The 141,348-nt window shown below is 40.1% G+C and overlaps 3 protein-coding genes across 15 annotated transcripts; 1 reads left to right on the top strand and 2 right to left on the bottom strand.

Moving 5' to 3' along the window:
* Window positions 1-31,974: 31,974 nt before the first annotated feature.
* On the bottom strand, window positions 31,975-83,203 carry GIT2 (GIT ArfGAP 2). Of its 12 annotated transcripts, none has more exons than XR_013175631.1 (21): window positions 83,000-83,202; window positions 79,041-79,174; window positions 77,380-77,492; window positions 76,647-76,752; window positions 74,710-74,796; window positions 74,466-74,596; window positions 65,583-65,677; window positions 61,708-61,753; window positions 60,535-60,586; window positions 56,489-56,561; window positions 56,140-56,237; window positions 54,944-55,055; window positions 52,538-52,680; window positions 50,445-50,594; window positions 46,427-46,675; window positions 44,777-44,866; window positions 40,934-41,016; window positions 40,138-40,326; window positions 35,862-35,925; window positions 34,178-35,379; window positions 31,975-32,838 (listed from the first exon to the last, which is right to left on the bottom strand). XR_013175631.1 is itself a non-coding variant. In XM_077160055.1 (20 exons), exons 1-20 carry the CDS (start codon window positions 83,049-83,051, stop codon window positions 35,167-35,169), a joined length of 2,280 nt encoding a protein of 759 aa, XP_077016170.1. In that variant the 5' UTR covers window positions 83,052-83,202; the 3' UTR covers window positions 31,975-35,166. The 12 variants fall into 12 exon arrangements, 10 of the variants coding, with proteins under 10 accessions (XP_077016170.1, XP_077016173.1, XP_077016172.1 ...); XR_013175632.1 differs by having other exon boundaries at window positions 31,975-32,512; XM_077160055.1 differs by having other exon boundaries at window positions 31,975-35,379.
* Window positions 83,204-85,904: 2,701 nt separating this feature from the next.
* Window positions 85,905-122,291, top strand: ANKRD13A (ankyrin repeat domain 13A). Of its 2 annotated transcripts, none has more exons than XM_077160053.1 (15): window positions 85,905-86,172; window positions 96,502-96,634; window positions 97,845-97,969; window positions 100,169-100,214; window positions 101,368-101,511; window positions 106,480-106,669; window positions 110,544-110,610; window positions 111,946-112,027; window positions 112,969-113,030; window positions 113,796-113,926; window positions 114,829-114,986; window positions 115,654-115,767; window positions 118,041-118,201; window positions 119,792-119,859; window positions 120,602-122,291. In XM_077160053.1, the coding sequence occupies exons 1-15, from the start codon at window positions 86,077-86,079 to the stop codon at window positions 120,795-120,797; spliced, it is 1,773 nt and encodes a 590-aa protein (XP_077016168.1). In that variant the 5' UTR covers window positions 85,905-86,076; the 3' UTR covers window positions 120,798-122,291. The 2 variants fall into 2 exon arrangements, with proteins under 2 accessions (XP_077016168.1, XP_077016169.1); XM_077160054.1 differs by lacking the exon at window positions 85,905-86,172 and adding an exon at window positions 91,607-91,722.
* A 2,134-nt stretch (window positions 122,292-124,425) lies between these two features.
* Window positions 124,426-129,073, bottom strand: C5H12orf76 (chromosome 5 C12orf76 homolog). The gene is made up of 2 exons (XM_077160051.1): window positions 128,916-129,073; window positions 124,426-125,721 (listed from the first exon to the last, which is right to left on the bottom strand). Exons 1-2 carry the CDS (start codon window positions 129,046-129,048, stop codon window positions 125,636-125,638), a joined length of 219 nt encoding a protein of 72 aa, XP_077016166.1. The 5' UTR covers window positions 129,049-129,073; the 3' UTR covers window positions 124,426-125,635.
* Between the last annotated feature and the right edge of the window lie 12,275 nt (window positions 129,074-141,348).

Below are 141,348 nucleotides of genomic sequence, written 5' to 3'. Positions count from 1 at the left end.
TGGCCCATGAAAGCTTTCTGGAAAGGTAGTAAAAAATGTCCTCCTTTAGGTAACATTCAGTTTTGACAAAGCTTTGTTTATGTGGAAGTGATCCCAATATGGATGTTACCGAGCCTCGAAAGGGGGGTGACCGAGGTTGTTCGTTGGTTGGCTAACCTTTTAAAGGCAGGGCCATGACAGTTGGACTCTGGTGTCTTGGAAGGTCCCTCCCGGCCTCAGCCACACACAACCCCGGATTTATGTGCCCAGAGAAAGGGGGATTGAACCTGAAGAAACCAGATCAGATTCAGAACTATGATCGGCCAGAAACCCTCTCACTGTTTTGTCAATGTGACAGTTCTTCTAGATTAAATTTCTCCAAATAGCTACAAATTCTTTAGAAATGCTTTATTCGTCTATATTAAATTTTAAACACACACTAAGAGTGTTATTGAAGAAAAAGACACTCAAAATAAAATGTATATCTGTTATTTCATTTTTTAAACATTTCCACTGATGCTTGTTTGCCGTGATGGTTGATCTTTTTAATAAGTATGCATCTTCATTTTCCAGCAAGATGGAACTCATTGGATTCCAATACCACATTTTTTAGAAGGGCATATTTTTAGAGCAATAATCATATTTTTAAGTTGTATATTTTCCCATACTCTTCCTCTGAGGTTTTCATTATTTTGTATACAAGATTCCATCTCAGTAAATTTTCATATGCATTACTGCCAATCACGGGGCATTGTTCCATGGTTATTAAGAGCCATAGTTTATTAAAACTCTGGTTTAAGGGCTGTATTACTTTTCACTTCCATTGGGTTATAAAAAAAAATTAGCTACTGACTGCATCCTTAATCTGTTTTTCATTTTCCTGTCTTGAACTTCTTTGAATATGATGCCGAGAGCCACTTTTACTATTACACTCATATATTCCCGATTTTAGATGTTCGTTAATTGTGAAATAAAGTTCTGGTTGACTGCATTGCTCCCAGGCTTTGTTACTGGTGCTTTTACTAATTGCTGCAAAGTGGATTGTCTAGAGTGATTTTTTTTAATTGATATATATTCACATACCATGTAATCATCCAAAATGTACTATCAGTGACTCGCAATATCATCAGATACCTGTGCATTTATTATCACAATTGATTTTTTCTTTTTTTGTGAAATATAACATATATACAAAAAAGCAATAAACTTCAAAGTGCACTGCAACAATAAGTTGTAGAAAGGTTTCAGAGTTTGATATGGGTTACAAGTCCACATTTTTAGTTTTTTACTACTAGCTGCTCCAAGACACTAGAGATTAAAATAAATAATGTAATAATTCAGCAATTATAATCATTTGTTAAACCTTATCTTCTCTGTATAACTCCACCATCACCTTTGATCTTTCTCCCACTCTTTAGGGGTATTTGAGCTATGTCCATTCCATCTTTTTCATGTTTGTATTAGTTAGGGTTCTCTAGAGAAACAGAATCAACAGAAAATATTCGTAAACATAAAATTTATAAAAGTGTAACCGTGGGAATGTAGAGTCCAAAACCTGTAGGGCAGGCTGTGAAGCTGACAATTCCGATGCAGGGCCTGGATGAAGTCCACAGGAGAGGCTCGCCGGCCAAAGCAAGAAGAAAGCCTATCTCTTCTGAATCCTTAAAAAGCTTCCAGTGATTAGATTAAGTATCACTCTTTAAAGAAGACACTCCCCTTGGCTGATTACAAATGGAATCAGCTGTGGATATAGCCAACATGATCATGATTTAATTCTATGAAATGTCCTCATAGCAAAATACAGACCAGCACTTGCCCAACCAGACAAACAGGTACCACCACCTGGCCAAGTTGACGCGTGAACCTGACCATAACAGTCCACCCCTTGTCAACTTGGCAGCTATACTCGTCACCTTAAACCATACCTAATTTCTAAATAGAAAACAATAAAAGACATTTTTTTTCTCACCTAACAACACTCAACTGTCTTGCATATAACCAGAAACATATTAAATCTCTCCAGAATATGGTTCAAGTCCTTGGGTAATATTTATTCTTAAACTTGATATCTTACAACTTAAATAGTATAACATGAACAAAACAGCATTACACTCCTCCTTTCTGTAACTTGTCATGTGGTCATAGTTCATATTTATCACTACCTTCTTCCACTACCCATTCCATGTTCCTTTTACCCTCAGCAAGCACTTCAGCTGGCCGTGGTTCTTTGCCTGGTGGTATGATCCAAACGTTCATTCCTGAAGTTTTAGAGCCATTGGTAGTACTGCCTGGATTGGGTTGTTGCAGTTTTCCGTTGATTTTAATCACAGGGCATGGTAGTACTAAAAGATGCCCTAGGGGATCACCTGTATTCCAGAAAAACTGTTCTTTACCTCCATTGTATAGAAGCCATCCTGTTTCCTCCTGATAGTCAGGATCAATCACCCCAGCCAGTAGTGTAACCCCTTCTTGGCTTGTTGATCCAAGGGCATGAGTAGCCCAAAGTGACCAGGCGGCAGTCTTAGATTCCAGTTCAATGGAATCATTGTTTCTCCTGGTAGAAGCACACCCCTTTTTGGAACTAAAACCTGTAGACCAGCAGAGCTCAGGGTCACAAGGACAGGAAGCAAAAATTTTCCTTGGATCACTAGGGGTAATAGTGACTGGTGCCATTTCCACTTCCACTCCTTGGTTCCTGGACCCATGGATCCTGGCTATGGGAGAAACAGCACCATACAGTAGACACTAATTCAGAGCATGCACAGCTTCCCGGAGAACATTACTCTAGCCCTTCAAGGTATTGCCACCTAGTTGGCACCGTAATTGAGTTTTCAAAATGCCCTTCCATTATTCTATCAATCCAGCTGCTTCTGGATGACAGGGAACATGGTAAGACCAGAGAATTCCATGAGCATGTGCCCTTTCCCGTGCTTCATTTGCTGTGAAGTGTGTTCCTTGATCAGAAGCAATGCTGTGTGGAATACCATGACGATGGATATGGTATTCTATAAGACCACAGATGGTAGTTTTGGCAGAAGCATTGCATGTAGGGAAAACAAACCCATATCCAGAGTCTGTGTCTATTCCAGTTAGAACGAATCACTGCACCTTCCATGAAGGGAGTGGTCCAGTGCAATCATCCTGCAACCATGTAGCCAGCTGGTCACCTTAGGGAATGGTGCCATATCAGGGGCTGAGTGTGGATCTTTGCTGCTGGAAGATTGGGCACTCAGCAGCGGTCAGCCTTGGTGAGTGGAAGTCCATGTTGCTGAGCCCATGCACAACCTCCATTCCTACCACCATGACCACTTTGTTCATGAGCCCACTGGGCAATGGCAGGAGTTGCTGGGGAAAGAGGCTGACTGGTATCCACAGATTGGGTCATCTTATCCACTTGATTATTAAAACCTTCCTCTGCTGAAGTCACCCTCTGGTGTGCATTCACATGGGACACAAATATCTTTATGTGTTAGCACACTCAAAAAGGTCTATTTACATACTTTTTCCCCAGACCTCTTTGTCGCTGATTTTCCAATTACGGTCTTTCCAAGTCTCTGACCATCCAGCCAAACCATTAGCAACAGCGCATGAGTCAGTATACACACGCACCTCTGGCCAGCTTTCCTTCCAAGCAAAATGAACAACCAGGTGCACTGCTCGAAGTTCTGCCCACTGGGAGGATTTCCCCTCACCATTGTCCTTCAAGGACACCCCAGAAAGAGGTAGTGCTGCAGCTGTCCACTTTCAGGTGGTACCTGCATATCGTGCTGAACCATCTGTAAACCAGGTCCGTGTTTTCTCTTCCTCCGTCAATTCACTGTAAGGAACTCCCCAAAAGACCACAGCTCTGGTCTGGGAAAGAGAAGGTAATGTGGCAGGAGTGACGACCATGAGCACTTGGGCCACTTCCTCATGTTACTTGTGCTTTCAGGACCTGCTCTGGCCCCTGTCACGTATATACCATTTCTGTTTTATGATAGAGTGCTGCTGTGCACACCCAATTTTATGGCTTGGCGGGTCAGACAACACCCAGTGCATGATAGGCAACTCAGGTCTCATGGTAACTTGGTGGCCCAAGGCTAACCATTCGGTCTCTAAAAGGCCCAGTAGCAGGCGAAAAGCTGTTTCTCAAGAGACTAGTTATCTGCAGCAGATGGTAAGACTTAGTTCCAAAATCCTAAAGGTCTGCATTGTGATTCTCCTTTAGGGGCCTGCCAAAGGCTCCAAATAGCATCTCTATTTGCCACTGACACTTCCAGCACCACTGGATCTGCAGGATCATATGGCCCAAGTGGCAGAGCAGCTTGTACAGAAGCCTGGACCTGTTGCAGAGCCTCCTCTTGTTCAGGTCCCCACTCAAAATTAGCAGCTTTTCTGGTCACTTGATAAATGTGCTGGAGTAGCACACCCAAATGAGGAATATGTTGTCGCCAAAATCCAAAGAGACCAACTAGGTGCTGTGCCTCTTTTTTCATTGTAGGAGAAGCCAGATGTAGCAACTTATCCTTCACCTTAGAAGGGATATCTCAACATACCCCACACCACTGGACTCCTAGAAATTTCACTGTGGTGGAAGGCCCCTATATTTTTGTTAGATTTATCTCCCATCCTCTGACATGCAAATGCCTTACCACTAAGTCTTGAGTAGTTGCTCCTTCTTGCTCACTAGGTCCAATCAACATGATATCATCAATATAATGGACCAGTGTGATGTCTTGTGGGAGGGAGAAGCAATCAAGTTCCCTGTGGACAAGATTATGAAATAGAGCTGGAGAGTTTATATATCTGAGGTAGGACAGTGAAAGTATATTGCTAACCTTGCTGGCTGAAAGCAAAGTGTTTCTGTGGTCCTTACTTACAGCTATCAAGAAAGAGCATTTGCCAGATCAATAGGTACATACCAGGTACCAGGGTATGTACTGATTTGCTCAGAAAATGATACCACATCCAGAACAGCAGCTGCAATTGGAGTTACCACCTGGTTGAGTCTACGATAATCTACTGTTGTGCTGGTTTGAAAGAATGTATGTCCCCTTGAAAAGCCATGTTTTAATCTAAATTCCATTTCATAAAGGCAGAATAATCCCTATTCAATACTGTATGTTTGAAACTGCAATCAGATCATCTCCCTGGAGATGTGATTTAATCAAGAGTGGCTGTTAAGCTGGATTAGGTGATGACATGCCTCCACCTGTTTGGGTGGGTCTTGATAAGTTTCTGGAGTCCTATAAAAGAGGAAACATTTTGGAGAATGAAAGATTCAACGAGAGAAGAGCAGAATGACACAGCTACGAGATGCAGAGTCCACCAGCCAGCGACCTTTGGAGATGAAGAAGGAACATGCCTCCCGGGGAGCTTCATGAAACAGGAGGCCAGGAGAAGAAGCTAGCAGATGATGCCGTGCTCACCATGTGCCCTTCCAGATGAGAGAGGAAACCTGACCATGTTCACACGTGCCTTTCCAGACGAGAGAGAAACTCTGACTGTGTTCACCATGTGCCTTCTCACTTGAGAGAGAAACCCTGAATTTCATCGGCCTTCTAGAACCAAGGTATCTTTCCCTGGATGCCTTGATTGGACATTTCTATAGACTTGTTTTAATTGGGACATTTTCTCAGCCCTCGAACTGTAAACTTGCAATTTATTAAATTCCCCTATTAAACTCTATTATCATTTTATTTCTTTTTCTGTTGTCTTTTTATTTCTTTTTCTAAATCGATGCAAATGTACTAAGAAATGATGAATATGCAACTATGTGATGATTTTAAGAATTACTGATTGTATATGTAGAATGGAATGATATCTAAATGTTTTGTTTGTTAATTTTTTTTAATTAATAAAAAAAAGTTAAAAAAATTCCCCTATTAAAAAGCCATTCCATTTCTGGTATATTGCATTCCTGCAGCTAGCAAACTAGAACAGATTTTGGTACCAGAGAGTGGGGTGCTGTTGCTGTAGTTAGCAAAAACCAAACATGCTGGAAAGGCTTTTTAAATGGATAAGGGGAAGAATCTGAAAGAACTGTGAGAACCTTGATGAAGAAGGCCTAGAATGCTTTGAAGAGACAGTTGGTAGAAAGGTGGACTCTAAAGATACCTCTGATGAGGCCTTAGACAGACAGAAATGAGGCACGTGTTATTGCAAACTGGGAGGAAGGCAATCCTTGTTTAAAATGGCAGATAGTCTGGCAAAATTGACTAGTGGCTTTGGCTGGAAGGCAGATTTTAAAAGCCTATGAACTTGGAAATTTAGCAGAAGAGATCTCCAAATTAAATGTCGAAAGTGCAGCCTGGTTTCTCCCCACAGCTTATCGTGAAATGCGACAGGAGAGAGATAAGCTGAGAACTGAACTCTTGGGTACAAAGAAACCAGAAGTTGATGTTCTGGAAAATTATGGGCTTCCAGGAAGGGAGACCCCAGAGAATAGTGCTCCATGTGAGGATGGAACGAATCAGCCTTTTCAGAGAAAGCCAGGATCGGACATGGAGTTATCCAGGAAGGATGTGTGGAAACTCCTTATGTCTGATGGGCATGATCCAAGGCTACTGCATAGAAAGCCAGTAAGAGTGCTGTGGGACCTGTATAAACAGAGCCACTGCCAGTCTGGACTGAGGGGTTCAGAGAAGGGACATAATGGAGGAAAAATAACTTTAGAGGCAAAACCATGGAGGATGAGGTATGAAGTCAAGAAACCTTGGGCCAGGAGAGTGCCCATGCAAGCCCGTGGAGAGGGTGAGTTTGCCCCAAAGGCAGAGGATGGGCTTTCCACCTTGTTGCAGTGGAAGAGTCATGCTGCCTCAGGCCTTGGAGAGAGTGAAGCATGTTTACTGGGGTTTGGGAAGAGCCTGGCTGCCACCACATGGAGGGGTTGAACATGTGCCCCAGAGATGGCAGAGAGCCAGGGTGCAGCCCAGATGCTTGGAGAAGGTGGAGCTGAGAAAAAGGTGGTCTCTGCAATGTCCCCCAAGGTTGCACTGAAGAGAGGCAGACCTCTGTGAAGGCCTTTGGAATGGATGGGACTGCTGCTTTCAGAAGCCCTTAGGAAAAATGACTCTCAGACTTTGAAATCTAATGGACTTTGCCCTGCAGGTTTTCGAAACTGCTTGGGTCCAGTGACCTGTGTTCCTTCCTCCCTATGGAAATGCACACGTGTACCCCACGACTGTTCCTCCTTTATAAGTTGGCAGCAAATGACTCATCTTTGGTTTTTACAGGTCCAAAGCCAGAGGATAATTTTGCCTTAGAAAGATCATGCCCATAACTAACTTTGATAGGAGTTTGTACGTTTCTAACTTTGTATTTCATGTATATTGCTACTGAAATGGTTTAAGGTTCTCTGATATTGTTATGGAATGAATGTATTTTGTATATGGGGTAAACATGTCTTTTTTAGGGTCCAGAGGGTGGAGTGTGCTGGTTTGAAAGGATATATGTCCCCCAGAAAAGTCATGTTTTAATCTAAATCCCATTTCATAAAGGCAGAATAATCCCTATTCAATACTGTATGTTTGAAACTGTAATCAGATCATCTCCCTGGAGATGTGATTTAATCAAGAGTGGTTGTTAAGATGGATTAGGTGATGACATACCTCCACCCATTTGGATGGGTCTTGATAAATTTCTGGAGTCCTATAAAAGAGGAAACATTTTGGAGAATGAGGAGATTCAGAGAGTGCAGAGCAGAACAACATAGCCACGACAAGCAGAGTCCACCAGCTAGCGACCTTTGGAGATGAAGAAGGAACATGCCTCCCAGGTTGCTTCATGAAACAGGAAGCCAGGAGAGGAAGGTAGCAGATGACGCTGTGCTCGCCATGTAACCTTCCAGATGAGAGAGAAACTCTGACTGTGTTCACCATGTGCCTTCTCACTTGAGAGAGAAACCCTGAATTTCATCAGCCTTCTTGAACCAAGGTATCTTTCCCTGGATGCCTTGATTGGACATTTCTATAGACTTGTTTTAATTGGGACATTTTCTCAGCCTTAGAACTGTAAACTAGCAACTTATTAAATTCCCATTTTTAAAATCCATTCCGTTTCTGGTATATTGTATTCCTGCAGCTAGCAAACTAGAACAACTGTCATCCTCCAAGGTCCATCTGTTTTCTGCACAGGCCAACGAGGAGAGTTGAATGGGGATGTGGTGGGAATCACCATCCCTGCATCCTTCAAGTCCTTAAGAGTGGCAGTAATCTCTGCAATCCCTCCAAGAATCTGATATTGCTTCTGATTTACTATTTTGCTAGGTAGGGGCAACTCTATGGCTTCCACTTGGCCTTTCCCACCATAATAGTCCTCACTGCACGAGTTAGAGAGCCAATGTGGGGATTCTGCCAGTTGCTCAGTATGTCTATTCCAATTATACATTCTGGAACTAGGGAAATAACTACAGAATGAGTATGGGGGCCCACTGAACCCACTGTGAGATGGACCTGAGCTAAAACTCCATTGATCACCTGACTTCCATAAGCCCCCACTCTGACTGGTGCACCAGAGTGACATTTTGGGTCTCCTGGAATTAACGTCACTTCTGAATCAGTGTCTAATAACCCCCCAAATATCTGATCATTTCCTTTTCCCCAATGTACAGTTACTCTGGTAAAAAGCTGTTAGTCTCCTTGGGGAAGGCCTGGAGGAAGATTAACAGTATAAATTTGTGGCAGTGTAACAGGGTTCTCCCCCAAAGGGACCTGGCCTCCCCTTCTTTCAAGGGGCTCTGGGTCTTTAAACTGTCTCAAGTCTGGAAATTGATTAAGGGGCTGTGACTCTGTGTTTTTGTAATTCAAGTTAGACTTCTGTTCACTTGACCTAGAACTCCTTTGTTTATACAGCTCCAACAAGAATTTAGTAGACTGCCCTTCTATTGTATTTCTAGGTACCCCATGATTTACTAGCCAATGCCACGAATCTCTGCGAGTCAAAAAGCAGAGATCCTTTTGACTTCTGCTTTGAGTTTGCTGTCTATTATAATAGCCATGTCCATCCTGTCTTTGGCGATTAAGTGCTACCACTTGGTTTCTGCCAACCCAGGATCCCATCATCCTCATTGTGTTTAAGGATTCCAGTTCAGTGACAGCAGTTCCTACAGTAATATCTGGCCTACAGAGAAGTGCAACTACAGAGCTCTTCAGGGATGATGGCACTAGTCTCACAAATTTATTTCTCACTGTTCTGGTAAAAGGTGCATCCTCTGGACATTCCTGGGGTGTAAGAGCAGGCTTTGCATGATAAATCCACTCTAATATTCCAATCTCTCTAAGCCTCTGTATCCCCTCATCTATATTACACCAGGGCAGTTCTGGCTTCTGGCATTTCAACCTCAGGTAATGTCAGCCACCTTTTGATCCATGTTTCAGCCAACTATCCAAACAAACTGTTAATACCCCTTCTAACCCCTTGAGCTATAACACTGAATGCAGAATCTCGGCTTAGTGGACCCACATCAATAAATTCAACTTGATCAGCCTTATATTCCTTCCACCATTATCCCACACCCTTAAAATCCATTGCCACACATATTCCCCTGATTTCTGTCTATATAAATTGGAAAACTCACACAATTCTTTTGGAGTATAACGTACCTCCTCAGGTGTGATACTTTGTACCTCACCTTTAGGGGCCTGTTGGGACTTTAGTCTAGTTATAGGTCTGGAAGAAATGAGGGGTGGTGGTGGTGGGTCATGAAAAGAATTAGAAGTATCTTCCAAGCCATTTGCTTCAGGGCACTCATTTGCAGTTTCATTTGGTGAAACAGGATTAATCACTCTAGGGCTAATCCCTTTAGGTGGAAGTTGGGTGGCCAACCCCTCAAGGCAGGCTGGAGGTGGGGCAGCTATGTCCTCAGGACAGACCATTACAGGGTTATCTAGAGAAGAGTCAGCATGACCTATGCTTTCAACCTCTCCACTGATATTATCAATCCACTTGTCACCATCCCATTTCTCATGGTCCCACTCCTTTCCAATCAATACCCTCACTTTAACGGCAGACACCACGCCAAGACTGAGATTTCAGTCTATGTTGTGAAGTTGCTCCTCTAACAATAAGACTCAGTCTGATTTTCAGAGATCTCAAGTCTATGGCTACAGGAAATAAGATTTTCCTTCAGGACACTCACAGAAACATTTACACATGTCAGACAGCATTTAAGCTTCTCATTTGAAGCCTTACAACCATCCCTCTCACTCATTAATGTATGCAGTGTATCTAACAACAACCAGCCAACATCTCTATACATCTTATTTCCACAAAACTCCGTAAAGGTGTCAAAAACATTATCCCCCAGAGCCTGGCTTCGTACAAGCAAAGCATTAGAAGAATCGAATGGTGATATATTTTTTTTTTTTTATTAATTAAAAAAAGAATTAACAAAACAATTAGAAATCATTCCAATCTACATGTACAATCAGTAATTCTTAATAACATCACATAGTTGCATATTCATCATTTCTTAGTACATTTGCATCGATTTAGAAAAAGAAATAAAAAGACAACAGAATAAGAATTAAAACAATAATAGAAAGAAAAAAAAACAAAAAAAACAAAAACAAAAAACCTATACCTCACATGCAGCTTCATTCAGTGTTTTAACATAATTGCATTACAATTGGGTAGTATTGTGCTGTCCATTTCTGAGTTTTTATATCCAGTCCCGTTGTACAGTCTGTATCCCTTCATCTCCAATTATCCCTTCTCTTTTTTTTTTTTTTTTTAATTAACGGAGAAAAAGAAATTAACCCAACATTTAGAGATCATACCATTCTACACATGCAATCATTAATTCTTAACATCATCACATAGATGCATGATCATCATTTCTTAGTACATTTGCATTGGTTTAGAAGAACTAGCAACATAACCGAAAAAGATATAGAATGTTAATATAGAGAAAAAAATAAAAGTAATAATAGTAAAATCAAAACAAAACTAAACTAAACTAAACAAAAACCTATAGCTCAGATGCAGCTTCATTCAGTGTTTTAACATGATTACTTTACAATTAGGTATTATTGTGCTGTCCATTTTTGAGTTTTTGTATCTAGTCCTGTTGCACAGTCTGTATCCCTTCAGCTTCAATTACCCATTGTCTTACCCTGTTTCTAACTCCTGCTGAACTCTGTTACCAATGACATATTTCAAGTTTATTCTCGAATGTCCGTTCACATCAGTGGGACCATACAGTATTTGTCCTTTAGTTTTTGACTGGATTCACTCAGCATAATATTCTCTAGGTCCATCCATGTTATTACATGGTTCATAAGTTTATCTTGTCTTAAAGCTGCATAATATTCCATCGTATGTATATACCACAGTTTGTTTAGCCACTCTTCTGTTGATGGAGATTTTGGCTGTTTCCATCTCTTTGTAATTGTAAATAATGCTGCTATAAACATTGGTGTGCAAATGTCCGTTTGTGTCTTTGCCCTTAAGTCCTTTGAGTAGATATCTAGCAATGGTATTGCTGGGTCGTATGGCAATTCTATATTCAGCTTTTTGAGGAACCGCCAAACTGCCTTCCACAGCGGTTGCACCCTTTGACATTCCCACCAACAGTGGATAAGTGTGCCTCTTTCTCCGCATCCTCTCCAGCACTTGTCATTTTCTGTTTTGTTGATAATGGCCATTCTGGTGGGTGTGAGATGATATCTCATTGTGGTTTTGATTTGCATTTCTCTAATGGCCAGGGACATTGAGCATCTCTTCATGTGCCTCTTGGCCATCCGTATTTCCTCTTCTGAGAGGTGTCTGTTCAAGTCTTTTTCCCATTTTGTAATTGGGTTGGCTGTCTTTTTGTTGTTGAGATGAACAATCTCTTTATAAATTCTGGATACTAGACCTTTATCTGATATATCATTTCCAAATATTGTCTCCCATTGTGAAGGCTGTCTTTCTACTTTCTTGATGAAGTTCTTTGATGCACAAAAGTGTTTAAGTTTGAGGAGTTCCCATTTATTTATTTCCTTCTTCAGTGCTCTTGCTTTAGGTTTAAGGTCCATAAAACCGCCTCCAGTTGTAAGATCCATAAGATATCTCCCAACATTTTCCTCTAACTGTTTTATGGTCTTAGACCTAATGTTTAGATCTTTGATCCATTTTGAGTTAACTTTTGTATAGGGTGTGAGAGATGGGTCTTCTTTCATTCTTTTGCATATGGATATCCAGTTCTCTAGGCACCATTTATTGAAGAGACTGCTCTGTCCCAGGTGAGTTGGCTTGACTGCCTTATCAAAGATCAAATGTCCATAGATGAGAGGGTCTATATCTGAGCACTCTATTTGATTCCATTGGTCGATATATCTATCTTTATGCCAATACCATGCTGTTTTGACCACTGTGGCTTCATAATATGCCTTAAAGTCAGGCAGCGCAAGACCTCCAGCTTCGTTTTTTTTCCTCAAGATGTTTTTAGCAATTCGGGGCACCCTGCCCTTCCAGATAAATTTGCTTATTGGTTTTTCTATTTCTGAAAAATAAGTTGTTGGGATTTTGATTGGTATTGCATTGAATCGGTAAATCAATTTAGGTAGGATTGACATCTTAACTATATTTAGTCTTCCAATCCATGAACACGGTATGCCCTTCCATCTATTTAGGTCTTCTGTGATTTCTTTTAGCAGTTTTTTGTAGTTTTCTTTATATAGGTTTTTTGTCTCTTTAGTTAAATTTATTCCTAGGTATTTTATTCTTTTAGTTGCAATTGTAAATGGGATTCGTTTCTTGATTTCCCCCTCAGCTTGTTCATTACTAGTGTATAGAAATGCTACAGATTTTTGAATGTTGATCTTGTAACCTGCTACTTTGCTGTACTCATTTATTAGCTCTAGTAGTTTTGTTGTGGATTTTTCCGGGTTTTCGACGTATAGTATCATATCGTCTGCAAACAGTGATAGTTTTACTTCTTCCTTTCCAATTTTGATGCCTTGTATTTCTTTTTCTTGTCTAATTGCTCTGGCTAGAACCTCCAACACAATGTTGAATAATAGTGGTGATAGTGGACATCCTTGTCTTGTTCCTGATCTTAGGGGGAAAGTTTTCAATTTTTCCCCATTGAGGATGATATTAGCTGTGGGTTTTTCATATATTCCCTTTATCATTTTAAGGAAGTTCCCTTGTATTCCTATCTTTTGAAGTGTTTTCAACAGGAAAGGATGTTGAATCTTGTCGAATGCCTTCTCTGCATCAATTGAGATGATCATGTGATTTTTCTGCTTTGATTTGTTGATATGGTGTATTACGTTAATTGATTTTCTTATGTTGAACCATCCTTGCATACCTGGGATGAATCCTACTTGGTCATGATGTATAATTCTTTTAATGTGTTGTTGGATACGATTTGCTAGAATTTTATTGAGGATTTTTGCATCTGTATTCATTAGAGAGATTGGTCTGCAGTTTTCTTTTTTTGTAATATCTTTGCCTGGTTTTGGTATGAGGGTGATGTTGGCTTCATAGAATGAATTAGGTAGTTTTCCCTCCACTTCGATTTTTTTGAAGAGTTTGAAGAGAATTGGTACTAATTCTTTCTGGAACGTTTGGTAGAATTCACATGTGAAGCCATCTGGTCCTGGACTTTTCTTTTTAGGAAGCTTTTGAATGACTAATTCAATTTCTTTACTTGTGATTGGTTTGTTGAGGTCATCTATGTCTTCTTGAGTCAAAGTTGGTTGTTCATGTCTTTCCAGGAACCCGTCCATTTCCTCTAAATTGTTGTATTTATTAGCGTAAAGTTGTTCATAGTATCCTGTTATTACCTCCTTTATTTCTGTGAGGTCAGTAGTTATGTCTCCTCTTCCATTTCTGATCTTATTTATTTGCATCCTCTCTCTTCTTCTTTTTGTCAATCTTGCTAAGGGCCCATCAATCTTATTGATTTTCTCATAGAACCAACTTCTGGCCTTATTGATTTTCTCTATTGTTTTCATGTTTTCAATTTCATTTATTTCAGCTCTAATCTTTGTTATTTCTTTCCTTTTGCTTGCTTTGGGGTTAGCTTGCTGTTCTTTCTCCAGTTCTTCCAAATGGATAGTTAATTCCTGAATTTTTGCCTTTTCTTCTTTTCTGATATAGGCATTTAGAGCAATAAATTTCCCTCTTAGCACTGCCTTTGCTGCGTCCCATAAGTTTTGATATGTTGTGTTTTCATTTTCATTCGCCTCGAGGTATTTGCTAATTTCTCTTGCAATTTCTTCTTTGACCCAGTCGTTGTTTAGGAGTGTGTTGTTGAGCCTCCACGTATTTGTGAATTTTCTGGCACTCTGCCTGTTATTGATTTCCAACATCATTCCTTTATGGTCCGAGAAAGTGTTGTGTAAGATTTCAATCTTTTTAAATTTGTTGAGACTTGCTTTGTGACCCAGCATATGGTCTATCTTTGAGAATGATCCATGAGCACTTGAGAAAAAGGTGTATCCTGCTGTTGTGGGATGTAATGTCCTATAAATGTCTATTAAGTCTAGTTCATTTATAGTAATATTCAGATTCTCTATTTCTTTGTTGATCCTCTGTCTAGATGTTCTGTCCCTTGATGAGAGTGGTGAGTTGAAGTCTCCAACTATTATGGTATATGAGTCTATTTCCCTTTTCAGTGTTTGCAGTATATTCCTCACGTATTTTGGGGCATTCTGATTCGGTGCGTAAATATTTATGATTGTTATGTGTTCTTGTTTAATTGTTCCTTTTATTAGTATATAGTGTCCTTCTTTGTCTCTTTTAACTGTTTTACATTTGAAGTCTAATTTGTTGGATATTAGTATAGCCACTCCTGCTCTTTTCTGGTTGTTATTTGCATGAAATATCTTTTCCCAACCTTTCACTTTCAACCTATGTTTATCTTTGGGTCTAAGATGTGTTTCCTGTAGACAGCATATCGAAGGATCCTGTTTTTTAATCCATTCTGCCAATCTATGTCTTTTGATTGGGGAATTCAGTCCATTGACATTTAGTGTTATTACTGTTTGGATAATATTTTCCTCTAACATTTTGCCTTTTGTATTATATATATCATATCTGATTTTCCTTCTTTCTACACTCTTTTCCATATCTCTCTCTTCTGTCTTTTTGTATCTGACTCTAGTGCTCCCTTTAGTATTTCTTGCAGAGCTGGTCTCTTGGTCACAAATTCTTTCAGTGACTTTCTGTCTGAGAATGTTTTAATTTCTCCCTCATTTTTGAAGGATAATTTTGCTGGATATAGGAGTCTTGGTTGGCAGTTTTTCTCTTTTAGTATTTTAAATATATCATCCCACTGTCTTCTAGCTTCTATGGTTTCTGCTGAGAAATCTACACAAAGTCTTATTGGGTTTCCCTTGTATGTAATGGATTGTTTTTCTCTTGCTGCTTTCAAGATCTTCTCTTTCTCTTTGACCTCTGACATTCTAACTAGTAAGTGTCTTGGAGAACGCCTATTTGGGTCTAATCTCTTTGGGGTGCGCTGCACTTCTTGGATCTGTAATTTTAGGTCTTTCATAAGAGTTGGGAAATTTTCAGTGATAATTTCTTCCATTAGTTTTTCTCCTCCTTTTCTCTTCTCTTCTCCTTCTGGGACACCCACAACACGTATATTTGTGCGGTTCATATTGTCCTTGAGTTCCCTGATACCCTGTTCAAATTTTTCCATTCTTTTCCCTATAGTTTCTGTTTCTTTTTGGAATTCAGATGTTCCATCCTCCAAATCACTAATTCTATCTTCTGTCTCTTTAAATCTATCATTGTAGCTATCCATTATTTTTTCTATGTTTGCTACTTTATCCTTCACTTCCATAAGTTCTGCGATTTGTTTTTTCAGTTTTTCTATTTCTTCTTTATGTTCAGCCCATGTCCTCTTCATGTCCTCCCTCAATTTATCGATTTCATTTTTGAAGAGGTTTTCCATTTCTGTTCGTATATTCAGCATTAGTTGTCTCAGCTCTTGTGTCTCATTTGAGCTATTGGTTTGTTCCTTTGACTGAGCCATATTCTCAACCTTTTGAGCGTGGACAGTTATCTTCTGCTGCTGGCGTCTGGGCATTTATTCAGATTTCTCTTGGTGTTGGACCCAGCAAGGTTGTAATATTTTTCTGTGAAATCTCTGGGTTCTGTTTTTCTTATCCTGCCCAGTAGGTGGCGCTCGTGGCACACGTTTGTCTGCGGGTCCCACCAGTAAAAGGTGCTGTGGGACCTTAAACTTTGGAAAACTCTCGCCGTCCTGGGGGTTCGCTAGCCGAAGCGGCCTGAGCCGGCCCGGGGTCCGAACGCAGGGAGGGTGTCCGAACGCAGGGAGGGTTGCTGGTCGCCGCAGCCAGGGAAAGAGCCCGTCTGAATTTCCCAGTCGGCCCTGGGCAACAAGCGTGGCGGGAGCGCGCCAGCGGCAGCGGCCCGCCCGAGAGAGTGCACGCCCCCCGGGAGTCACGGGGTCACCGTTCTCCGCGGCCTGGGGGTTTCCGATCCAATTCTCTCAGTTGGTCCGGGGGCTGCGCGTGGTGTGGGAGCCAGTCGCCTTGGTTTCAGGGGACCACCTCTCCAATTCTCCCAGCCGGCCCGGGAAGGGGGAAGGGAGTAACTCCGGCCGCTTGCCACCCCGCCCGGTAAGGCCCGCGCGCCTCGGCGATCTCACCCGAGCTGCCTCTCTCAGCCAGCCAGCCGTTCCAGGATCGGGTACGCTGTCTTTTTTATCTCTGTTGTGGCTTTGGGCGCTTTCTGTATCGTTTCTACTCCCCTAGTAGGTGTCCTGGAGAAGAAACTAAGATCCGCGCGTCTTACTAAGCCGCCATCTTCCAGGAAGTCCGAATGGTGATATTTTGACTATTTCTTTTGCCAGATCACTCCACGGATTGGCAGTATCATTCCGATTATGGGAATCAGAGTCCTTAGTGCCTTTGAGTTCAGTCAGAGTAGAAAACCATTCATAAAAACCCAGTTTTTAAGATTCTATTTTTTAAGAACCACTCCTGGTACCAAGTTGTATTAGTTAGGGTTCTCTGGAGAAACAGAATCAACAGGAAATATTCGTAAATATAAAATTTATAAAAGCATCTCACATAACCTTGGGAACACAGAGTCCAAAATCTGTACAGCAGGCTGTAAAGCTGATGATTCCAATGAAGGGTCTGGACGAACTCCACAGGAGAGGCTCACCAGCTGAAGCAGGAAGAGAATCTGTCTCTTCTGAATCCTCCTTAAAAGGCTTCCAATGATTAGATTAAGTATCACTCATTAGACACTCCCCTTGGCTGATTACAAATGGAATCAGCTGTGGATGTAGCTGATGTGATCATGATTTAATTCTATGAAATGTCCTCATAGCAACAGACAGGCCAGCACTTGCCCAACCAGACAAACAGGTACCCCTACCTGGCCAAGTTGGCACATGAACCTGAACATGACCATGTTGTAAGTGGCTGTAGATAATATGGAATAGGGGGATGGAATTAGTTGATGTTGTGGAGAGGCTGGCCCCTCTGCATTTCAGGAATTATCTGGCCTAGGGACCCATCTGGGGATTGTAGATTTGTGGAAAAGTTACCCTAGTGCATGGAAACTTTGTAGAATCTTATATAACCCCCTACTGTTCTTTGGGATTGGCCAGAATGGTTTTGGCTGGGGATTGGCAAACTATGATAGATAGCAGTGTCTAACTGAAGCTTACGTAAGAGTGACCTCCAGAGTACCCTCTCAACCATATTTAACTCTCTCAGCCACTGATACCTTATTTGTTACACTTCTTTTCTCCCTTTTGGTCAGGATGGCATTGTTGATCCCACAGTGCCAGGGCCCAGCTCATCCCTGGGAGTCTTCTCCCATGCCACCAGGGAGAATTTCACCCTCAGATGTCATGTCCTACATAGGGGAAAGGCAATGGTTTCATTTGCAGAGTTGGACTTAGAGAGAGTGGGGCTACATCTGCGCAACCACAGAGGTCCTCCAGAAGTAACTCTTAGGCATACCTGTAGGTAGGCTAATCTTCTCTGCTATATAAATAAGCTTCACAGGAACAAGACTCAAGATCAAGGGCTTGGTCTATTGATTTGGGTATCCCTAATGTTTGACACTATATCAGGGATTTCCCCAGTGGTAAAGTTTAATTGATATTTTTTTCTCCAATCCCTCAAGGGACTTTGTCAATCTTTTTTTTTTTTTTCCCAATATTTTTAAGTGTTTTTTGTTTTTTTGCATGGGCAGGCACCGGGAATCGAATCCAGGTCTCCGGCATGGCAGGCGAGAACTCTCCCTGCTGAGCCACTGTGGCTTTTCCCAATATTTTTATTAACACAACTTTGAACACATACAGTTCATACATGCTGTATAATCAGTGGCTCACAATATCATCACATAGTCGTATATTCATCACCGTAATCATTTTTTTGAACATTTGCATCACTCCTGAATAAGAAAGAAAAAGAAAAAAGAAAATCTCATACATCCCATACCTCTTACCTTGTCTTATTGACCCCTAGCATTTTCAGCTACCCAATTTATTTGACCCCTTATCCCCCTATTATTTATTTTTTATCCATATTTTTTTACTCATCTGTCCATACCTGGATAAAAGGAGCATCAGGCACAAGGTTTTCACAATCACACACTCACATTGTAAAAGTTATATCTTTATACAACCATCTTAAAGAATCAAAGCTAACAGAACACAGTTCAACAGTTTCAGGTACTTCCCGTTAGCCTCTCCAATATACCATAAACTAAAAAGGGATATCTATATAATGCATAATAATAACCTCCAGGGTAACCTCTTGACTGTTTGAAATCTCTCAGCCACCAAAACTTTATTTTGTCTCATTTCTCTCTTCCCCTTTTTGGTTAAGAAGGCTGTCTCAAACCCATGATGCTAGGTCCTGGGTCATCCCAGGACTCCTGTCCCACATTGCCAGGGAGATTTACACCCTGGCAGTCATGTCCCATGTAGAGGGGAGGGCAGTGAGTTCACCTGCTGAGTTGGCTTAGAGAGAGGCCTGTCAATACATTTTGAGATCTGTTTAATATACTCTGGTAATTATCGAGGCATTACATTAAACTGTACAGGATTAAAGACCCTCACTCTTTTTCTGGGCTCCCTGTGTTTGGATTGTTTAAATGACCTATCCAAATAGGTTGAGTTAGATTATATGCTACAGGAAAGTTAGCTTCTGGACAAAATAAACCTTTCTTCCTTTGGTCTCAAAGAGTAGGTAAAGTTCTAAAATACAGACAATGTCTTCCTTACCTTTGTATTCTGAATTACCTTAATCCCGACCTGGTCAACTTCATTCTTATCTCTAAATACGAGTTAAACATACATAAAACAGCCTCTCAAAATCCAGAAATAACAATTGCCATTCCGGACTAATTGTGACTGCTATAAGAGTTTACAATTTAGGCCCCAGTTTTCTTATAAGTATTTTCTAAATGAGACCATACAAGATTTGCTCATTTGTTTCTGGCTTATTTTATCTCACCAAATGTCCCACAGGTTCATTAACAACATTGCATCCTCACAACACTGTTCTTTTTTGTAGCAGCACAATATTTGATCATATATATACACCATCCTTTGCTGATTTACTTCTCAGTCAGTGCATCCCTCAGCAACCTTCATCCATTGGGCCTAACGTATAATGTCCAAAGTCAACTGTCCATTAGCATAGAATATATTTTAACTGACTGAATCCTTACCTCCTCCTACAAGTTTGGGTGTTTTCTGTGACTGGCCACATTAATAGCTTTTATTCATTTTCTCATAAAAGTGATGACGTCCCCCTTCTTGTTTCTGTAGGAGCTGCTTATTAGCAATCATATGCTAGTCTGAACTCCAGTACATAATTGATGGGGACAGAATACCTAGTAAGTAAGTAACTCAAATATTTATTTATTATTTTTTTTCTCTGAATTTGAATTTTATTACAGAACATGTAGATTTATACAACAGTAATGACAAAAATACAGGATTCCCATAAGCCACCCTAATAAGCACCTTACATTAAAGCAGTACAGTACAACTGATGAAAGCACATTTTGATCATTAGCCAAAGTCCATGGCTTAATTTAGGTTCACTGTGTTGTGCAGTTCCACAGATTGTTTCTAAAATGTTTATTCTATATAACTCAGTGCTGTCCATGACAATCACAACGTTGGGCAACCATCACTAACATTCATTACCAAAATGTTTCCATCATCCTAAATAGAAACTTTGGGCATTTGAAGCCTCACCCTGTCATCTGGTAGCCTACTTTCTAGATTCTGCCTCTAGGAGTTTTCTTATTCTAATCATTTCATATCAATGATACCATACAATACTTGTACTTTACTACCTGGCTTCAAGGTTCATCAGTGTTGTTACATGTATCAGAACTTCATTCCTTCTTACAGCTGAATAATATTTCATTGTGCGTGTTTTACCACATTTTTTTAACCTTAATTGGCTGACGGACTGCTTCCATCTTTTGACAATTGTTAATAACGCTGCTATGAACACTGGTGCACAAATATCTGTTCCAGTCCCGGCTTTCAACTCTTACAGGACATACCTAGAAGTAGGATTCCTGGGCAATAGGGTAATTCTATACTTAACTGTCTTCCACAACAGCTACACCACCAGCAATGAATGAGTATTCCTATTTCTCCACATCCTTGCCCAAACTTGTAATTTTCCACGTTTTTAATAGTAGACATTCTACCAGCTGTGAGATGGCATAACATTGTGGTTTTGATTTGCATATCCCTAATGGTTATGATGTTGATCACCCTTTCATGTGCTTTTGAGCCATTTGTATATCTTCTTTACAAAAATGTCTATTGAAGTCTTTTGCCCATTTTTTTAATTGGGTTGTTTGTCGTATTATCATTGAGTTGTATAAGTTTTTTTAATTCTGGATATGAAATCATTATTGGATATGTAGTTTCCAAATATTTTTTCCCATTTTGTAGGTTGTCATTTTACTTTCATGGTTAAAGTATTCTGATGCATAAAATTTTTAATTTTGATGAGGTCTCATTTTTCTCTTTCTGTTTTGTTGTTTGGGCTTTGGATGTAAAGTCTGAGAAACCATTGCCTAACACAAGGTTGAGAAGATGCTTTAATGTTTTCTTCTAGGATTTTGATAATTCTGGGTCTTATATTTAGGTCTTTGATCCACTTAAAGTTAATTTTTTGAATCTGGTGTGAGGCAAAGGCCCACTTTCAGTCTCTGCTAGTGGAAATCCAGGTCTCCCAGCACATTCGCCAAAGCAGCTATTCAGTCACAACTGATCAGTCAGCCACAGATGTGAGGGTGATTTCTGAGTTCACAATTCAGCTCCACTGGTACATGTCTGTCCTTGTGCCAGTGTCATACTATCAAATATTTATTTTTGAAGCTTGGCTGTAATCTTCCTTATCAGCATCTAAAATTATGTCACACTGGCTCTCTACCTTATTATTACGTTGAATAAATGTTTCACCTCTAAACTGGGCCAAAATATTTGTTTTCTAAACTTAGGGCTCCCACTGTCCTACTATTTTATTATAACCCCTATTCCTCTTGTGTATTTATTTATTATTTTTTTTTTGGTGAGGGGTGCAAGGTCTGGGAATAGAACCTGGGTATCCCGCATGTAAGGCAAGCATTCTACCACTGAACCACCCGTGCACCCTTCTCTCGTGCATTTTTATTAGATTCTGGTTACCCACACATTTACTGGTTTGTTGTTCTGAATACGTTTCCCTATCTGATTTACTGTAAAATTAGTGATTTACAGATTGTTCTCCAGCAGATTCTTCAACAAAGATCAATTTATTCCGTATAGATGGTGTGGCTACCACTACTAACATGAAATGATTCTTACCTTGTTCTGTATGTAAACAATGGTTTTCAGTCTTTTCTTCTCCTTATCCAGCAGGTACTTTCTCTCAGGGAGGACAAGTGGGGAGTCTGGGGGGCGTCACAGACCTGAACAAGCGAACAGGGACAGGAGTCAGGGCTGCACGCAGGCCAGCAGACACCACCCACACGGCCAGGCCCAGCCGTAACTTAGGGGACTGCAAAACCATCTGTGCAATAAATGTGCTCAGTATAAATTGATGCAAATGTTCTAAGAAATGATCATGACGATGAATATACAACTAGGTGTTGATATTGTGATTACCGATTATATATGTCGAATAGAATGACCATATTGTAAGAATGTTTGTGTTTGTATGTTGGTACATTTAATAAATAAAATAAAATAAAAATATACTCAGTATATCCATATTTATGGATATAGTGAAATTTTTTCCACGAAGTGGGTTTTTAGGTAGTCTTCAGTGTTTGCAAAATATAGAGCATCATTTTAAAGACATTAAAAGCATTGGCATTAGGAGTTGCTGAAGACCTCGAGTAGATCCAGCCATGAAGCCTTGTAGAGTTTTATTTTAGGGAGCTGATTTGATATCGTAATTATCTTCATTTTAGGGGGGCATTTAGTTTATGTTCTACTCAGTTAGAAGTTCTAAAATTCAAAAAAAAATATATATATATCCCTCAAGGGATACATGCATGTGACTTTTTTTTTTTAATGTGTAGGCACAGTTTATCTTCACTGCTATTGGTCCTTAATTCTGAGCACATGATTTTGAATTACTGTTTTCGTTTGCTGAGCTGTTGCATTATGTGAAGATACCATTACTTATTTATCCATTCTGATTTGTTTGTTTCCACTTTTTTTCTATTATAGATGGTGTTTCTGGAAACATACTTGCATGTAATTTCTAATACACACGTTCAAGATTATTAGATTACCTCAGGTATCTTGTTTCTAGAAGTAGAAACATTAAGTCCATGGAGAAAATATTTCATCATTACAGTGATACTGATAAGGATGGAAAAGTCTTTGTGTCATGATACTGCCTTTATGGTACTTTAGCACTTTTTCTCATTTTGGTGAGCTAATTCAAAATGCTACAGCTCCCCTTTGTTTAATTTTCCCTAGAGACCCAATCCTCCATTTGCAAAAAAAAAACTTTTATGGTAAAAGAACAGTGGTGGTCAGGGGCTCCCAGGTGTGGAATTACCCAGATTGTGGTAGTGTTACTCAGGCTGCTGATTTCTGGCTCCTGAGAACTGAGCATTCTGGATCTAAGTAAACACATCACTGGTTTGGGTTTACAGTTAACATATATGCTTCTTGTTCTAATCAGACTGATGCTAAAAATGGGGTTTGGGAATGGGTCCTCTGGGCATATAATTCTGTGTTGTTTGCTAAGCTGGTCAAAGAAGATAATATGAAATGCTTTGGGAATTTATTAGCTTATGAGCTACAGTTTTGCAGCTGTGAAAATGTTCAAATCTAGTCATGAGCAAGACAATGCTTTCTTCCTGAAGTCTTTCATATGGCAAGGCACATAATGGATTCTGCCAGTCTCTAATAGGTTTTGTTGCTTTCAGCTTCTTGCTTCTGTGGCTGGCTGGCTGGCTTTCTCTCTTTTTGTATTTGTTGCGTTTATGAAGGGCTTTAGTAAGAGGATTAAGACCCACCCTAGTCCATACCTTAACTGTAGTAACCTAATTCAAAGGTCCTACTTACAATAGGTTTATACCCACAAGAATGGATTAGCTTTAAGAACATGATTTTCTGGGGGCATATACAGTTTTAAACCACCACAGTTACTTTGGCCTCTGCCTGTTGTCACACAGAACCCAAGGAGATGCAGTCTTGTAGGTCCAGGCTTCTTCTCATTCCACATGTCCTCGCCAGGTGATGTGAGTCAGGCCTCTAGCGTCTGGTGCCATCTTGACATCAGGAGCTTCTGCATCTGTGTGCCCAGCCCAGTCACCTACAGCCACCATCACTTCCACATCTCCAACCATGTATCTCAAAGGTCTCTCAAACTCAGCACTATGTTGACCTCCAATATCCACTTTGCTCCTTCTCACCACCCTTACTCATGGCTACCACTGACTTCTGTCTGAAATCACCTGTCCACATCATTTTTTCTCCAATTTGTAGTCAGAGCTCTTTTACACACACCTGAAATGAAAATCTCCCTCCTTCAGTGGTCTTCCACTGCATTTAGAACCAAGACCTTCCCCAGCCTGCTACAAGAGCTCCATGAATGCACCAAGCTGCCTACTAATCCTGGAAATATAATAACGATCAGACTGGTACAAAGAGGTTCCCACAAAGACGTTTCTTACTGCATTAGTTACAATAGCAAAATCTGATAATACCAACACTAGGAGCCCAACACTAGGGAGGCTCTTTGAGTTTGGGTTGCTATGAATTCATTAAAACAAAATGGAATGCTTAATGTCTTGGAAAAATGTTCATGCTGTGTTAAAAGATGTTCAAAAGCAATATAATCTCAGTGTTAAGGAAATGAGAAATCTTTTAGTTATTCCTAAGAGTTGGGATAATGGGTATTTTTCATTTTCTTTTGGGTACTTTTCTATATTTCCCACAGAGAACATTTATAACCGTTGAAATGAGGGGAAATGTTATTTTAAAAATATAAAAGCAAATATTAGAGATAATTAACAGAGAATTAAATGATAAATCGGAACAAAAAAAGCCAGCCCCTATTCCTGAATATTGGCCCAAGTCCTGGCAGGGTAAATTAAGGCCCCATTCCCAAATAGCTGTTTGGGAAGTTTTCAGTTGGAGCCCAGTCCTATAGTGGTCTCTGGAGCCCCTCTCCAGGATTTCCATGTCTGAACAACTTGATTGGGTATTATGCTGAATGGAAAAAGCCAATCGCAAAAGGTTACAGGCTATACAATTCCATTTATATGACATTCTTGAAAGGACAAAATTATAGAGATGGAGAACAAGATTTGTGGTTGCCAGGGGACAGGGTATGACTATAAAGGGGGAACACTGAGGGAGATCTTTGGGGTGATGGAGCCGTTCTGAGTCTGTAGTGTGGTGGTGGTTACAGGAATCTATGCTTTTGATAAAATGGCAAAGAACTATACACAAGTACACATGTCCACAGAATGTCTGCATATAAAATCAGTGATATGTGCATAAGGTCTACAATTATACCAATACCAATTTCCTGATTTTTGATAATGCACTACAGCTACATGGGGTGTTGCTGTTAGAGGAAACTGGTTGAAGAGAATAGGAAATCTCTACTATTTTTGCAACTTTCCATTTGCCTATAATTATTTCAAAATTAAAGAAAAAACAATTCAGGAAAATCTCTTCATGTAGGGTAGGTTTCTTTAGATACAAAGAATACTAATTATAAAGGAAAAAGTTTGACAAATTTGATTATGTTTAAAAAAGCTTATCAAAAGGATAACTGGGTAGTTCAGTGGTAGAATTCTCACCTGTTATGTGGGAGACGTGGATTCAATTGCCAGCCCACGTACCCACCCCCCACCCCCAAAAAACAAAAACCATGTTGTGAACAAAATTCCCTATGCTATATATAATACACATCTCCCTCTATGTGTGTATACATATAGATATTGAAATACATATTTGCAGGGAGACACATTAAAAAAAAAAGCTTATTGGGTAAATTTAAACAAACTTAAAAATAGCATTTGTTAAATGCTGCCAGAATGCAATATACCAGAAATGGGTTGGCTTTTATAAAGGGAATTTATTGTTACAAGGTTACAGTTCTAAAGCCATAAAAATGTCCAAACTAAGGCATCCAGGGAAAGATACCCTGACTAGAGAAAGGCTGATGGGTCTGGAACACCTCTGTCAGCTGGGAAGGCACGTGGCTGGCTGGCGTCTGCTGATCCTTTGGTTTCTGGTTTCAATCAGCCTCCCTGGGGGAGTTTTTTTTTCTGCATCTCCAAACATCTAGGTCTCCTGTTGGCTCTGAGTTTTCTCCAAAATGTTTCCCCTTTTAAAGGCCCACCTTGAATGGGTGGAGTCTTATCTCCATCTCATCAAAAGGCCACACTCACAATTGGGCAGGTCACATCTCCATGTAATCTAATCAAAATGCTACACTCCAACAAACCATGCATTCTACTATCTCCTCCTAAAACAAAGAAGATATGACACCTAGTATTCAAAGGTAACCATGGAAACCTGTCAGTGTAAAACTTTCCTATAAAACAAGCTGGCCCACTACACAGTACACACCTGTGTGTTAACCTAACATGTACTCTTTTTTTTGGGGGGGGGGTGCATGGTCCAGGAATTGAACCCAGGTCTCCCTGCATGGAAGGTGAGCATTCTACCACTGAACTACCCGTGCACCCCTCTCTCTTTTTATTAAACTCTTCTTTTAATAAACTTTACTACTTATGCCTAAAAAAGGTCACAACTACAACCGGGTGTGTCACATCTCCATGGAAACAATCCAATCAAAGTTTCTCACCCTAAATAATAGGTCTGACCTACAAAATTGGGTCAGGATTAAAACAGGGCTTTTCTGGGGTACCTAATAGTTTCAAACTGGCACACTGAGACATCAGAGTGAGGCAAAAGAGATGGTGCAGAATGGGAAAGGATCAGTGTTACTAAGATAAGTAACAAAATTCACGTGCAAGATTTTGTTTTCATTTTTTTTGTTTTTTTTGCATGGGCAGGCACGAGGAACCGAACCCAGGTCTCCGGCATGGCAGGCGAGAACTCTGCCACTGCGCCAGCATTGCCCACCTGGAAGATATTTTTTTGAAATGTTTTTTTATTGTGAAATATAAATGCAGAAAAAAAGCAATAGTTTTCAAAGTACATTTTAGCAAGTAGTGACAGAAGAGATTTCAAAGTTTGGTATGGGTTGCCATTCCACATTTTCAAGTTTTTTCTATAGCTGCTCCAAAACACTGGAAGCTAAAAGAAATATCGTTATAGTGATTCATCAGTCATCCTTGTTTATTAAATCCTATCTTCTCTGGTATAACTCCTCCCCCTCCTCCTAATCTATAGGGGTCATTGGGCTATGCCCATTCTAACTTTTTCACATGGAAAAGGGGTGTCAACAATACAGGATAGGGGAATGGAATTAGTTGATATTCTTGGAGAGGCTGGCCTCTCTGGGTTTCAGAACTTGTCTAGTCTTGGAATAATCTGTAGGTTATAGGTTTTAGGAAAGTACATTTAGCACATGAAACTTTCATCAGAATCTCAGTTAGAGCCCTATGTGTTCTTGAGGGTTAACAGGTGTGATGTTAGTTGGGGTGTGGCAAAAGCATGGCAATTAGTAACATCTAGCTAAAATTATGTGCAGTACATTTTAAAAGGGCCTATGAGTAACCTTCTTTATAAAAGAGCGAACCTAATAGAAAAATGGGTAAAATACGTAGGCGCTTCACAAACAAGGAAATCTAAATGGCTAATAAACATGAGAAAGCTTTTGCTCAACCACATTTTTAATCAGAGAAATGCAAATTAAAACTGCAATGAGATGCCACCACAAACCCAGGCTAATTAAAATGTCTGAATACTCCAGGGTTGACAAAGATGTGGGACAATGGGAACTCCCATCTTCTGTTGATGGGGTCATAAATGGGTACAGCCATTCTGGAAAATGGTCTGATGTCTATTAAAGTTTTGGAGATGCACATACTGTATGGCCCAGCAGTCCCACCTAGGTGTACACCCCCCAGAAATGCGGTGATGGATGCACCAAAAGACATGCACAGTGATTTCCATAAGCAGCTTTTCCAAGACCCCCAAACTAAAAATAACTCAAATGCCCATCATAAAACACTAGATAGGGTGGTGCAATGGTGGCTGAGTGGGAAAATTCTCGCTTGCCATGCCAGAGACCTGGGTTTAATCCCTGGAGCCTGTCCATGCCAAACAAACAAACAAACAAACAAACAAACCACAAAAGACACTAGATAAATAAACTGTGGAGTAGTCACAGCGAATACTACACAGCCCTGAAACTAGCTAGAGCTACAGGCACTGACCTAGGCGAATCTGACAACGTTGAGGGAAAAGAACAAAGAATACATCAGGAGAACTCCATTTACAAGCTAAAAAACAGGAACATGAAAGCTATTGTTGAGAGATGCACACACGAGGTATTCAACTAAAAGTAAGAAAATGACCAAGAGGAACATCTTGGGGAAGGAGTGGCCATAGGGACTCCTAAGGGAAAGGCTTGACCTGATGGTGGGGACACAACACAGGTGATTATAATTCTACATAGATATGATTGACACATTCCTGCATCTACATTTCATGACGGGGTGGGGTGGGGGGCAAACAGAAGTGGAGGGTGAAGAACAGAAGCTCTGGCTCACGTTGGTCCAGGTTCTGGTCCTGCCCCCCCCCCCCAACTCAGCAGCAGGGATGACCCTACTCTGGGCTCTGGTCTTCATCTGTGAAGTGTGAGGAATGACAAACAGGATGCATCAGACCCGAGGTGAGGAAAATACAAAGCTCAAAAGGACCCACTACTCCTAGCCAGGAGGCCGCTCTTCCTTCAGGCCATCACCTGCCTGAGGTGGAAGAGCCCCATGCTGGTGCCATTAGACCCAGGAGGGATTTTTGTCATTTCAATGAGCTCCAAGTCAATTCAGGTTAGACCCCTTGTTCTCCATCTCTGATTCAGAGGCTCCTTTCTCCTGGGGTGGGGGAACTCTCCCCTCCTCTGGGGGTGGGGTGGGCAGGCCCAGCTGTGCCCTGAAGGGAGCCCTCCTGCCTCCAGCACCAAGGACTAGGATGCTCATTCCAGAAGGGTGGACTTGGGCTAAGTCAATGTGTCATGTGGCATCATTCAAGCTGTTGCATTGGTTAACATCCTCCACACACAGCACACATTTGTACTTGAGCAGCATTTATGGAATATCTCGAGTTGAAACAAACAGAAAAGATGAGAGATATTTGTGGCAAAAATGAAGGAATTTGAAGACAAAACACAAATGTGGCCACCCAGGCTCTATTGCTCTAAACCTCTCTGCCAGGCAGGCAGACCACCCAGCAAGCAACACCTCCCTGGGGCCAGGGCTGGGCAGAGACAAGGATCTTGGCCTTTCTCCTTAGCACTCCCAGGAAAGAGGACTCTTAGGAGCTGGAAGCCACAGAGTCTTTGCTCCCTGTCTCCCTTCCCCTGTACCTGTGACAAAGTCGCTGTCATTCTCACCCACGTCTGATCTAGAAGGCCTGTCATCCACCGCCTTCTTCACGCTAGATGGCCCAACAGAGCCTGGTGGTCAGACAAGGGCTATACCTCGACTCTTTTCACCACCATTAATGGGGCTCTAAGGCCTGAAACTTGGCTTACTCATCTGTAAACTAGGGATAGTTTTGATTCCCACTTTACACGATTGCTGTGACAACTGGAAAACTGCAAATGCACCTAGCACAGGGGTTACAAAGAGTGGGGGCTGCTATTAACTCAGGATCTCTAGTTACAAGACAAGCTTAGATTTCAAAACTCTTCTCTTTCCCTAAGGCATCCTGGAGTATCACGAGATAAGTGAGACCTGGGAGAGAGATGGACAAAGTCAAAAGTGAAGGCCAAGGTCGTGTCAGTGGTAACTATTTGGGGGTTTAAAAGGGAAGGAAAGGTGTAGAGCCAGGTCTAAGGGGAGTGGAGGGATGGAGAGAAGTTGAGACTACAAGGTGGGACAAAGGCCTGCGTGGGAAGAGAGGGAAGGAGGGAAGTGATTTCCAAGAAGCAAAGGTGTTGGGAAGGGATTTTGGAGGAAACACTGGGGTTGGAGAGAGGCTGCATTAGGGAGAAATGGAAGGCTAAGAAGTTCTGAGTGGGTTTAAACAGTTTGGGGAACTGGGAAGAGAGAGGACAGTTAGGGAAGTTGTGGGCCAAGGTAGAGGCCAGAGTGAAAAGAAGAAGCAAGGGTCAAGTCAGACCTCTCCTGACCTTGAAAACCTTTCCTTAGAGATAAAAGGAAAGAGCGTCAACCTCAGTGTCCTGCATGGTCATAAGTTTACATTTACCTGCAAAAAGGTTACAAAGAAACCTGGGGCAAGGGTAAAGCAATCTTGCCTCATTTGGCTCTAGCTTCTGGCTCAGTGGCCAGCGGCAATAGCACAGATCACCTCAATCTCCTCTGAGCAGATTTGTGGATCACTGGCTCCTGGACAACCTCACCCACCTGGTATACTGGGCAGCGGTCACTCCTTAGGTCATCACTGGGCTTTCCCCATTGTTAAGCAGCCTCTGTGCAACCCTGCGATGGAAAAATGCTACTTTCAAAGCCCTTATGAGCCAATGGATAGAGAAGCTCTGGACTGTTCTTCTAGCTGGTCACTCAACACACACTGTAGAGTCCAGTTACAGGAAACTCAAGGGGTCTCTCGAGGGCCTGTAGTCTTCGGGAAATATAGGCACTGACAGGGCTGCAAAAGCCATTTATTCATACAGTCTCACATGGCCCACCTGCCCCCCTTGTCTATCTGGAGTTTCAGGGGTCCATGTGCCACAATTAGCTTTGGGCCCTTTCTGAGCGGGCAGCATGATGACTTCATCACTGTCTGGAGGCAAACTTCTCTCTGAGGCTTCTTAGCTATGGACGTTGCTAAGGACGAGAAAACATGACTGGGCTGTTTAAGAGAAATAAAGTCATAACAATACTGAGCCTATTTTGAACATGTCGAAGGAAACTTACCCTCTTCCCTCTGGATGTAACCTCCTTGTGTGTTTTCTCATCTGTAAAACAGGAATCACAACTCCTACTTCACAGGGTTGTACTGAGGAATAAACAAGCTGTCACCGTGAAGCACTTAGCACAAGGCTCGGCAGAGAGAGAAGAGTTGATAAATGTTAGCTGAAAGGATTATGACATATTATAAAAGCATGTTTAAAAGTAGCAGGTGAGCTTGTTGTTCAAGATGTAATGGAGAGGCTGGAGGGAACTGCCTGAAAATGTGGAGCTGTGTTCCAGTAGCCATGTTTCTTGATGATGACTGTATAATGATATAGCTTTCACAATGTGACTGTGTGATTGTGAAAACCTTGTGTCTGATGCTCCTTTTATCTACCGTATCAACAGACGAGTAGAACATATGGCATAAAAATAATTAATAGGGGGAACAAATGTTAAAATAAATTTAGTTTGAAATGCTAGTGATAAATGAAAGCGAGGGGGTAAGGGGTATGGTATGTATAATCATTTTTTTTCTGTTACAGTTTTATTTCTTTTTCTGTTGTCTTTTTATTTCTCTTTCTAAATCGATGCAAATGTTCTAAGAAATGATGAATATGCAACTATGTGATGATATTAAGAATTACTGATTACATATGTAGAATGGAATGATATGTTAATATTTTCGTTTGTTTGTTGTTAATTTTTTTTAATTAATAAAAAAAAAATAGCAGGTGAGGACCCGCGTCCTGGCAGGGTCTGAAAATGATCTACGGCAGAGGTTCTGAGTGTGGTCCCTTGATCAGCAGCTTCAGCATCACCTGGGAACTTGTCAGAGATGCAGATGCTCAGGGCCCAGCCCAGAACTGCTGAACCAGAAACTCCGGGGGTGGGGGTGGTGCAGGTGCACTGCAGTTTGTGTCTCAGCGAGGCCTCCAGGATATCTGATGCAGGCTCCAGCTTGAGGAGCTGCTGGGTCCTGCATCCTCAGGAACATTCTCAAAGAGGGGCTGGATCACACAGCATAGATGCTCCTCCGCCTTCCCCAGACTTCTCCCCTGTAAGAGTCCCAAGCCACCTCTTCGGAGGACAATTTTCTGATGACTGGGCGGTGCTGATGAACCCAGATGTAAATCTATTCCACAGTTCCCAGTTGAGCCTGCACAATGGGCCTTTCTTTGCAAGTAAAAAAAGACTGGAGGCCTTCAGAGACTGAACTAGCTCTGCCCCGTTCACCTGTTACTAGAGGGCAGGGTATCTGTGCTCAGCCACATTTAGGTGAAGATTAAAAATCAAGCCAAGGAGGAACTACACAAGGAACTAATATTTTGATGTGGGATTCCTATTAGGAAAGCTGTTTGCCGAGCTCAGAGGAGGAAAGGTCCTCATCACTGTAAAGCTGCTAAGAGCCTCAAGGGAGGAAGCATATTAGAAACCGACTCCTACTAAAGATGGTGATATGGGAGAAGAACTTCGTCAGAATTTTTACTGAGTATCTGGAAACATCAGATAATGGACAAGGAGCACAGCATTACCACAAAGACATGTATACAGCCTGTTTATTGCATAACTAGCAGGCACAAATTCAAAAACGATTTTACAACGCTCAAAGGGTTGTACAGTAATTACAGGAATAGAATGTACAATAAAAATGAAAAAATAAGTATAGAATGTGTGACATGGACAAAACACACGTGAATAAAAGGCATTTCAGTTTTCCTATGCAGCATATTTGTCTTTTGTAAAAACAAGGGTTTCCTTCAACCAAGACAAGAAATAAAATTATATTACTGGAAAGCTCATGGATACTGTTGAGGACAAAAAACATGCTAGTTTCACTCTTGGTTCTGCAATTTAAATCGTTAAAGGAATTGTATAACAGCTCCTGAGTTGTGCGTTTATAGTCCCAATTTTATAAACTGCTGTATTTGATCTTTGGGCCCAATCCATTGTTCTTTGGCAAATAAGAACTATTTGCATTTCCGAGGCAGATGATTTCAGTTAAAGAACTTCAGGGGTAGAGCTGTTACCTTCTGCTCAGCAAGTGCCAGTTTCATAAAGTGCACTCTGTCCTATTAGCCTAGGAGTGGGGTAGTGTATTTGAGAACAAGGGATAAAAAAACATTACAAAGACATTATTAGTGCAAGGCTATGGATTCATGTGCAAAAGGTGGCCAGAACAACTGTTCAGACAAGGTGCAATTTGCTAGCAGGACAACAGACGTAGAATCTCACATCAGGTGAAAGAAGTGTATGGGCCATCTTAATGAGGACTTGCAGCCCCTCCTGTCACTGGGCGCCACTCCATCAGGGAGTTTCATTTGGAGTTTGGCACTGTGAATTTCAGAGCAAACTCTTCTGTGGTATTCTTACAATTAGAAATGCTTTGCTGGTCCTTGACTTTCTCTGAGGGATAAAAACAACGTCTTGTGTTGTAGGTCCTGGAGTGTTTGAGTGAAGACACCACTTCACCTACTGCAGACAATTCATCTCTCAAAAGCCCCAACAGGAGCCCATCCTCCCTGCGAGGCCAAGGGCACCAACTCAGGATTGCCGCTAGGCCTTTCCCAAGGACCCTGGAAGGCCCAAAAGAAGGGACAGGTATTTGCAAGAAAGAGGAGAGACAGCTAAGTACATGAAGCTTGCAGAAAAGGCTATCAGACAGTGCTTAAACATAAGGTAGAGGATACCTTATAGAAGGCTGTCACAATTGGAGCTTCATCTCAGCATCCAACAATACCATGGCACTTAGGGTTGTGCAGACTAACAAGTGAGACAAGTCTTTTGGAGATGAGAACTCTTTTCCCTGTGCTATTGGCAGTATAGTAACATCTGACAAAAGTGTCCACACACCAGGACTTAGTAAACACACACCATCATGGTGTTCTTTTCATGACAGCATATGGTCAGGCTAAAAGTTGTGTTTAAATCAAACAGTTCTGTGAAAATAGAGGCTAATTTAGTATGCATTTAGACAACTTGTACTTTGATTACTCTGACTTCTTCACATGTGTAAAAAGCCACTATCTATGGCTAAAAGACAGACAGCAACTTAACCCAAGGTAGGCGGCTACATCACAGGGAAGGCTCAGAGGCTAAACCAGGGGGGTCACGCCCTCAGGTAGCAGAGTCTGTGGCTGTGGCAGAGGTTACGAGGCGGTGGGACAGAGAGGTTGTGACTCAACCACACACGTTCGGTTTAAATGTTTGCATGAGTTGCCATTTAAAAACAGAGAGATGACAGACACATAAGCCCTCCAGATTCCTGGTGTCTCCAGAAAAATCAAAGCTCTAGCAACCCTGGGCCCACTTTCTCACATGGCAGTGTGGCTGGAGCTGGGGAGCTGCTGTCCCTAGTGGGCAGGCCAGGGCTCCCCAGTAGTCCCCCTTACCCCTCATGCCTTGCACCTGACTCCCTTTGCCCATCCACAGGCCTGCACTACTGCTTGGCCTCCTCTGGTCTAGGTCAGCATCTGAACCATACCCATTCAAAATTGCTGCAATAAGCAGGGACAAGAATATATTTTAACATTCATAACAAGAAAGGTCTTTTTAAGTAATTTAAAAAATAATCTTAGAATGTTCCAGAACTTAAACCTATATTTTTTTCGTAACTTTGGAACAGAACAGCTGGCAGTTAGCTAGCGTACACTTCCTAAGAAATTTCTGAAAATCGATCTCTAATTTTTAAGTAACAGTGAGGTAATGAAGGAGAAACAAACTCAGATGATTGTACAAATCTTACCTTATAACAAGTCCTTAAAGGCGATGAGAACTGGAAGCAGGTCATGTGAGAAAGTTTTTCATGGTTAAAGGCATAGCTGAGTTTTAGATGAAAGATGTAATACAATGTCAGGGAGTAATTATTTCTTCTCCCAAGAGTTCATGGCAGTGATATCTGAATGGATGGTACAAAATTAGTTCTGGCTTGTTAGACTGATGCTCCTCTTTGCTACATGTTTGAAATTTCTGGCTTACAGTGGTAAAGTAGAGAGTACTTGACTAAGCGTGATACTGTGAATGGATGGTTGCCTACCCTGAACATGGCCAAATGGGACACCATGTTGAGGACAAATACTTCATCTGACTCCATGGAGACTTCAGGATGACAGTAAAATATAAAGAAAAAGAAGGTCAAGATTAAAAATTTAAATAAAGAACATTTAACATGATAAAGCAGTTGCATGAAATAGAATGATTCACTGTTTCCTTCTGAGAGAGAGTATTACATTGTTTTTAGAAAGCGGCAAAGTCCTTTCTCTACATAAACGCTTGGAGATACCCCAAACGTAAGATTTTGTGGTACGATGGAAAATTCTCTTATTGCACAATGCTTGTTATGGAACAGAAAATGTTGATTTTTTTTTTTTTATCCAACTCTCTCAAGAAAATGTTTTACTGAAAAATCTTATTTATAGTTTCAACCAAAGTCAGAGAGTTCTGAGGGACAAAAAAGTTTAAACAGAGATGCTATGTTTTTGGATGTATATGACCATTAACTCAAGAGTCACTGAGAGCACAAAAGGAAACCAGCAAACAGGCACAAAATAAGGCAAGTGGGTTAAATTAATAGTTGAAAATTTGTTAGAAAACATGCAAAAATAATACTGAGTTCTCTTTTAAAAATTTTTAAACTGTCATTAAATGTTTTGGTAAAAACCTGAAAAGTTCTGTGTCAAATTTGAAATGGTGCTTTAAAAAGTCTAGAAAATGGAAGGGACGATCCTTGGCTATTCAGTTGTTGTTCTCTTTGGTGGTGATGGTGACCAGCTGTTTGGCAGCCTTGGCGATGTCATATGCACACTGGATGACCTGCTGCGTGACCAGCTGAATGTCCGTGGGGGAGCTGGGCCCCCCTGGGAGGGCCTTCTTACACTCTGACTGGAGACGAGAGGCACTGGAGCTCAGTAAACGAAGGGAAGACCTCACCATGTCGGACTTGGGTTTCTAGACAGAAAGACACAGCTGTTCGCCATGACATCCAAGAGCAAGGGACAAGCATTCTTTTTCTGAAAACAACTCACATTGCTCATGCACTTTTTCACCTAGGGTGCTCTGAAAACTGGGAGCCCTGCAATCTTCAGTGTAAGAGAGAATGAAATGTTCTGACTCAAACATCAAATTACAAAACATAATTTCAGTAGTATGTGCTATTTTGAGGTATTCCTTGAGAAATATTAACCCACTGGGATGAATTGTTCCAGATAAAATTTTATTCATGTTTTGCCTGTTATCACTTGACTTGTATACACTCATTTTATTAAGACCAATATTCATGCAGAATGAAAGTATTTTAAAGCCCTGTAGGGCTGTTTGCATATTTAAAACTTACTGTGCTACAAAAAAGTCAACATAATATAAAAGTCATCTAGAAATTGCTTGCAGGTGACTTACGAGGAGCTGAGCCAAGTATATAGGAAGTGACTTACTTTGGGGAATAATGCTGCCATTTCTGTAACAGCTACGTGTATCCTCTCTGAGCAGGGAATATAACTGCAAGAATATTGAAGAGGTTATTCAAAAACAGTGACAATAGATCAGAGACTGAGAGTACTCAGGGGCTAGAACAACTTCCATTTACATTTCTCTAATGAAAGGGTGGAAGCTGTGACCAGACACAGTTTTATAACCATGAAGGCCCACGGTTATAAAGCAGGTTTCCTTTCTCCTCTGCAAGTACAACAGTTCTGATACAGAAATTCCCCAGGTATGAAATGCAGGCAAAAGACACTAGCCAGGTGAAGCCACAGAGCAGTTTATATCTAAAGATATTCACATCCCTTCATGTTGGCCATTTATTCCTTATGTGTACAATCTCCTAACTGCTTAAAAGAGAAACAAAGATTTCCATGCACAAGGTCACAGAGGTTAAAAATAAAGGACTGGAAAAAAAAAAAGAATGCTGAAAATTATAATTGGAGCCTATATCTCAACAACTGATTAACCAATGGACACTTCCAAATGCCTCCCATTCAAATGCCTCTGAATTGCTGAGGAATCAAAATCTTTACTTTGTGTAGAGAAAACACAAAAGGCCTGCTTCGTATACTTGTTCGACATTTATCTACTTTTCCACGAAGCTGCCATTACTTGTTTGTAATAAAATGCAGTGCCTCTGTTCACTAACAAGCTCCGAGGAAACCAAGTGCATCAGGTGTGCCGTCTGCACCCCTTCTTCCAGGCTACCTGACTTCCACAAAGGCCGGTATACAGCATCACCACAGCCAGAGCACAAGAACAGTGACTTCATGCCATGCTCTGTTCTAGGTGTTTTACAGAACACACTCGACCTTCCCAACAGCTGCATGAGGTTGGCACTATGATCAAGCCCATTTTCAGATGAGGAAACTGAGACACAATGAGGTGAAGAATTTGTCCAAAGTCCTGCAGTGAGAGGAGAGCTGAGCTCAAGCCTAGTCGTCCAGTGCCTCGGCTACACCATACAAAGGCTGTGATGCACAAAGAGGCAACAGATTCATATCTTTCTTTATAGATAGCCTCTTTTCCATAGATGATTGATGATCTTAATTTCTTAGGTGATGTGAACTGGTAGAACACACACTTTGGTTTCATCCAGGATTCTTTTTCTTAGTACTGTGACAAGCATCATAGGAGACCAGTTTTCCCCTAACCTTGGAAGTGTTGGGTTTCCATCCTGAGTAATCTGTGCTAAAAGGTACAGTGAGACAAAAACAAACTTCTGATGGCATTCTGTGGCAGTTTTCAATATCACATTGCTACCAAGCCTGAGTTTTGTTTCTAGGAGACTGACCCATGGTTGAGGAGGGAAATGGGATATTAGAAAAGCCCTTCATTAGCATGTTAGAAAATACTACTTTAAGTACTGGAAGTTTGGATTTATACCAGAGCCCACGTGGCTGCATTTTTAATTTTTTTCCTTTCAGATACAGAACCAAATGCCTTTCAGCATTCAAGTAACATGCCTTTCCCCAGTTTTTTAAACCACAAAGTTGTCTTCAGTTTAAAGACTGTCATAGGCATCCTCTGTCTTTCATCTTTGTAGGGAATCTAATACCCAAACTATTTTAAATATTAAGAATTTCTATATTTTAATTAACCATTAAATTTAACTAAATTTAATTAAACCTTGTAATAACAAAAATGCCAATGCCTGCAGAGCTATTTAAATTGCAAATTAGGAGGGGCAACAACTCATCTGGTCACAGACACTGAAAAAGAGAAAAAGCAATGTCCACAGCAATAATTTGTGCCAGGCAGAAATGACTCTTGAACCAATATGCACATTCATATCACATTAACTTAGAATCATACTTGAGTTTTACAGGTTATGATTTTCATTTGACCCAGAAATACAATTTACCCTTTCTCCCTGCTACACAGAGAATAAATGTTTCCTAAGGACACCTCTCAAAATTTCATTCATTACAAACAAATTGAGGAAGTCCTCAACAAGCCACAAAAGAAAGCACACACAGATTAATGAGTAAGTCTTCCCCTTCTAGTAGAGGGAATTCATTTTTGCAACTTCAAATTGACATTCTTCATCAAAAAGGCTTTCATGCATGACATGTAATAAACCCTGAAATGTGTGTGTGAGAGCGCAGAGCGTGGCTGGAGGCCCAAGAGATGAGACCAGCTGCAGGAAGGACAGTGACTGTGTAGCCTGCATGGCCCAGGGAACCAGGACAAAGTTTGAATGTGTCCACATGGGTTATGGGTCCACTTACCAGGAGCATAATGCACAGATCAACAGAAGGGAAAAACAAGAGGACAAGGCCTGGGTTTAATTACTACAAGTAATGCAAGATTATAAATGAGAGAGTCTTGTATTGGATATGTAAATAACTAATTTACATATTTTAATAAAACAGTGGGTAATTTATAAAATACAATTTCTACAGAACAATTCTGGTTTTAAGCCAAAAAAATTAACTAGTGATTAAAAAAATCTCTGCATTATTCCCTCATGGTCTTAAAAAAAACAAGATCATAAAATGTTTTGAAAGGATTTATACAATTTAAAAACAAATAAACAAACAAAAGACAACTTCCCAAATTGTACCAGGCACCATATTGTGATCTTTGAAGCCAGAAATGGCCTCAGGGAAGATATTAATATTTCTGACAACTATTAAAGACAGTAATACAATGTAAGCACATTTTTTAGTTTGAAATACAAGCACAGCACTTCTGAACTAGAGGAAATGAAAAGTGAAGCACATTGTTAAATGGCGAGAGAGCACTAGAGAAGGTGCTGTTCTTGGTATCAAGGTTACTTTAAGGAGTGTCAAAAACTGTACTTTGGAAAGCTGCGAAACACTTTGCTTGATATAAGACACTGAAACCATGCACTGACAGGAAAATCAGTGATACATGAGGCATGAAAGAAATTGGACAGAAGGGAGAGCTGCGAAAGGGGGAAGAAAGATAGCTATATAATTTTTAGAAAGGGGACTGAGAAATTATGGTTTCCTCTTTTTCTCTGAGGATCCTCCAACAGTCCACACCATGAAGACTAAGTCTCATCCTCAAACACAGATGATTACTCTCTTACTAGTGGGAGATAATAATATTAGGAAAGGTCCCAACTGTGTTAAAAAAAGAAAAAGGGGAAAGGGTAGAAACAGGGGAGGTTAGCACAGTAGAGCCAGGAACACAGACTAAAAACCAAGACACTGAAGCACCTTTATATGGCAGAACAGAGGAAGGAAGAATTTACAGTAAAGTGAATAACTCTGTGCCGTGTACAAACAGAAATCCTTCACTGAAGTCCTAAAGTTTGCTGGCCTCATTAAAAAAGTGGGTGTTCTTGTTTTTCTGGCGGGGGGTGGGGGTGCATGGTCTGGGAACTGAACCTGGGTCTCCTGCATGGAAGGTGAGCATTTTGTCACTGAACTACTGGTGCACTCGGTTTTTTTTTTGGTTATTTTTGTTTTTGTTTTTTGATCAAACTCTGCTGCTTTCTCAAACCAAATGGGATGAGGTTAAACAATGTATAAATCAGGTCAGCCATGTAAAAACTTGGATGTCACCCAGAATGGTTAACAACTTACCAGAAGTTCTCAGAGTATTCACTCTCAGAGAACAAAAGGGTAAGTTAGAAAGAAAGGCAGTCCCTCTCCTACAATAAGAACCTCGCAGCAGGATATGGTTCAGTTTCTTTTCTCTCTCCAACCACAAGTAACAATATCACTATTCCAAATATTTTGCAATTCTATTTCTAGAGACATTTATTTTCAAAGTATTTCATAATAAGATGGAAAACCAAAAATCCCGTGTTAAAAAGTCCATAACATTTACAAATTTTTTAAGCTGTTGTGTAAACCTGAAGTTTCAATTACTTTAAAAGTCAGTATAATGGACAGCACAATACTACCTAATTGTAATGCAATTATGTTAAAACATTGAATGAAGCTGCATGTGAGGTATAGGTTTTTTTTTCTCTCTATTATCGTTTTAATTCTTATTCTGTTGTCTTTTTCTTTTTCTAAATCGATGCAAATGTACTAAGAAATGATGAATATGCAACTATGTGATGATATTAAGAATTACTGATTGTACATGTAGAATGGAATGATTTCTAAATGTTTTGTTAATTTTTTAAATTAATAATAAAAAAAAAAGTCAGTGTAGTAAAAAAATACCTGTTAGTAACTGAAGAAGCATCTCTTTCACAGCTTGTAGATAACAGTCTTCCAAAGTAAGATTTTCAATCCTCCTTACCTGTCATGTTTATTTTCTTGGGCTGCTCTTAAGAGCTCCTGTATGTTTTTGGTTATCTGTTCAGTCTTCCGGATGACATCTTCGGTGCTGGGGAGGTTGGGGCTTGGGGCCGCATGGGGTTCTGCTGTATCTGGTATGGAACCATCACCTTGCCACACCATGCTCCTCTGCCTTCCTTTTCTGCTCGACCTATGGACATTCAAGCGGGAAATATTATTAGATGCTCCTCTGCTTTACTAGCCTCTAAATATGCATTTGCTGAGTGCATGAAGAGGCTGTTTTTGCGGTTTCCTCTATCCTTTCTAACAGGAGACTCATCATAAGCTTCTGTTTCATAAACAGGCAGCTACAACTCACCTGGGGGCCGCTCCATTGTGCCACTGGGCTGCCAATTATTAAAATGACTCTTGTAGACAGGGTAAAGAAGGGGAAAAGGGAAGAAATAACTGAAATGGGGACAGTGTATCTTTATTAAGTATCTCCAAAGGAGCCAATTCCTTAGGGGTACAAATGAAGACTGTAACCTAATATTAACTTAAAAAAATGAAGTGACAGTGAATTTAAGCATATTACAGGTACCCAGAGACATTTATAAAATGCTAGTGGGAAGGGGAAAGGACCCCAGGCAATAATGTGAGATGAGAAGACATGTAAACCGTGGATTGATGTCTGACTATTCTAAGACAAAATAGCAGAAATAAGAGATGTGGGTGATGAACTGTTCCTTCTGAGCAATGCCTGCTGGGTCCCTGGTCTTTTACAGCCAAGTCCCAGCATGCTCTCCCTGCACATGTACCCTGTGTCATCTGGTTCCGTGTCATTGGGAGTGTTGTCATAGTCACTTTCAGGTGTGCTGTTCTGCTTCTCCAATCTGGATGCCTAAAATAAGGAAAGAGGTTAATTTTCATCAGATTAGAATACAAGGAGCCTTGTCTTGTCTCAGGAGCCTTCTCTGAGAATCAGTGCCTGTTATTCTACGTGGCCTCCATGACGCAGATCTCATTTGGGACTGGAGGTAACCCTTTATCGAAAATTTAATAAAAGGTGAATAGATGATTTGGAAATAGTTTCTTTCCATCTTTGTACCACTTTCTTCTTATCTAAGTGGCTACTCTATAAAAAGATCCTTGTGATAAATTAACACACATGTGCAAAGGAACATACCCACATTTATCTTATAAGAAACACAGAGTTTAACTATAACGTAAGGAAAGACCATTTAAAAAACAAATGTGCCAGAACTCATACAACCATAGGTCCCGGTGCTGGCGGCCACTGCCGGTCATCTAGTCTAACACCAGAGGGAAGATGAAGGACCAAAAAAGCCGGTAACTCACCCAGGCTTTCCTACTCTTGGCCCTCAATAGAAAAAAAGGACCAAGAACTCACATCACCTGCCTTTTGCTTTCTCCAATATTCCAGGCTCGAGGCTCCAAAGATCACCCCAGCTCAAAACACTTACAGCCCTCTAAGAACTGCCCTCAGAGATGTTTTTTATGAGCCACACACAAAAAAACCAGCATTATTATTTAGGAGTCACACGTTGTTTCTGAACCAAAATAGATCAAGCCAGCGTAACACCTGGCTTTAAACCACTTTTGTCTGTTTAAAACAAAACAACATAAAATAGATACAAGATTTGGTGCAACTGTGAAGATTGAAAATGAGATTTACATTCAAAAGGCAATTTCATAAGAGGAATCCTAAAAATGTTCTGAGTAAATGGCAGCACTGCTAAGTAGGGAACCTTTCAGATGTCAAAATTTCAAAGGGACCACATTCCTTTGAAGGCACTATGTTAGTTCTGGAGTGCTTAGTAAAAATTAATTTACCTCGGTTTTTATCCATAGTTGTTGAGAATTTCTTCATCTAGAACATAAATCAGTGGAAGCTCACTCAAAATATAAAATTGCAAAATAAAAATATGAGCTAATTTCAGCTCTACTACAAATTTAATCAAACATGTGACTATGGTATTTTAATGATGCTGTGATAAACTGTGGCTAAGGATATAGCTGTAACCTGATGAAGACCCTTTGCATCATCTAAAAGAATGGCTTATCTAGGTTAGTTTAAGAAAGTCTGCATAAAGTCTAATATTGGTTCATTACTGATGACGCTACTTGTCCTCTGACAAAACCTATGTGGGTAAGTATGGCAGCTACCACCAAAATGGGGAAGACTGCTTTGCACCCCACATTTTGCTTACTATCACTCCAGCCTTCCTTGTCTCCTCACCCAGGCAAATGCTCTCTTCCTTAGTCTGTGGAGCTCTTTCAAACTTCCCCAAAGTGTTCTGTTTAGTCCCAGCCACTCTAATATGTGACACTTACCTTAGCGTCCTGAAATTCAGTATGAATTTGCACTTAAATCACTCAAATTTAACTGACAGAATGATTAAAAGTGTCAGCTTGGAATCACATAGGTGTCTGCAGAATGAAATTCTGCAAGATTTACTACAACTTTTAAGATTCTTTTGTTTACATCTCCTACCAGGAAGCAGTTATGTTTTAGGTGCTGCTTTATTTGATCTGGTTTTATGAATCATCAGTGAGTAATTAATTGGCTACTAGAAATCAAGATGTAAGACGAAGGGGCAAGCACTGTATCTAGTGCAGGGAACAGTGAAACCAGGGTCTTCCAGAGATGATCTCTAAAAATAGTGACTGATACCCTTCTTACCTTTCACAGGAAATTTAAATTTAAATTTTGTTTCCTTTAGATTTTATATATACCCATACATAATATGGATCAGTGTATGTGTACAGGTGTATGTATACACATATACAAATGGACTGTAAAACACCTAGCATTTAAATGATTATACTGGAAAATTCTTCCAGAGTTACTCCAGTGGGAGAATCTGGAAAACAAAATCAAATTCAGAAAATGCCATGTTTTCATATTGTATCTTTTTTGCCCTTCTTGGCATAAATTTGGTAATGACAATTAAAATGTATTACCCCACAATGATCCAAAGTACCAAGTTTCATGTAAACATTTAGAAGAGAAACAACTCATATATTTAATACAAGCACTCATGAAATGTTTCTCAAATGTAGAAAACAATGGGTAGCAACAGCCACCCAGGAATCCAATTACTTACGCATTAAGTCCTTCATTGTCATCAACAAAAGCATACATATAGAATTTCAAATTAGCCAGCATTTAATTTTATGAAAATTATTATAAACATGCAAAGCCAAGATCTATAGGTTAAAAGTGCTGCTCTCTGAAAGCTGTTAATAGAAATGTTACCTTATAGCTGGTGCTGGTTCAGTTTAATAGTTTTTCAGTTTTCTCTGAATACAGACATGCCATAAAAATCTAAAACCATGTTGAAGTTGTCAGGAATATTCTGGATTAACTGTTGAAATGGCTTAACTGTTAATTTGTAAACACTTTGTCTCAGCAAGCAGTCCCTGAAACAATTTTCAAAACTATCAAAAAATTTAAGAAAAATTCACAGTGGACAAAAGACTTAGAAAGACTTAGTAACAAGTTTCAAATGAGGCACTTCATTACTATTTGTCTGTACCTTAGTTTAACTGAACTAGTATAATGAAAACATTATGGTCAAATTTCAGAACTTCTCAGGAGATTTTAAAAACCATATATCAAGATTCTTTTTAACAGACTACTATAGTGAAAAGAACCACAAAAGGCCTTGATGAGCTATATGTTACTAATAGTGGAAAAGAACGTTTTCCCATCATTCCTGGAGGGAATGGACAAAAGCCCAGTTTAAGTCCCACCTTGTCTGTAAAGGTGGCCTCACCCACAGCGAATCACTCTCACCTTAATGGCACTGCCCCTTCGTAAAACACTGACGCAGGGCCTATACCGTGGTCACTCCATGGCTTCACCAGCTCGCAGTCATGTACCCTTGGTGCATGACGATGCCTTCGGCGACAGGAACCAAGTCATGCAGGTCCTTGGGACTCTATAATTGACTCACTAAAAGGCTGACCATGGAGCAGGGGCTTAATAAAGTAAATCAAAAGGAGCTTACTCTTAAAAGGAGCTTACCTAACTCACATACTGCTACTGAAAACATAAATTATATACTAACAGACCGGATTTGAGGACTCATACATGTGAATGGCTTCATGCTAACAGCTGCCCATGTCTCCATGCTGTTCTATGCTACAACTCTGATGTGACATGAGAAACAGGGACTGTAAAAGCTTGGTTTGTCAAGTATGCTGCTGACATAAAATGGGTGAGAGGTGGGGAAAAAAAAAAGCATGATATTTTAGAGCTTAGGCTAGTCCAAAGATACTAGTTTTAATCTGCTAACTGTAGCTCTGAACAAAATTTGACGTATTGACTCTATTGTAATATTTAACCAGCAGCCAGCTAATTTTATGATTGTTTAAAGACAGTATGCTCAGAATAAATGATGATGGATAATTTTGAACCTTGTTAAACAGTAAGGCGCGAGGTGGAGTTAGACAAAAGGAGGCCATCTCCCTACAGTTGTGCTTGCGTGAGCACCAGCGGCGTTGAGAAACCAGGAGGGGAGTGCTGCCTCATGCAGGACCCAAGGGTGGTTAGGGGAGGGACAGACCAAAGCACAAAGCGCCCAGGAGCACTGCCGCCTCCTCCACAGAGCAGACCAATTCAGAATGTACTTAACCCTTCGGGCGCTTTCGTCCCTCGACCAGGAAAGTGTGGAGGGGAAGGAGGGCAGAGATGAAGAGGAGGTCACAAGCGCACTCCTCCCGATCTAGAAGGGGAAAGAGAAACACACTCGGGCAAACAAAAAACAAACAAAAAATCCTACAACATAACCTCGCTTCAGCACAGGTACTCCAGTAAAAGAATGATAAACCTGTGATCAGTTTATCACCTCTACTTGGGATCAGTGCTGAAATCTCTATGAAAGTTGTGCTGGCTGTCATGACAACCCAGTGATGGACTCCCAAAGACATCTAATCTCATAATGAAATGCCTCCTGTAAATTACTCTAAATTTAATAAGCCTATTTTATAAAAGATAAAACTCAGCATAATTGTCAAATTTGTCAATAATTTTTAAAATGTATAATCTAAAATGAAAATTTGTTTTTCAATTAGGACTGACTTAATTATGTATGTGATCTATCTACTCTTTATTATAGATAAAGGACTTTTACAATAATCTGACATCCTTACACCCTAAATTTTTAAAAATAAAAAAGCACAGTTTAAAAACTAACAAAAGTTCTTTTTCCTAAATTTTGTTCTCATTTACACAAAAATAAGATTCGTAATTTAGTTCAGCAGCATTCCCATCATACCAAATCAATCAACTGCCTTAGAATGCTAAGCCAAACAACCTAAAAAGAAGTCAAAATATGGACTCTCTATTACAATATAACATCACTGTAATTTTACTATAATGATGTTTGACAAAATTAAAATAGGGCTTAATGTATTAGATCATACTCTTTAATTCACATTTATGTAGAGAATTCTTTTTGAAACTCCTCAAAAAATTCAACCAAAAAAATAACTTAGACTTAAAAAAGATAAATATTACTCACATAAAACAGTTTCAAATGTAACATTCTGACAAAACATAGATTCTTATAATAAATTAGCCCAAAAGAAATATTTTGAAATATTACCAAAATAATATTTTAAATACAATACAATTCTTATTCCATCATAAAATAAGTCTGTTCGTACACTCTTACAGAATACAATCTTTGGAATATAATACTTGTAAAATCGATGCAGAATTTTTACACTTTATTTTTATGAAATGACAAAGTAACACTTTCTCCACAAAGAGGAGGAGGAAGATGCAGAAACTGGCCAAGCAGGGACACTGACCACGTGGGAGGCATCCCCACTTGCCTAGTAATACCCAGGCTTTGGACACCCGCCTGCCTGCTCAACTTCTCAGATTCTGATGGCTCCATTCAAAAGGGGCACATACCTGTCTATCTCAAAGGTGATGATGACACTTCTGCTAGTAAACTCCTCGGTTTGTTTTTGTTTTCGAGAATAGGGAAAGAAGCTTTGTAAAAAATATGCTCCAATGTTGGCTGGTTGGGAAATAAATAACGGATATGGAGGCAAGAGCAAAGTGGGGCTGAGCCAGAGCCCCAGTCCCCAACTCTGTTGGCCCTGTCTGCTTGTAGGAACACTGCAAGCATCTGTCGACATGTTAACACAGCAAACACGATGACAAATCTGTTTTGGCAAAGCAGAGAAGTGGGGATCTGCAGGTTCAGAACAGGGAATGCAGGAGTCAGGATGGAGAGAGAGTGAACAGCGGAAGCGCCAGTGGTGTTACTTACGTGTGCAGGGAAAGGTTGGAGTCTTGTCCTGCTCTCTTCAGGGTGGCTCGCTTCTCCCATTGGGAGATAAGGTTTCTGACCTGATCCCGTCTCGTACATGGACATAGGCCTACTGCCCCGGGCAGACGGACGTCGCTTTAAGGAAGAGTGGTTGGAAGTGTCTGTGTACTCAGAACCAGTTTGCACCTGATATATATTGGTTGTGGCCTGTTTCCTGAGGTTCGAATTTTCACTCTGGAGTGTTTGAAGCTGAAAGAAATGTTTGGCAGTGGGACTGTGTTTTTCTCCAGCAAGCAGAAAAAGCAAACATGAAGTAAACAAATACAACTATCAGCTTTAACAATAAGAACAGTAACAGCTAGCTGGGTTGAAAGTAACAGGCAACTATAAAGTCAAGAACTCTTTTCTAACACAAGTTCAACACAAACAAGTCACCTTAATTAAATGAAAAAGGTTAATTTCTGAATGTGGAAAAGTTGCAGTTTTGGACTTTTTAAAGACTAGAGACAAATACTTAACCACTCGATAAGCTGTCATGGTGGGACTGGGAAATGTTTGCAGGTGAGCTGGACTCTGGATTATTCTAAGGCTGTTTTGAGCAAGAACTTCAGATCATTAAAACATCACTTAAGTAACTTCCTTTTCGAATGAGCCCTAAGCAATTCGCAAACGCCAAAAATCAAGCAGACACCATGGAAGCAGCACAAAGACAACTAGAGTTGCTTTGCAAAGCAAGAGAGGCAGTGAAGTTTAGCTTATGAAAAATTAGATCAGCTACTGATTTCCAAAAAAGCCAACAAGAAAAATTATGATTGACCAATTTTTATTACATAATACTCTTGATATTCCAAACAAATTCTGCACTTTTAAAAAAATCTAGGTAACTAAATCATGGTAAGTTTGCTATATTAACACATCACGGTAAAACTGTAAATTTATAGAGCTATGTTAGCATCTTCATCTTAACGTCCCGTGGAGCATGCTTGCTTCCTTCTGGTGATTGATCATCGTTCAGCCAGGGCTGGCATATTTGGCCTTTCTCTCCTTTGGCTTTGTCATACAAAAACACGACCTTGGTAGTGTCAGCTTTAAAATGCTCTAATCTGCCTGGCACCACCCTGTTTTAGTGAGAGGCTGCCACTTGGAGACCCTGAATGCTCTTTCCATTCCTCACATGCAGGCTGCTTCATGGTGTTTGATGAATTAGAATTAAAGGATCATCAAGGACTCATGTTATTCTTTAGCATCTGACATTTTAAACACAATTGATTTGTGTCCGTTCTGCCCAGTGTCCTTTCCCTCCGGGTGCTCCTTCATCTTCCATGTCATTTTATAGGTTGGGTGTGGTGTGAGTTCAGCTGTCTACTCTTTGACAGTGACTGTAATATCTGACCAAATTCCTCAGCAGTGCCAAGGTTTAAGTCCACAAGCAACCGTATTTGCGCCAGAAGATCATTACTTTTTTTCAACGGCAAACCCATTCAGTGTTAGGAGTTACTTTTAATTTTATTTAGAATGCACCGATCTGTGAAAAACACACCAATAGTGGCTGCTCCTCTTCATTAATTAGCATCTTTTCCAAGCAACTGTTAAATGTGAAAGATCAGATACAAATCACGCTACTTTGTCAACTACAAACCACACTACTTTGTCAATTACCTAACTTTGAAATAAACAGATTCTACATACTTTTTATTAATAGCACAAAACCTTTAAGAAGGTGTGAATTAATGCCTTTTCCACAGAAATACCCATTCCTTCTCACTTTTTCTGAAAGAGTGATCCAAGGAATGAGAATCAGATCAATTTAATGCAACAAAGGATTGCAGGGTTTAACTTATACCTGCAACTCCCTTTCTAAAGAAAAGAACAGCTGCAAAGTGAGAAGCTATCACAGAAAATTCCTACATTCCAAGCTACAGAAAGATACAAAGTGCCTGTCAAAGCTATTTATCAAGGAACTCTTGCCCTAAAGTGAAATGGTCTAGGTCTAGAGTGAGAAGCATAACTGATACACACCCCTAAATAAATGGCTGGTATGCTGGGCACGTGTTCATCTGTCTATGAAAAAAACTTCTGTTACAGGTTTTAAGAAGAGGACTTGAAATCTGAAACTTAATCCTAACACTTGTCATCCAGCCTGGATTTTGTCTGAATGTATTTAGATAAGTGCAAGGTACCAGGTCTCAATGGTAAAAATTTGGTTTTCTGTATTTAGAGAGATGTTCTTGGATAAATTTTAAAGATGCTTATCTTAATAATAACCAAACCTCATTGTGGTTTGGAAGAAGTATAACAGGAAATAAAAAGTTATAGCCAATTCAATAGTTCAGAAATCAAAAGTATGTCTAAGAATTGAAGAGATAATCAATAAGCAATGGCAAATAATCTCACTCTGTATTTCTTAAAGAATGTTAGGGCATTTGCCTTCAGAGATATGAGGTTATTTCTGATAATTTCTACAAATACTAAAAGTATTAGGGAATTAAAAGATGATGTTTAGCAGATTTATAATGTCAAAGACAACATGTTTCAGAAAAAGTCATTTCAACAAAGTTATGAGTCCAATTAATGGAAGAAACAATTAACTTGTTAAACAAAAGATATTTACAAAAAGACAAAGGGAATACAAGTCCTGAATGTTACAAAGTATATTTTTTATTTCCATTAAATGTAAACTGCTGCTACAATGGGTGACCGGTGGGGTGGAGGGCCTTGGTCTGTGTCAGACCACAGCCCTGGCCCTGGGTGGTGAAGAAGTATTCTCAGCTTAGTTGTTGAGTGACTGCAATGCCAATTCTTATTAACTGACTGATAAAAGGTGCTTGTTTAGAGTCTGATTGATTTCAGGTGTTCTTTTTCCCTTCTAATATAGGTATTTTAGATATTTATCTTTAAAATTATCAAAAAAAAAAAGATCTAGGACGCAACACCAAAATGATCCTAGACCAAACCCCGACAAAAGCTGATGACGTCTACTTCCCTAACAAGCAGAAGAACCCGCGTCCTTTTTTAGTTCTCTGGCATTTCTTCAGGATTGAAAAAGATACAGTTATAAATTAAATGCACCATGTCCTCAGATCTTGAAAATGATCTGAAATGTATTACTCTTCAAATGACAGCATGAAGATAAAGATTAAAAATTTGTTTTGTTCTTATTTAAGGAAAATGGTCAACATCTCATTTTTAAAGATGATTGAGTAATGGGAGCACTACCCACAAAGTACTGGCCATAATTTAGAATTTTTCAACTTTCTTTTCTTAGCATTCTCATAAAGAATTATGTAGATCTCTTTCTTGAGTATATTCCTTGCTGCTATTAGCCATACTTCTTTTAGGGGTTAATATAGGCATGTATTTCTGAGTCTCTTAAAAGGTAAAGAATGAGAAAATGCTGAATTAATGAGATTGTCTTTTACTAATGTACAGTTCTCACTAATATAAATGAAATGTTTTCTTATGTTTATTGAAAACTATGTTGTAGGCCCTCCTCTAGGCTCTGAGGATACCACAAATATGTGGTAGGTATTGGTGAAAAATAAAGCAGGGACATGGGACAGGGCTGCACAGTGGGAGTGGATAACAATTTAGAGTAAGAGGGAACAGGGAAAGCAGTCCTTGCATGACGTGGAATGGGATTTGTAATGCTGATAAACACCTCTACCTATTCAGGGCTTACATCTACTCTGTCCTCGTGGTGTGATTATTCGTTAGAAGTAGCAGTAGAAACAATCACATCCAGGTTCCCAGGAAACCCTGAAGCAGGGGTTATAAGAACCAGCACAAATACATAACAGGTTATGTTTTTCTTTCTTGGGAAACTAACTCTGGATATATTTCTAATGAAGGCAATTTAATTTGAAATATCCAAATACATCCTACTTCTGATAGGACAGCTTGGCCCTTTAGGTCTATTACAACTATTTTCTTCTCTCTGACCACAAACATAGTGCTGGGTAGTCTTCCTTATACTATGGGATGAAAGAGTCAATCATCCTGGCATTTTATAACATGTTACCTTTTTCTGCATAATTCTCAGCTCGTCACTCAAGTTGTTATTCACCTTCATTAGCTGTTGTATCTTGGCCTCAGAAGCCACTAGCGCGTTTTTGACCTCCATAAATTCCTGTACAGTGACTGGTCCATCTGATAAATCTGAATCTAGGCTCTAAAAATAAATTGGGGAAAATGTTCACAATCTGAGACGATAACATTAAAGACTAATAGCTAACGAATTTCAAACTCTGACAATGCCAGCTGGACTGCAAAGTTAAACCACTAAAGGCTTCTGAGAATAAAACAGAACTGAAACATAGAAGTAAGGTTACTATAACACTTAAAAAATTTTAAGTCATATTTTCTAATAAAAACAAGTAGTATGGCTACAACTCTACCCTGATGAGGATTCTAAAGTGGGTTTGTCTTGTCTTGCTTGCCTTTCTCTCTATCATTTTTAATATGTGTTAATTCTAACAGGCTTTTATTGAGCATTAGGCAGTGTTCTAGGCTCTTAGGAGAGACCAGAACACAAAATTGGCGGAGGTGTCTGCTTCCGTGGAGTTTACCATTCTGTAGAATGAGACATTTAAAAAAATGAAAATCTGTAAATATGTAAGAGAAGATGATAAATGCTGTGGAAAGAGAAAACAGAACAGGGTAAAATAGGGCTCAGAGCTGAGGTAGCGGTAAAGGTGGGCATTTTAATAATTAGTTGTGTAAGCCTCTGCCCGGGTGAGATGTAAGCAATAGCTGGAAGGAGGTAAGAACATAAGTCAAATGACTGTCTGGAAGAACAGCGCTACAGGAAGAGGGAAGAGCTCAGCCTGAGGACGCAGAAGTACAAGGCAGGAGGGTAGGAGGTGAGTCAGTCAACAGAGGCCCAGTAATGCAGGATTCTCAGAGGACTTAGGCTTTCACTCTGAGACAGGCAGGCTGCTTCCGGGGAGTCTAGGCAGGGGAGGTGCAGATTGGATGAGTGACTATTTCCTGTCCTCCTGGGTTTCCTGCATCTGCCACTGATATCACCATTCTCATAATCACATGAGCTGGAAACTGTGGACACATCTTGATAAGTCCATTTCTGTACTTTAAATATCTAATTCATTGCCCAATTTCTTCCTGTTCTACCATCTTCTCAATTCTCAAATATTTGCTGAATCCCTTCTGTGGGCAAGGTCCTAGGTGAGATGCTGGGGGCGGTCAGCAGTGGATAGGTTGACCAGGACCCTCTTACCTCTCCCCCAGGCTCATGCTTTGGAGCAAGAATCTCTCTCCCATCCAGGCCCCGAGGTGGCTTGCATCTATTCGTCTGGACCTCTTCCTAACAAGGCTACTCACCTCTACTCTCTGACTCACCTAACAGTCCTCCAAAAGCATGGATTTGACCAGTGCCCTCCTAACCTATCTGAAAAAGCTTCCCAAGTTCTGTACTTCCCATAGAGAGCCAAGCTCTTCAGTCTGGCCTCACATTCCTCCGTGTGCAGCCCTAGCCCTCTGCTACAGCTTTTATGCATTCCTATACATGACCAGGTCTTCCCCATGGACACCCTGGTTCCCCATTCCCTCCCCTAGACTACCCTTCCCTACCTCCTCCACATGCTGAACTCCCATGCATACTTTAAGGCCCATCTTAAGAGTGATCCTGTTTACAAAGCCTTCCCTAATACCCCTCCATTAGAAATCTTTCCTCTTGCTCCCCAGCTATTCTTTGTACTTCTTATGACATATATCATTTTGTGCATTTTATCATAGCTATCTCTCCTACTGGATGGCGCCATCCTCATGGAAGGTGACTATGCCTCATTCAGCACAGAGTATAATCCAGAGAAGTCACTTGGTAAACATTTGTTAAATGACTCAAACACATCCATCCATCACTAGTCACAAGTTTTATAAAGTCGTAAGTATAGAATTCTGTGATTCAACTACTGACTCCAGGATGGAGGAACCCTATTTTAAAACTATTTACCTCATCTCACCTATGATTGGCCCCAGTCAGTAGGGGCTTTCAGAGGGCTACCCCTCAAGTGATTTATAAATAGGGCAATTTTGCAGGAGAAAGACTTTAAAAAGAAGCATATCTACCTTTCTGTGTGAAATGTGCACTCTTACCTTCTGCCTGTTTGCCTTCGTTGCAGTGGTTTCCAAGTCTATGTCTTCATCTGATGCCACACTGTCATAGTCCGGCTGGTCGTTGTCTTGACTCTCGATACTGTGTTGGTTATTGATTGTTTTCAGTATGAGCTCCACATTATCTACCAAAAAAAGCAGACACCTTTGTTTCCGACTTCAAAAACATTTCCAAAAAACTACTGGGAGGATCTTCGGGGTTAGCCATTTAATGGACCATAAGAAAAGGGCAGGATAACAATGTCAAAATCACATCAATACAGGGATAACGGAAAAAAATGATCAACAGACAGTCTACTACAAACTGTACAGGGATATCAAAGCATTCCTCTCGTCTACTCATCAAATAATATGGCAAGTTAAGGAGATAATTAAGGTAAGAGCTGCTCAAAACAGAAGGCAGGCTCTCGAAGTAGAACCTAGAGCCTATATGCTCACAGCATATGAACACTGGCATTTAGTCAGCTGAATCCCAGATGGGGTGGGGGAGGAGAATGAATCCAGTGGACACATACATGCATATCATTAGAAGGGTGTATTCCATGGGGGGCAGGGATGAATCTATAGGCTCCAGCATGTTTTTGAATGAAAAATCTCACAAACTAAAAAAAAAAAAATAGATTTCACAAATTATCTAAGTCATTCCATTTCTTTTCAGGCAACTCAAGTCAACCTATGTTTCTCAGGTATCTTGGTGGATGATATATGGGTAACAGATTATGGTTATTTAAAAGGAATAGGTAATGTCCGTCCGTCCGTCCGTCCGTCCGTCCGTCCGTCCGTCCGTCCATCCATCCATCCATCCATCCATCTAGATATATTTCTTTTACATGGCCAGGCACCAGGAATTGAATCCAGGTCTCCAGCATGGCAAGTGAGAATTCTGCCAATGAACCACCATCACCCAGCCCCTCCCACATATATATATATATATATTTTTTTTTTTTTGCATGGGCAGGTACCAGGTAATGAACCTGGGTCTCCGGCATGGCAGGCATGAACTCTGCCTGCTGAGCCACCCCCCATATATTTTAAATGCAATTTTATTAAGACATATTCATACAACATACAATTCATCCAAAGTATACAATCAGGCTCCATTTTAACTTCTAAAATTAATATTTAAAATACACATATATATCATCTGATTAAAGAAGTCACTACAGGTACAATCTAGAAAACCTAGAAAGTAATAAGGAAGATAAATGATTGCTCATAGCCATTGTTACATGTTGGTTTATTTCCTTCCGTTCTTTTTTCTAAGCATATATATGCACATATTTATTCTTACATGCAGCATATTCACTTATACCTATATATGTATATACATGTGTTCCTTACAGAATTGGGATTACACTAAACCTTTAAATTTTTAATTTATTACTTAATCTCATGTCATTAAATATTCCTGGAAAATAAAAAGTGTATGGTTCAAATACGTGATTAACTATTTGTTCCTCTATTATTGGTTATTTAGCTGTGTCTAATGTTTTCACTATTATATATAACACATGATTATTTTTCATCAATTAATTCTTGGGGATGGCAGTTCCAAATAAAAGAACACACATTTTGAGACTTCAAACTTATGTGAGCTCCCTTATCATTGCACCTTCACCAAAATTTAGAACTTGTTTATCGCTGGTTGATCTAATAAAATCAAATTCCTGAACAGGCAAGGTAGAGCTCTGGAAGGATATACACCAAATTGTTGTTAATGATTGCTGCTGTTGGGGAAAGGGATGCCGACTGAAACATAAATTTTATGGTACATATTTTATTTTGTTTAAATGCTTTACAATAAAAAATGCATTATTTGTATAATTAGAAAATAAGTAAGGATGTAGTTAATGGGATTGAGGAGTGTGTTTCTAGGTAAGGACAAAGGACGACTAAGCTCCTGAGCTAGACCAGGTAAGCACAACTCCAAAAGAGGGGTTAGCTGCTCTTTTTATAATTTTAAATCATAATAATTCTCATTTTAGACATTTAAAGTCTATAGTAACAAATTTTAATTACTTCAAATATGGTTTTGTGAGTAAGCAACAACAGATGAGAAGCAATTTCAAGTGATAGTTTCTTATGCCTCTAAGAAAATTTAACTCAAGAGTTTTGGGTTGATTTCAGGATGTAATTTTATAGGAAAGATAAAGGCTCCAAGAGGAAAAATCATATTTAAGGTGAATTTGAAGAACAGGTAATACCTTTGAAATGCTTTAATTTATCAGAGTTCAAAGAGGAAAACCTTTAGTCACAACATATTACCCATAAAACTTACTCTCAATAAGCTGTTGGGTTGATGACTGCTTTGATCAATTTATGATTTTAACATCTGTACTACATTTAGAAGGCCAAAGAAGCAAATTTTTATAGGTTTAAAGTAGTTACCTTTTGAACAAGAGAGAGGACTGCCCTGCTGTCTCCTCTTGGCATCACTGAGAATGTCGATAACCAGTGTGGCAAACTCGTGGGCATTAAACCGAGCTAATTTCTGTCTGCCCTATGGGCAAGAAAAATATTGGAAATATTCCAGAGGTGGAATATATATACATTTCTGTTCACACAAAACTGGTGAGCCTATTACAAGACTTTTGCAAAGACCTTCCAGCATGATTAAAGTTTAATAAAAAACAGTCATAACTGAATCAAACATTAAAGTTCTCCTTGATAACAGTTTAAAATCATTTACATAAGAAAAGTTTATAACATTTAAGTTCTCGAATGCATATTTATTTTTTGTGAATAAAAACAAAATGGTCCTAGTCAATGCATTTCTTTCTAATATCAATTCAACTTTTAATTAGACCCAGTAATGAAAAATTAATTTAGAGGGAAATTTTGAAATTTCAAGATAAACAAGGTTAAAGCCTAGGTGCTGGAACCCCATCTTAATATACAATCAGTATCAAGTAAAACATTTTCCTAATTTACTAAACATTTTTCCTTTGTTGGATGTCTAGGTTGTGTTAATATTTTATTATTATATGTTCTGTGTCAATGAAAATAACTGTGCATAAATCTGTTTTTTTTTATTATTTTGTTAAAACATATTCCCAAATGAACAACTCCCATGCAAAAGGATGCACCTAGTTTTGAGGCTTCTGAAACGGATTAATAAATTGCTTTTCTGAAGTTTGCAGCAATTTAAATTCTTTAAGTGTAGTGTAAGAAAATCCATTTTGTCACATCCTTACCAGCTAGAGTATCCTGTATTATATAGTTTAAATTTGCTTGACAGAAATTTTATTTATGCTTTTAGGTTGCTCTCTTTGATTACTAGTGAGGTTAAACATTTGTTTACATTTGCAAACCATTTACATTTCTTCTGTGAATTATTTTATATTCTTTCCCAGTCATCTATCATCTACCTGCATTTATGGCTTTTATCAACATGTGAGTTATGTATGTGTGTATATTTACGTATATATGTATATGCGTGGGCATTTCTTTGTGTGTGTATATGAAGGATATTAACATTTTATCAATCAAAAAACTTAAAATGCCTGTCTTAGAAAAATAAAATACAGGACATCAGTCATTTCCAAAATAATATTACTGGTTACTTTTCAAACTCAGCTACTTGCCTGGTTTCGTGTTGATGAGTACTCAGGATTGACCGGAAGGAAGGGAACCACGGTTGTCTCGGTTACCAGGGTGCTGTGGTTTTGAGTGGCAAGCCAGACTACCCAGAGGGAAAAGCCAAAGAGACAATCTCATCACCACGGTGTGCCGCTGCTCCTCTGAGAGCCACGGCTCATGCTTTACTAGGGAGACTTGGGAGGCACACTCTGAAGCCAACATACACAAAAGTAAATGTCAACACACGTGGTATTGGGAAAGTAGAAACTGGGCAAGTAAAACACTGAAGTTGGCAGCCTGTTGCTGCCCACTGGTTAAGAGAAGCTTATTAGACAAAGCCACATGTTAAGTCACCTGCATCCGTCTCTCGCCTGTCAACTTCATCGTACACATCCATGGCAAGTTCTTCAAACAAATGATTACTTAGCTGAAAGCAAAAAACACCAGGAATACAAAGGATAAGGATTAACACCGTGAGAATGAGAACTATGAGAACTATGACTTAGTTACCCTTTATCTCCAATGCCTCCTCACCCAAAGCCAGAGCTTAGTAAATGCCCACTGTTAATTAAATGAAAATAAAATTTTCAAAATAGTACAGATTCTTCAGAAATATCTGTCACCCACAGGAGCCTAACTACTTTGATACACAGATATGGCTGCTTCTGTTAAGGACATAAGCCGTATCCAAAGGGCATAATCTCCAAAGCAGATTCCATTTTGCTACTCTTTGTGTAATATTACCCTTTTCAGCCTCTTCTGCTCTTGAGAGTGAATGCCAGTTCCCAAAATACAAGAGATCCTAAACATTTGGTCAGATAAAGAAGCCCAAATATTCCTATCTGCTATCTTCCTTACTAGCTGTCTCTCAATCCCCAAAGGATTGGACTTCCTTAACAAAGCACAGATGGACTATTCAAAACATTGCACAGAGTCAACTAACAAAACAATCATCATGCAGACTAGCATGTGTGCATAGCAATGGAATATCATTCAGCCATAAAAAGGAATAGAGTTCTGATACATACAACAACATGGATGAAATTTGAAGACATCATATTGAGTTAAATAAGCAGACAGATTTTGTATGATTCCACTTATATGACATATCTAGAATAAACAAATTCATAGAAACTAGAATACAGGTTAACGTGGAGCCAAACTGGGAGTAGAGAATGGGGAGTTAAGGCTTAACTGGTACAGAATTTCTGTTTGGGTGATGAAAAAGTTTTGGTAATGGAGGGTGGTGATGGTAGCACAACATTGCGAAAATAATTAAATAAATAATTATATAAAAGTTATATATTTGAATGTGGTTAAAAGTAGACATTTTTGGTTGTATATATGTTAATACAATAAAAATTTCTAAAAGACAGAACTGTACAATACAAACAAGGAATCCTTATGTAAGCTATGGACTATGGTTAACAGTACAATTATAATAGTATTTTCATCAATTGTAACAAAGGTATCACACTAATGTAGTGTTAACAGGGAAAACTGTGTGTGGGGAAATATAAGAACTCTATTTTCTGCATGATTTTTTTGTAAGCCTATAAAGTCTCAAAAACAAAACAAAAAACCCCACTATGCAATGTCAACTAACAGAGCAATCACCATAAAGACTGAAGTTCCTAACTGCTGGGAAAGGGGATTGGGCAGGACAATTAAGGTTTTCCTCAATCCAGATCAGGTTAAGCACAAGCAAGGGTTGCCCCAAACTCCTTGTACCTTTTCCCTCATAAAACTCCATCCTGACATTTGGCCATCATGTTGTAACTGACTGTTTCTCTGCCTTTGATGGCAGACGTTGAATTTGTCATATTTCTTACATTCACAAACTTTACATTCACAAACAGTACTTGGCACGTAGGAGGTACTCAGTAAGTACTCACTCACAAACAGATCAGAAGGTATTTTATGCTGCAATTTAGAATACTGGCTACAAAGACCTCATAGGGACATGTTAAAATGAATACAGTGCTGGGTGAAAAAAAGCAAGATATAAAATTCTATAATTATGATTAGGTTGCAGCTGGAAAAAATAAGCACATGAAACAAGAACTGGAAGAAACACACAAAAAAATTGGGTCTGAGTCCATTAAGAGTACAGTGATTGAAGCTGGTTCTTCCTTCTCTATTTTCCCATTTTTCTATAACGTGGTTGTATTACATTTATAATTAAAAACAAACCTTCCAAGCCTGTTGCTGGTGAAGATGAAGGACTGGAAGCCTGCACTTGATTCAGAGATGTCTGGTCTCTTTCCTCTAGGGTGCTGCAAGCTAATGTGACTACTACTAACAACAGCAGCTAACACTGGTAGTGTGCTTACATCCTAGGTCCTGTGCTAATGTCATGTTTAATACTCACAATACCCTGTGAGGACAGGAACTACTCATCCCATTTTATAGACAAGGATCATGAGGCACAGAAGTTAACTGCTTGTCTAAAATCACAAAACTAAGAAGGGATGAACCAGAGATCTAAATGTTAACATGTACTAACTCAAGACTATATTCGTTTCTATTATATTTCTCTCAGCTTTTCCTAAGGAATGAAGGTAGGGAGGGAGGGAGGAAGGAAGGAAGGAAGGAAAGAAGGGAGAGAGAAAGAGAGAGAAAAAGGTAGGTAAGAAAGGTGATCTTGAAAGATAAACCACAAATTGGCAGTAACAGGGACAAGTCCCCATGGGAGGGCCCTCAAGGTGTGCATCAATAGGTAGTAATGATGGCAACACACCTCCATACTCAGCACTTATGATGTGTAACCCCTGCTGCATCATTATCTCTTTATTCCAGGAGAAGACACCGAGACACAGAGAGGCAAAAGAGCCTGGCAGAACCGGCCAGTGTGCTCAGAGACCAGGTTCTTGAGAACAGTATGAAGCTATGTTCCAGGTATTTATTTAGTGCTTACCACATGCCAGAGACATTACAGACATAACCTTGACTTTCATGAAGCTTTAGCCTGGTGAATATAGGATAGAAAAAGGGAACTTGGGGTTTGGTCTATGCTTGAATTATTTATAATAAAAATTTGCTTACATATTACTAAATAATAAAAAAGAAATCACAAACTATTTAGTGCTGACTCCAAAGCTTATCATAGTATTTATCTTACTATATGACCTCCTTAATTTAACAAAGGCAATAAAACACACACAAACTGTAGATAGAGAACACAGAGACACTAAATTGCAGAAAACATTTATTTCATATTACAGTTAAATACTAGTAAGGATAAGTCCATTTTATTTAGTACTTAACAGTGTGATATGGAGTTCTAGGAATGGATCTTCTGTGAAAAGGGAGATGAAGAGGAAGTCATAAATTAGGGGGGCTGTAATTTCAGTGAGGTTTTTGGAAAACTACTACCTACACTGTGAAGGTGGTCAGATCGCAGCTATTTGAACCATAAAAGGGATGGAAGCTGGGAAAGGGGAACTCTGTAGGCAAAAGAGGATTCCTGAAAGAGGACCTGAAGGTGGCAGCTGATGGCCTCAAGGGATTTTAAGCAATGAAGAAATATTTAACACATACAGACGTGCACACATACACAGACACAACAGGAACCCACATGTGCAGTAAGGCAAAATTTGGAAGGTGAGACTTGGATGATGCCCTTAAAGGGTATCCTGTGAAAAGTTACGAATCGTGACCTGATCAGAGAACAATAAGGACCAGGGGTGTGATGTGGTGTTTACAGTGGCAGAGAAGTATCCTGGTGAGGCTTCACTTCAGGTGACTGAACAAAGAGAAAATTCTGCCCAAAGAAGGAGATTTCTTGGTGCCTTAACTAAGGCTGAGAGGTGGGCAGGTTGGGAAGAAATTCACAGCTTAAAAGGTGACTTGCAGAACAGGACAAACTCTGAGCACATACCAAAGACAGTACCAACAGCTTTTAAAATCATAAATTTAAAAAATTCTGATGAATAGCATGGAATATACAAGAGAATTTGAACGGTGGCTGGATCCCAAATGGTAGCAAGTGAATCAACAGTACTCATCATTCCAGCATCAACTTTTTTCCTTCTCTAGCATCCTACGTGGCTATAGGAAGTAATCTTAAAGAAGTGTGCTCGACATAACTCATCTAGGTTGATACTTAGGGAACTCTTGCTAGGAGGAACAACTTCCTAATGTCAAAGGCACAGCTTTCACTTTTAAAACGAGAAGAAAAAATGGCATTTTTGGAAGCAGAGCCAATTAAAAGGATATATTAAACTTAACAATATTTTCGGTCTTTACCCCTACCTATTCAATAATCTGTTTCTGATTTAACAACATCTAAAAGTATGAAATAAAGTCATTGATGCAATAGGTAACTTGGACTGAGAATAGGCATTAGTAGGACACATTAATCCCCACACTAGAGTGCACTAGGAAACTGAGATACTCACAGATTGAAGTTTCTTCTTAGCAGCTTTTGCCAATTCAGACAAATCCAGGCTGCTAAGGAAATGTACAAAACTAATAAGCAAATAAATAAAACCATTTTCCTGAGCTCTAAAGAAGATGAAGATACTGAAGAGATCAAGATAACAATTATAGTTCATGACATTATCAGAGCACAATGGAGGACAGTAAGGAAACTGAACAGAACGACTTGGTGAAATTAACTCCTTCTAGAAATGTCATGATCACACAATATGGTTAAGGGGGGAAAAGTCACCTACCAAGTGGCTTTTTAAGACAAAAACAACTGTTGGGATAATCTCTAGGTTCTTAGGTGAGAAGTCACAATTTCTGAGTATGAAAAAAAAACATGATAGAAAAAAAACAGGAAAAGAACATAATGTGGAAAACCAGATTGGCAACATTAATCTGAAATAGCAGTTAATTATTTCATAAACTCTTGACAGTATAACTGGCTAAATACGGGCTTAAGGTTCATTCCTGCAGCAATGAACTCATCTGATCTTATATCATACCAGGGGTCAGCAAATTATAGCTTGCTTTTTGTTTAGCCAATAAACTAAGAATGGTTTTACATTTTTACATGGTTAACAACAATAAAAGAAGAAGAAAATTTCATAACGCATGAAAATGGTATGAAATTCTAATCTTAGTGTCCATAAACAAAAGAAAATCTTACAGGAACAGGCACGCTTCTGCACTTACATATTGCCCATGGATTCTTTCATACTGCAATTGTAGAGTTGGATAGCTACGATAGAGACCTAATGGCCCAACACAAAGCCTAAAATATTTACTACGTCCCTGGACCTTTACAGAAAAAGTTTGCCGACCCCTAACACAGACAAAGAATATAATCTCTTATACTATAGAAATATTCTGTGAACAGGATCTGCAGACTCAACATACTGTCACAGTTGGCTAAAACAGTGATAATAACCACTGACTGCAATTTTCTTATTAGCAAATTTGTAACTTGTATTTTTTTCAAACAAATTTTATACGTGGTATACTTACAGTCGTCTTATTTCCAAATTGTATAGGCAAAAAAGAGAAAAATGCACAGGCTTTGTTAAACACAGAATATAATATCCTTAAATACTATACAACCAAGGTAATATCAGTGACAGATAAAACTGGTATCTCAATGGCCTTACCTGTCTGCCATTTGAGGTATTATAAAGTGCTGTCCATTTTTATGATCTGAAATAGAAACCAAGCCAAAGTTTTGGTTATATGAAAATTGATAAGATTTATAAAGGCAATATCACCATTATTTTCTCTTTATGTTTTACAATTGGCATTTTTCTATATTTATGAATTTGAGTGGGGAACAGAAGTTGCCATGTAATCAGATAGGTGACAAATTCCTAAAGACCTGGCTAGTAGCAAGGATCATATCCTTGTTTTCTTCTGGCACAAAGATTCAGATATCATCAAGCAGAAAACATATACTTAATCTGATCCTTATGCTTAGTCCATCCGCAACATAACTGATGATTTTCTGCCACGCAAAGAAACTTTCAGGGAGCTGAATTAGCTCAGAACCGACCCCATCAGTTGTGGTGGGATGGGGGAGCTTCATGGTGTTTTGGTGGCCTACCTTCAAAGTAACCATGAGCATAAAACTTCCTGCAGCCAGGGCTGGGGCAGGTGGTCTTTGCAGATCCAATGAGGGGTTCCATCTTCTACGAAGCTTACTGACTTGGTCCTAATCTAGCTACTGGACAACATCCTGAAGATGATCCAGTGAATAATGCTCACTCACATACAGGTCTTTGTGTGAACATAAGTACTTCTTTGGGGTAAATACCTAGGAGTGTGACTGTTGGGTCAGATGGTAAGCATGTTTAGTTTTCAAGAAACTTATAAACTTTTTTCCCGAGTAGCTGTATCATTTTGCAGTCTGACCAACATGCATGAGAACTACAGCTGCTCTGCATCTTCCCCAGCACTTGGTATTGTTAGTTTATTCTTTTATTTTAGTCATTCTAATAGGTATGTAGAGGTATTTCCTTCTGGTTTTAATGTGCATTTCTTGAATGGCTAATGATGGTGAGCTTCTCTTTATGTGCTTTTCTCCATCTGTATACTGTCTTTGCCCAATTTTTACTGGCTTGTTTGTTTCCTTATGGTTGAGTTTTGAGTTCTTTAAATATCCTGGATTTAAGCCCTTTAATGGATATGTGATTTGAAAGTCTTTGTCTTAGTTTGTGGTGTGTCTTTTTATTCTGTTATGAGTAGTGTTCAGAGACCAAAATATTTTAATTTTGACAAAATCTAATTTATCAATATTTTCTTTTATGGATTGTGTTTTTGTGTTATTTCTAAGAACTTCACTTAATGTAGGATCATAAAGATTTTTCCCTATGTTTTCTTCCGAAGTTGTAGTTTCAGGTTTTGCATTTAGCCCTATGATCCATTTTGGATTAATTCTTACATAAAGTGGGAGGTTTAGGTCCTAGTGCATGCTTCTGCACATGGATATCCAGTTGTTCCAACACCATAATTGATTCCACTGAATTGCCTCTGCACCTCTGACAAAAATTAGTTGAAGATATTTATGGGGGGTTATTTCTGGATTCTCTACACTGTTTCATTGATCTATGTGTTTATCTCTTCATCAGTATATATTATCTTAAGTACTGTAGGGCTTTATAGCAAGTCTTAAATTTGGGTGCATTGTTCTACCTTCTTCTTTTGCACAAATGTCTTAGCTGTTCTAATTCCTTTGCCTTTCCATATAAATTTTAGAATCAGCATATCTACGTTTACTAAAAATCCTCAAACTGCATTAAATCTATGTTTCAGTTTTTAGAGAACTGACATCTTAACTATATTAAGTCTTCCAATTCATATCTTTCATTTCTTTAGCATTTTGCAATTTTCAGTATGAAGATCCTACACTAATCTAAATTAATTAGATTTATACCTAAGGATTTCAATTTGTTACTATAAATGTATTGTTTCTCTAATTTATTGCTCATTGCTATTTCATGGAAATATGATTGGTTTTTGCACGAAAATATTGGAGTAGGCATAGCCCAAATACTCCTAGGGAATGTGAGAAAGAGCAAAGGTAGAGTTATACAGAGCAGGCAGGGTTTAACAAACGAGTATGATTACTGAATTATTACGTTGATATTTCTTTTAGTCTCCAGTATCTTAAAGCAGCTGGATGTAAAGAACTAAAATTGTGGAACTGTACCCCACCCTAAACTCTGAAATCTGTTCAACTGATTGTTGCAATGTGCTTTGAAATGTATTGCTTTTATGTATATGTTATTTTTCACAAAAAAAAGAAAAAGTTGATTGTGATGATAAATGCACAGCTATATGATGATATTGTGAACCACTGATTGTACACTATGGGTGACTACATGGTATGTGAATATATAATATATATATCAATAAACAATAATTTAGAAAAAAGAAATACGATTGGTTTTGGTTGCTGAGCTTGTAGCCTATGACCTTCCTTAACTAATTTATTAGTTCTAGGAACTTTTTATAGGTTCCTTGGGATTTTCTACATAGAAATCATCTCATTTATGAATAAGGACAGTTCTATTTCTTCCTTTTCCATTTATACTCCTTTCATTTATTTTTCCTGCCTTAAGACACTCGTTAGGATTTCCAGTATGATACTGAATAGAAGGGTGAGAGTTGATGTCCTAGTCATATTCCCCATCTTAGGACAAAAGCATTCAGTCTTTGATCACTAAGGATGATGTTAGCTGGAGGTTTTCTATAGACATCCTTAATCAGATTAAGGAAGTCCCTTCTATTCCTAGTTGGCTAAATTAAAAAAAAATTTTTTTAACTTTTATCATGAATGATACTGAATTTTGTTGAATGCTTTTTCTTTATCAACTGATGACCTTGGGTCTTCGTTAAATTCTGCAAGCAATGTTTATGTTTTATTTAGTAGGCAACTAACCCAGACCAAGTGGTGAGAGAATAAGGAGAAAAATAAAAGCAATCAGGACTCCTCTTATGCTCATGGTCAGAGTGTTAGGACCTGTGCTATCCCGTCTGTAGCATCTTAGGAGCCGGAGTGGGAGAGAACAGAAAAAAGAAGGGAAACCCCCCCAGGGCAATCCTCTTATTCTCCCTGTCCTATAGGAGACTCATTCCTTGCTCCTCAGACCAGAAGGGGAAGACTTTTTTGCAATTGTTATGCAGTTCTGGATTTCAGGCTACAGCAAGGGAAAAATAAACAGGACACTATCAGTTTGGTGGTACTCTGAGTTCCTCAATCTGCCTAATAGCATCTACTTTTCAGAGTTCTGCATTTGGTCCAGGGTGTTTTAATCGTATTCAGTGGGAGGGACAGGGTGGCATGTGTTTACCTCACCTCACCCAGAACCAGAACCACATCAGGAATTCTTAACTTTACTATACAGCCAGGGTCGAGAACCACTGTATATATCTATAAAGATATTCTACATCACAGGTTAGCAAAGTTTTTTGGAAAAGGGCCATACAGTCTCTGTAACAACTATTCATTTCTGTTACTGTAGTGCAAAAGCAGCTATAGATGATGTGCAATGAATAGGTATGACTGTCTTGCAATAAAGTTTTATTTCTAAAAACAGGTGATGGCGGATTTGGTGAACAATTATAGTTTGCGGACACATCGCAAACAGAGCTGGTAAAGGTATAGTTACTTTTGGAGTTTTTTCCATTCCTTAGATAAAATTCTTCAAACTGCAAAAGACATTGCTTTGTTCTTTCATTCTTAGTCTGTTAAGCTCCAGTACCATGGTGCCCATTCAATTATAGCTCAATTATGATCTTTCAGTCTTGAAATGGTTACTTCTCTAGAGCTAGAATCAAGTTTTAAAAAGCTAAAAATATCTTTTACATTTAACTAAAAATTCTGAAGTTATAAATTCAAATGAAAACCTTTATTCACAATTTTCCTGAGGATACGCTAAAGCAGAGGAGGTTTTAAAAACTAGTATTCCAGCTTGTTTTCCCAGAGACTTACTGACTAGAGGTGTAGAGAAGTTGTTAATTGTTCACTTACCTGGTTTTCTGCCACAGAGATAAAAGGCTAGTCTGTCAGTCAGCTCATACTGTATTTCTACAAGGCGTTCTGCGAGCTCATGGTGCCCTCCTTGCCTATCAAGAGAAAACAATGTACTATTTATATTGTCTACCATTTGCTGGCTTCAGATCATTAAAGTACAAAGATAACTCCTAAGATACCTGAGCACTTTATCAAACATGAGGTTTTAGAATGATCCACCTTCTCATGTAAGGTAAATAGCCAGGGTATACTTGGATTCCCTTATAAATTGTTTTCACAGTCTGAACAACCCCCTTTCCTTCATTAATTTTTTTTTAATTAAAAAAAAATGTAACAACAAACACAAACATTCTTAACATACCATTCCGTTCTACATATATAATCAGTAATTCACAACATCATCACATAGTTGCATATTCATCATCATGATCATTTCTTAGAACATTTGCATCAATTCAGAAAAATAAATAAGAACACAATAGAAAAAAATTCATAAATACCATACCCCTTACCCCTCCCTTTCACTGATCACTAGCATTTCAATCTACTAAACTTATTTTAATATTTGTTCCCCTTATTATTTATTTTATGCTGTTTTACTCGTCTGTTGATAAGGTTGATAAAAGGAGCATCAGACACAAGGTTTTCACAAATTTACACAGTCACATTGTGAAAGCCATATCATTATACAATCATCTTCAAGAAACATGGCTACTGGAACACAGCTCTACTCCTTTAATAATTTATAAGACAGAATATTCAATAAGGAATTCAAAGACTTAAAAAGAAGGATAGAGAATAACTTCCTCTAATGCAGTGAGAGGATAAAATTAATAAATAGTCTAGGACAGAGGTTCTCAAAAAGTAACTAGAGTGCTTTCAAATACATACAAAAAGATGTGAAGGCCCCCATCTTGGAAATTCTGTATCAGTAGGATGGGGATGGAGCCCAGGCATTGATATTTTGTGAAAGGTCCTTTTCCCAGATTGTGACATAGCCAGTCTGGCTCTGGATGAGAGGATGGTGACCCCTTCCAGGGCTTCAATTCAGGGAGAGACAGACCAATCTAACTCACAGCTCACAATACCTATAGCTAGTTTCACCTCCTTAACTTCAATTTCTGTAACAGAAAATATTAAGTTTGCCTTTCTTCATTCCTAAGATAAATATTTAAGCTGCTTGAAATCCATTTAGTCAAAAGGGATATAAATAAATAATTACATTGAGAGACTATTATGTGCAAGGTACACACACGAACATATTCAAAGGTGAGTGAAAATAAGTATCATTTACTGAGGGCTCTCTTACCCCTAAAAGATCAAGTCTTGTTTCAACCAGTTTCTCTTCCCATTCACTCAATGTACTACAAGATATCCTCTAACCTATCACACTCCTTTGCTTTTTAAGACACACAGCTTTTATTTTTCTTTCCCTACATTTTTTTTAACATCTGTGAAATCAGGATGTAGCCTACAATTGTTGATGCACCCTGACTTAATCATCTGAATTTTTATCTTTCTTAATGGCATATGAAATAGTGATGCATCATACAATTGATGGAGTTGTACTGATGAAACAGTGTATTCATCCGTATCTGGAAATCTTATCTCTTATAATTCCTAAACACATTCTGCTCTATCTCTCCAGGTCTTCTGCTGTGCTGTACAGATCCTATCTTTCTCTAGCTCCAAATCTTAACTCACACCCTCTCTCTTACCTCCACCTACCTACATGCAATCCATTCTTCAAAGACCAACTAAAGAAATTTCTTAATGAATTTGGGCCACAATGAAGAAACCCTTAAGATCAGCTATTAATTTTGGCAACAAGAATCATATAATACTTTACTTTTGAATGCATTTATGAATCATCTCTTCCAAGAGTTAGTAAATTCTGGGAAGGCAGAGTTTTGTCACTTCACCCATTTTATCTTCTTTGGAGCAGAGTGCTTAGTGATTCACAGTTAATAAAATAATGTGGAAAAAGAAGGAAAGATGATCAATCTTCAATCACTGAAATGATACTCAAGGCTAACCTATGGGTTTATTTATTTTTTTAATATTTCATAGTAAAGTATTTTCAAGCAAAGAAAAATTTAAAGAATTTTATAGTGCACACCCAGATGTCTACCACCTAAAACTCACAATGAACATTTTAATCAGTCTTGAATAATCGCATATCTATCATATGGATCTGCTATTAAGTTCAAGCAATGACTAAGAGTATTAAAAAATTAAACAGTGGGGGCTGTGATTCCCAATACTTGACTTCAACTCTGATTATCGCTCAAATGCCGTTGTAGACAAAGGATCAAATAAGACTGGAAGCGGCCGGCGGCGCTCCCGCCGCCATCCAGCCCTCCTCTCCCTCTTTTTCCGCTGGCGGCGCTCCCGCCGCCATCCAGCCCTCCTCTCCCACTTTCTCCACCAGCGGCGCTCCCGCCGCCATCCAGCCCTCCTCTCCCTCTTTCTCCGCCGGCGGCGCTCCCACCGCCATCCAGCCCTCCTCTTCCCCCTTCTCCACTGGCGGCGCTCCATCCGCCATCTTATCCTTCCCTTTCTCCTCCTGCTCCGGCGGCTCTCCAACCACCACCGTGCCCTCTTCCGCCTTGCCACCCTCACCTTTCCTCCTCCAGAACAGCTACTAGGGGAGTAGAAACGATACAGAACAGCTCCCAGAGCCACGACAGAGATCAAAAAGACAGCGTACCCCATCCTGGAACGGCTGACTGTCTGGGAGAACCAGCTCCAGTGAGATCGCCGAGGGGCGCGGGCTTTCCCGGGCGGGACGGCAAGCGGCCGGAGTCCCTCCCTTCCTCCTTCCCAAGCCAGCTGGCAGAATTGGGCAGGCGGTCCCCTCAAGCCGCGGCAGCTGGCGCCCCCACCATGCGAGGCCCCCCGGACTGCTGAGAGAATTGGATCGGAAATCCCCAGACCGCGGAGAACGGTGACCGGGGAGGTCCCTTCCAAACACATGACTCCCCGGTCCGGCTGGGAACGGTGCACTTTCCCGGGCCGCGGCGGCTGATGCCCTCCCGCCACGCTTGGCGCCCCGGGCCGGCTAGGAAATTCGGTTGGGCGCTCTCCCGGGCTGCGGCGGCCAGCGACCTTCCCCGCGTTCAGACCCCCGGGCCGGCTGGCACTCTTCCAAGCCGCTTCGGCTGGCGAACCTCCCCGACGGTGAGAGTTTTCCAAAGTTAAAGGACCCACAGCACCTTTTACTGGTGGAACCCGCAGACAAACGTGTGCCACGAGCGCCACCTACTGGGCAGGATAAGAAAAACATAACCCAGAGATTTCACAGAAAAACCTTTCAACCTGTTGGGTCCAACACCCAGGGAAATCTGACTAAATGCCCAGACGCCAGCAGAAGATAACGGATCATGCTCAGAAAATTGAAAATATGGCCCAGTCAAAGGAACAAACCAATAGTTCAAATGAGATACAGGAGCTGAAACAACTAATGCTGAATATACGAACAGAAATGGAAAACCTCTTCAAAAACAAAATTGATAAATTGAGGGAGGACATGAAGAAGACATGGGCTGAACAAAAAGAACAAATAGAAAAACTGAAAAAACAAATCACAGAGCTTATGGAAGTGAAGGATAAAGTAGAAAAGATGGAAAAAACAATAGATACCCACAATGATAGATTTAAAGAGACAGAAGATAGAATTAGTGATTTGGAGGATGGAACATCTGAATTCCAAAAAGAAACAGAAACTATCGGGAAAAGAGTGGAAAAATTTGAACAGGGTATCAGGGAACTCAAGGACAATATGAACCGCACAAATATACGTGTTGTGGGTGTCCCAGAAGGAGAAGAGAAGGGAAAAGGAGGAGAAAAACTAATGGAAGAAATTATCACTGAAAATTTCCCAACTCTTATGAAAGACCTAAAATTACAGATCCAAGAAGTGCAGCACACCCCAAAGAGATTAGACCCAAATAGGCGTTCTCCAAGACACTTACTAGTTAGAATGTCAGAGGTCAAAGAGAAAGAGAGAATCTTGAAAGCAGCAAGAGAAAAACAATCCATCACATACAAGGGAAACCCAATAAGACTATGTGTAGATTTCTCAGCAGAAACCATGGAAGCGAGAAGACAGTGGGATGATATATTTAAATTACTAAAAGAGAAAAACTGCCAACCAAGACTCCTATATCCAGCAAAACTGTCCTTCAAAAATGAGGGAGAAATTAAAACATTCTCAGACAAAAAGTCACTGAGAGAATTTGTGACCAAGAGACCAGCTCTGCAAGAAATACTAAAGGGAGCACTAGAGTCAGATACAAAAAGACAGAAGAGAGAGGTATGGAGAAGAGTGTAGAAAGAAGGAAAGTCAGATATGATATATATATATAATACAAAAGGCAAAATGGTAGAGGAAAACATTATCCAAACAGTAATAACACTAAATGTTAATGGACTGAATTCCCCAATTAGAATTGATTGGCAGAATGGATTAAAAAACAGGATCCTTCTATATGCTGTCTACAGGAAACACATCTTAGACCCAAAGATAAACACAGGTTGAAAGTGAAAGGTTGGGAAAAGATATTTCATGCAAATAACAACCAGAAAAGAGCAGGAGTGGCTATACTAATATCCAACAAATTAGACTTCAAATGTAAAACAGTTAAAAGAGACAAAGAAGGACACTATCTACTAATAAAAGGAAAAATTAAACAAGAAGACATAACAATCATAAATATTTACGCACCGAACCAGAATGCCCCAAAATATATGAGGAATACACTGCAAACACTGAAAAGGGAAATAGACACATATACCATAATAGTTGGAGACTTCAATTCACCACTCTCATCAATGGACAGAACATCTAGACAGAGGATCAATAAAGAAATAGAGAATCTGAATATTACTATAAATGAGCTAGACTTAACAGACATTTATAGGACATTACATCCCACAACAGCAGGATACACCTTTTTCTCAAGTGCTCATGGATCATTCTCAAAGATAGACCATATGCTGGGTCACAAAGCAAGTCTTAACAAATTTAAAAAGATTGAAATCATACACAACACTTTCTCGGATCACAAAGGAATGAAGTTGGAAATCAATAATAGGCGGAGTGCCAGAAAATTCACAAATACGTGGAGGCTCAACAACACACTCTTAAACAATGAGTGGGTCAAAGAAGAAATTGCAAGAGAAATTAGTAAATACCTCGAGGCGAATGAAAATGAAAACACAACATATCAAAACTTATGGGACGCAGCAAAGGCAGTGCTAAGAGGGAAATTTATTGCCCTAAATGCCTATATCAGAAAAGAAGAAAAGGCAAAAATGCAGGAATTAACTGTCCACTTGGAAAAACTGGAGAAAGAACAGCAAGCTAATCCCAAAGCAAGCAAAAGGAAAGAAATAACAAAGATTAGAGCAGAAATAAATGAAACTGAAAACATGAAAACAACAGAGAAAATCAATAAGACCAGAAGTTGGTTCTATGAGAAAATCAATAAGATTGATGGGCCCTTATCAAGATTGACAAAAAGAAGAAGAGAGAGGATGCAAATAAATAAGATCAGAAATGGAAGAGGAGACATAACCACTGACCTCACAGAAATAAAGGAGGTAATAACAGGGTACTATGAACAACTTTACGCTAATAAATACAACAATTTAGATGAAATGGACGGGTTCCTGGAAAGACATGAACAACCAACTTTGACTCAAGAAGAAATAGATGACTTCAACAAACGAATCACAAGTAAAGAAATTGAATTAGTCATTCAAAAGCTTCCTAAAAAGAAAAGTCCAGGACCAGATGGCTTCACATGTGAATTCTATCAAACATTCCAGAAAGAATTAGTACCAACTCTCCTCAAACTCTTCAAAAAAATCGAAGTGGAGGGAAAACTACCTAATTCATTCTATGAAGCCAACATCACCCTCATACCAAAACCAGGCAAAGATATTACAAAAAAAGAAAACTACAGACCAATCTCTCTAATGAATATAGATGCAAAAATCCTCAATAAAATTCTAGCAAATCGTATCCAACAACACATTAAAAGAATTATACATCATGACCAAGTAGGACTCATCCCAGGTATGCAAGAATGGTTCAACATAAGAAAATCAATTAATGTAATACACCATATCAACAAATCAAAGCAGAAAAATCACATGATCATCTCAATTGATGCAGAGAAGGCATCTGACAAGATTCAACATCCTTTCCTGTTGAAAACACTTCAAAAGATAGGAATACAAGGGAACTTCCTTAAAATGATAGAGGGAATATATGAAAAACCCACAGCTAATATCATCCTCAATAGGGAAAAATTGAAAACTTTCCCCCTAAGATCAGGAACAAGACAAGGATGTCCACTATCACCACTATTAGTCAACATTGTGTTGGAGGTTCTAGCCAGAGCAATTAGACAAGAAAAAGAAATACAAGGCATCAAAATTGGAAAGGAAGAAGTAAAACTATCACTGTTTGCAGACGATATGATACTATATGTCATATCAAAACCCGGAAAAATCCACAACAAAACTATTAGAGCTAATAAATGAGTACAGCAAAGTAGCAGGTTACAAGATCAACATTCAAAAATCTGTAGCATTTCTATACACTAGTAATGAACAAGCTGAGGGCGAAATCAAGAAACGAATCCCATTTACAATTGCAACTAAAAGAATAAAATACCTAGGAATAAATTTAACTAAAGAGACAAAAAATCTATATAAAGAAAACTACAAAAAACTGCTCAAAGAAATCACAGAAGACCTAAATAGATGGAAGGGCATACCGTGTTCATGGATTGGAAGACTAAATACAGTTAAGATGTCAATCCTACCTAAATTGATCTACAGATTCAATGCAATACCCATCAAAATCCCAAGAACTTATTTTTCAGAAATAGAAAAACCAATAAGCAAATTTATCTGGAAGGGCAGGGTGCCCCGAATTGCTAAAAACATCTTGAGGAAATAAAACGAAGCTGGAGGTCTCGCGCTGCCGGACTTTAAGGCATATTATGAAGCCACAGTGGTCAAAACAGCATGGTATTGGCATAAAGATAGATATATCGACCAATGGAATCGAACAGAGTGCTCAGATATACACCCTCTCATCTATGGACATTTGATCTTTGATAAGGCAGTCAAGCCAACTCACCTGGGACAGAACAGTCTCTTCAATAAATGGTGCCTAGAGAACTGGATATCCATATGCAAAAGAATGAAAAAAGACCCATATCTCACACCTTATACAAAAGTTAACTCAAAATGGATCAAAGATCTAAACATTAGGTCTAAGACCATAAAACAGTTAGAGGAAAATGTAGGGAGATATCTTATGAAACTTACAATTGGAGGCGGTTTTATGGACCTTAAACCTAAAGCAAGAGCACTGAAGAAGGAAATAAATAAATGGGAGCTCCTCTAAATTAAACACTTTTGTGCATCAAAGAACTTCATCAAGAAAGTAGAAAGACAGCCTACACAATGGGAGATAATATTTGGAAATGACATATCAGATAAAGGTCTAGTATCCAGAATTTATAAAGAGATTGTTCAACTCAACAACAACAAAAAGACAGCCAACCCAATTACAAAATGGGAAAAAGACTTGAACAGACACCTCTCAGAAGAGGAAATACAAATGGCCAAAAGGCACATGAAGAGATGCTCAATGTCCCTGGCCATCAGAGAAATGCAAATCAAAACCACAATGAGATATCATCTCACACCCACCAGAATGGCCATTATCAACAAAACAGAAAATGACAAGTGCTGGAGAGGATGCGGAGAAAGAGGCACACTTATCCACTGTTGGTGGGAATGTCAAATGGTGCAACCACTGTGGAAGGCAGTTTGGCAGTTCCTCAAAAAGCTGAATATAAAATTGCCATACGACCCAGCAATACCATTGCTGGGTATCTACCCAAAGGACTTAAGGGCAAAGACACAAATGGACATTTGCACACCAATGTTTATAGCAGCGTTATTTACAATTGCAAAGAGATGGAAACAGCCAAAATGTCCATCAACAGAAGAATGGCTAAACAAGCTGTGGTATATACATACGATGGAATATTATGCAGCTTTAAGACAGGATAAACTTATGAAGCATGTAATAACATGGATGGACCTAGCGAACATTATGCTGAGTGAGTCCAGCCTAATACTAAAGGACAAATACTGTATGGTCCCACTGATGTGAACGGACATTCGAGAATAAACTTGGAATATGTCATTGCTAACAGAGTCCAGCAGGAGTTAGAAACAGGGTAAGATAATGGGTAATTGGAGCTGAAGGGATACAGACTGTGCAACAGGACTAGATACAAAAACTCAAAAATGGACAGCACAATAATACCTAATTGTAAAGTAATCATGTTGAACACTGAATGAAGCTGCATCTGAGCTATAGGTTTTTTTTTTTTACTATTATTATTACTTTTATTTCTTTTCTCTATATTAACATTCTATATCTTTTTCTGTTGTGTTGCTAGTTCTTCTAAACCGATGCAAATGTACTAAGAAACGATGATCATGCATCTATGTGATGATGTTAAGAATTACTGATTGCATATGTAGAATGGTATGATTTCTAAATGTTGTGTTAATTTCTTTTTTTCCGTTAATTAATAAAAAAAAAAAATAAGACTGGAAGCTAAGCAGACTGGTTTATGATTTTACCCTTTATTGATTTACCCTGATTTAGCCAGGATTTGTGCTTATATGCATTTGAAATGTCTTCATCTATAAAATAACAGACTATAAATCTTTAAAAGGGGTTAAATGTCAGTCATATTCAATTCAGCCACTTTGGCAATGAGTCATATGCAACATAAATAATCCCAAACAGAGAAAAGTGACAAGAATTAGCTCTCTTACCTGGCATAATCAACAGGAGTTTTCCCATTAGAATCTTGTGTGCCTGGGTCTGCTCCATATACTGACAATAATTCAGCCTGTAAAATTTGCCCTGCTTTGGAGGCAACATGGAGCGGGGTGTTTCCTTTTTCCTAAGAATCATTAATAAGAAGTAAACAAAAGCAAGTTAAATAATCTAAAGGTTAAGTGAACCCAAACCACTTAACTTCAATTTAATATCTGAATCAAATTCATGCTTTCTTACAGGGTGAAAGAAGTTGGCTTGTGCTCCTAAAGATAACAGCCTCAAACAGGTTTCAAGATTACCTGTTCTCACGCTTGAATGGAGTTGCTGAAAAACACACACAAAAATTATTTGTTAAAAACATAAGGACTGGTGCATTACAGCAGCTGGTAGATCATTTATAATATATACTGCATTAGTCATAGATAATCCCTATTTGGTTCAATAGGTGGACGAAGCAGTCTCTCTCCCTTGCTAGTCACAACCACCTCTGGGCTGTAAGGTAGGGTCAGGCTCATTTTACTGATAAAGGAACTAGGGCTGTGAAAGCTGATCTGCCCAAATGCGAGGCTTGTCCAGGGAGGCACAATCAGAATTTCAGTGACAGGCAGTATGAAGAGGTGGTTGAGCAGGGTTCTAAAATCTGATAGACCTGGCTTTCAAACTATACCCGTTTCAAGTTGGGTGGCCTTAAGAAAGTGCTTTAGGCTCTCTGAGACTCAGTTCCTCATTTCTAAAATGGTGATAATAAAGCCACCTATCCACACAGTTATTGTGAGAATTCAATGAAATAATTTATAAAGTACTTAGCAATGAGCCTGGTATGTAAGAACTGCTCAACAAATACAGCTACTATCATTAGCTGTTGTTGTTATTGAGCCTAAGGCTTTAAAGGCTTCTAGTTTTATAGTGTGTAAGCTACAGAATTCTGCCTTATACTACATTATACAACACTATTCTTTGCCTATGTATAATATTTTAATGAAGTCTTTCAGGGTGGAAAATAGGACTGTGGTATACCAAAATCTGTACTATTGCAGAAGAACTCTTACACATTAAGAAAAAGAGCAGGCTTTCTCCAAATCTAACCTAGAATTGTCCAAAAAGCAATAACCCTTATCACAGGAATGGAGAATTCTACTCTTAACATGTGCATCCAAGTCTTACTAATTAACGAAAGTAACCCTCAGTACAAAATTTAGAATTCTGAATGTGTCTATGCTTTGTGTGAGCATCTGCCAAAAGCAGTGCTTTGAAAATAATGATACGCATGTCATAAGACATCACTCAAAAACATGCTAAGGCCCACATAAAGAAAACCATATGTTCATTTTACAACTATCATAAACCATTCCACATAAACCACAGCTTTCTGAAGTTGCACCTTACTTTCTGAAGCTCCTACTCACTGTGCAATCCAGAAATCTGAAGAAATCTGCCCTCTTTCTTTGGTACTTTTTCCAGTCCTTACTAGAAACAATTGTTCTGAAATCTTTCTAGTCCTTTCCAGAAACAGATTCACAGATGGTTCTTATTTCAACGTCAGGCAAACAAACAAACAAAAAGGCTTACAGAAATAATATTTTAAACATTCATCTGGAAAAAGAAATCCCAAATAATTTTCTAGAGCCTTATTTTACCTTTCTGCCCTTATACATCCACTAATATGAATGGCTCCCACTAGAATTAAGATTTTTTAATCAATTGCAAAAAAAGCTATTATTAATTATTTAGTGAACAGAAATGAGCTTTTTTTTCCTTTTCCTCCATTTTTTGAAGATTTCTTTTCACCCAGTTCTGTTAGGGATTTTTTTTTTTTAATATTAAATAAGCACCATTTTATTACCTCAAATTTAAGGGAAAAAATCTTCAAATTTCTTCTGTTTTGACAATTCTTCCCATTTCACTTTACAATAGGTATACACAAAACAAATCTAATTATGCTTCACAGATTTCTTTCTTAAGAAGAAACAAGAAGTACTCTTCTGATTTTCCATGGGTTTCCGCAAAGCTTAAAGATACTTTTACACGTATGAAATACCTTGAAAGTTTTTCATTTCTTTTTATTTTTAGGATCCCTTTTTGGGGTGGTAAAAAAAAATCTAAATTTTTCAGTAGATATTTGGGAACGTGAGTAAATAAGATATTTGTTAGGGATTTTAAAAGGTATGACCCACCTTACTAAGATCTTTGGCAGTCACGCTATCATCATCTCGACAGGGCAAGCGATGGACAAATGCTAACATCTGATACTTGGCTCTGATGAATTCTGCTTTATTGGGACTGGTTTGAAAATAAAAAAGAAAACAGTTCACTTGCAGTTCAGACACGACATTCTCTATTCTTTGTACTGTAAAAAGAAGAGGAAGTGACCCACATCCCCCACTAGAGAATAAAATGAAACATACTGAAATAAGTTTCAGCACTCTTTAAGACCTGCAGTCTGACAACATTTATTAGTCATAATGGCCAGGTTTGCAGAACGCCTGTTTTTTATAGCATCTTTCTTGTCTATGTAATTTTCCTAATTGACCCAGCAACACTGTAAGGGAGCAGAATTTAGTCCCATCATATAGGTGAGGCACTGGACACACTGGGGCCCAGAACCTAGATTTCTGGTCTGACTGCCTTTTCTTTGAGCACCTAAATTTAAGCCCAATTACAGCAACAGTCTTACTGTAAGCCTTAGTCTCTTAACTGGAGAAACCATTTAATCGTGCTGGATAACATGCAAAAGAAGATGGTCCCACCAGGCTTCCTTCTGCACTTCTAATAGCAAAGAGTCCAAGGCACAACTGGGGTCACCACCTCCTGTGCTGCCCTGGTGGAGGCTGGTCAAAAACAGCTGCACTCCCTTCAGTGGGCCCCGTTCCGTTAGGAAGTAAGAGTATTTATAAACATTCCACTCACTGTACTTTATCCTGTGGATTAGCTTTACGTCTTCCACTCATAAGAGAGGCAGGGTCCAGCAACGAATGCTCCCATATAGAATTAGCACCATTATTATATAAGGTTTCAACCATCTAAAACCAAGAAGTACAAAATCATATTTTAATTTCTTCTCACAAATCTTCAATGAGAATCAGTGACTGAATTGGGAAGAACAAAACTCCATTACAAACACTAGCATGACTGATGTATCACATCATTGTTTCCTGATTTTAGAATGGGAAAAGACGAACCTGAATGCAAGATTCAGGTCTGACCAGTAGAAGAGCTACATACCTAAACCACTTTGATTAAACTGTTCTTATAAATTATGAAGGAAGAGTATTTTGCTACTTCAGGGCAGTGTTTCTCAAGCTTCATCATTCAAATACTACTTTAAGATTCTTAACCTGTGTACTATCTATATTATTTACTTAATTGTTCTCTTTACGTCCATGTACTTTTAAAAACTTTTACTAGCAATGATGGTTTGATGTGCTAGTTATATTTTTCTTATATACATTAAAGTAATGCAACTATTTTAATAAATATTTGAATATTAATTACAGCTCTCTTTAGTACCACTTGTGGTTTACAAAACATACTTTGGGGAAATGTTGCTTTAGGGTCAACCCTACCATTTAAAATTACTCATCTCTGGACTTTATTTACATCCTATAACATAGTAAGGCTGTGTAAACACAGACAGGCCTGGGATCAGGAAATACTTTCACAGGAGAATGGACTCTTAGAAACATATAAGTCAAAGTTATCAATAAACCCTATCTCCCAGTTTCATTTCAAAGCACAGCTCCTGACACGGCAACCTGGTCCCATCTGTTTTTAACATTAGTGGGGATATTTTCACATGAGAGATCCAAATCTACTTGTTCATAGAGGCAAATTCTAAGGGGCATTTTGTGCAGCTGCCATAAATTTAGTAAAATGTGCCCACAAGACAAATGAAGGTAAAACACATGCTTAATTCTGAATTCCAGCAGAACCTGAAGAATGTGTACTCCAAAATAGAAATATAAGTGACATGACATTTGACTTCAAAGAAATCCAGAAGTCCTTTTAACAATTAGCAGAGTGTCAGGCACGCATTCAAAATACGTTAACTTAATTTGATCTCTGCCTATTAACGAGAACTTTCAGAAAGCTTCCATATTTCTGAAATTTGAGAGATCCCAGTTCATGCTTCTATAAAAGCAGGAAAAAAATCTAAAAATAATAGCAGGTACTCAGGAATAAGTACATCAGTGAAAACTTTCTAAGGCAGTAGCTATCAGAAACATTTATCATGGTAAGTGGAATAGATGGGACTATTTAAAAAAAACAATTTCTAGTGACAGTTTAAAAAGTCACCCTGAAATGCTACCAAAGAATTTTTAATTATCTATCTATCACTAATTGAGCTTCTGGGGCCAGATTGATGTAGAGGAGGGGAAAAGAATCTTAAATAATGAACTCAATTTAGATAATACTTATATATAGCACTGACTGGTTCAGCTCCTCTATTAAACTGCTATTCAAATATTTTTGAGAGATTTAAAAAGTACACTAGAGGAAATTTTATTTGCTAAAACATGAAGCCAAAAAAACTTAAATTACAAGCTGTGAGAAGAATTCTTGTCCTTTACCTGAAGCAATGTGGGAGGCCATGGTGTGTGTTTAAGATGCTTGACTTGAGAGATGTGGCGTCCCAGACTCCGATGGACACTGCAGCACTCATCACATATGAAAGTCCCCCTGTTTACTGATGCCCAGGAAGGATCTGGAAAGTAAAATGAAATTCCAGAGGTGAGGATGCCAGTTGGTTGCTATAAGGTCAGAGAGCAAAAGATGACTGAGGTTTGTGTTTCCAAATGCCAACGACATATCAAGCTGGTGATTCTGCTGATGACACCATCTATTATGGCTGATTATGTACCATGTTAACTGATACTAAAAACACGACTTGAATCCCTAAATAAACAGTTCTCTCTTTTCTGGCTCAGGACCACAGCTTGTAGTCATAATGTGTTATCTACACCACATTAGGATGTTCTTTCATTCAATGTAAGAAAAGTAAATTAAGAGGGTGCAGATGACTCTTTTCAAATCCATCTCCACAAATGGCCAGATAATAAAATTTTGACAGTGAGTTAGAAGCATAACATTACCTGAAGTAAACTGCAAAAAGGACTGCTACTCTAATTTACAAATCTACATGCCCATATGCTTAAGAGAAAGCTGTGAGTGAGAGAACTATAAAATCGCTCAGCTGTTACGGTTCTGAGGACAGATTGGGAAACCTGGCCTCCTCCACTGGGAAACATTCTATGATTTCCCTTAGTTGTTTTAAATAAACTACTCACAAATCCAACCCTCCAACTCATCTGAAAGAACATAAACTGTACTAAGTCATTTCACAGAGATGAAGATGCAAAATAAAAACGGGCAATATTTTTGGTGTGCATACAGTATTTTTCTCCTATGAAGTCTCAGGAGAACTTTATTAGACAGCCTTTGAAACAAGGACTCATACACATGTGGCAAACAAAATGGATCCGAGTAAGTAAACCGAGCACGCAGAAATCTAAATTAAAGGAAGATATACATTCCATCACAATGAAGTGAGGTGCCACTCAAACTACCAGGTCTAAGGGTTATACTTAGAAATTTTTCAATGTCCACAAACATCTTAATCATTTTAACAGTTTATTCAAGCTCTTTCAAACCATATACAGAAAAATTACGGTATTTCAATCAAAGACAAACCCTAGGGGTTTGAAAGTATGATGGTTAAGAAGGTTGGCTCCAGAGACAAGCAGGCCAGGGTTTGAGCCCCAATTCTGCCACTTGTGGTACAATATCCTCGGGCAAGTTACTTCTTTTGAGTCTCTTCACCATGGGTCAAATGGTAATGATACCTACATTTCGGGGTAGAAAAGAATAAGTAATGGGTGCATAGTAAGTACTCAGTGATGTTAGTTGTTATATCTTTTCTAAACAGCATTCAGATATCTTCAAGAACCTACTGAAATTCATGATCACTGGGAAAAGTTTTTGATTAGAAATACTTAAAAAACAGTGAATGCTTCATGTGAATACTGTACTACTATAGTACAGTATAGTGAAAATCTCACCAGATTTTTCAGGTAATTGCACTCAGAGTATGACGTATTTTAAAACTAACTAGATTCATTAAGATAAGTGAAATATTTAAGAAGTCATTGTGGCTAAATGTTTGCCCTAAAACAAAACAGAAACAAAGTAATTCAAGGATGCATAACTCTCTCAGTACTACTATACTGAGCAAGGATTGAAGATATCAAGATGAGGGTTATTTAAAATGATATATAGGAACATTTTTTTTTTTGCAGTCTGGTACTACTGTTAATGACCATAAAAACCTATTTGCTTTGAAGCATAGCTTTGATTTTCATGTATCACCCAGATGATTTACAGTATTCTTGGAGGAAATTAAACAGCACCAAGACAGTGAGGATTTAACACACCTTAAGCAAGGTTCTCAAATGATCATTTTAACATCATGTACCAGAATCCTGGGGAAAGAATACTAGAATGTCACAACATAGTAAAATCAAAATCAAGTTTGCATGAATGAAGTTGGGCAAAACCCTTCCAGCTTATCTGGATATTTTATGTCAGGGCTTCTTATACAGGGTTCATGGACACCACAAATGGGTTTCAGAATTGTCTGTAACTCGAGTGAGAAATCCTAAGTAAAATCTGTGTGAGAGTGTGAATACCAGTGCATTTTCTGGGGAGTGGCGTCTTTGCTTTCATCAGATTCTCAAAGGGGTTCCTCAATGGAAAGGTAATTCTTTCACCAGAGTTTTGCAGAAAAGAAGCACAAATTCCTAGCTGCTCAAGTTCACAGAACAGTTCAAGGTAGCCTAATTATACTCAAAACAGGAAGGAAGTGACTCAAGTCTCTGTAGACTATGCATATGAAACAACAGCTAAAATGATACAATGGAAGAGAAAATGTTCTGAAATGTACAAAACGCCACAAAGTGAAAAGCAGTCTCGGGGCAGCAACGGAGAAGCAACTCCCCTTAGCCCCACAGCGTCTTTTGAGAAGTAAAGAATACTCATTCTAAGAGGAAGTTTGATGCTAGACACGTGAATCAAACACATCTCTGAAAGTTCAACTGAAAACAGGCAAGAAAAGAAGGAAGCGGAACAAATAACACTTTTAGAGAATAAAAATGGAGTTTATATAACCCACCCTAACTTGATTATGAAGCATCTCTTTTTAAACCCTTTTACCCCTCTTCCCGTCTTTAAAGGAAACTGGTAATCCTGGTTGCATTGTACAGGCCATGACACAACCACGTAGGTTTGAGTTATCACAGTACAATTTAAAATCAGTCTCAACTTCCAAATCACAAGATGAAGTTCAAAACAGTTGCAAAAACATGTTTATGATTTCATTAACACTGTTTCTTGGGTGCTATTGTGCCAAGTCAACCATCTGACTTTTGAATTACTTCAAACACAACATAGATAAATGCAAGCACTGAAAATAGCATATAATAATCTAACCATAGAGACCTGACAATTCAGTTCCAATTGCAAAGACAGCTCGGAACCCTAAATCTGAAAAGTGCACATAGGTGGAAATGGCTTCGGCCTTTTAATAGCCACAACATGCTTACAGTCCCTGAATAATACTCAGATGTGTATTCTGCCGAGTGATTTTGTGTTTACTTGGTAAGCTGTAATTAATATATGACTTAGGAATTAAATCTAGTTTTAAGAGATTATGAGGGTTCCGTACTGAAGAACATAATACAAAAAAGAACAAAAAACTTTAACAGGATCATAAGAACATTTACTGAATCTTCCTAGCCCCTGAGCACAGTACTCCCAATTTTCCCCATCGGAAAAATAAGGAAATCGAGGTTTGGCCAAACAAAGTCACCAGTCCAAGGTCACCCTTGGGAAAACCAGGTTTGAACCCAGGCTGTTCAGCTCCCAAACTCGAGACAGGCACTGTTTCCCAGGCGCTGCCTGGCGCTGCCGGCCCTCAACGTCCTGGATTCTCCCCCGTGGAGTGGGAGCGGGATGTCAAAAGCCAGGAAGTCATCTGCCCCAGAGGCCCCTCGACGTGCCTTGGTGAAGGAAGCCGCGAGTGTCGCCCACCCCGGGCGAGGGACAGGGTGACCGGTGGGGGTGACACCTGCAGCTTCTGGGGGCCGCATCCGCGAAGACGTTCGCAGTTTACTTCTGTAATTGGTTTTCCTGTGGCTTGCCCAAGCCCCTTCCTGTTAGGGGAGAGGGCCCGGCCCCAGCCCCCGCCCCCACCACCGGTCTGGGATGAAGGGGAATGGGCGGGGGGGGGGGGGGGGGGAGGTGTTGGTGGTGTGAGAGGGAAGGGAAGGAAGGGAGGGGGCGGCCCCCGCCCCGTCCGACTCTGACAGGCCTGGAACAAGCCCTGCCCCAGAGCCGCCTTCGGTTCCCCTTCGCTGCGACCACGGCCGAGGGGCGCGGGGCTCGCCGGCGGGGACCTGCCGGACCCGAGGGGGCGGCCCGGGGCAGGGGTCCCGGCCAGGAGAGGAGGGGAGCGGGCCCGGCCGGTGCGACTCACCCGGCCCGCTGCAGTCAGCGCACACCTCGCTGCTCCGGAGCCGCTTCGACATGGCTCCCGCCTCCCACGCGTCAGGAGCTAGGGGCCCCGGGACACCTAAGGCGGCGGCAGGAGCGCTTCCGCTTAACGGGTCCCTGCGGCGGCGCTAGCGGTGGCGCCTCTCCCCTCAGCGACTCGGAATAGCGGCGCAGCACGCAGGCGCAAGGAGGCTCCCTTCGGCGATATAGGTCATGTGACCGGACAGGGCACGCTGCCTTGTCGCCATCTTGAGTAAGGGCAGGCTCCTCCCCAGCATCTTTCGCTTTACTTCTAAATCTTGAATTTAGGTCCCCCTGGAAGAGATATGCCTCCTCGCAGCACCGATAAATACCAGGGGAAGCAGCAAAATCTAATGACTAGAGCGCTGCAGCCACAACCTTCCTGAGACAATCGGTGGCCATTTACTGTAACATTGGCCGAGTTCATTCATTCAGTCAACAAATACTTATTGAGCCCAGCTATGTGCCAAACATTGTCAGGAACGAGAGAAACAGCAGTGAGCAAAGCAGACAAAATTTCCTGTACTTATGGATGTTACATTCTATTGAGGTTGATCTGCAATAAAATAAGTCAAGTATAGAATATGTTAGATGCTTTCATCTTTAGAATTCAGTTTTAATCTCATCTGCAAAACGGAGTCCACGATTTGTTTTTATACGGCTTGCTACCTAAGAATAGTCTTCACCTTTTTAAAAGGTTTTAAGGAGAAGAAAAAGGAGAAAGAAGAGGAAGAGGAAGAATATGCAACAGAACTACAATGTGACCCACAAAACGTGAATATTTATTATCTGGCCAAGGACAAATGGAGTAATTTATGAAGAAGCATGTTGTGCCTGCCCCATAGGAAACCCGCAATAGATAGTAACCACCACTATTATTGGTATTTTATTATTTTCTAATCACTGCTCTTCTTCATATACTTGGAATTTGAGAATAAGAATCCTGAAGGAAAGTAATTTATAGGATGGTGTGAGATAAACACAATGAAGTGAGGTTAATTAGTGTGAAGGAGAGAAGAGATGTGAGCCTAACGCTAATGAACATTTATTGTATATGTTACATGCAAACAGGATTATAATCTCCATTTAGCAAATATTGGATGCCCATGATGGGCCAGGTACTGTTTTGGCTTCAGGTAGTCTGGTGAACAAAACAGAAGTGGTCCCTACCACTGTGGGGTTTTCAGACTGAGATAGGAGAGATGTTCAATTAACATGGGATGATGGAGAGAATGAAATTAAGTTGTATGAGGCTTCTGAAAAGAAAAGAAGTCCTGGAAAAGGCCTCAGAAGCATGACCCAGGATCCATCTCTCCAGTTTGATAAATGTGTGATGTGGAAATAGCCACACAGTTCCTGCACATTCCACAGTCTGAATCTATGGGTGCTATCTTGATGCTCTTGTTTCCTGTTTTGGTTCCCCGACTCACAAATCATCTGGGTTCAACACATGTGGAGAATGGATTAGCCCAGAATTCTCGAACAGCTGTCGTTGCAGACATCTGAAAAGCTGGTTGTGCACAGGCAGGAAAGGCAGAGAGGATGCTTTTAGGATGCATTGAATAACTTTGCTGAGCTAGGTTGTGTAGTTGTAGACAATTGAGCAGTAGCAGCAGCAGCAGCAGCAGCATGGAGCTCAGGCTGGTTAGTAGCTATAAGCTGACTTGGTTCTTTATTGATTCAAGAAGATACAGTGTCTGAAGTTGAAATCCAAGGATGAACTTCATATTTGCAGATTGTGGTAAAGTCTAAGTATTATATATGCACCCTTCCAGCCATAATTACAAATCCAAATGGTTAGCTTCAGGCAGGCCACGGTGGCTCAGCAGACAGAGTTCTTGTCTGCCATACTGGTGACCTGGATTCGATTCCTGCGTGTCTGCCTGCCCATGAAAAAAAAAAAAATAACAGTCATATGTGAAGTAAACTACCAGCACAGGTTCTTTCTTTTTTCTTTTTTTAATTAGAGAAGTTGTAGATTTACAGAAAAATCATGCATAAAATATAGAGTTCCCATAAACCACTCTATTATTAACACCTTGTATTAGTGTGCCACAGATATTTTTGAATCATAACCAAATTTGGAGTTCATATAGACAGTGGTTCTCAGCTGGGGGCGACATTGATCCCCCAGGGGATGTTTGGCGAAAAAAATTTTGAAGGGTGCTAAATTGGCCACCAGTGGATAGAGAAGAGGGAAGCTACTCAATATCCTACAAAACACAGGAAAGGACCTCAAACAAAGAATTATCTGGCCCCAAATGTGCTGAGGTTGAGAAACCTTGAGATAGAACTATGCTTCTATTATGCAAATATTAGATGCCACTTTCCCAGGGTTTATAGTTCTCCCTTTACAACTATTTTTGGTGTTGCCCACTTCCAAAATGGCTACTGACAAATCATAGAAGCTTCTGCCCTGGTCCAAAAAGGCTGCAAGGGGATGGTTTAGTCCAGGCCACTCAGACACCCCCCCCCCATCGCAGAGCCAATGGAAGCGGCCCAGTTGTGGAGCGCACAACTGTGGGTAGATAAAGCAGGGGGGACGAGGCTAGAGACGGATAGACCGATTTTTCCTTATTAAGACTTCGGGCCAAGAGAGGGAATTCTAGCTCCGTGTAGACGTTGGTATTGAGTTTTCCGGTGTGCAGTTAGGGGGTAATGGGGTCGAGAGGACACCCGGCCGGGTCCCTGGCTTCGCTCCCCCTGCCGCAGCGCGCAGTGGTTCGCTCCCCGCACTTCCCTGTTTGGGACAGTTCGGCCCCGAAGTCGGTTCGCGAGCTGTCAACGCCGGCGGGAGCGCGGCGGGGCGCGGGGTGGGCGCGGCCGACCTGGTCCCCGACCCGGCCCGCGACCCCCGACCTGCCGTGCGCCCCGCTCCTGGCTCTCTAGGCCACCCGGCCGAGCAGCGCGCCCCTCGCTCGCTCGCCTGGTTCTCTCGCTCGCTGGCTGCCGGCCGGGCGGACGGACGGACCCCGGAGACCCCGCCGGGGCCAAGACCTCAGTGAACGGGCGGCGAGGGCCCTCTGAGGTCTCCTCGCCATGTCTTCGGCCCACGACGACGGCAGCCACTTCCCTCTGCACCTTCTAGTCTGGAACAACGACTACCGGCAGCTGGAGAAGGAGCTGCGGGGCCAGGTGAGGGACTGGGCGGCCGGCCGTGGCCCGAAGGGGAGAAGGCGGGGGTCGATTCGCCTCGTTGAACCCATTTCCAGCCCCCAACCCCCTGGCCCCGCTGACCCTTTCAACTCTGCACTCGTGGTCCGATCATTGTAATAATAGTAGGACATGTATTGAGTGCTTACTGTGTGCCAGGCCCTGTGCCGAGGGCTTTATACATGATCTTTTTTTAACCTCTCCAACCCTTGGGAGGTAAATAGGTACGATTATTATTCCGTTTGACAGAGAAGGAAACTGAGGCTCTCAGAGGTTATGTGCAAGGTCGTCTGGCTCTTAAATACCAAGTCGGGATTTTAAGGCAGGCTGGCTGGTTCCAGAGTGGTCCCTTTTAACCAATAGGCTCTACTGCCTCTCAAAGACTGAAAATGACACACACACACCTCATCCACCCTTACTGCCTCTCAAAGACTGAGAATGACACACGCGCGCGCACACGCCTCATCTCACCCACCCTTACTGTAAGGAAAGGCACGGTTGGGTTTGGAGTCCTGGTTCTAATTAGCTCTGTGACCTTGGGCAAGGCATTTTCCCTCACTGACCCAAGTTAGCTTATCAGTTGAATGGGGGTATTGCTGCTATTATGTGCAAACCCCGGTTCTCGGCTATGTTGATAGGTCCGGGTGGGGAGGCCCAGGAATCAGCATTTTAACAAACTCCCCAGGGAGCCTGATGCTTACCAGAGTGAGAATCATTTGTGCATAAGATCCTTAAAAAATCCATTCCTTGTCTAAAGTGCTTTGAATCTTTGTCTTTTATTTATTGCCATCCCTTTAAGGTAGTGGTTTTTAACTGAAAGTGATTTGGCCTCCCCTGGCTCCTAACCCAGGGACATTTGGCAATGCCTGGAGACATTTTTGGTTGTAAATGAGTGTTGGGATGATGTGCTACTGGCATCTAGTGGGTGGTGGCCAGGGATGCTGCTCAACATCCTGAGAAACACAGGATAACCCTCCACACAGAGAATTATCCAGCCAAAAATGTCAGTAAGTGTGTTGACTGAGAAGCCCTGCTGTAAAGACATCCTAACAATTTTGAGGGGTATTGGTGCCCTCAGGTAAGAAGCTGACAGACTGAGCAGTTAGGATAAGGATTTGTAACTACCTCTGAAATCTGGTGTAATTGTAGTTGTCCACTCATTTCATCCAGTGTGCTCAAGGCCTGGTTTTTGAATGGTTCAAAATTGGTCATGTAATTGTCAAGTCTTTTTAGAGGAAAGGGATGGTTGGCAAAAATTAGGCTAGGTCAGCATCACCCTGTTTGGTGAACTGTTAATGCTAAAGGGCATGTTTTAAGTCTCTTGAGCATCCATTAAAAGTCAGAAGTCTCCCTTTTTCATTTAAACCCTCTGTTCAAATGGAATAAACTTTTGAAGTCAGTGGACTTGATAAGATAATAGAGTTAAGAGCTAAGGAGATATGACATCTACCCCAAACGAAAAGATTTGCTAATTAGGCCTCCCAGTATACTTGATGATTTAATTCCCCTTCTTTTGCTGGATTGGGCTCAGAGGGAATCCTCTCTTATTACTTTTAGCTCTGTTTCTAAATCTCACCTTGGAACTTTAAAAATGATGAGACTGGTTCTGGTTTTTAGGTGTCTGCTGTATTTTGCATCTGCACTTCCTCAGTATTATGGCCTCTGCTTCTTGAGAAATGTCAAGAGAAAGTACAAGAAAGTCAGAACTAAAATCCCGTTTGGTAGAAAGGTTCTTTATAATCATTAAACCACATACTCTTTCAATACCAATACCTGAAAACACCAAGCTTTCTATTCATTGTTAGGGAAGAAAGTGAATTGCAGTTTTCCTTTACAGAATATCAGCACTTCTTTGATAAGACAAGAACAAATAAGGTCTTGGCTTATAATTTAAAATGGAACTCAGCTGAATTATCTCTTTTTTTTTTTTTGCATGGGCAGGCACTGGCATGGCAGGCAAGAACTCTCCCTGCTGAGCCACCATGTCCAGCCTGAATTATCTCTTTTTCCTGTGACCCATGATGAAAGGACTCATTGAAAGTTCTCTGTGCCTCTCACCTTAAAAAATGTTAAGGACATTTGTGATTAGAGAATTATGATCTTGCAGCAGATTTCCTGGAGTGAATTGGTCCTTAATGCCATCGATTGTCAAGGAGATCAAGGAAGAATATTCTTATTGCTGATTATGTGGTTTTGACTTGGTTTTTGTTTATCACTGAATATGGATTCCCTGTATACCAGTAACCCCTGGGGAAGAGACAGCTGAAGTATATTCGTAAAGATCTTCTTGACCATGGGTGCTTAACTGTCATGACCACATAATCCAAGTTCAGTCCTATAACCTGGTCACTGAAAGGGTCCAGTCAAGGCCAGTGGCATGATTATACCACCTGTGCCGTTGCTCAGAAGGGCCCCACACTTGGTTTAATGCCCACTGTCACCATCTTAAAATTCTTAATAGTTTTGAACAAGAGGCCTTGCATTTTCATTTTTAACTGTGACCTGCAAATTATGTAACTGATGCTGGTCAAAAAGTTGCTCGCTATCCCTTTCATATTTATCTTGATCGTGTGTAATTGTGAAACAGACCCTTCTCTCTGTGGGCTGAAGGCAGTTGGGCCCATGGTCAGCACTAATGCTGATTAGGTTGTGAGCCTGGGCAAGTGCCCTACCCTTGTCGAATTGTTTCATCACCTGTGAAAACGGGGAGCGTGACAGAAGATACTTACTGCCTTGAAAGGCTCTGTGCCGAAGCACTTTATGTGCAGTCTTAAAATGAATTTTCAACACCAGCCCTCTGGTTCCCACTTTGCAGATGGGGAGACTGAGGTGAAGAGAGGCTCAGTCACACACTTCTCAAGTAGCCAAGCCGGGATTTAAACCCAGAATGTCGAGCTCTGTCCAGATCTTGTCTTCTTAATTACTTTACTATAGTTCTTCCAATAAGAATGCTCCCATTTCAGGATTGTGGAGAAGTGCAGCACAGGGTAAATGGGGGCGATATTATTTACCAGTAGCCTCTGCTTCAGTTGTTATTAATCATCCTTATAATCCTGTGACGCTAGCTCCTTTCACGTATGTTCCAATTTTTCTACAAGTAACATGTATACTCATTGCATAATTAAAAATTAAAAAAAAATTTTTATTATCCCTGCTATAACACCAGCTGTTTCACTTAATGCTTTGCTTGCCAGTGTGTGTCTGCTGTCCTCTCCTTCATTCCTCCAATCACACAAATGGGACTCAAAGCAGGCAGCTGTAAGAATTTTTCAGAAACAGCAGCACAAAAACAGAAATCGAGTTCATCCCAATGAAGAGGAAAAGCACGTTTCTGAGTGTGCGTGAGCCGTTCTTGCTAATAGCCTACGTTCCTGTTGTGTAACTTTGCCAAAGATGAAATTGTTTCAAGCCCTCACCGTTTGCTCAGCGGAGGCATTTAATAAAGTGCCTCTTAACCTGTCAGCTCTGCTGTCTTTATGCTCAGTGAGGTCTTCAAAGTTGGTTGCTGAAGTTGGAACTATTTGTATGTTGCTTGCCATTTGGCTAGAGAGATCCGTTAAACTACTTTGGCCTTCTTACTGAGGGTGGGAGGACGAATGGAAACTTAGGGACAGATGCAGAGGCTGTCAGTGTACCTCAGCTAGACTGGGGAGAACCCCAGGACCAGGCAGGGTGGAGGCTGGCAGCCCCCGGTTCGGAAGCCAGCAGTTGAAAGCACAGCATCCAGACAAGGCAAGAGGAAGTCACAGCACCCGGAGTCTGACAGGGAACTGCACTGGGGTTCTCCCCCCTAGCCCCTGGCAGGCCAGGCCAAGCCAGCAGGCACCCCTGCAGGTCAGGGCCTGTCTGGCTGCAGGCCTGCCATGAGGCTGGTGCTGGGCAGCCAAGACCAGGAGCCTTGAGCCTATGGTCTGGTCCTCGTGCCTTGGCCATTGCAGGCTCAGGAGTCACCTTTGAAGAACTGGCCTATGGACACCCTTTCCCGCCTGCCTGGGGTGGGGGGACCAGCTGGGGCCCTCGCCTCAGGGGAGCAGGGCAGACTGAGAGTGAGGAGGACAGAGGGGGGACTGAGTCTGCTGGGAGAGCGGAGGGGCCTTAGCAGCCTCTTGGAGGAGGTCTCCCGCCTCTTGTTTATGAAGAGCTTACGGCTTGCTAGGTACCATTCTGCATGCTTCACGTTCCCATTTAATCTCCAGCTGTCATCCTCCCTGTGCAGATATGGACGCCAGGCACAGAGAGGCCGAGGAAGTCCCCAGAGACTACTGAGGAAGCGGTCGTGCAGTCTGCACCCCAGGCTGGCCTTTCACAGCCCCAGAGGGCACGTGGTGAAGCAGGCTTTTGACAAGCAAGAAAAGTGCGTGGGCTCACATAAGGAGAGCTGCAGAAATGTCATTCTTTCTTTTAGGACCCCAGTGTGGTTAAAAGGGATGGATGTTTTTAATTTATTTACAACCCATGGCTGTAGAAACTTAAACGATCAGCTTCTAGAGGGACTTCCACTTAAATTCTAAAGGCTCTCTGAAAAAATGCCATTAGTTAGACATTTAGAGAAGACTCTAAGCATCACTGCAATAAATCCCTTTTAGGAACAAAGTGACAGCTTATATGTAAGCTTGTGGTGTGGGTGTATGAGAAAAAGAGCTAATAAAGTGTATGATAATAAGAGCTAACCTTCCTTAGTGCTCACTGTTTCAAGCACTGGGCTAAAGGCTTTATCCATTTTTCACTTTAATCCTCGTAAGAAGTTCGTAAAGGCAGGTATTTTTATATTCCCATTTTATAAGAAAGCAAATCAAAGCTAAAGAGAAATTAAGCAACTTGCCCAAGGTCTAAAAGTCTAATAGTTTTCTAGATACGTTAAAACTTTTTTTTTTTGTATGCTGTATGGTGGGGGTCATGTTTCGTTCTTTCTCCATGTGATTATCCCCTTATTGCAGCACCATTTGTTGAATTTTTGTTTGAGTTTTTTGTTTCTTTAGTTAATTGTTTGTTTGGGAAGCGCATGGGCCAGGAATCAAACCGGGTCTCCTGTGTGGTATGCGAGAATTCTACCACTGAGCTACCCTTGTACCCCTAGATAAATTAATGTTATAAGTTACTTATAAACATACACACAACAAATTGATTTTTTAAAATATCTTATTGAAATACAATCTACACGCCATACAGTTCATTCATTTAAAATACGTGGTCAATGTTTTTTTTAATATATTCACAGAGTTGCCATAACATCACCACTATCAGATTCCAGAAGGTTTCATCATTCCCAAAAGAAACCTTGTAACAAGCGGACGGTGGCTCAGCAGGCGCGGTTCGATTTCGGATGCCTACCCATGCAAAAAAAAAAAAAAAGAGAGAAACCTTGTATCCATTAGCAGCCAGTCCCTTTGTCCCCCAGCAGTCCCCAGCCCCCGGCAACCACTACTCTACTTTCTGCTTCTGCAGATTTGCCTATTCTGGAGTTGCCTATGATATGAAGTGGAATTGTACATGGTCTTTTGCATCTGAATTCTTTCACTTAGCGCAATGTCTGTAGTTCATCTGTGCTGTAGTTATGCATCAGAACTTCATCCCTTTGTCTCGTTAAGTAATATTCCATTGCATGGATATACGATATTTATCTATCGGATGGTAGACATTGGGTTGTTTCCACTTTTTGACTATATGAGCAGTGCTGTTTGGAACATTTTTGTACCGTTTTTGTGTGGAGATATGCTTGTATTTCTTCTGGGTATATACCAAGGAGTGGAACTGCTAGGTCATATGGTCAATCTACATATAACTGATTTTCCAAAGAAGCTGCACCATTTTACGTTGCTGTCAGCAGGGTGGGAAGATCCGAGGTACTCCTCATCCATCACAGGGGTTTTGAAGTGGTCTCTCATGGTGGGTTTGATTTGCATTTCCATAATGACTAATGATGTTGAGCTTCTTTGCATGTGCTTATTGACTGTTTGTATATCTTCTTTGGAGAAACATCTATTCAAATCCTTTGCCCATTTAAAAAAAAATGGGGTTTGTCTTTTTGTTGTTGAGTTGTAAGAGTCCTGTATGTATTTTGTATATAAGATCTTTATCAGATATGTGATTCACAAATACTAAATTCTGTTCTGTGGGTTTTCTCACTTTCTTGATGGTATTTTTTGAAGCACGAAGTTTTAAATTTTGATGAAATCCACTTTATTTATATATTTTTTCTCAGTTTGTGCTTTTGTTGTTGTAGCTAAGCAACTTTGCCTATTCCAAGTTCATGAAGATTTACTCCTGTGTTTTCTTCCTAGAGTTCTAGTTTTAGCTCTTATGCTTAAGTCTTTGATCTATTTTGAGTCTATTTTCATGTAGGGTTTAAGAAAGGGGTCCAACTTCATTCTCTCTCTCTTTTTTTTTTTTTTTTGCTTGGGCAGGCACTGGGTATCGAACCCAGATCTCAGGCATGGCAGGCAAGAACTCTGCCTGCTGAGCCACCGTGGCCCACCCCAACCTCATTGCTTGTGGATATCTGCTTGTTTTTTTGTTTTTTTTTTAAAAAAACAAAGCAATTTGTTGAAAAGACTTCTTTTCCCATTGAATTATTTTGACACTCTTGCTGAAAAATCAACTGACCATAAATGTGTGTTTAATTGTATTCCACTGACCTATATTTTTATCCTTTTATCAGTAGCATTCTGTCTTGATTACTGAGGCTTTGTGTAGTAAGTTTTGAAATTGGGAAGTGTAAGTTCTCTTATTTTGCTCTTCTTTTTCAAGATTGTTTTGGCTATTCTGGGTTCCTTTCATTTCCGTATGAATTTGTGGATCAGCCTGATGATTTAAAAAAAAAAAAAGTCAACTGGAATTTTGATAGGGATTGAATTGAAGCTGTAAATCAATTTAGGGAGTATTGCCATTTTAACAGTAAGTCTTCTGATATGGGATACCTTTCCTCTTTTTTGGGTCTTCATTTAGTTTTGTACTTCTTTTGTTAAATTGATTCCTAAGTAATTTATTCTTTTTGATCTATTGTTTTGGAATTGTTTTCTTAATTTCATTTTTGGAAATATATAGAAATAGTAGTTTGTATTTTTTATATTGATTGTGTCCTGCAAGCTTGCTGAAACTTGTATCAATTCTAACAGATTTTAGTGAGATTTCTGTTTACAGATCATGTCCCTACAGATGGGGATGCTTTTATTTCCTCCTTTACAGTTTAGGTGCCTTTTATTTATTTTACTTTCCTGGATCTAGATAGAATTTCCAATACGATGTTGAACAGAAGTGGCACTAGTGGACATCTTGTCTTTTTCCAATCTTAGAGGTCAGTTTTTCTTTTTTTTTTTCACACAGGCAGGCACCGGGAATCAAACCCGGGTCTCTGGCATGGCAGGCGAAAACTCTGCCACTGAGCCACTGTGGCCTGCCCTAGAGGTCAGTCTTTCACCATTAAGTATGACGTTAGTTGTGGGTGGTTTGTAAATGCCCTTTGTCAAGTTGAAAAATTTCTCTGCTGTTCTGAGTTTGTTAAATGTTTTTATCATGAAAGGGTGTTGGTTTTGTCACATGATTTTTCTGCATCCATTGAAATGATCATATGGTTTTTGTCCTTTTTTCTATTGATATGGTGCATTATATTAATTGCCTTTCAGATTGTAGGCTAGCCTAGCAGTCCAGGGATAAATCCTGTTTGGTCACTGTATAATTTTAATATGTTGCTGAATTCTGTTTACTAATATTTTGTTGAGGATTTTTGAGTCTATATCCATAAGGGATATTGATTGTAGTTTCTTATTTTGAGATATTTTTGTCTGGATTTGTATCAGGATGATACTCACTGATAAAATAAGTTGGGAAGTTTTTCTTCCTCTTCTACTTTTTGGAAGAATTTGTAAGTAATTGATATTAATTCTTCTTTAAATGTTTGGTAGATTTCACCAGTGAAGCCATCTGGGCCTGGGCTTGTTTTGATGGAAAGCTTTAAAATAACTGATTCAATTTCTTTACTTGTTATAGGTCTATTCAGATTTTCTATTTCTTTTTGAGTCTGTTTCAGTAGTTTGTGTCTCTATTGGAATTTGTTCATTTCCTCTAAGTTATCTCATTTGTTTGCATACAGTTTTTCATAGGTTTCCTTTATAATCATTTTTATTTCTTCTGAGTCAGTTGTCTTAAAATCATTCTTGATTTTAAGAATTTGAGTCTTCTCCCTTTTTTTTCTTGGTCAATCTAACTTAAGTTTTGTCAATTTTGTTGATCTTTTCAAAGAACCAGTTTTTGGTTTCATTGATATTCTCTATTTTTCTATTTTTTCATTTCATTAATTTCCATTCTCATCTTTATTCAGCCATTGCTTTTCATCAGTGCTTTTAACCCGAATGCATACTATGCTATGGCATTTCCCCCCTTTCTATCGTTTCAAGTGAGAAGGGAGGTACAGGACGCCCTGAAGAGTCATTAGCCATGCAAAGTATGCCACTGTATTGCTTATACATATGTTTTTTCCCAGGGTACAAAAATATTTGCCCTTAATTCATACATAAAGACTGTCTAGGAGCTTGCTTATTAATCTTTAGTCTCAGATGTTACCACTGTCCTGGAGTATGGATTGCAGGACTGTGACATATAAGTAAATAGAGTTTCCGTTTTCTGTGATAAATTTTGCTAAGTGCCTCCTATATGTCATGCAGCCTGCTAAACCTAGCACTTTTATTTAGACTGAACTATTAGATAAGAAAGCAGTTTATCTAATGGATGTGTAGGATGATAATTAATAAATTTGTTAATTATTTCTTTCCTGCCAAACTTCAACGAAGTTTATAGTTTTTAGCCTCGTTAATTTTTCTAAAACTACTATCTATTAAAAATTAGAAACTAGGATGGCAGAAGCTAGAAATATAGGACTTGGACCCCTTCCTTTGGAAGTCTCAATCTCCTTGGTGACAGACAACCCATAACCCAGGGAAAAATCAGGGAATCGGAGGAGGTGGCGTGGCCCACATTCCAACGATTTCAGCGCCTGGGAGAACACCAGGCCTGGGATTGATTCGGAAGGGACTTCTGTTCCCTTAGCAGAATGTCTTCCAGCACTCCTGTTATTTCTCGATTACAGCTCTTGTCCTCACTGCATAATAACATTGATATAATTTTAGCAAAACAGGGAGATTCAATAGCTGTTCGACTACAGTTATTTACCCAAGTCCTGCTTTTACCCTCTGTCCCTGTAGCCCACTAAGCAGGATGTGCTAGATATCTTTGGAGATTACAGTTTGTTTCTGGACAACTGGCATCACAAATAAAGATAAAGCATATTTCCTAAGAAGTATTATGGTGTTAATTATATATATTCCAAAAGTCCCATGGCAATTTATTGTGTCCTTTGAAATACCTTCAGAGCCATCTTTTGAAGGAGATGTCTGGTCATTCAGACTTAGTTGTTTATGGGCTCTGTAGACCAAATGTTTAAAAAGGGCCATAATAGGAGTGACGCGACAAAAGCCCAATCTGTACATTTAGCATGAGAAGAAAACCCTTGAGGGGGAAGTGGACCCAAATGATGTGTGTGTGTGTTTTACATTTATCTGTAAGTACATCCACAGCTATTCCTGGTGGATCACGCCTGTTGGCTGGAGCTGTGGGTGCCACAGGATTTTATGAGCTACTTCAGGGCTTTTGGAATTCAATACACAATAATGAAAGTGATATCTTGGTAGGAATCCAGCTAGAGAATGCAATTTAATTCTGGCCCAAATTATCTTCTATACTTTCAGTTTTGATTAAAGTCCTGTGCTTCCTGTACTAGACGCGAATGCTGATACGTGCTTGAGATGTCCCTCACATTCGTGTCATAGGGTGATTGCATTTCATGAAAGCCCTGGCCTTTTTAATTTAATGTAATTTTATTTATTTATTTATTTTGCATGGGCAGGCACCGGGAATCGAACCCGGGTCTCTGGCATGGCAGGCAAGAACTCTGCCTGCTGAGCCACCGTGGCCCACCCAGCCCTGGCCTTTTTCAGATTTCATCTGAGTACCGTTGAGAGCTGAAGGTCAATCTCCTGGTTGTGTTTGACGAGCTGAAGCCAGTAACAAACACTTATTTATTAGGCACTTACTTTTATAGAAGAAGGAAGTCAGTAACTACAGATTTTATTTATAGCCCCCTAAATTCATATTTCCACCATGCCCGCATGCAAGCATACATTTGCGCCCGTGTTGCTGGATGTAAATACTGTTTTCTGCTTTTTATACTTAGTATTATCTCCCAAACACATTTCCACATTTTTATATAATCCTGTCTACCAACAGACTCACATTTAAATGCCACTGTTCACTTCACAGAATGTGGAGGCTCTAGACCCACGGGGTCGAACCTTGTTGCATCTTGCTGTTTCCTTGGGACATTTGGAATCTGCTAGAGTCTTGCTCCGGCATAAAGCAGATGTTACAAAAGAAAATCGCCAGGGATGGACAGGCAAGTATACTTTCAAAATAATTTAAGCCCTTTCATTTTGGTTTCTCTTTCTTAATAAAAGCCAGTCTCGATCATAATTTTTCTCAGTCATCTTTACCTTAAGACCCTTCCCCCTTGGGACTAGCGAGCAGGGTGATGAGAGCCACCGATGCTGCTGGTGGACCCTGCAGCGCAGCTGCCTGAATTGTGCTGTCCCGACCAGAAGCTCTAGGTAGAGTGTGACTTCTCATCCACAGAGCAGCTCTCACAACAGTTCCTCTCCGCAGTACACGGGTGTGGGGGCCAGTTTCTCCCCCAGGGAATAGGATGGGAACTCCAGTATATCCATCAAGATAGGCAAAAGAAATCAAAAGAAAATAAGTTGCGTATTCCGGTGAAATCCTGGCATTTCACCCTTTTTGCAGGCTTTCTTACAATTGGACAGAGGGGTTTTGTGTTGACTGAGTAAAGAGATGCATAAGCACAAGCCCTGCCTACCCTTGCTCCATGTAATCATGATTGTTAAAGCCAGCTTTCTGGAAACATCAGGATTTCAGATTGAGTGGCAAGAATGGGGGATGTGGAGAGGGTTTCAACCTGAGACCAAGAGCACTCCATTATATATATATTTTTTAATTGTGAAATATAACAAATATACAGAAAAGTGATACATTTCAAAGTATAGTTTAACAAGTAGTTATAGAGAAAATTTCAAAGTATAGTCTGGGTTACAGTGCCACCATTCCATGTATTTCCTTCTGGCTGTTCTAATACACTCAAAATTGAAAACAAATCTCTCTATAATGATTCAGTAGTCACAATCATTTGTTCAATCCTAACTTCTCTGTTACAACTCCTCCTTCTCATTTGATCATTCTCTCAGTCTTCAGGGATATTTGGGCAATGATCATCTAACTTCTTCAAGTTGTAAAGGGGTGTCAACATTATGGGGTGGAGGAATGCAAATGGTTGATGTTTAGGGAGACACTGGTACCTCTAAGTTTAGGGCTTATTTGGCCTAGGAAGAATCTACTCCATTATATTTTCTTTTCACTCACTTAAGAGCTAGCAATGAGAAGTCACAGTCAAAATGGATGAAGTTTGACTATAGCCTCTCTCCCGTTTTGAAGAAAATATTAGTCTTTGGTCTGTAAAGCTATTTTTCACATTGGCTTTAGAGTTTGTTAGAAAGAATCTTTGGTGATTTAATTCCACCCTTTTTGCTTTTCAGTTTTACATGAGGCTGTGAGCACTGGTGATCCCGAGTTGGTATACACAGTCCTTCAACATCGAGACTACCACAACACATCCATAGCTTTTGAAGGGGTTCCTGAGCTGCTCCAGAAAATTCTCGAGGTATCTGTAAAAGGGCGGTGATGTGCTGCTTTGAGTTAAGTGTGCTACATTACGTGGAGGCACAGCTTCACCTCCTTATATGCCTTCCTAGAGAGTTTTATGACTAGCGATGATGACATACTGAATTCCATATAGCATTATTCCTTGCCATTCCAGCTCGTTGGAAGGAATGATCTTTCACACATTATTTTCCTGGGAATCCTCTTTGAAGTGCTATTTCAAAATGATAACTTTAAGAAAAATGGGAACTGACCATAATTTGTCCGGGTGCACGATTACTTAAAAGAAGCATCCTGAAAATAGATAACTCAGGGAAATTGGGATGAGCATCAGTTACTGTTCAGGGATTTTCAGGGACTGTTGAAGTTCTGAGGTTTGCTACCTGCGTCACTTCTAGCTGTTAGTATTTTGCGACTTCTAATCTGTTGCCTTAATTTTTCGCAGTTTTTGGCCTTTGAGTGGTTCATCTGTTTTGTAGATTAAAGAATGCATGAGCTCATGGCTGGGCCATGGTGGTTCAGCAGGCAGAGTTCTTGCCTGCCGTGCAGGAGATCTGGATTTGATTCCTGGTGCCTGTCCATGCGAAAAAGTGCATGAGCTTTGCAACACTGAGACTTTTTTTTTTTAATTTACTTCTAGGCTCATAGAAGTGTTTTGGATGATGGTTACCATATTTCAGGAAGAACTGTCTTTTCAGTCAGCTGTATGCAGTATTCCCAGGGAAGTAGGAGACAAGAAAGTACGAGTGATTCAGTTTTCATGTTTCTTAATTCTCAATTTAAGCATAGAAATAAGCTCCCCAAAAGATCTTCCAAGAGATTTGTTAGATAAATCAGCTTTACCAATTTAGTTAAAACATTTATTGAGGAAAATTAATAACTCTTCTGAGAAAAGGAACAATTTTGCTATTAGTAAGATAGTGGCAGCTCATTATTTGAGCACTTAAAAAATGTCTTTGATACTCAAACTCAGGCATGCCTAAGATATTCAATTCCCATGTCTTACAATGAGACCCCCCTCTTGGAATGTAAAATAATTGTGTGCATTTAAAAAAAATTTTGTATTTGTGTTTATGAGTGTTCAAAGATCATGTGGATTTATTGTTTTCTTATCTAGCTTACTGCAAGGAAAACTAAAAGCATCATTTGCAGATAACAGCAGGCAACAGCTGCTTGAACATGAGGTCATCCCTCATTTAAAAAACTTAGTGCAAAGGATTTTCTATTTTTTCCTGTATTGATCCATAGCAATGGATTATATCAAGTTGTATCCCCTGCTTGACCTTATGGGCAGCTCATAAGTGACCCCTGTACTTAGTGGCACCAAACGCTGCTGTTGGCAGTTTTGTTCTTCAGCAGCATCTCCTTATAAGATGTGCCAGCTTTTCTTATTGGGTACCCCTTGGAAGTTGTCTCTGCCCATCATTGGAGTCCTGGCTGGTTTTACTCCAGCGTTGATTCTCAGCCTCTCAGTCCTCTGTTTCTATAAAACCTTGGAGGTGTGAAGAAGCAGAAACTAACTCCTGGAATTTCTAGTATTTTTCTGCTCTTTGGATGGTAACACTTGGATTTTTAAATTTGCTCTCCAATAACTTTCTATAGGAATTCATGAGAGTTAAGAAAATAATCCTCAGTGGGGCTGCTCTGGTAGTGCTGAGTGTGAGAAAGCCAAAATTCTCAAAGTTTAACAGGAGCGTGGGGCAAAGCCTTCTCTTAACTGGAGGAAAAATCTGCTTTCTGGGCAAGTCATCTCTAGCAGCTTCTGTTAGTTTCACTGAGTGGTCTGATGAATATGAAGCGGTTCCCAGTACACAAGGTCAAGGTCCCCATAGAACAGATGGCATTGACATTTCCTTCTCTTTGTTGAGAACAGACTATTCCCCACCTTGTGTGGTAGTACATAAGGCTGCCGCCCTCCTAAGCTCACCTTTCTGTAACTGCTAGGAATCTGATTGAGCCCCCAAAACAAGTTTGACTTTTATCCCTTCCAGCCTTGTTGCTTTCAAGTAACTTTCTTAACCATCTTGACATATTTTATTTCAAGGTGAAAAGCAGCCTACATGTAAAATAAGCATCCGTGTTGATAGGGTTGCGCTTTATGCATGTCTTCTTCTTTTCTCTCTTTATCCTTTCTATGCTTATTTGTATTTAGTAAATAGTGCCAAGGGTAATTAATTTTAAACCTTTGCCTGCCCTCTAGGCTCCAGATTTCTACGTGCAGATGAAATGGGAATTCACCAGCTGGGGTAAGTGGTTGTAGGCTTGTTTAGTTATTTCTGTTCTAAAGTTTATTTAGCCTGAATATGGGTTTATTTTTCTTTATAAAAATAACATGCCTTTTTAAAAAATCTAGGAAATTCATAGAGAAGAATAGGGAAAAACAGTTAATCTCACTTAAGCATAGCTACTCTTAATGCTTTGGAGTGTTTTCCTTCCAACCTTTTTTTTTCCCCTATTCATAGGACTTTTCCCCCAGCGGTCTATAAATATACCATATGGACAATTGTGTCTTCTTGTTTTGTCACTTATGGCTGACAGTTATCCAAATGATTGCTTTCTAAAAATATCACTTTAAGTTGCTAGAATTTCAGTGGTAGATACATCATAATTTAGATGCTTATTTCCTTATGTGGTTCAGTTTGATTCTTCTCAACTTCTGAGAAAGACAATAAGGTGAATAATGGCTTATTTTTTTACAAAATGTATTTCTCCACAATACTTCATAATGCAAACTGACTGACAGTTTAATTTCAGAGATGTTTTTACTTTTATTTCTTGTATATCTTAACAAAAGCTCCTGTCTCCCATGTTCTCAGCCATTCTCACTTCCAGATTTCCCTTTCGGGCAAGAAGTCATATTTTTAATGAAACATTTAAATGACGAAAAAGTGTCTGAAAGAAGAGAACTTCACGTTCTTCTGTGAAACTCACGCATTATTTTCTAATGCAAATAATCACTCTTCTTTCAGGTTTTGTTAAAAGCAGCATATTTTAGACATTTGATATTTTGAATGGTGACTGTGACAGTATGGTAGGCTGCGGCCGGATGGTAAGAGTAGCATCTGTGAATAAGGAACGCCAGATGGGCACACTTGATAGCTGTGCTGGAGTCGGGGTCAATAAATGGGTTCATTTGGAAATAGAGAATACTCTGGGGAAATTTCTCTAGACAAGACACAGGTCTGTATTTTTATAGAGCGTTAGAACAGAAGGTCCATTTTTATTTTTCAAGAGCAATTTCCCATGCAGTAACTGTGGGAGCCACCAAGTCCACTTCTATGTTATGATCACCATCTTGCCACTCCCCTACTCTTTAAAAGTCAGAATCCTGATTTCCTGGGCCTGGGTGTCCTGCTTTGGCCTTCTGGTTTTTTTCAGTAGTACACTTCTCTTCTCCAGTACCCTTGGTTTCCAGGATATGCCCGAATGATGTCTGTCGTATTTGGAAAAGTGGTGCCAAACTGCGTGTCGATATCACGTTGCTGGGATTCGAAAACATGAGCTGGATAAGAGGGAGGCGTAGTTTTATATTTAAGGGAGAAGGTGAGTGGTTCCATTGTTTTAGAATCACTGCTCATACTGAAGTACAGTGCTTTTTAACTATTAAAATGCGTTCAGACTCATTAGCCTTATCTAGGACATGTTTTTTTTTATTTTTATTAATTATTCAATCCCTATCTTATTTCTTCTCTGGATAAGTCGTCTTGCACACATCATTTGTGATCCAACACAGTTATCTTTTTTTTTTGATGCTAAATGAACTGATTTATTTAACAAATGCAAACTGTTATAATTCTAATTACTACTTTTCAAAAAACTTTTTTTTCTTTTCTTAAATTTTATTAATTAAAAAAAATTACAAGAAACAAACATTCCCAACACATACACTCAGCAATTCACAATATCATCACATAGTTGCATATTCATCATCATGATCATTTCCCAGAACATTAGCATCAATTCAGAAAAAGAAAAAAAGACAACAGAAAAATATAACAAACAGAAAACAAAAAAAATTTTACAGGCCATACCCCTTACTGATCCCTTTCATTGATCACTAGCATTTCAAACTAAATCTATTTTAACATTTTTCCCCCTATTATTTATTTTTATTCCATATGTTCCTCTCATCTGTTGACAAGGTAGATAAAAGGAGCATCAGACACAAGGTTTTCACAATCACACAGTCACATTGTGAAAGTTATATCATTATACAATCATCTTCAAGAAACACGGCTACTGGAACACAGCTCTACGTTTTCAGGTAGTTCCCTCCAGCCTCTCCATTACATCTTGGATAACAAGGTGGTATCTACTTAATGCGTAAGAATAACCTCTAGGATACCCTCTCGACTCTGTTTGGAATCTCTTAGCCACTGACACTTTGTCTCATTTCACTCTTCCCCCTTTTGGTTGAGAAGGTTTTCTCAATCCCTTGATGCTGGGTCTCAGCTCATTCTAGAGTTTTTCTCAATCCCTTGATGCTGAATCTCAGCTTATTCCGGGATTTCTGTCCCACGCTGCCAGGAAGATCCACACCCCTGGTAGTCATGTCCCACATAGGTAGGGGGAGGGTGGTGAGTCTGCTTGCTGTGTTGGCTGGAGAGAGAGGCCACATCTGAGCAACAAAAGAGGTTCTCTTGGGGGTGACTCTTAGGCTTAATTTTAAGTAGGCTTGACCTATCCCCTGTGGGGTTAAGTTTCATATGAACAAATCCCAAGACTGGGGGCTCAGCCTATAGCTTTGGTTGTCCACACTGCTTATGAGAATATCAAGAATTCAACTTCGGGAGGTTGAGATTTCCCCCGTTCTCACCATTCCCTGAAGGGGACTTTGCAAATACTTTTCCACTCACTGATCAAATCACTCTGGGATTCATCAGGGCATCACCTGGACAAACCAACAAAATCTCATGTCCTATACAAAGTTCCATGTACTTAAGGTGTTCAATCAACTATCTACATAAGTTATATTAGGAGATGCACTAGTCAAAGTATAGATTTGTACCAAATAAACATTTTTTGCTTTAGTCTCACACATTAGTTGAAATTTTAAAATATTAAGTGCCATCTATTTTCAGCACACTGCAGTAATGACATTCTTTTGTTCCTCATGCAAAAACATTTTTTAAATTTGTATATTTAGTCACTATCATTATACACTCTGGGCATTCCTAGATTACACCATCTCAATCTTTATCGTCTATCTTTCTTTGTGATTTCATTTATGCCCCAGCCCTCCTCCCTCTATCATTCTCATATGCAGCTTCATTCAGTGTTTTAACATAATTGTATTACAGTTAGGTAGTATTGTGCTGTCCATTTCTGAGTTTTTATATTCAGTCCTGTTGCACAATCGGTATCCCTTCAGCTCCAATTACCCAATATCCTACCCTATTTCTATCTCCTGATGGTCTCTGTTACCAAGGAGATATTCCAAGTTTATTCACTAATGTCAGTTCATATCACTGAGACCATACAGTATTTGTCCTTTTGCTTCTGGCTAATCACACTCAGCATAATGTCCTTAAGGTCCATTCATGTTCTTACATACTTCATAACTTTATTCTGTTTTACAGCTGCATAATATTCCATCTTATGTAAATGTCACAGTTTGTTTAGTTGACTGTCTGTTGATGGACATTTTGGCTGTTTTCATCTCTTGGTAATTGTTAATAATGCTGCTGTAAACATTGGTGTGTAAATGTCCATTTGTGTCCTTGGCCTCGTGTCCTTTGAGTGGAGACAGCATATAGATGGGTCCTGTTTTTTAATCCATTCTGCCAGACTATGTCTTTTGATTGGAGAGTTTAATCTATTAACATTCAGTGTTATTACTGCATGGGTAGTACTTTCTTCTACTATTTTGCCTTCTGGATTTTATATGTCATATCTAATTTTCCTTCTTTTTACCTTTACTCATAGAGTGTAGTCTTCCTTTCTACACTCTTCCCCACACCTCTCTCTTCTGTCTTAGTATCTGTCTCTAGTGTTCCCTTTAGTATTTCTTGCAGAGCTGGTCTCTTGGTCACAAATTCTCTCAGTGACTTTTTGTCTGAGAATGTTTTAATTTCTCCCTCATTTTTGAAGGACAGTTTTGCTGGATATAGGAGTCTTGGTTGGCAGTTTTTCTCTTTTAATAATTTAAATATATTATCCCACTGTCTTCTCGCCTCCATGGTTTCTGCTGAGAGATCTGCGCATAGTCTTATTGGGCTTCCCTTGTATGTGATGGATTGCTTTTCTCTTGCTGCTTTCAAGATCCCCTCTTTCTCTTTCACCTCTGATATTCTGATTATTAAATGTCTTGGAGTATGTCTATTTGGATCTATTCTCTTTGGGGTACGCTGCACTTCTTAGGTCTGTAATTTTAAGTCTTTCATAAGAGTTGGGAAATTTTCAGTGATAATTTCCTCCATTAGTTTTTCTCCTTCTTTTCCCTTCTCTTCTCCTTCTGGGACACCCACAACACATATATTCATGCGCTTCATATTGTCTTTCAATTTCCTGAGTCCCTGCTCATATTTTTCCATTTTTTTCCTATAGTTTCTGTTTCTTGTCAGATTTCAGATGTTCCGTCCTCCAGTTCAGAAATCCTATGTTCTGTCTCTCGAAATCTACCATTGTAGGTTTCCATTGTTTTTTTCATCTCTTCTACTGTATCTTTCATTCCCATAAGTTCTGTGATTTGTTTTTTCAGACTTTCAGTTTCTTCTTTTTGTTCTTTCCTTGCCTTCTTTATATCCTCCCTCAATTCATTGATTTGGTTTTTGATGAGGTTTTCCATGTCTGTTCATACATTCTGAATTAATTGTTTCAGCTCCTGTATGTCATTTGAATTGTTGGTTTGTTCCTTTGACTGGGCCATATCTTCAATTTTCCTAGTGTGATTTGTTATTTTTTGCTGGAGTCTAGGCATTTAATTACCTTAATTAGTTTATTCTGGAGATTGCTTTCACTTCTTTTATCTAGGGTTTTCTTGCTGGATGAATTTGTTGTCTATCTGTTCTTTGACATTCTGTTCAGCTTTATCTGTACCTTTAGCTTAAGTTTTTTTTTTTAACAGAGGAGAATTTTTCAGTTCTTGTTTTCTTGTTTCTTGCCCTGCTTGTGTGGTGCCTTTCCCCCACACACACTTAGGAGGGTCTACTTAGATATTATAGACCCCAGCCAGATTTTCCCAGACCAAACTGGCCTCCTATCAGGAGGAAAGAGTCACCTGCATCGGTTTTCCATGACGGTGAGACCCAGCAGGTTGAAAGACTTTCCTGTGAAGTCTCTGGACTCTGTTTTTATTATCCTGCCCAGTACGTGGCACTTGTCTGACTGCAGGTCCCACCAGCAAAAGATGTTGTGGTACCTTTAACTTTGGCAGACTCTCCCTGCTGAGGGCGTGGTGGAGACAGAGGAGAGGTTGTAGGCTGGTTTTAATGGCTTCAAATTACCAAGCTCTGGTGTCTGAATTCCTTAATGGAGGGATTCCACCTGGGTGGGGCTTCACCCCTCCCCTGGGGAAGGCACAAGCTCCAGGTAAGCCCCCAAAAGAGCTCACTTCTGCCTATGCCTGGGGCAGTTGCAGCCTGAAAAGTCCTGCCACTATATCCAGAGGCAGTCAAGCCTTTGTAGATACACAGCCACAAAAACCTCTGTTTCCTTCTCTTTTTTCCCCCCCTTTTTCTGTCAGTCCTGCCCCCTTGGCTCCGGGGCAAAAATGAGCAACCTCCACTTTGATCAGGTTCACCTAAGCTGGGGGCCTATTTTTAGTAGTCAGAATTTGTTAATTAGTTCCACAATTGGTGTTTGATTGTGCCCAGTCCCTGCTGCTGGTAAAGTTCTTTCCTTTCCCCTCTGGGAAGCAGCGTATGGGGGAGGGGTGCTGGCTGCTGCAGCTTTGGGAACTCATGGTTCTGGGGGGTGCTCGCAGCCGGTCCAGCTGGTCCAGACTGGGGTACGCTGTGTGTCCGGTCACTATCTTGGCTCCGGGAGCTGTTCTGTACTGTTTCTGGTTATTTAGTAGTTGTTCTAGAGGACGAACTAAAATGCGCACATTGTTAAGCCGCCATCTTGACCTGGAAGTCCAACACAGTTACCTTTTGACATGTTTGTCTCACTTTCCTGAGCCCTCAAGGACAAGCTGCCTGTCTTTTATCTCTTTATTTTCTCTCCATATGCTTGAACCTCTTAATGGAGGGTGAGAGATGGTATTGCCAACAAATTTTGTGTATAAATGATTTATATTAAATGTGTAATAGTATTTTTTAAGAAGCAGATAGATGGAATGTATTGCTAAGAAAGAATGCAAGTTATTTCAAAAGTCTGCATCTTTGGGGAAGATGGCCCAGAAGTCTCCTATGAGTTGGGGAAAGCAGCCCAGATCATCCCTGTGCAAGGAGATCTTGGGTTATCAACACTCTTTAGGCTTTATCAGATTATACATTTTGACATGGGGGCTTCCTTGCTTTTGCAAATTCTTTGCATTGCATTTAGTTACACCCTTGTTTCCATTAACAGACAACTGGGCAGAGTTGATGGAAGTCAACCATGATGACAAAGTGGTCACCACCGAACACTTTGACCTGTCGCAGGAAATGGAGCGCCTCACTCTGGACTTGATGAAACCAAAAGGCAGGGAAGTTGAGAGGCGGCTCACTAGCCCGGTCATTAATACCAGCCTCGACACTAGACATATTGCTTTTGAAAGGTACGAATTTAGGCTCTATATTTTAATGTTAATCCCTGGGGATTCAACATGTGTGTATGAATTGGAAATTATGGATGGATTGGGATATTTTGAATATGACAGAATGAACACTAGTGAATTTTAAGGTTGATCTCTACTCTGATCAAATAGAAACCTTAGCTGGCATCCTGCATTGTATATCGTTTTTATAGCAGACTGATTAAGTCTTTCGGAGAAATGTCTTCATATTCTTTTATGGGTCCTCTCCAGTGGGTTTTACTCAGATCTTACTGTTGTTTTGGTGTTTGGGGATCCACAGCACTCCCTGGCCCCAAACTGTGGTGTTTTTGTCTCTGGAAGCTAGAATTGATCCAGTATTAGATTCAGTTGTACCAATACGTGTCAGTCACATTCACATTATCACATGGTGAAATGTGATAAATCTTTTTCCTATCTGTGGGGCCTAACAGTTTAGAGCCAGAGTTTGGAGCTTTTCAGTTGTATTCTAGACTCTGCTGGAAGAATTTTCCAGAAAGGTCTGTGCCTTGGCTGATCCTGATGAGAACCCTGTCTGCCACTTGCCACCTGGCTCTGGGCTGCACAGAAGGTGTGGAAAGTCTTTGAGTGTGAATGAAGCCAAGGCCCAGGGGTCATCAGAATTGTTTTTCACAAGCTGTTAGCCTAAGTTTCTCCCATAGCACAAACTGAACCAGGAGAGCTCCACGAGAGCCCCGAGTGTTTGCCTAGGATGTCACATCCAGCTCTCTATAAGCCAAAATAGCATAACCTGAGCTAAAATGGACAGACCACCCTGGATTTAGGTTTTCTGTTCTTTTAATGAATCTACTAACTGTCTTCTCTTTTTAATCTTTCTTTTTTTTGCTTCTAATATAAAAGTGGCTATTGAAACTGTGAGTTTTCTGTTTAGTCTAGTGTAAAATTTAAGTGCTCTTTTCTTCTCAGTTAGATCGAATTGTGGAATTAGGTTATCTGTTTGTGCAGAAAGAAAAGCCAAACCCAATGCCCAGTTTGTCTGGCATCCACAGTGCTGCTGCTGCTTTGGTAAGAGAAGTGACATCTGTCCCTGAGGCAGGGCTCAGGCCTCCCTTGCCGGTTTCCTTCTTGCAGTGGCTACTCTGGGCACAGCCATTGTCTTCCAGAGACAGCGAGGTTTAGGGACTTGACTGTGACTTTTTCTCGAAGGGTCTTGGAAAGACATCTCCACGCTACAGCATACGCCTCTGCAGGCAGGGAGGGCACCTTCAGTTTAGGCTCTGGGAGACTATAAAACTGAAAGACAGTGGGAGCTGCCCTCACTGCCACAGCTGAGCGGTAGACATGAGAGTGGGAAGAACGGAGTGCCATTGGCAGGGCTCCTAAATAGCTCTGTGGCTTTGGGTAAGTGCTTAATCTTTCCGAGTTTCCATTTTCTTAGCTGAAAGTAAAAAGGAGTGAAGCTAGAGATGAAGCCTCTGAAGTCCATGACCCTAAGATGCCAGGAGAAGAGACATTGTTCCCTTCAGTTCATCAGCAGAGTTGCTTGAGTTGTGGCTTGTTATTAAATGTAATTTATGAAGACAGTGTGATGATTACAGGCTGTTACTCTGCAGAGGGTAGATGGGAAATGATAGCATGTTCCATTTGTACTGAGGACTAAGGCACATTTTGTATTTATATGGTTACAGGGTTTTCAGATGGTTCAAGTTAACCCTCCTTTTGCAACTGACAGTGAGTTGGTGAGAGAGAATTTCTGGAAGACAGCTGCTCAGAATTAAAAGTGTGAGCAATGTGCTTGCCATACCCTGAGCAAGGATTTGAGCCACTCTTAAGTGTGAGGTTTGCTTTCTAGAGGTGGAAGTGTTCATTTCATTAAGTTTGGAAAGTATGGCTCGCTCTCATTATATAGTAGTCATTTTTATCCATTTTGTCCTTTTAATCCATTACTTGGAGCTTAATGCTTGCAAATTAGTGCCCTTCCCACCATGAATTTTGGGTCTGTCAGTATATTCTCTCTGGTTGCAATTTAGATTTTTCTTTTCCCTGGAAGATTATGCTCTGTCCACCTCAAGGGAAACATTTCCTGCCACTCTTGGAGCCTTTCTTCAAATCCTTTAGCAGTCTCCAAACACAGTGCCTGCCAAGTGCTGCCTTCAGAGGTGTTCACAGAGGAGGAAGCAGGGATTCTCCTGTCATCTTCAGATGCCTCTGAATGTAAAGTTAATCAAGAGCCAATGAGTTGTTAGAGTCTGGGTTTTAAAATAGGGTATAGAACTAAACTGCTGTCAGGGATTGGAAATGGAGAAGGAAATGGAATGGGCAGGACTGTGATAGAGCAGATGTTGACGAGTGAGGGGCACGATGGTTCCTGGAATGAAAGTGAAATTCCATTTTCTCAGCACACCTGAAGTTTGGAGTGGGGCAGGCGAGTCATCCTTTGGCACCTCCGAAGACCATGTGCCAGAAACAGTTACTTCCCAGGCCAAGTTATCAAGTGACTTAAGTGAAAGTTAAGGAACTGAGGATTGAATTAGTTAATTAAAATAAATGTCCCAGTTTTCAATTACTGGCGACTAAAAGGGGACTCTGGTTTATTAATCAGTCAGGTGCGGTCCCTAAAGCTACTACTTCCCATCCCCCTCCTCCCCCAGAGGTTGCTATTCTGTCTCTGAAACGTGAGTGGGAAGTAGCTAGCATTTGGTATAATTCCCTCGGGATTCCTCTCTTTCCCTCCGGGTAATGGTGCCTAATTGTAGACAACTAATGGGAAAATTAAAGCTCTGGTCTCTTCTTTATCTGATGGCCTATAATACACATGTGAAACTCATAATCCTCCATCTGGCCTGATTTCAGTTATGAAATCCCATTAGAAGAAAAGTAAACTGTTTTGAAACATAAAATGCAAATAACCATGTGCATTCTCTGTCACCTGGCTAAACTGCCACTGTTCCCTGAGCTTCCTGCCTGACTTTGCGCTCCATGCGGGGGTCCGATCAGAGGCAGCTGTTGGGCCACAGCAGGGCCAAGTGCAGCAGTCACAGTGGAGCTAGGATGTCATGTTCTAGACAAAGGGCAGGGCTGGGCAGGGCTCCCGAGTGAGCGGTAGTGTTTCTCAGGGCGAGCTGCTTTGTGAAAACGACTCAGGGCCTCTTGGCTGCTTGTGCTTCCTATACATACTTTCCAGGTTGAGTTAAATAACTGGGTTTTTGGGCACTTTACCAAAGCTGCAGCTGCTGCGGGAGTACTAGGCCATGTTAAAAGCAGTTCCACAAGCTGGAATCAACAGCTGGGCTGAAAAACTGCTTTTAACATCCTTTTCCCTTACGGCACCAGGCCTGATAAAATGTGTGACTCATAAGCCATTTTGCAGGCATTAATGGCTTCTCCAAGTGGCTTGCCACCGTGATGAGTTCCTGTCCCCTCCCACTTTCTCCAAGGCGCAGGATGGTCTGTGCCTCGTGGTCCTAAGAATTCCTCGACTGAGATGCAGCTGCGTATGGAGATAATGCCACTGATGTCCTTGCCCACAGTTCATGACCCCAACAAATGCTCAGGCCCAGACTCTACCTTGTGGCTAGCCTTGGGACACTGGTCATCTTCACTCACTTCTTTAAGGGCAGCTGCCCAGTAACAGTTACCACTTTTGTCTCCTGTGCTCGCAGTTTTTGGAAAGAAGCCAAGAAAGGAGGTTTTCCATGCCAGGGGTGGTTAATAACTGTGGGGGTGGGGTGGGGGGTGTTTAAGCCATCTGCCATTGTGGACAGAAGGACCGTAATTTCCAAGTGTCTTTCACTAACTTAGGCCGGGGGAAGGACAGAACAGAATTATAAAGGCTGCAGGGATAAATCTGAATGGCATGTTGTACATGTAGAAATTTGTGGTGTTCACTTTTTATCAGAACTAAATCCGGATTCTGGGGCTGGAGAACAGATAAAGCAGAAGTTGTTAATGGTTACGAAGCAAAGGTAAAAGGAAACTCTTAAAATAAGATTTAATATAGCTATTTAGCTTCTATGCAAATGAGGAGTCTGTTCAGATTTTTTCATGCACCTGTGCCATGAAGATGCTCTGGGGGAATAAGGATTGTCTAATGTGTCTCTCACTCGGATTTTTATCTTATTTGACTTTTTGAAATATTTATATCTTATTTGACCTCCTGCGGAGGTCTCTAGATATGGCAAAGAGAAACAGTATTGTAGAGAAATGGGTACAGCACCAGTTGTCCTGGTGGAAATGACAAGCTAGTCATTCGTTTAATTCTTTACAGAAAGAAAGAAATAAGAAAGGATTAGACTTAACATACTTGCTCAGCTTTTTTAATAACCTGAGTAGTTTTTAAAAATAGCGTAAAGTAGCTTTTTTTAAATCAGCCTAATTGTAACCATTTTTATGATATCAGGGAATTCAAAAATACAGTTGCAATAGCTATGTAGTAATAGCTAATATAGTCAGTCATATCATCTGGCATTTTGTCAGCTGGAAAGCTCAATTTCCTGGCCTTTCTTTAGCCCCGCGGTAGTGCAGGGATCGATATGATGGAGCCATGTATGGCAGGGTCCTCAGGGCCTCTGAGCAAAAGAAAAATTATATCACGCTCAGCAAGAGACATTCAGAAATAGCTTTTCTGGTGCTGAGTGTGTTTCCTGTTTCTTTGAATGTCGGGAATCTATGTGGGGCATCTACAGTTAATTCTCTTTAAACATTAGATTTGATTTTCCAGACTGCCGTATTCTTCAGTCAACCTTGATAACGGCATTTGTTCTGACAGTTAAAATGATTTTTTTTTTTTGCCAACATTACAAGATACCTTTTAAATAGTGATTTGCTGGAGTTAGAACCTTGTGTTTGTTTCTTTTTCCTTCTGTCCAGCAGATGGCTGTCTAAGTCACAGTAGTGTAAGATGACCACAAATCAGTACAAGTTCATGATACAGGTTTGGATTAGGATGATGGGAATCCAGCTGGGAAACCTAAATTGCAGGACATTTATTTAGGATTGTTTAGCAAGGAGGAGTCAAGTAGGGAGACACAGCCGGACCGTGTTAACTCCTCTGTATTTAAAACTTTCATATGGAAAATAGCTGCTGATGCATTTGTATAGTTTGTAAACTTTCTCTAGTGCATTTGTATAGTTTGTATATTTTCTCTGAAGGATCCTAATGATCACTAACCATTCCTCAGTTCTATTTTGCTAGATTTGGGGTTTTTTTGGAGGGGGGGCTTTAGCATTTTTGTTCTTGCTATGCTGATTTTTTGCTTTGATTCCCCATGTCACTGTTTTCTTTGCACACATCTCTCAAGGTTTACACGGTAAACAATGTGAATGTCATAACAAAAATACGGACAGAACATCTGACTGAGGAAGAAAAAAAGAGATATAAAGGTAATCCCCTCCCATGCCCGCTTCCCCATTTTTTAGCCTAGAGAGAGATTTGGTTGGCTCTGTTCAGTTTTGGGTTAATGTGATCGAGAAGCACTAATCCTCGCCCTAACTTCCTTTTTATAAAAATTTCCTTACTCTAACTCATTCTTGGAGGTGTTTCCCCATAGTTGGCTTCAGTTGTAGTTAAAGCTGTGCACAAAGGCTTCTTTATGTTTTATGAAGGACAGTTGTTGGATTCAGCCATAGATAAAGATTTTGGAGACTTTCTATCAGTGGAATGAGTGATTTAGCCCAAATTATCATGATGTAAGAGTTGGACAGAACTTGGGTGCTGAGCCGAGCAAAGTGTTGCTATATGCTGTTGCCATAGCCCAGCAGTGCCAACGGCCAGCTCTGTGGCCTTTGCCTCAGTTTCCTCAACAGTGAAATGAAGTTGATACCAGACCTTCCTTAGAATTGTAGAGAGGATTAGATGAGTTATGACATGCAAACCTTTAGAACACTGCCCTCAGTATGTGGCAAGCATGCAGTAATTTTTAACAGCCACCGCTATCCCACCATTGCTCTTACTTGCCAAATGAGGAAAGTAAGGCCCATGGGAATGACCTGTCATAGACACCTGGGTAGTGAGCAGCTATGTGAACTGTAGTACAGATCTGGCACATTCCTAAGTGCATACTCTTTCTAGTATTGTTTTAATTCTTGTATCTGTTATCCATCTAGTATAGAGCTCCTAAATAAAACATGTCCTATAAAGGATAAGTTAGCTTGTGTTTCTTGTGTACGGTTTTATTCAGCCTGTCTAAAAATGGAGGACTTTACTGTAGGTTTTCCTGATGTTGATAGCCTGGATCAGAAACTTTAAACTATGATGACAATAATTTTATATAGCTACAAGTTAGGAATAATATTAGAAATTAAACTTTTTTTCCCCTCTGTAGCGGACCGGAATCCCCTGGAATCTTTGCTGGGAACTGTGGAACATCAGTTTGGTGCTCAAGGGGTAAGTTGAAGCAGTGAGCTTTCAGCATGGTCTAGTGAAAGGAAATGACTCATCTTTACTTGTGATGGCATTTACTGAATCATGAGCAGATCATCCTATTTGAAAAAAATTGAAGAGTGCTCCCAATCTGGAATTTGAGATATTCTTTTGGAAGATAATTGGATGAGTGAGCCTTTTAAAATAAGGATTCTAGAGGAGGGGTAGTGATTATAGAAACCAGGTACTTTCTTTCTCTTATCCATTATAAAACTAGGTCCTCTCTATAAAAATGCAATTTAAACAGTGTATAGAACTTTATATTTTTACAGAGCACTTTAACAAACATTATTCTTACATGACCCTCAAATAATTGTATAACATTGTTACAATGGATGTCACTAAGGATCAGAAAAATGAAATGACCTTTCCAGTGTCTCAAGCTAGAGAATGGCAGCTCAGCTCGAATCCTGAGACTGCAAAATCTTACATACTTTTAAATATTCCTGCCTCTCTTGCTCTGTATTTTTTTTCTCTTCCTTTTCTATAAGTGGGGATAAAATACAAAAAGAGTGAGAAATAGTTGCTGATTTTGAAATAGAGAAATCCACTAGACTTGACCTCATACCTTTATAGATTTTCTTGTTCCATGTAGTAACTTAAAGTTAATGACTAGAACTTTCTGATCTGTAGCTGGTTAATGCATCTACCTCCGAGACGGCATGCCAGAGGCCTCCGCTTGGGAGCATAATTCGGCATTTCTAATTCCCCTGGGTTTTGACTCGACAGGACCTCACCACAGAATGTGCCACCGCGAACAACCCCACAGCCATCACGCCTGACGAGTATTTCAATGAAGAATTTGATCTGAAAGACAGGGACATAGGAAGGCCTAAAGAACTGACAATTAGAACACAAAAGTAAGAGAACTTCTGTGGCCATTTTCAACTTAGGCATTCTTATTTGTTTAAGCAATTGTGCTTTTTTATTGTATTGTGTTCAGTCATTCCTCTGCCCTTTTCCTTTAAAAAATAATTTTTTTCCATAATAAATATTAATGTTGAAATCTATTCTACAACTAATTGTGTTACTGTACTTTGAAATTTATTGCTTTTTTGTATATATGATATTTTTCACAAAAAAAAAAAAGGAAAAAAAGTAGATTGTGATGATAAAAAAATAATTAAGCCTTCTAGCCTCCCATATTCTGGAGCAGCTAGAAGGAAAAATCTGAGAGGATGGTATGGTAGTCCATGACGGACTCTGGGATCTGTCCTGTAACTTGTTGAGGAGTGCTTTGAAAACTATTGCTTTTTTACTTCTTTGCTTTGCATATATGCTATACTATATAATAAAAAAGTTTTTAAAAATCAATGTTTATTATTTTCATTGTCTACTCCATTATTGTTGCTAGAATATTCCTTCCTGAAAAATAATTTTTAAATACTTTATCTGGTGGAAGCTAAGGGTAGTTTACCCATCTTATTAGCCTTTTCCAAACAGAATATGGTTTGGATATAAGAGTTTCTTATTTCTTTACTGCCAGTAAGCGTCAGCCATGAAATGGTTTCCACCAGCTATCTTATTTTTTCATACTTGCTTTCAATTAAGTCTGTTGCAGTGAATAGTTGTAATGCAGAACATTTCCCCTGATTTCCAGATAGCAGTGATCTGAATCTGTGGTTCTCATCTCTTCATAGCTCTGAAGGAAGAGCTGCTAAGATAATTGGGGAGGCTGGTGGTGTCTAGCGACTGCATATATGGAAACTTGTTTCCCTGTCTGTAGAGATGACTGTAGTGTCTTCTCTGTCGAATCCTGCAGGTTTAAAGCAACGCTGTGGATGTGTGAAGAGTTTCCCCTCTCTCTTGTGGAGCAGGTCATTCCTATCATCGACCTAATGGCCCGAACCAGTGCTCACTTTGCAAGACTGAGAGATTTCATCAAATTGGAATTCCCACCTGGATTTCCGGTCAAAATAGGTACCATCAAATAAAGCACAGGAACAGCTGGAGATTTTTTGCAGGAGATAAAATATGCTTCAGTGACTTGTAGCACTTTAGGCAGAAAGCAGTTTATACTAGATACAGTGGAGGAGGTCAGAATTATTCTGTGGTTTGATTTAAAGAATGTCATGATTCTTAGTTCAGGTTGGGGATTTGTATATCAAAATTAGGAGACCCTTAATCATCAGTTTTATTTCCCGACAGATACAAAAAGGCATATAAATATGACACATTCATTGTTTTAATGTTAAACCATACTTACATAACTTCAAATTGGATAGTTATTTGAGAAACACAGTTGAAACCTTTGATGCATAAATATGTTTTAGGGTGTGAAGTAGTAAGCATGATACCATGTATAATACCTATTACTCATGAGCAATTTTAATTTTGGATGGTTGTGTATTCATGAGCCTTGAATCCTGGCTCTGTCACTTACTCACTGGGATCTAGGATAAACTGTTGACCTCTCTGAATCTCAGTTTTCTCATCTGTATAATGGGGTAGGGGTTGTTATATAGATAAAATAAAATTATACTTATTAAAAGAACTTACTACGGAACTTGTATAGTAAGCACTCAGTAAATGATAGCTATTATTACACTCAGTAAAGTGTATTTATAAAAGCTTTTTATCTTGTTAGAAATTCCATTATTTCACGTCTTAAATGCACGGATTACATTTGGAAATGTTAATGGCTGTAGCACTGCTGAGGAAACTATATCCCAAAATGTGGAAGGGACCCAGACCGATTCAGGTAAAAAAAAATTGGAATTTGTGGTATTTAAAAATGTTCTACATTTAGTCATTATGCTAATTATTCAGTTTTAAATTGGAGTATCTTATGAAGTAGATCTCTGTGTTGAATGAAAGGCAGGTATATTATTAATTTTAAAAAAACCACCTGTAGAATATGTATGATGCCATTTGGATTAAAAAAACAGCATGTTCTTAAAAGTCAATTTTATCGAGGTTTAATGTATGTACAATAAAATTCACCCATTTTAAGGTGACAGTCTGATGCATTTTGACATATGTAAACTCTACCACAATCAAAATATGGAACATTTCTGTCACACTTAAACAATCCCTCCATGTGTTCCTTTGCCATTAAATACTATTATAAGTGGATTAATTTTCTTATTTTATTTTCCAGTTGTTCATAGCTAGTGTATAGAAATGCAGTTGACTTTTGTATATTGACCTTGAATCTTATAACACTGCTAAATCAATTATTATTTCTAGTAACTTTTTTGTAAATTTCTTAGGATTTCTCTATATACGGAGTCATGTTGTTTGCGAATAAAGGCAATTTTACTTCTTCTTTCCAATCTGTAAGCCTTTTGTTCCTTTTTCTTGCCCTATTGCACTGGCTCAGACCTCCTCTACAATGATGAATAAAAGTGGTGGGAGTAGATGTCCTTGCCTTGCTCCTGATCTTAGCAGGAGGAGGGTTTATATGTTTCACTGATAAGACTGATGGTAGCTGTAGATTTTTTGTAGATGCCCTTTATCAGGTTGAGGAAATTCCCATATAGTCATAGTTTGCTGAAAGTGTTTTTTTCCTTTAATCATCAGGTATTGACTTCTGTCAAATGCCTTTTCTGCAACTGTTAAGATGATCATATGTTTTTTCTCCTTTATTCTATTAGAATGGTGAATTAAAAGACAACCTTTTATAGTAAATAAATTATACTTCAAATTGAAAAAAATAGAAAATTAAAAATTAACAATGATATACAATTTTACACTAGCAGATGGGCAAAAAAGCCAGCTAATACTATGTACTCATGAGACTGTGCAGCAAAGGAACATTCATCTACTCTGGGTGGGACAGTAAATTTGTATAATTTCTTAAAATTATAGTAAATATAGTATAGAAATGGTAAAATTGAAGATGTGGACACCCTATGACCTAGCAAATCTATATGCATGAAACTAAAGAAATGTAAGCATACAGGCTTTGGGAGATGCTGTTAATAGTATGGCAGCGCCATTCATAATAGCAAAAGACTGGAAACAACCCAAATGCCATGAGATATTAGAATGGACTAACCATACCATCTTAATACAATGGAATAACAGACAGTGAAGATGAAAGTTTACAGCCACATAAATCAAAACTGGTGAATCTCAAGAACATAATGTTGAATGAAAAACAATCCAGTTTGAAGAAAATATTCTACATTCTGTATGATGCTATTGATGTTAAGTTTAAAAACAGGATAAAACAAACTATTGTTTAAGATTATACAGATGTGGCAAAACTCCAGAGAACGGCAAGGCCGTGATAACCACTGTTCTAAGTTACATGTTTACCTAAGTACGGAGAGGAGGAAGGGACTGATGTTAAGGAGGGTGATGTGTGCAATAGCATGTCTTAGGCCAGGACAGGCATTTGGTTCGTTATTGCCAATTTTACGAAGTATGGGTATCTTATATACTTTCTTTTGCATGTTTACTATATTTCATAATGAAAAAGGAAAAAGTAGGGCAGGCCATGGTGGCTCAGCAGGCAGTTCTCGCCTGCCATGCTGGAGACCTGGGTTCGATTTCTGGTGCCTGCTTATGCAAAAAACAAATAAATAATAAAAAAAAGGAAAAAGTAAAAGGACATATATAAATATATACACACACACATATATATACACATATGTATCCACCCACACGTACGTATGTACATCACCTTCCTGGAAGGTTACACAAAAACATAATGGTTACCTCTGGAATTTGGAAACAGGAGAACGTATGTGTGTGTGAGAGGGAGAATTCCACTTTTACTTTATAGTCTTCTGTATTATTTTTTATGAGTAATGCATTAATTTAATTCAGCATTAAAATTCTTTTAATCAAGGCAAAAATTAAAAAGCAGTATTCTGGCACTTTTTCTTACAAATTCTCTCTCACGTGGTAGCAAATCTTGATTATCACCATTTTGATCTTTTCAATTTTCTCACATTTAATTTTTAGAAAAAGTTGGAGTGGAAACTTCATTGTAGTTAACTTGGACAGTGGCCTTTTGTCTTTCAGCTTCCCAGGTCACAGAATTTGAGGTTGATCAATCTGTGTTTGAGATTCCTGAATCTTACCATGTTCAAGACAATGGCAGAAACATGCATTTGCAAGATGAAGATTATGAGATAATGCAGTTTGCTATCCAGCAGAGCTTACTGGAGTCCAGCAGGAGCCAGGTACATTTATCAGAATCGATGGTCAGGCTTGGAAGGTTTTACACTCTGGTTTGGCCCAGTTTTTGAAATACTCATGGTATGTATAAAGACTAATGTGTTTTAGGCACCTTTCTTTTTACAACAGCTTGTCATATAAAAGATCATCTGCATAGCTCAGGTTAGCCTCCTGCATAAGTTGCCTCCCAGCAGACTTTTCTTTTCCTCATATTCATCTGAGGGACTAATAATCATGTATTTTTTTGGCACATGCTGTATCATTTTCTAGTACTGAGAGTGTACATTCATGTTAGTTTACCCTCATCAAATTTTGCTTAAATGTTTTATACTCTTGTAAAGGGTGTCATTTCTTTAGACTCTCTTTGTGCCTCTAGCTAAGAGAACTAATGATAGGACAGACGGATGAAAGAACCATTTCATCTTGTCTTCCTGTGTGGTTCTTTCTCTAGGCCTCATCTGTCTGGGGACAGTCCAGAGCTTAGGTTCTCTTCCCCCATGTCCCCTCCCTCAGCCTCTCCCTCCTGTGGTTTCTCCACCCTGCTAGGCTGAGGCCCGTTTCTCCCTCCACCGCCCTCTCGTGTATCCTGAACTCTGGCTGTCCGTTTTCCTTTCCTGCCCTTATCCATTCAACAGATACTTGTGGAGTACTTTGCTTCGTGCCAGGCATTGGGAATTCTTTGAAGCACCCTCAACACCTGACCTCAGGTGGGACTGCTTTGCAGACAGTACCTGCACTCTGGAGTCTCCACTGGCTCAGATTTTTGGCCTTTATTCTTGAGTCTTGAGAACTTGGACAACGGGTTCTCTGGCTACCATTGTAGACTCATTTCTGGACCTGTTCACTTTTCTGAGGCTGCCAGTCGAAAGGCCATACTCCCCACAGCAGGCATATTCCCTTTGGGAAGCATCTTGGGATAAGACCCAGTCCCAGATTTCACCGTCAGTCCAGTATGTTTTTCCTTCCCCTATGCAGGTGAGCTTACTAACCCCTACCCCCTGCCAATAGCTACATAACTCTTGTTGTCCCTAAATTTTGACAAGGGGAAGAGCCAAAGTAAAACATGACAAATACTGAATTACAGTTTCTATTCTTGCTGTAAAAGTATTGTTTGCTTTGTTCATTTAAAATTTGCCCAAGGTTGCAAAGGCCAGAATGGTGCTGGGGGCTGATTGCCAGCTTTGAACCTGGAGGGTCTAAGTTCAAATCTCTTTTCTGCTAATTGTGACCCAGGGGCAGGCCCCTTAATCCTTGAGCCTCTGATTTCCCATTTGTAGAGTAGAGTTTATAGGAATGAATAGTTATTCAAAAAAATAGCCCAAAGTTAGCTGTTTTTAATAGTTTGGTTTTATTCAAACTATGAAAGGTTGTGACTGATAATGAGCAGAGTTCTGTATTGTACCTAATACTTAGATGTGGTTTTAAAAAGGTAACCCAAACCCCTATTAGTTTTTCAGGGAGTGCTGTTATTGGAGTGCATGTAAAAATATTTACATGCAAATATTTTAAATTTTGTTCCTGCTTTCATTTTCTTGTCCACATGATGCCTATTCCTTCTGAGAGGTATTCATGGCCATTATATTTGCTTTTCTTAGGATGTTTCAGGACCAGCTTCGAATGGAGGAATCAGCCAGACACATGCTTATGACGCCCAGTATGAGAGGTGATTGATTTGACTTCTGATGATTAATCCAACATTGACACAGCACTTTATTAGTACCTGGGCAGGTGCACAGCACCATGCCATGCAGGAGGCACTTGATAAAGGGTTAAATCTCCTGCTTCCTCTTGCAGCAGTTACTTATTAAAATAGCTCTACAAACTCTTGATAGCTGAATTACCAGGAGTGGGTGATAGGATTGCTGAATAGTTCCTAGGTCAGTGCTATTGTAGGAAGACACTATGTAAAGTTTTCTGATTGGTTTGATTTTTCTGTGAAGAAAATGGAGGGGTTGAGATGTCCCAGTGGGAAGTTTATACATTTTAAGGATGGTGACACTTTGGAGAAGTACAGAGATTAGATTGTTTTTTTGTAGAACATCTTTTTTTTTTAGGGGGAAAAAAAGGAAAGATTCGTTTCACAAAGCCTTTTCCTGTACTTAGGCATATATGGGAGTTCGTTGATGAAGAGCTTGGTCTTCGCTTTAAAATAAATCCAAATCCAATTCCCAGCCCCATCACTTAGTAGCTGGATGATCCTGGGCAAGCTCCTTAACCTCTCTGAGCCTGTTTGCTCCCTTGTATGTAGCACCAACACCTTCTCAGGGTTATGTGGGAATAAATGGCATCATATGCATTAAGTACTTGGCACAGCATGTACTCAGCAGTTAAGAAATGTCGTTGCTGCTGCTACTACAATGATGGTGGTGATGAGGGTCTCTTTTTTCTCCCTTTCTCCAACCCAGGGCCATCCAGGAGAGTCTCCTCGCCAGCTCAGAAAGTCTGTGCCCTGGTGCCCCAAGTGAGACAAGCCGTTTTGATAGTGACTTGCAGCTGGCTATGGAGCTCTCTGCCAAAGAGCTGGAGGAACGCGAGCTCCGGCTCCAGGAGGAGGAGGCAGAGCTCCAGCAAGTCCTACAGCTGTCGCTCACTGAGAAATAAGCCCTTCCACCCATGCATGGGCTGCACAAAGCAGAGGCTCTGGGCTGCACGAGTGCTGCGTCAACCAGCATGATGGGGCCTGAGGGACTGTACCTGGGCGTATGTCATGGAGCAGATGGCAGCTGCTCCAGTCTTCGTGCAGAGCTGCAGGCCCAGGGACTCCCAGGCCCATCCATGACTCTTCCCTGGTGGGGAAGGGGCCAGGGTTACAGGCCCCATCTCCAGGCTAAGGGGAGAAGAGCATCGTCGTCACTTTCCATTAGCTGTATTGGCTTGTAGGCCACATTTTTACTACCAGCTTTAAACAAAAAACCCCAATCCTGGCAGGTTTGTAGATTAATTTTTATCAAGGAGTAATAACAAGAAATGTTATTGCAGAGTCAGGGTGCTTTTATATATGAGAGCAGCAGCAGCCTTTGTAGAGAGTGGTTTATGAGAATTTGTGACACTTCTTTATTATTCACCAAAGAAATGGGTAATCTGTGTTGATCTACTCTTTATTCTTACCTTTATACAGGGTTTCTACAACACTGTCACTATGCCTCCTCCATCTCTACCTTACTCCATTCCTTCTACCCCCAGCTAAAATTCAAGAGGAGATATGTACAGGATCTATTTTAGATTACAGTTAGCTATTTATCAAATTAGAATATACAGATGATCACAGATATTGCCTTAGCCTTAAAAAACATTAATAGTTTCAAACAACCTCACTCCACTTTTTAAGGGATCTGATTTGAATTTATAAAGGCATTTCCTTTGAGAGCAGTTCCCTCCATGCTAAATCAAAGGCAGCTAATCCTGTCCCTGAAGGAGCAGTTAGGGGAATTCACGGCCGTTCTTGAAGTGGGTAAGCTGCCAAAATACTGGGACAGCACAAAGCCAAACCAGGAGTGTGGCCTACACCTTCTCCAGGGAAGGGTTTCCATGTAGACACCTAAGAACCCACTACGTGCCCTAGTCTCACTTGAGAGAACGGGGTGGACTTGAATTTAGAAAGGGAACTGAAAACGGAAGTCAATGGCTCTATTTATTCAAAAGGGAAAATGGTGATTCCATATTGCTTTTTAGAGTTTAAATCAACATCTTTCTGGATAAATATATTTTTTAACAGAATCTTTTTATTATTTTTAAAAGATATAAAAATGACTACTCCCATCAGTAGCAATACAAAGTTATACATTTTAACCAGATTTTCTCAGGCCTTTTTTGGATACCTTTAGTAGTCAACTATTTTGTCTAACCCTTCTGTAAATAACCATCACACAACACAGAGCCCTGTGGAGTACAGCTGAGTGCTCCTTCACTCTGCCCATGTATTCACTCCCACAGGCTGCACTGAGATAACCTGGTAAACAATATCTTCCTCCATTTTGCATCTATTTCCTGTCTGTTGTGCTTCTTTTGGGATGGGAAGAGAAAAAGAAACAACAGTTCCAGTTAATGTCTGAATCATATAGTTAGTGTTGCCAGTTATAGTGTTCCTAGTTACAAAGAATTCATCTGCCTTCATAACTTCATAGTCATCTGCCTTTTTCTTACGGTCTGACCAAAGTTCCTTCTGTGTACACAAGGCCAGTATATGCAGCATCACATTTATTCCAAATATGCAGCGTGGCATTTTGTTTACTTGATGCTTACCTTGAGCAAAGATGCTTCTTGAGTATGGCTGCCAGTTAGGCCACATTGTTTACTCACTAAGGTGAACCACAGGTTATTTCTATGTTTGCATTCCATGGCCTGGCTTCCCAATGTCTTTGACTTTCTCCCCAGGCAGTAGGTTAAAAAGGGACTGAGCACTGTGTCAACCTGTTACAGCATTTTTCATAAATGTGTTCACTCTTAAAATGCAAATAAAGACTGCTTCCTTAGAGGGTGCTCGTACAATATTATTGATGTTCTTGAGTCTTTTTTCCCCCTTTATCACATTGTTTTTTCTTGTTACTATACAGAAACACACTTCCTGTTAAGAGCAAGAATGTTCGTGGAACATGATTGTGCCCTCACATGACTCAGCTGTAGATTGGATAGAGGTGACATGCTCCTCTCAGCCTTCCCATCCAAGTTACACCGTCCTCATGCCTCACAGCACTGTTTCAAACAGAAACTAAAAGCAAGCCAGCGCTAGGGCTGCTCTGGGATACCTCTGCAGCCCTACTGCTAGAGGCAAACTTTCTTGTAGAGTAAAAGAAGTCCCATCAAAGCTCTTTCTGAGTGAACATGCTCTCTCCTTCGAAGCCAAAGTACTTTGTGAAGCTGTTCTTAGAAGTTCCGATGATAATTATGGCTTCCAGAGTTATCCTATACTTAAGTATATTAGTATCAAAACAAAGGCAGGGGCCAGTAAAGATTGGGTAGGAGAAATGAGGCTGCAGTGTTTCTGGTAAGATGTGGAGGAGTTGCTATGCTTTAGGGGAAAGTAAATACCAACACTTTTCAGCCACCAGAACACTACAAAGAAATCTGTTACTCTTCTTAGGTAAAAACATGGAATATCTGTGGATATTTTAATTAAAAGAAAAACTAATCGTTTCTTTAAGTTCATTAAAACTTCAGAGGCCCAATATCAGTAGCAAACTTTAATTGAGCATTTTATGCATATAAAACAATACAAGGGAGTAAGTAGTTCCTGGCTCTCTCTATAAGCAAGCTGGTCACATCATACTCCATAACATAAGGTGTCAAGGAACCTGAAAAGTCTGCTCTAATCTCAAATTTAAAGAAAATTAATTTAATAAAATTAATTGAATGTGTTCATTTGGGTACATGGTGATATTCTGTGACAGATCAGAATATTAAGTCTAGAGTTGGGCTCCCGTCTTTCCCTAAAGACCTAAAGATGTAAGCCAGCCTCTGGTGCATACTTCTCACTCTCACAGAACTGCCATTTTCATCTTTACTCATCCCTCTGTAATAAGTCTCTTCACACAAAGTTTCTTTGTCTTACTTTAAATTTGAAATCTCTCATACTGAACTGACGATAAAATTGGAGTGAAGAGATGGACTGACTTTTGAATTTCTGTGTGGAATAACAATATTGCAAGGTTGTATTAGAAAACTGGAACATGATCAACATATCTAGCTGGTGATTACTGGACCAGCAGTAACTCACATAGCTTATGGACTTGATGTGTTTTTACTGTTTTCTTTTTAAGTTCTAAACCTGGCAATATATATGGGGGAGCATATCAAAACGCAGCATTCCACCTAAATGAGAACGTGCACTCCTGGGACTCTGCTCACAAAGTTGTGTCTTTCAGCATCCTACTCACTCCTCCTCCCTTGAATTATTAACCATAAACTTTTCTACCTTTCATTTGTGTTAACTTTCATATCATTTGATCTTCTCAATAATTAAGAAAGATAAAGTATGTATATATCACCATTTTACAGATGGGAAAACTGGGAGCTAGAGAAGTTAAGCCTGTTTATACTTGGAGCTGGGACAAGAATGCAGTCCAACTAGACAATTATTGCTGCTTTCTGAAACTATACCTTACCTTGGCTACTTCACATATTAGTTTGAAAATCTACTAGAGAGTGCTGCCTTAAGAGATTAGATCAGATTCAAACAAGTAGCTGCATTTTAAGTTCTTGGAGATAATTGTTAGGAATAAAACAGCACGTATGATTTTAATTTAATTTTAATTGACATTTTGCTCAAAAGCACAACAGTGAACATTTCAGTGGCTCAATGTTATAGGATTACAAATGAAATCCTGAAGTCTAACAGGATCCCACACCAATTATTTCATATTAAGAGCAGACTATTAACAAACAATTCTGTGCTCGTATGGAGCACAAGATAAGCATTTCAGTTTAGTAACAGACAAAATTAAATATAGCACCTTTAAAATAAATACTGACAACCACTTTGTAAGAAGTACAAAAGCATCATTTCAATTGGGGGAAAATCCAGTTCAATAACAGTGCAAAACTAAAAGCAGCATTTTCAAAGTTGAAATTAGATTTGTGTAAACATATACCCATCTGCCACCCTGCCATGCATGGTGAACACACACTTCCCTTAGCTGAGCCCTTCACACCCAGGGCTGAAAGGAGTTCCTGCTCAGACTCTTTTAAACTCCAAATCTGAAAAGCTACTACATTTTTAGGCCGTGGGCTGGAAAGACTTAACTGCAGTAGAGGGAGGTTGTGTTTGCGCAGGAAGCAGTTCTTTCTCAGATGGGCTAATCAGTGACAGTTCGGGTACAACCCCAGAGCTCTCTAGCCCAAGGGTGCTCATGGCAATACCGTCTATGCTTCAACAGGGAGTGCACAGCCCAGGCCAGAGCTGAGTGCAGCAGGGCAGTGAAGGTTCCCCATAGCTGGCACTGATTTTCAGCCAGAGCACTCTTAGGGCAACTGTGTTTAATTAAACATATTTGTGATCCTTACTGTCTTGTGACTAAATGATTCTTAAACAGGGAATCTACATGGTAAGTCTTCCACTTCTTAACACTTTCAAACATTAGTTATGTTTGAAACATACTCCTTTCCAGAGCAGTTCTTACAAACACAGGTTCCCATGTTTACACATTTTTCTAATGAGCACTTCGTCATTACACTGAACCTTGGCACTTCAGATCTTACTTTTAACAAGTACAGCCAGGTATAAAAAGAAACAATGAAGAACAGACTGGTCAATTCTTTGCATTACAGTGTTAGGAAAACATAATTGCTACTAGATGGTTTTTCTAAACCGTTAGTTTACCAAATGTTCAGACCAAATGTCATTTTAAAGCAGGAAGTTCTCATTTCAACTTCTTCACTGGCCAATGTGCAATACAACTTATCCTGTTCCCAAATGCTTGCAGAAGAACATGCTTGTTTGGCTGTCACCGACGCCGAATGGGCTTGTAGACGCAAAATGCCATAAGGATCATGGTCACCAGCAGGATGCTGAAAATGGTTCCCATTAACACTGCAAAAGGAAAACAGGTTACCTCCTAGTGGCAGCTTCAGGTCTGTCACTCATTCATCTAACCATGAATTACCACATGCCACTCAGTGTCAGGCACTTTGCCAGGCGCAGAGGAAGCAGCTGTGAACAGATCCAGAGGGTCTCTGCTGTTGGGATATCCCCAGGTAAGTGGGGGAGAGAAACGTCAACAGGTAAGAGCATTTCACATAGCTTAAAGTGCTGTGAAGAAAACCACTTTTTAAAATGTGATAGCAATGGGGGAGGATGGACAATGTTAGACAAGGTCAAGGAGGCAGTTGAAGAGGTGACACACAAGCTGAAACCCAGCTGAAGGAAGGAGCCCGCCACGCGAAAATCTGGGGGAGAGCCCTGCAGGCCACATGATCCACAAATGAAGGGCTTTGAGGCCAAAACAAACCTAACAGGTTCCATGAGGAGAAAAGAGGCAAGCACAGCTGATGTGAAAGGGTTAGAAGTGAAGGGTAGAGAGGCAGGAAATGGGGCCAGAGTGGACAACGGTCTTCCAATCAAAGAAACAACCAACTTTGCAAACCTATGACATGTTTTAGAGTAAATTTCACATACAATATTTTTAAGTTGCTCGGGTAAGAAACGGGATCTAAAAGTTATAACACAAGTTGAGCTCTGGTTGTACACGATTATAAGGGCCTGGGGCTGTAAACTACTAATCTAACCCAGCAACCTGTCAAAAGAGTCACTCCACAGCAGCATGATGCCCAACTGTAATTCTGTGACTGTCTCAGAGAACTCGGGAAGCATTTCGAACAATGCTACCTTAAACAAAGAAATGCATGCTTTGGTGTTTCTAAGTACGTGGGCCTGTTCCAGGTTCCAACTGGGACCTAACCATGGTTCTCCAGAATGTTTGTTATTTCTCTGAAAAAATCACATTCTCACCAAAGTTTTATTTAAACCGGTAATTCCGGGGTATCTGTGAACCTCTGCCCACCCTCTCATGCTCGACCCAGTATGTTATTAAAAATCTGACCATAAAGAAAGATTATCTTGGGGTGGGGTGGGGGGAGAAGGTGACAGAATAGTGTCATAACTCCAAAAGACCAGAAGTAATTTTAAAGGTCTCTGTTGACTTATATGAACTAAATGTCATTTCCCCAAATAACTCTTGTTAACTAAATACCTGCCCTACTTTTCAAAGCCTTGAATTCCATGAGTTTCTAAGGTTTTGACTGCAACTGGACTTAAAAAGCTGTCTTATTCCATTTAACCATTTTCTTGTGTTTTGCAAGGATTCTTTAAAATAAAACAAAAATGCCCAAAGCAGAAATGCAGGGGACTGGAATTGGGGGATGGAAACCTGCTTTAAAAAAATTTGAAAGACAACGAACCAACAAACATACAAATTTTTGGAGGCTCTGTTTTAGAGCTAGTGAAAAAAAATTTTTAAAGGACTTAAAACCATGAGTCATTAAGTACACAATATACTGTTTGGACGGCTATCCATTTAGCTATAAACTCTCCAACTCCTCACCTTTTTTACCTCTTCCAGCACCTTGTTATGAATGATTGGCCCAGGTAGGATTTTAAACTCCTATTTCAGACCATCCTATGGTCACTGCTCATAGTGGAGCCTCACTTTCTGCATCTATAAAATGGAGCAAATGAAACCCATCTTACAAGAGTTTCTTCATGCTGAATACTGGGGTGACACCAGACTGTGTGACCTTATGTAATTCACTCAGTCTCTCTCTCTCTGTTACCTCTTTGGTAAAAATGGATCCACTGTACAAGATCGTCTGGGGTGGTGTTTCTCAAACTCTCTGGTAAAGGACTAATTTAAAAAATTTCTAGTCCATCCCAGACCACGATCCGACTATGCAAGACTAGTGCAGCTCAGTTCACCTGCAGAGAAAGTATGCCACGCTGACCACACCCACAGCAGAATTCTACTTGCTTGGATCTTGCAACAATGCCAAACTTTTACATTTCTAACCACTTACTCTCAATTTCTGTAATTTCATCTCTCTGCAAACTAACAGTAAGGACCCACAGTGGTCCACAGACTAACCACCCTTTGTGTTAGTTTTAGAGCAGCTGTCTTGGAGCAGGGACTAACTTGTCCCAGCTGGACATATGAGAATGTCTGGAGATAATCTGATTATCCCGGCTGAGGGTGAGAGGGAGGGTGTGCCTGGCATCCAGAGGATGGAAGCTGAAGACGCTGCTAAGCATCCTATGATGTACAGGACAGACACACAAACACATACATCACCCCCCACTCCCCTGCGTCCCCCAAACAGTCATTTGGTCCAACATGTCTGTAGTACTGAGGCTGGGAAACCCTGATCAAAGGATTAATCGGGATAATGTGTAGAAACCACCTAGCAGAGTACTAGGTACACAGCAAGTGGTCAATACACGGCAGATACTGACTTCACAGAGTCAGGATAATCCGGAAATGGTATTATGTAGCAACTGTGTGGATATAAAGAAGTAACAAGGCTGTACAGTGAAAAGGAAAGACTTTGGTGGAAGAAAGGCAAATTTATTATAAAGTTCCCTGAGCTTTAAGCTCCAGGGCTCCTTCCACAGCCACATACATACATATGTATGTATGTATGCGTGAGCGTGTGTGTGTGTGTGTGTGTGTGTAAATAGTTTTTTCTTCTCATAATTGAAAAGGTCTTCCCAAAAGGTATAAGCTTCAAACCCCACAAAACCTAGGTTCTAATATCGGCTTTACTACTTAACTGTGTAACCTGAACAAATGAAAGTCACCTCTCCGAGCTTCACTACATATTTGTAAAATCTTTCCTCATTCAATTATTGTGAAGGACAAATGAAATCACGTATATAAAATGCTTAGCATAACATATGACATACAATAAATGCTCAACACATGTCAATTACTGTTACTATTCGGTTACTATTGGTTTCATTAGGAAAGAGGAGAGGGTATATTTTACGCATTGTCGCCCAGCCAGGTCCGCACGGCCAGAGAGGAGGAAGTCCAGACTAAGCCCCAGGTCACCCTACCCCCATGCAACAAACATATACCGAGCGCATCTGTGGAAAAGCCCAGGCCTTCCGGGAGAGGGTAGCGGGTCTCCCTGAGAGGTCCCATCAGCACCCCACTCCCTTACACACGCCTCCACCCTCCACCCTGCCAGCGTGCCCCAAGCTCCGGCCTGACCCCGGCGCCCGCGGCCGCTCACCCAGGTTCTGCCCGCGTAGCACCGCATACGGCCGGCTCCGCTCCAGCGGCTCCACCGGGCTCGGGGCCTCCGCCTGTTCCACTAGGAGGCCGCACAGGCCGAACCAAAGACACCGCCACACGGGAAGCGTCATCTTCCCGGGCGCCCAGAGGCGAAGAAACCACTTCCGCCACTAACCCCACCCCCGGTCCCACGCACCGTCTTCCGTCGTTGCTACCACCGAGCGCGCGTCGCTGTCAAAGTAAAGGTCCGTTCCGATCAACGTTCCACCGCTAGGAAAGTTCCGGGGTGCCCAAAGTTCTCCCTCTCCTTGAGCTTTGGGTGGGCCTCTTTTCCACTGAGGTATCGTGGGTCCAGTTTAGACCCATTGAAAATTTTCTAAGAGTCTGTGCATCTCCTTCTTAAATCCTCACCAGTCCTGAGAAACAGACACCAGAGCCCCATTTTAAACAGGCTATCTTCTTAAGGAACCCTTACCTAGAACATTCTTTTCTAAAATTGCAACAATCCCCACCCCCTAATAAAGCACACTCCTTACCCTCACTCCCTAGTTCACACTTTCTCTTCTTAACAGCACCGTTTAATTTACGCATCTAACTACATTTTGCTGCTTTCTGACTACCTGCAACCCACTCTAGAATGTAAGGTTCGTGAGGGCAGCAAGTTGTCTTTTTTCATGGGCAGGCACCGGGAAGCGAACCCGGGGCTCCGGCATGGCAGGCAAGAACTCTGCTGCTGAGCCACGCAAGTTGTCTTTTTTGCATATGGCTGTTTCTCAGATTCTAGAAAAGAATATATAATGCTTAATGAATGTTTGCTGGATAAATAAGGAAACTGAGCATAGTCAAGTCAAGTGTTGGTCCAACACTACAAACAGTAAGTGGCAGAGCTGGAATTTGAACCCAGTTGTAGTCCTGAGTTGAAATAATTTACCACTGCATGGACTGCCTCACCTAACTGTTAATCCTTAATTTGTAAGGGCTTGATAATAGATACCTCACAATGGGTGAGCAATACAGAGAATAGATGGGAAAGTACTTTGTCAACTGTAGATGGTTATGCCCAACTCATGAAATCCCAAAAGGAAGTGTCTTCATTTATTCATAGTATGTATAATGCCACCATTTGCCAAGCAACAATGGGAAAGGCTCTGGCCATCATAGATCCAGTCAGCCATTTCAGTGGAAGTCAGGACTGGAAATGCAGTTATGCAGGAACGATCTGTGGAAAGTCCTTTTGTCTGATAGTTTGGATCCCCAAGAACTACATGAAAACTCAACAAGTTTTTTTTTTGTTCTTAAATCTGTACTGCCAGCCTGGACTAAAAGGGACAGAGAAGGGATGATTTGAAGGAAGAATGAATTCAAGGGCAGAACCATGGAAACCCAGGTCTGGACTAAACATATCTCCTTGGGTCAAGAAAGGGGGCCCACCCAAGTGCATGGAAAGGGGTCTACCCATGTGCTTGGAGTGGGGGGGGGGGGGGTTCTGCCCCGCTGTTCAGGAAGAATGCTGTCACCCAATTGCTCAGAGAGGGTGGGGCCTGTGTCCCGGGGTTTGTGGAGCACGTGACCACTATGCTGATGCTTGGAGAGGTGGGACCTTCATCCCAGTGTTCAGAGACAGCATGGCCACTACACAAGTCCTGCTCTATCAGGCGCGGAGGACAAAACAGCAATCCATAGATGACTCTCAGACCTTGAAATTTAATGGAGTTTTCCCTGCTGGCTTTCAGAATTGTTTGGGACCCATGACCTCTGTTTTGTGTGGTTTTTTTTTTTAAACATAACAACATAGAAACATGAACATTCTTACCATACGTCTATTCCATTCTTGGTGTATAATCAATAACTCACAATGTCATCACATAGTTGTATATTCATTACAATGATCATTTCTTAGAACATTTGCATCAATTCAGAAAAAGAAATAAAAAGAAAAAAGAAAAATCTCATACAAATCATACCCGTTACCCCTCCCTCTCATTGACTGCTGGTATTTTCATCTATACAATATGTTTTAGCCTTTGTTTTCTGTATTTTTTTTCTATACCCCTTACCACTCCCTTTCATTGATCACTAGCATTTCAATCTACTAAATTTATTTTAACATTTGTTCCCCCTATTATTTATTTTTAATCCATATGTCTTACTCATCTTATGACTCCAGTTTTACTGCCAATTTCTCCTTATTGGAATGGGAATATCTATCTTATGCCTGACTCTTCATTGCATACTGGGAGCAGATAACTTGTTTTCTAGACTTTCTAGGTCTACAGACAGAGGGGAATTGTGCCCCAGGACAGATTACACTTATAACCGATTTCGATGAGACTTGGTACTCAGCATTGTTACTGAAATGATTTAAGGCTCCTGGGATGTTGTGATGGAATTAAGGCATTTTGCATGTGAAAAGAACTTGTTTTGGTGGGGGGGGGGTCTAAAGGGCGAAACATGGTGGTTTGGGGTTATGTACCCCAGAAAACATGTTCTTAAACTTCATCCATTCCTATGGGTGTGAACCCATTATAAGTAGGACCTTTTGATGAAGTTGCTTCAGTTAAGGTGCAGCCCAACTCAATCAGGATGGATTTTAATCCTGTTACTGGAGTCCTTTATTAGTGGAATGAAATTTGGACAGATAAAGAGAAAGCCATGGGAAGCAAGAAGCTGAAGTTCAGTGGAACCAGAAGAGAAGGGAGAGGCCAGGCGACCCTGCCATGTGACAGAGACACTCAGGACCAAGGATCACCAGGCAGCCAGCCCCAGGATGCCAATCTTTGGGAAGAAAGCATCACCTTGTTGAAGACTTGATCTGAACTTTTTCTATCCTCAAAACTGTGAACCAATAAATCCCCATTGTTTGCCCTAACTCATTGCAAACTAAAACAGGAGATAAAGTTGTTGTTTTTTTACATGGGCAGGCACTGGGAAATGAACCTGGGTCTCTGGCATGGCAGGTAAGAGCTCTGCCTGCTGAGCCACCATGGTCTGCCCAGGAGATAAAGTTTTAAACTAAAACTAGTAGAAGGTGGTGAGGATACTGCAATCAAGCAAGTGTGATTAATCCCACTGAACGATATGCTTGGGAGTGGTTGTGATAGCAATGTTTATGGTTTATATATATTTCCACAATTTAAAAAAAAGAAAGAGCAAATAAAGAGATAATGACAAATGCAATACACAATCTTAGATGGGATCTAATAAGGAGAGGAGAGATGGATCAAAAGCACGTTATTGGGACAAAAAACCTGGAATATAGACTGTACGCTTTATATCAATGCTAAATTTCTTGAACTCAACTACACTGAAGGTGGTTACATAAGTGGATATTCTTATTCTTAGGAGGTGTACATGGCAGTATAAAGGAGCATAATGTACACCTACATTCAAATGTTCAGAAAATAGACATAAATAGACAAACACATGGACGGATAAATAGATAGGCTGACAGATGGATAGATAGAACAATATGGCAAATATGGCTAAAATGTTAAAATTGGTAGATCTGCATATCTGGGGGATGGGGTGCTGGAGTTCTTGGAATGGGGTCTGCATTGTTTTTGTAATTGTCCTCTAAGTTTGAAATTATTGCACAATAAAAAGTGACATGGTACTGGACCTAGGCCAGACTTCAAACAGACTTCAAAGTCAGTGTGGCCAGAGTGGAATGAACTGGTGGCCTGTGGGGGGTTGGAGAGAAGGTTGAAGGTGAAGGCAGGGGCCTGTCCATGCAAGGGCCTTCTCAGTAGCCTTGGGAAAGAGTTTGACCTCTGTCTTAAAGGTAGTGGAGAGCCATGGGAAGTTTGAAAGTGGAGCGGCAGCCTTTTATGATTTATATTTTAACAAGGGTCACCGTGGTGCGGGGAGAATAGATGGCTGTAAATACTGATGTTCGTTTATTCAGGATTGGCTGGATTCCTAATGGTAAAGGTGGAGTTACCCCAGACCCTCTGGTTTATAGCCAAATTTAGCAGACAAGTCACCGACTGGTTTGATGAAAGGCAGGAAGGTTGGCTCGAAGAGTGATGCATAAAGGTGTTTGATGTTTCTGGAATGCAAGATTGTGGGGAAATGTGTCCTGCGATGGAGGAGGCAGCTGCGGATATCTGTTACCTGAGACATCCCTACAGGCTCAGAGGATGCACTGGCAGGGAATACCACTTGGGGGCACCCCTTTAGTCTTTCTTATTGAGAAATAAGAAACTCCAGCTATTCAGGAATCCTTTCAGGAGGCTAATTATTTTCTGCAGAGAACTTGAACTTTTGAAAGTTCAAGGCTGTGGCTTCGGGGTGTGTCAAAATGAGAAATGGAAATCTGGGCCTGCATACTTCTGGCGTGGGATTCTGCATTCTGAGAACAAAAACAACAGCAATAACAACAACTGCATACGAGGCTTCCTATATGCCAGATGCCTTCCCCAGTGCTTTACATAAATTAAGTCAGTTATTGTCACAATAAACCTATGGAGCTTATACTACTATCAACTCCATTACGCAGCTGGGGAAAGGAGGCATGGAGAAGTTAAGTAACTGCCCAAGATCACAGCTGGTAAGGGTATATGTACTAGTTGGAAAGGATTTATCTACCCTAGAAAAGCCATGTTTTAATCCTAATCAATTTTGTGGGAGCGACGGTTTCTTCTAATCCCTATTCAGTACTGTAGGTTGGGAACTTGATTAGGTCATTTCCATGGAGATGTGACTCAATCAATTGTGGGTATTAAACTTGATTAGATGGAGACGTGTCTCCACCTATTCTACGTGAATCTTGATTAGTTTACTGGAATCCTATAAAAGAGGAGATATTTTGGAGACAGAGCCTTTTGAGAATGAGGAGAGAGCTGCAGAATCATGACAGAATGACAAGAGAGAAAGCCACGAGATTCCATGAGAGGCAGAGTCCACCAGCCAGCGACCTTTGGAGATGAAGGAAAATGCCCCTGGGGGAGCTTCATGGAGCAAGAGGCCTGGAGAGGAAGCTAGCAGATACCGTGTTCGCCATGTGCCTTTCCACTTGAGAGAGAAACCCTGAACTGCATCAGCCTTCTTGAATCAAGGTGTCTTTCCCTGAATGAGTTAGATTGGACATTTCTATAGACTTGATTTGAGACAATTTCATGGCCTTAGAACTATAAACTTGTAACTTATTAAATTCCCCTTTAAAAAAAAGCCATTCCATTTCTGGTCTGTTGCATTCTGGCATCTAGCAAAGTAGAACAGGGTATAACTGGGATTTGAGCCAGGCAGTTCAGTTCAAGTCTGTTGCTCTTAGCCGCTACTCTACTATCAGAGACTGATGACTCCTCCCTGCTCAAAAGTATAGTACAAGCTGTAGTAGTCAGGGTTCTCTAGAGAAACAGAACCAATAGGAGATATCTGTAAATGTGAGACTTATAAAGGTGTCTCACACAACCGTGGGAATGGAAGAGTCCAAAATCCCCAGGACAGGCTGTGCAGCTGGCAGCTCTGATGAAAGGTCTGTACAAACCCCACAGGAGAGGCTTGCTGGATGAAGAAGCAATGAAAGAGTCTCTCTTCTTCCTTAAAAGCCTTCAACTGATTGGAATATCTCATTGGTGGGAGACTTGCCTTAGGTGATTGCGGATGTAATCAGCCACAGATGCAATCAACTGACTGATGATTTAATACTCCAGCCATCCAGTTTATCAACCAGCCACAAAATATCCTTGCAGCAATGGTCACATCAGTGCTTGCCTGACCAGACATCCGGGCATCACCACTTGGCCAAGTTGACACCAGAACCTAACCATCACACCAGCCAACATTTATCGGGCCAATATATTCACATACATTTTCTCATTAAGGCTCACACCGCCCTGTGAAGTTCTGATCTCCATTCTACAGATGTGTAAATGAGGCATAGAGAGGTTAGTGAACTTGTCTGAGGTCACAGAGCTAGTCAGTGGTAGTACCAGGATTCGGATCTGTCTGTGTGGTGACTAGAGTCTGTGTTCTTTTTTTTTTTTTTTTTTTGGAAAAATAATACAAACTTTATTCAGAGGACTCCAACATATGCAACTCTCCCAATAACCATGTACACCAAATTTAACATTTTTCCACATTTGCTGTATCATTTTATCCATTTATTGTGATAAAATTAGATAAAATTAGTTTTCTAATCATTTGAGCATAGGTTATGTATATAACATGCTCCTCAAACATAGTATTTCCATGTACATTTCCTAAAAAGAAGGTTGTTCATTCATGTAATCACCTTTAAGTACACTTACAAAGCTCAAAATATTTAGTATTGATACAAATTTATAGTCTATGTTTTAGTTTTTTCATGTGTCCCACTACCATTCTTTGAACTTTAAGGAGCAGATTTATTTGGAAAAAACAAAAAGCCCAAATCCCAAAGAATGGAGATTTTGCATCTCAAGACATCTCCCAGGTATTAAGCCTACAGATTACAGGTCATTTTTGAGAAGATATTCTTGTACAGTTTTACATGTATTCAGGAGCTGGACATAAATCAATCCTGTTTCTGTTTCAATGGGGAGGAGGGTTGGAGAATGGGAAAAAACAGTTTTGTATATAACAACTTAGAAGAAGAAAAGACATGAAGAGGGCAAAACCTCTTTCTGAGGAAACACCAAACAGCCTAACAGAGTGATTGAACCATTTTACATTTCCACCAACAATGGATGTCTGCCTTTTTTCCCCCACATCCTCTCCAGCACTTGTTGTTTTCTATTTTATTGATAATGCCCATTTTAATGGGTGTGAAATGATATCTCATTGTGGTTTTGATTCACTTCACTAACAACCAGTAAAGTTGAGCTTCTTTTAATATTCATTTTGGCCATTTGTATTTTCTCTTCTAAGATTGTGTCTTTTGCCCATTTCTTAATTGGGCTGCTTTTCTTTTTGTTGTTGAGTTGAAGAATCTCTATATTTTCTGGATACTAAACCCTTATCTAATATGTGTTTTCCAAATATTGCTTCCTATTGGTTAGACTGTCTTTTTACTTTCCTGACATGTTCTTTGTGAAAGGTTTAGGAGGCGAAAGGGTAAGAAAGAAGGAAGGTAGACCAGGAAATTTAAAGTGGGGCGGGGGGGGGGTGTTTATTTCTGCACTCCTGGGCAGAACTCACCAAACCCAAGATGGAGGGAGGTGAGTGCGCACGTGGGCTTCAGCGCCGGCAGCTTTTAAAGATGGAGGTCAGGTGACATCCAGAAGGGGCAGTTCATTAGTTCCGGAAGTCAGGTTGGGAAGGGTGACAGCCTCCGCAGCTCCAGTTGCAGTGCCTTTCCCCGTTCCCCCGACCTAACATTCCAGCCTTTTTGTGATAATAGGGGGCCGAGATCTTTCTGGCTGCTTCCTGCTGTAATGGGGCGGCGTGGGGTTATAGGCTGGAACCGTCATGGCCAGGGGGTATTATGTACCCCAGAAAAGCCATGTTTTAATCCTGATCCAGTTTTTGTGGGAGCAGCTGTTTCTTTTAATCCTTATTTAGCACCATAGGGTAGAAACTTGATTAGATTAACTACATGGAGATGTGACGCACCAAACTGTGGTTGTGACCTTTGATTAGATGGAGGTGTGACTCCACTCATCCCAGGTGTATCCTGATTAGTTTACTGGAATCTTTTAAAAGAGGAAACATTTTAGAGTCAGAAATGACAGAGCTATCAGAACCGACAGAGCCAACGAAATGGACAGAGCCCCAGGGAAGTCGCTGAAGAAGTCTGGAGAGAAAGCAAGCAGATGTCACCATGTGCCTTTCCTGCTGAAAAAGAAACCCCAAACATCACTGGCCTTCTTGGGCCAAGATATCTTTACCTGGATGCCTTGGTTTGGACATTTTTATAGTGTTACCTCATTAAAATTTTATTTTTGGCGTGGGCAGGCACTGGGAATTGAACCCGGGTCTTTTGCATGGCAGGCGAGAACTCTGTCTGCTGAGCCACCATGGCCTGTCCTTTATAGCCTTACCTTAATTTTGACATTTTCATGCCCTTAGAACTGTAAACTTGCAACATAATAAATTCCCCTTTTAACAAGCCGTTCTAGTTCTGGTATATAGCATTCTGAAAGCTTGCAAACTAACACACAGGGACTGTAGAAGGCTGTGCTGGTTTGAAAGGATGTATGCCCCCTAGAAAAGCCATGTTTTAATCTAAATCCCATTTCACAAATGCAGAATAATCCCTATTCAATACTGTTATGTTGGAAACTGTAATCAGATCATCTCCCTGGAGATGTGATTTAATCAAGAGTGGTTGTTAAACTGGATTCGGTGACGACATGTCTCCACCCATTTGGGTGGGTCTTGATAAGTTTCTGGAGTCCTGTAAAAGAGGAAACATTTTGGAGAATGAAGCGATTCAGAGAGAACAGAGCAGAACGACACAGGCACGAGAAGGCAGAGTCCACCAGCCAGCGACCTTTGGAGATGAAGAAAGAAAATGCCTCCCGGGGAGCTTCATGAAACAGGAAGCCAGGAGAGAAAGCTAGCAGATGATGCCATGTTTGCCATGTGCCCTTCCAGATGAGAGAGAAACCCTGACTGTACTCGCCATGTGCCTTCTCACTTGAGAGAGGAAACCCTGAACTTCTTTGGCCTTCTTGAACCAAGGTATCTTTTTCTGAATGCCTTCGATTGGACATTTCTATAGACTTACTTTAATTCGGCCTTAGACTGTAAACTAGCAACTTATTAAATTCCGCTTTTTAAAAGCCATTCTGTTTCTGGTATATTGCATTCCGGCAGCTAGCAAGCTAGAACAAAAGCCAAAGTGAGTGTTCTGAAAGAACCAATAAATAAAAGAGAAGCAAAGGATTCCAGTCTCTACTTGAAACCATGGTCTCTTTTTCAGACTTTTTCCACAGTCATGGGACTGCAGAAACCATGCCAGACCTTTTACAGCTAGGAATGAGGTTAGGTGGCTGAGAAGAAGAGCTATCCAGTTCATATTCTAGGCAGGGCAAGTCTTTGTTGTGGTCATAAACTACTTAATCTCACTAAAGAGTAAATGACTGATAATATATTATGGCCTGAGAAGATCTTCCTATTGTAAAAATTTCCCACCCATCTGCTCATAAATACTTGGAACTCTTTCACAGTGATAGGGGCTCTCACTGCACAAAGAAAGGGTAAAGTGCAAACTCTCCTGGATAGGGCAAACCATGAGAGGACCCTTAATCTCACTAGAGTATAAATTACTGAAAAATAATGTTTCTTTAAAACAAAATTTGAATATGAGTAGAAAACAAGATGCCAAAACTCTAAAGATGAATTTCTCTAACGTCACAATTTTGCCACGAGCTAGCAGCAGCAGAATTTGAGCCTACACAGGAACATTTCAGCTCTGTACTTCATCAAGTTGAATACAAATAAGACCCACGTCCAGGTTGCTGAGTGGGAACCGGAATGCCAATCATAACTGTCAATCATAACCAGAAGATGAGAGGTTCTGGTTTCAAACCCTGAATTGTAGCGATTTTTGGTCATTCCCGGGCATGTAGGTAGATTTGGGCCTGGTTTTCTGCTTCTCAAAGTCTTCCTTTAATAAGGAGCTGGAAGTCTGGGAGCCTTTTTACATAGACTCAGGAAACTGAATCCATTATGCTAAAGTTACTAAAGTTTGCAGTAAATAGATGAGTTAACACGAGTCCTGCTATTGGATTTCCTCAGCTGTGCACATTTCTCCAGGCCTGATGTGTATAAACCATCTTATAAATGATAAAACCTTTATAAATTCTAATCTATGATCACAGAACAGGGAGAACTAGATGATTCAGCACTAATTTTTTTGTGTGTGGTATGATTAGATGATTAGATTTTTAAAAAACATTATAAAGGATTATATTTGTACTTATTGTTGTTGGAAACTCCACAAGTTCTTTTATTTGTTCTAATCCTCATTTCCTGTTGTTCATCAGATACCATCATTGACTTTTTTTTTTATCATCACATAGCTGCATATTCATCATCATGATCATTTCTTAGAACATCTGCATCGGTTCAGAAAAAGAAATTAAAAGACAACAGAAAAAATTCATACATACCATACCCCTTTCCCTTCCCTTTCATTGATCACTAGCATTTCAATCTAAATTTATTTTAACATTTGTTCCCCCTATTATTTATTTTTGTTCCATATGTTCCACTTGTCTGTTGATAAGGAAGATAAAAGGAGCATCAGACACAAGGTTTTCACAATCACACAGTCACATTGTGAAAGCTGTATCATTATACAATCATCCTCAAGAAACATGGCTACTGGAACACAGCTCTACATTTTCAAGCAGTTCCCTCCAGCCTCTCCATTACATCTTGAATAACAAGATGATATCTACTTAATGCATAAGAATAACCTCCAGGATAACCTCTCGACTCTATTTAGAATCTCCCAGCCATTGACACTTTATTTTGTCTCATTTCACTCTTCCCCCTTTTGGTTGAGAAGGTTTTCTCAATCCTTTGATGCTGAGTTCCAGCTCATTCTAGGATTTCTGTTCCATGTTGCCAGGAAGGTCCACACCCCTGGGAGTTATGTCCCACGTCGTCAGGGGAGGGCAATGAATTTACTTGTTGTGTTGCCTGGAAAGAGAGGCCACATCTGAGCAACAAAAGAGGTATTCTTGGGGGTGAGTCTTAGGCCTAATTTAAGTAGGCTTGACCTACCCTTTGTGGGGTTAAGTTTCATATGAACAAACCCCAAGACTGGGGGTTCAGCTTATTGCTTTGGTTATCCACACTGCTTGTGAGAATAATAAGAATTCAACTTGGGAAAGCTGAATTTTCCCCCTTTCTCACCATTCCCCAAAGGGGACTTTGGAAATACATTTTTATTCATTGTTCAAATCACTCTGGGATTTATTGGGGCATCACTCTGGACAAACCAACAAAATCTCATGCCCTACTCAAGGTTCCATGTACTTATGGTGTTCAATTAAGCTGTCCACGTAAGTTATATTAGGAGATGCACTAGTCAAAATATAAATTTTGTAAGATGGTGATTTCTTTATTACTTAACATGATGGATGGAATAATTCTATAGATCTCTGAATATAAGGACATGCTAACACTTTCTGATCCTTCTGTGCCCTCCAACATCCTTTGCCCCTTGTGTCTAGACCTTGGGAGCAATTATATCATAGGAAGTTTGACTCTGCAGAATAGCTATACTTATTTAGAATTACAGCTTAACATTGTTCAAGATGGAGAAAGAATAAATAAGAAACTCCTGTAGCTTCAAACATTTAAATAAATTAGCTCCATTTAGTAAAAAACTTTCAGGTTGGTTCAAGAAGGCCGACGAAGTTCAGGGTTTCTCTCTCAAGTGAGAAGGCACATGGTGAACACAGTCAGTTTCTCTTTCGGTTGGAAGGGCACATGGTGAACACAGCATCATCTGCTAGCTTTCTCTTCTGGCTTCCTGTTTCATGAAGCTCCCCAGGAGGTACTTTCCTTCTTCATCTCCAAAGCGCTAGCTGATGGACTCTGCTTCGTGGTGCTGCAGCATTCTCTGCTCTCTCTGAATCTCCATTCTCCACAATGTTTCCTTCTTTATAGGACTCCAGAAACTTCTCAAGACCCACCCACATGAGTGGAGACATTTTGTCACCTAATCCAGTTTAACAACCACTCCTGATTAAATCACATCTCCAGGGAGATGATCTACTTATAGTCTCAAACATACAGTTCTAAATAGGAATTAGAAGAAATGGCTGCTTTTACAAAATGGGATTAGGATCAAAACATGGCTTTTCTAGGGTTCATACATCCTTTAAAACCAGCACAATTAGCATTAATCAATAAGTTTCCTAATGCAGTTATCTTATGACCAGAGACCAAAAATTTGCTTCCTCTGCTCATCTCCAACCAGGCCCACTTTGCGGTGGTAACCAACTGATTGGTTATCAAAAGCAGATGTTTACAAGGAGATACCTTTCACAGCCACTAGAATGACAACTATTAAAAAAAAAAAAGAAAACTGCAAGTGTGTTGGAGAGGATGTGGAGAAATAGGAACACTTATTCACTGCCGGTGGGAATGTAGAATGGTGCAGCCACTGTGGAATACATTTTGGCATTTCCTCAGGAAGTGAAGTATAGAACTACCATATGACTGATAATCCTGCTACTTGTTATATACTCAGAAGAACTGAGAGGAGGGATGTGAGCAGACACTTGCACAGTGATGTTCACTGCGGCTTTATTTACATTGCCAAAAGATGGAACAATTGAAGTATTCATCAATCAATGAATGGATAAACAAAGTGTGGTATATACATATGATGGAATATTATTCAGCTATAAGAAGGAATAAAGCCATGATGCACACGACAACATGGATGAGTTTTGAGGACATTACGTTGAGTGAAATAAGACAGATACAAAGGGACAAATATTGTATGCTGTCACTAATATGAATTAATTATAATGAGAAAACTCATG

This window comes from Tamandua tetradactyla, chromosome 5 (assembly GCF_023851605.1).
Source record: "Tamandua tetradactyla isolate mTamTet1 chromosome 5, mTamTet1.pri, whole genome shotgun sequence".
NCBI classification, from domain to species: Eukaryota; Metazoa; Chordata; class Mammalia; order Pilosa; family Myrmecophagidae; genus Tamandua; species Tamandua tetradactyla.
The sequence above is the reverse complement of the archived record's forward strand: the minus strand, read 5'-3'. Positions and strand labels throughout refer to the sequence as shown.

Bases quoted from the DNA above. Each gene is read 5' to 3' on its own strand.
- ANKRD13A (XM_077160053.1), top strand. From the start codon at position 86,077: ATGTCTTCGGCCCACGACGACGGCAGCCACTTCCCTCTGCACCTTCTA. The intron at 97,970-100,168 runs GTATCTGTAAAA...CCTGCCCTCTAG, and splicing joins TGCTCCAGAAAATTCTCGAG to GCTCCAGATTTCTACGTGCA. The intron at 113,927-114,828 runs GTAAGAGAACTT...CGAATCCTGCAG, and splicing joins CTGACAATTAGAACACAAAA to GTTTAAAGCAACGCTGTGGA.
- GIT2 (XM_077160055.1), bottom strand. From the start codon at position 83,051: ATGTCGAAGCGGCTCCGGAGCAGCGAGGTGTGCGCTGACTGCAGCGGG. The intron at 76,753-77,379 runs GTGAGTGGAATG...TTTTCAAACCAG, and splicing joins AATCCACAGGATAAAGTACA to TCCCAATAAAGCAGAATTCA. The intron at 44,867-46,426 runs GTAAGTAACACC...TTCCCCTTCTAG, and splicing joins TCCAACCTTTCCCTGCACAC to ATCGGGAGGAGTGCGCTTGT.
- C5H12orf76 (XM_077160051.1), bottom strand. From the start codon at position 129,048: ATGACGCTTCCCGTGTGGCGGTGTCTTTGGTTCGGCCTGTGCGGCCTC. The intron at 125,722-128,915 runs GTGAGCGGCCGC...TTCCTTTTGCAG, and splicing joins GCTACGCGGGCAGAACCTGG to TGTTAATGGGAACCATTTTC.